Source organism: Cryptomeria japonica, chromosome 6, assembly GCF_030272615.1.
Source record: "Cryptomeria japonica chromosome 6, Sugi_1.0, whole genome shotgun sequence".
Lineage (NCBI taxonomy): Eukaryota > Viridiplantae > Streptophyta > Pinopsida > Cupressales > Cupressaceae > Cryptomeria > Cryptomeria japonica.
Window position 1 is genome coordinate 128,566,786 of NC_081410.1, and position 144,179 is coordinate 128,710,964.

A 144,179-nucleotide genomic window follows, 5' to 3' on the forward strand; every position below is an offset into this window, starting at 1 on the left:
AAAGACTCAATTTTTGGCTACAAATTTGGATTTTAGCGGAAATAGAAATTGATGCTTTGCAAAAGGGACAAGGTTAGTCTAAGAGAAACAACACAAAACACACAAGAAGGTCGTTAGTGTTATTCAATCAAAAACTAATCTAAACACGCATATCAAGAGAGACACTAAAATCATGCTAATATATCTAACTAATGAAATAAAGATAATGAGGCATCTCCAAATGCCTCTTAGCATACTCTTAGCTCCTTCTCCCTTGTTCCTCTCCTCTCCAAGTTCCAAAATAGTGTAGCTCTCAGTAGCTTTTTGCACTATGGATGCTTATGGAGGATTGAGATTGAAATATTGCTCTAAATGTTAATAAAGAAGCTAATATTAAGCTATTGATGCTAAAATGATTTATTTTAACCAAAATGACAATACACGAGTTTGCTATGCTAAATGCTCTCTAAAAATGCCTATAGGTTAAATGCATACAAGTTTTCAGGATCTAGATTATGAAGAAACGGGCTCTATTTATAGGAAAAATGGAGCAATGGATGGTTGAGATTGAGTAATCTCAACAAGGGTCAGGATTGAATGATTTCAAATCCATGTGAGGGCTTTCAACCCAATCCCAGGATGACAAATGTCAATGTGAGATAGGTTGAGAGGGGAGGGAATAAGCATTAAATGCTTGATATGACCTTGGGAGCTAAAGTCAAGGTTGGTTGAATGAATAAACTCTTTATTCAAAGAATAAAGTTTTTATCCAATGGATAAACTCTTGTGCAAATGTGAAAAAGATGAATATGGTCAAAACAATAAATGTTTGGGGGGACAAGTTTGAAATAACCATAAATGGTTATGTAAGAGCCATAAATGGTCATGTAAGAGTCATTAGTGGTCTTGGAAGACTTTGGTGGTTAATTTGTTGAACACACAAAACATTAAATGTTTTTTAAAGACTTTGGAGTCTTTGAGAAGTGACTCCATTTTGCTTAGGAATGTGACAATAATTAGGGGATGGATTAGGCTAATTAGGAAGGGGTTAGAAAAATCTAGAAGGGGATTTAGGAATGCAATTGGATTTGGTGGGTGAGGGAAAATAGGATTTTATTTAAAATAAAAATTCATTTATTTCAATAAATGTGTGCAAGTTGCATTTGTAGGAAAATGCAAGTGGGGTGGGGATAATGATTTAAATAAATGTTTTATTTAATTTATTTAAAAGAGGAAAAGGGGATTAAATGAAATAAATATGATTTATTCATTTAATTGATTGTGAATTTGGTATAGTGAATTAATTAAAATAAATTGAATAATTTATTTAATTAATAAAAGAATGTTTGGAGATGAATTAATTAAATATTAATTTAATTAACTGATGGCTAGTGGATTTTTAATCAAATAAATAGCATTTATTTATTTAATTAAGCTGGACAGATTTGTGTGACTACATTTGCCCCTCTTTGAGACGGTGCGGTTTATCGTGTCGTTTCAAAGAAAGAAAAACTGGTGTGAAGAAATGCCCCATAAAATGTAAATTTAATGGGTGGTATGCCCCCTCGAGAGATGGGCCGAAATTTTTTGAAAAATCGAGCGATCTCTCGAAAAAGAATGAAAATTGGCAGGGTGGTAGAAGAGAAGGAGTTAGCCTTACGGGTGAAAAATAGAAGAAATTGGGGGGAAAATGGAGAAATGGGGGGCTCGGGAAGTTCACGGGGACCATGGCGATGAGCGGGGGGAAGTTACGGTGACGGCGAAGGGTATAAATGGGGTGAAAGGGGTGAAAACAGGATCATTTGTGACTGCGACCATTTGGAAATCAGAGCTCTGATAGGGACATTTTGGAGGAGTGAGCAGCAGTCAGGATGTCGATACCGATCACCGAGCACAGATTTGAGCGAGTTTGACGGTTCCAGCATCCAGACGACTACGGACCAGTGGTACGTAAATTCAAAATTTTAATTTTTATGCATTTTTGATAGGTTTTTAGCTGAGTCCAAGTCAAGTCGGAGCAAGAGCGTTGGAACTATGGTTTTGGCGCTTTTGCTCCATAAACTAGCGCTACTACGCCGCAATGGCGCTATTGCCCCATTGTTTGAATACTTTTGTTTTGATATAGCGCTATTGTATGCAAGTTTAAGCGCTGTTGATGAATAAGCACTATTGAGGGCATTTTTGAGGGCGATTGAACTTTAATAGCGCTACTATGTAGTTGTTTGAGCGCATTTGTAGTTTGAGCACTATGGGATAGCTAATTGAGCGCTTTTGCTAGGGTTGTAGCGCTATTGTTTGGAAACTAGCGCTTTTGTTGGTATAATAACGTTTTTGTCTTAGGATAAAGAGATGCCCCAGTTTGGATGAAGAAAATCTCCCGATGCCAATGATTGATGGATGGCGAGGTGAAGTGGGAGTTGTTTTGAACCATAGCAGCCTGATGAGACTTAGGTCATTTGTTAGGATAAAATGCCCATTGATGTCTAGGTGGCCATAATTGCTTACCTATTGAGACTCAAAGATACTTGATCAAAGTATCTGTTGATAGTCTAGGTTTAAACTTAAGAAAGTTTGAAAACAAAACAACTGATGGTGATTGATGAATGTCCATGTGCAGGAGGAGTTGCGCGTGTTGCAGTTACGTGAGCGACATCCTGCAACACAGGGGTTGCGGGATCAATTAACACAGGCGGAGATAGACTGTATTGTTGCGACGAGACTATATGAGGTGATGCACATGCCCGTGATTTGTATGAATCACGGATTGATCACAGCACTAGTAGAGCGGTGGCACAGCGAGACGTGCACCTTCCATTTGGCACAGGGGGAGATGACACTGACCCTAGAAGATGTGTGGCACATCCTACGAATTCTGATTCGGGGGGAGCTGGTCACATATGATAGATCCTGGGGGACTCTTGCAGTGCAGAGGTTTTTTAATGAGGATGTGTTTATTGATGATGGCTCCATTGCCTGAGAGGATATAGCTGCTTTATATGAGCCTCTACCAGTAGTTTTGTCAAGTATTGTGGGAGGACTTCTTTGTCCAGACAGGTGATCACATGGTTTGGTCGTCGGATGGGGACAGGTTATCGAGATGATGATGACCGAGGGGACCCGATTTGCGTGGGGGTCGTGCGTGCTGGTACACATGTACTAGGAGCTCCATGAGGTGGTTTACCGGGGGAGGGGTTCCTTAGCAGTGCGCATGATGCTGCTGCATATTTGGGCCTGGGAGCATCTACCAGTGACTCGACCGGTGAGTCTGAGATTCTGGGCAGTAGATCAGCCGTACATGTTCATGTATAGCGACATGATGAGTCAGCCCCACTTGGGGAAGTTAGAGTGGTGGCGACGGGCATTGGATGATCTGGATGCAGTTATATGGCGGCCATACTTGGAGTGTGAGCCATGGGATGATGATGCAGAGGCACTGCCTTACATTTTTATGACCCGATTCCTCATTGGGCGGACTGCATACCATGTGGAGAGACAGGTTCCTGGGAGAGTGATGAGGCAGTTTGGATGGCAGCAGGGACTACCTAGTGGATCAGGAGAGTATGCGCGAGTTATTTGGGAGAGGTACGCATGGGGGCCAGTGCTACCATATGATCAGGCACTGGCAGAGTTCCGGACACTGCAAGTGAGACCATGGGATATATGACTGAGGGTCATGGATGCAGATGTTACAGATGAGTACACGCAGTACCAGGCAACGCATCTGATCTTACAGATCTCCGATCCAGCAGAGCCGATCCCAGTTTTTGAGGATGAGAGGGGACGGAGACAGAGGAGGGTAGGAGGTCAAGGACCGAGGGCAGGTGGAGGAGATGGAGGAGGAGGAGGAGGTGGAGGTGGAGGAGATGGAGGAGGTGGTGGTGGAGGAGGTGGTGGGTTGGGGATACGGAGTTAGCGGAGAGGGAGAGGTGGACTGCCTCTACAGATATCACAGGGACCATTGATACAGGGAGGAGTTCAGCTGAGTGGGAGGGGGATGGAGAGAGAGATCTCGATGGACAGAGGGGAGGGGACTACTGGAGAGGGTGGTGTAGGGGAGGCAGCTATAGATATCGAGAAGGGAGCTACTGGAGAGGGTGGTGCAGGGGAGGCAACTATGGATACCGAGGAGGGAGCTACTGGAGATCTGCAAGATCATATGATAGTACGTTTGCAGACTCGGATAGAGGATTTGGAGGCGGAGGTGGCAGCTAGGGATGTGCAGCTATTTGCACGGGAGTCAGAGCTGGCGGTGGTGCTGCGGGAGAGGGATAGTGCAGTGGAGAGATTGGCAGAGCTGTAGGAGAGAGTGCGGGTTGGAGTAGGAGCACAAGGGCCTACGGGGGAGGTGATGAGGGAGATGCGACGAGCATAGGCGGAGATAGACTACTGGTGGGGTTTATATGAGTAGGTGGTGCCAGTTAGTCAGCAAGCTCTTAGCTATTCACAGATGCAGCAGGCCAGATCAGAGCGATCGCAGAGGGTGCAGAGCAGTGGGGGTGTGATGGGTCCGCTGCGGAGGGAGAGATCAGGGGATGCAGGAGTGAGTGGTGGTTCGATGAGGCCTCCACGGAGAGATGGATCAGGTGGTGCAGGCACTAGTGGTGGAGCAGGTGGAGGTGTTGGGATAGCATCTGGCTAGAGTGGCATTTGAGAGAGCATTTTTGCATGCATAAATGTATTGTATCATTGTTTTTATTCTTTGGACTGTATCTTGGATGGCTCTTGGTAGCCGATTTTGTAGACTTCATTGTACTCTGATATATGAGATGAGGTATATGAGGAGATCCCATATTTTGATGATATGCATTTGATTTATATGGATGTTTATGTAGGATGATGAGTGATTGCTTAGATGGATTTGTGTACATGTATGCATTTGATGAGATGTTTCTTTTATGTATGTTTTTATGATGATTTATGATGTTGGATACTGACATATGAATGCAGGTATAGATATGTATGATTTATTTGATTTTTGATGTAATGATTTATGTATGTAATGCCATGATGATGATGATGCATGCTTGTGATTATTTATGAACAAGATTTTGGTGTTTCCTATTGCAATATAATGATGAGATGATTTATGCAATGATGTGAATGTAATGGTTGAATGAATGATTTTATGTATGGATATGCATCTATATGTTTTTAGATGAATGTAATATGGATAAACAAAATGTAAAATACAAATGTTTATATGATAATGTCTAAATGAATGCATATGTATAATGTATATATATAATGGTATGAACCAATGTTTGGAAACAAATGGATTTATGATTCTAAACATTTAAATATGATTTACGTAAGAATGATAATGTGATGATAATACAACTCCTGGTTTTTAATAACTGCACCTTAATGCAATTTAAAAAGAGGATAATGAATGCAATCTGAAGGAATCCTAAAATGAGCATAATAAGATACTTAGTTAATGGATGAATGAATGCACTTTTTCACTAAATGGATAAATGAATGTATACAACAATAAATGATAAAGGATAATAAAATGATAATGGATAACTGACACTAAAGGAATGCATAGTAAATGGCTTAATATAATCAAAGACAATTTAATCCCACGAATGGATCTAATTATTTATGATTGATGCAATGAGGCAAATGATTTAATGAAAACTAATGTCCAAAATGAACTATATGCAATGTTAAGTTAAAAATGACATGAATGTACTTAATGCAAGATGTAACTAAATGTGATGATGATATGACCATGAGGAATGCAAGGTTTGTAAGACTTTGCGTGATGCATTGATGATGTATCAGAGTACTCGGTCGTGATTGTACCCAAGACCAGTTTTAATGGTCACTTTTGCATATAAAACCTACATATGAATGAATGAATGGGTGATATGCAACAGAATGCAAGATATAAACAGATGAGATGAAATGACGATCCATAGTGCTCTATTTTCATCATTGAGCTTTAAAATGTTGGAAGAGAATACAAGCATCTTGACATAATGATTCAAGATGACCTGAGTATTCCTTACATGGATTTTAATATAGCAAGTTAATACAAACGACTTGATATAAGGGTCAAGTCGACCAGAGTATTGCTTGCGAAACAGACAAGGATTATCACCGTTCATGCATGACTTGGATTGTCCTCCTTGATCTTAGGCTGATCATATCCTGAGACAAGTTATACCGTACTAAGAGATAAAACCTTTATCCAGTTTGGATGAGGAGGAACCAAAGAATGAGCATTGTACCTGCAAACAAATAGTATATACATAAAGAATAAAGAATAAGGATCCTTGGTAATGGTTCATGCCCATATGGTCGAGGTATACGCTGTAGTCAACAAGCCGTAATGATCTATGACTGTATTTGGCATAAGATCATGTAGCTTGGTGAACTTCCCACGTATACACCATTAGTACATGCCCCAAAACTTCATCGAAAAATAAGGTGCAAATGATACAGAACAATGCTGAAAGATCCCGATACAGATAAACAAATGATTGTACTCACAAATCAACCAAGTATTTGATAGCTTAACATAATTTTCTTGTCAAAGAAAACGTCATTTGTGTCTTTGGTTTGGTAAGGAAGGATGCATCCTTTTAAAGACAGTTTGATTGTTGATGTGGATTGTGTGGTCGGATTGTAAATGGTCATTGTGTGAGTATTATGTCAATGTTTGTTTTGGTATCTGCATGGATGAGTATGTACAATGTGTTGCCATGTTTTTTATTTTTGATGGTTTTTCGTTGTTTTTTGGATTTTGTGTTGTTTTTGAATTTTTTGGTTTTTGAAGTGTTTTGAATGTTTTTGGTTTTTTGTGAAACAGTTTTGAATGTTTTACCCAATGAATCACCAGTAATGTAGAATCCACTTCCATCAACTAGATTGAGAGGTATTACCCCCAAGTTTAGACATGACTATGACAAAGCGGGATGCAAGACGCATGAAGTACTTTCTTTGATTACAGAGCAAATAACAAGCCATGGTTTAGATGGATGGATGTGTGTATGTATGAATGTGATCACGACGAGCCTGAAAGATACTGGAGCCATTGTTTTTACGAGTGGCGCCTGTTTGCCAGGTTTTCACCATCGCACTTACCCAAGGTGCCACCGGAGTGGTTGTTCACCGTTTGGATGCATGATTTTTCTTTACTTTTTTTGAATATTTTTTTATTTTCTTCGGGACATTTTTCTGAATGTTTTTGGTATTTTCTGGTATGCAGGGGAGCCTGATCCTTTGTTCAGCTTAGGTATAAAACCGTTTGAGGTGCATGCTGTTGATTGGATCTGCAAGCGGTTCTCCTTCTGATGTAGCCAACTGATATGCCCCAGACCCGAACACAGCAGTGACAACATATGGGCCCAGCCAATTTGATTCAAACTTGCCCTGATGTTCTCTGTTTGGTTGATTGCGAGGATTCTCTCGTAGAACAAGATCACCTACCTCAAATGTACGAGATCTAACTCGGTGATTATAGCTTCTGCTCATGCGCTGCTGATAGGCTTTGAGATGATTGTATGCAGCTTGTCGCTTCTCATCAAGTAATTCTAAGTCCTGAAGACGAGATACTCTATATGCTTCATCATCGATGAGATTGTGCAAGGAAACTCATAATGATGGTATCTCGACCTCAATAGGCAAGATAGCTTCTACACCATAGACCAATGAATAAGGAGTTGCACCTGTAGGGGTTCGAATGCTAGTTCGATATGCCCATAGTGCTGGATTTAGTTGAACATGCAAATCACGACTGGCATCATTGACTGTCTTCTTTAGGATCCTCAATATGTTTTTATTGGATGCTTCGGCCTGACCATTGCCTTGTGGGTAGTAGGGAGTGGAAAAGCGGTGTTGGATATGAAATTTCTCACAAAGTTCACGGACATCCTGATTTTTGAAAGGAAGACCGTTATCTGTGATGATGGACATGGGTACACCATACCGGCAGATGATGTAGTTGAGGATGAATGAGGCGATCTGCTTGCCGGTGACTTGGGTAAGTGGAACAGCTTTGATCCACTCTGTGAAATATTCGGTGGCGGTAATAATGAATTTATGGCCATTGGATGAAGATGGATGGATTTTACCCACAAGGTCAAGGCCCCATTGACAAAAAGGCCATGGTGTTGTGATTGGTTGCAATTCCTGTGCTGGTGCATGTATCAGGTTGCCATGAACTTGACATTTCTTGCACTTTCTGACAAAGTAGTAGGAATCCTTTTCCATGGATGGCCAATAGTATCCATTACGCAGGAGTTTCTTGGCTAGTGATGGACCACTTGAGTGAGTTCCGCAAATTCCTTCATGGACTTCTTCCAAAGCTTTTGTTATCTCACCTTGTTCCAGACATCAAAGGAGAGTACCATCAAGACCGTGTCGGTATAGGGTGTCAGCAATAATGGTATATCGAGCAGTTTGGTGAATAAAGGTTTTATGTTGGTTATTCGATTGGTTGGGAGGAAGGGTGTGATCGCGAAGATAGGTGTAGAATTCACCGTACCATGGGGATTCAGGACCGACAAGGTGACATATCATTTCGGATTCGGGGATATCATAAGCAGGAATCCAAAGCTGTTCGACCAAGAACTCGTAGCGTGTTGAATTCTGTGGAAGATCTAGTAGAGATGCGATGGTAGCCATGGCGTCAGCAGCTCAATTCTGATCTCTGGGTATCTGCTCAAAGGTAATTGTGGTAAATGATGCCTTTAGATTGTCCACCATTTGCTTATATGGCATGAGTTTATCATCCTTGGTCTGATATTCATCTGTTGCTTGTCGAATGACCAGTTGTGAGTCGCCATATACTTGTAGTTCTTGTAATTTCCATTGTACGGCTAGCCTGAGTCTTGTGATCAAGGCCTCATACTCTGCTATGTTGTTGGTGCATGGAAATGTGAGCCTGTAAGACTTTGGGATGCTGTCACCTTGAGGTGTGATAAACAGAATGCCTGCCCCCGAGCCATGCCTAGTGTACGAACCATCAAAGTATAGTTTCCATGGTTGTGCTGTTGTGATCATGAATATCTCTTCATCTGGAAAATTGGAAATGAGAGGATGCTCGTCTATGAGAGGTGCATCAGCCAACTAATCTGTAATGACCTGCCCTTTGATAGCCTTACGGTCCACATACTCGATGTCAAATTCACTTAGAATCATCACCCATTTAGCCAAGCGACCTGTCAATGCTGCTTTGCTGAGTAAATACTTGAGTGGATCAATCTTTGCAATGAGTTGTACCTTGTGTGTTAACAGATAGTGCCTCAGTTTAGTGGCTGCTAAGATTACCGCTAGGCAAGCTCGCTCAATAGGTGTGTAATTGAGTTCATAGCCCACTAGTGTGCTAGAGATGTAGTAAACAACACACTCTTTTCCTTCTGTATTATGTTGTGCCAGTAGTACACCCAATGCTGTACTTGTCGCTGAGATATAGAGTAACAACGGTCTACTTGGATCTGGTGGGATCAGCAATGGCGTATTCATGAGATAGTCTTTAAGCATCTGAAATGCTTGTTGGCATCGAGCATCCCACTGAAAGCGGATGTTCTTGTGTAGCAGGTGTGTGAATGGGTGACACTTATTAGCCAGTTGTGCGATGAATCTGTGGATAGATTGGAGCCATCCTTGTAGTGTCCTTAGCTGACTGATATTCTTTGGTGGTGGCATATTCATGATTGCCTTTACCTTTGTTGGGTCGACCTCAATACCTTTGCTTGAGACAATGTATCCTAGAAGCTTCCCGGAGGTTACTCCAAAGACACATTTCTTTGGGTTGAGTTGAACATGGTATTGTTCCAGTCTATCAAAGATTTTATCTAAGATGTGGAGATGCCCTTCTCTGGTGAGTGATTTTGCTAGTAAGTCATCCACATAATCTTCCATCATAGTATGCATCATGTCATGGAAGATGGTGGTCATTGCTCTTTGATAGGTTGCTCCTGCATTCTTGAGACCGAAAGGCATTACATTCCAGCAATATGTGCCCCATGGACAGGTGAAGGCTATCTTATGTTGATCTTTTGGTGCGATCTTTATCTGATTGTATCCTGAAAAGCCATCCATAAGTGAAAGCATGGCATGTCCCGCTGTCAGATCCACTATGATGTTGATATTTGGAAGGGGGAAGTCATCCTTAGGACAGGCCTTATTTAGATCTCTGAAGTCAGTACAAATGCGGATGCCCCCTTTTGGTTTGCCGACAGGCACAATATTGGAGATCCATTCTACATAATCAATTGGTCTAATGAAACCAACATCTAGGAGTTTCTTGAGTTATGTTTTGACTATTACTGCAATTTGAGGATGCATCTTACAAAGCTTCTACTTGACAGGTTTGGCTCCATCTGTGACGGTGAGGTGATGCATGACTAAATCAGGATCAAGCCTAGGCATGTCTGCATATGACCATGCAAAGTTGATCTAATGCTTTTGAAAGAACTCTATAAATTTAGGCTATTCCTCTGGAGTGAGAAAAGATGCCAGATGTATGAGGTGAGGATTTTCAGGAGTCCCCACATTGTATTCTTTGGTTTCCTCAATGAGAATCATTGATCTTTCCTGTTGTGCATTAGCAGGGAGAATGTCAAACCCTTCATCCTCAAGTGCCTCAGAGAGGTTTTCACCATTGGATACGCTCTTTCTTTTTTACTTTTGTTGGATCAAACAGTGCCATGGTGTGGTTTTCACTGGAAGATCCATGTTTTATTGTTATATTTTTGCAGCTGAAAGGTTTGGCATCCACCTTGAAGTATGCTATGCTATTAAGTTCTATGGTGAATCCAGCTTTGTGATCCCCGCTTGGTAGGTTATCCCTTAATTCCAAAAAGTCAATGATGGCCTCATCGTTTTGGAAGAGGTCAAGACATGGGGGATTTGGTTGGTGCCATTCGATGAGTTCAGGGTGGATAATGGGCATTACTTCATCGATTAGGTTAAGTGTGTTAGATGTATCAGTGAGGGTTAAGACATTATGGTGAAGGTCGTTAATGGTACTCTCCCTGTTAGAATCAGGCGTAGGATGAGACGTAGAGTCTGTGGAAGATGTTTCCAGTTCAGGAACCCAAGTGGTCTTTATCTGTGCTTCTCCGTAAATAGGGATGTCTTTGTGTGGTGGAGGTGGTAGTGCATCTTCCTCATCTGAAGTGTTAAGCTGTACAGAATCAAATTCCCATTCATGTGAGTCGGTCTCTGAGTCACTTTCCAGCATCCGATTACTATACCATACTGGGATGTCTTTTGAATTAAATACTGCAGGTGTGATTGGTTGATGTATCTTTGTAGTGATCGGTGCTGTAGGGCGGTCGATGGGGATAAAAGAATATGGTACTGGGAGTATTGGCAGTGTTGACTTAGTGGCTTCGGCTGGAACTGCTGGTGCCATAGATGCTGTTGCGGGTTTTGATACAGTTGCTGCTGCTAATGGTGCTGCTAATGGGATTACGAGTTCATTTGGTGGGATGAGTGGCATCGGTGATGGTTGTGCTGGGATTTTGAGCTTCAGTGGGGTAGTTGTGATGGTGCTTGATGCTGCTTTGATAATGAAAGGTGTCCTTTTTGCAGTAGGCTGACATAATGGTTTGTTGGGTTTTCCTTTGAATTTGAGTTTAGGAAAGATCTCTTTTTCAAAGCCTAGGCCTGTATTACCTTTGGGCTTTAATTCCGATAGCAGAGGTTCATGTCGTCCTTGTTTGCAATATCCCAAAGCACTCTGACCATCATATCCCATTCTTTGCATAATGAGGAGACCTTTGCCATACTGATCTGTAGGAAGTTTAACTTGCGGTATATCAGTGGTGATGGGATCTTTATAGATCTAGTCCGCTAAGTCCTCATTTTGGGTTTCTTCTTCTTGACTCTTTCCAAAGATGAAAGGCATCAAAGCACATGCTGGTGTGATTAGTGGTTGCTGAAAGTAACTGCTGTGGTTTACCATGTGTTCTAGGAGAAATGGGCATTTGTCCTACACAAAAGAGTTGACTCAAGTTGTATTCCCTAGGACCTTCCTCTGCTATCTTCATCTTAAGCTTTTCTTGCTTTGGTATAGTGGTGTTCGAACTGGCAAGAGAGGCGGGACTTATATATGATGTGGAGGAAATGGCTTCTCTATTATTAGGAACGGTAATCTCTGGTTGATGGCTGATATTATGGCAATACGCAAAGGGATTGGCATCGCCCAGGATTGTGATCTCTACACTGTTATGTGGGAACTTGATACCTTGATGATAGGTAGATGGGACGGCTTGCATAGCATGTATCCAGGGTCTCCCTAACAGTAGATTGTATGGCAGAAGAAGGTCCAAAACCTGATAGATGATGTGTTTTACCACGGGGCCCACTCGGATTGGTAGTACCACAGCTCCTTTGGATGAACGCTCTGCATCATCATAGGCTTTGGTTGTGATCTTCTTAAGAGGATCCACTAATTCTACTGCATATCCCAATGCTGTGACCAACTATAGTGTACAAATATTCAGGCCTGCTCCATTATCTATCAAGACTCGTTTGATCCTATGTTGGTTGATAAATCCTTCGATGTGGAGTGAGGCGTTATGAGGTTGCTGGAAGGAAGAGTTGTCACTTTCGGAAAAAGTGAGACAAGATGATGACTTTAGACTTCCAACCATGGCTTGAAATTGGTCTGTATTCAGATTTACAGGGACCGACGCCTCTTGGAGGGCTTGATCCAAGATAGTTTTATGAGATGGCGATAGGCGCAAAAGCTCTAAAATGGATATAAGCGCAGGGGTTTTGTCTAATTGTTCCACAAGATTGTACTACTTTGGGATGGAGGTGGTGCCCTGTGGAGCTACCTTTATGGTAACTTTGCCGCGACGTGTAACAACATTACAATTTGAGTTGGGATTTTTGAAGGTTATAGTTGCAACTTGTTCACTGGCATCATATAGATGATTTACAGTGTAATTATACGCAGTCTGTGTATAATCAGTGGTATCAATGCCTCTCCTGGAAGTGGAAGGACCCCTTTGATCTTGTGATGGAAGTGGATTTTTGAACATCAGATGATCATTATTTGTTGTTTTTGGGTCATGTCCTTCTATTTCAATTTCTCCTCGGTCAATAAGATCCTGAATAAGATCTTTTAATCAGTGACAATTACTTGTCTTGTGTCCTCTTCCTTGATGGAATTCACAGTGTTCAGTATCTCTCCACCATGCTGATTTGACTTGAGGCTCATAGTTTGATAGTTTAGGTAGAGTGACCAAATTTTGAGAAATGAGTTGTCGCAATACCATTTCAATGGGTTCCCCTAAGGGAGTGTATGTGCGTTTCTGTTTTTGTTGACGAGGTCTTGGTTCATCATGAGATGTGATGTGACCTTGATTGGAAGGAACATTTGTGTTATTCTGAGGTGGAGGATTCTGTCCTGCAAACCGAACCATAGGTTGTGCATTTTGAATAGTCCGGGCATCCACAACTCCATCATTGACGATATTCTTGTTTTTGTTCCAGAAGCTTGGTTTATCACTATTGAAGCATGGGTGAGGACCATCCTTTGGTTCATTATAGATTTTGATGAGTCCTTTCTTGATGAGTGCCCGTTCACACTTCAAACCCTTGGTGATCATATCATTAAAAGAGTCTGTGTCTTTGACATCCAGGTGAAATTCCATTTCTTCGTTTAAGTTGGAAATGAATATTTCCACTAGTTCTCGTTCAGGTAACTGAAGAGAACGTCTGCTAGACATTTGGCACCATCGTTGCAAGAATAATGAGAATAGTTCACATGGTTTTTGTTTAGTGTTGCACAGATCAGCCATGGTAATGTCGCGTTCAATGTTATGAGAGTAATGAGCTAGGAACTTCTGGATGAGTTCCTCAAATGTTCTAATGCCACCTGATAGTCGAGAAAACCATGATGTGGTTGTTCCTCCCAAGCTTTGGGGAAAAAGGCACATCAGGTAGGTGTTTTCATATGCCACTTCGAGGCAAGCGGAATGAAATTCTCTAACATGATCACGAGGATCCCCCTTTCCTCTATATTTTTCAAATTTGGGTGTTTCGAATCCTCGTGGGAAGGGTGGCATATAAAGATTCCTATCAAAAGGATAGGGACAAATGTCATTGAGTGAGAATTGGTTGGTCTTGACACCACTATGAAGTTGTTGGGTGAGATTCTCGACTTGTTGCCGCAACATCTCCATTTTGTTTGGAGGAGGAGGTGGTGGGTTACCTCGAGGAATGTTATATCTGATGGGATCTCTACCTCTTTCCTCTTCATGGCGACTTTGTCGTTCCGATGCTTGTCTTAATTGGGCAAGATCAAAGTCAGAGGGGAGTTTGGCTCCTTCTTGAGTGAGTTTTAAGAAGTGAGCATCCGCATTGCTCCTGAGTATTTTGTCAAACAGTCTGTTAAAGAGAGGGTTATGCTGAGCCCTTTCTATTGTTGCAGGAGTAGGAGTACTTGTGTTTTCGTCATTCACATTTCCTCCAAGTGCTTCTTGAAATTCATTGAGATTTTCCTCTTCTTCTTCTTCCATTTCTATTTCTCGTTGCCTTGACTGTGATCAGGTTTGAGCCATTTTGCTTATGAGTCTTTGTTGAAGTTGTGTGAAAATGATGATGAGTTTTTGATGAAATGAGAGATTGATGATTGGTGGATTGTGTTGCATGTGGATCTCTAGCACTTTTAAGGTAGATGTAACCAAAATTCCTTCTTCGAATTGCTTGCTTGTTTGATAAGTTTTGATGTGATAAGGTGTAGAGAAATCTGAGATGTGTTACAAATTGAACTACCTAGTAATGAGAGGATTCACTCATGAACTAGTTTTAACCTGCGTAGATGTGTCTCTTAGGATGAGCTTATCCTAGATGTAGAAACAATCTAAAAAGTGATGTGATGTTTTTGATTTCAAGCAATATCTAAAGGAGAACTTTGGGACAAGAACCTCTTAATGTTTTGAGAGTTTGGAATGAATTGATGATGAAGTGATGATGTATGAATAAGATGATGGATGAAATGTTTTCAACTTCAATAAAAGCTTTGTGTTATAAATGGGACAAACTCTATCTCTTCTCTTTCGGGTGTTGGTGGTATTTCTCGAGCTGTGTTGTAGGTGATACAGATGTTTGGGAAAAAGTTGGGATTAATCTTACCTCCTTGGTTTTTGTGATAACTCAGAGCTCTATATTGCATAAAAGCTCTGCGGTTCAATGATTCTGAATCAAATTCGTTTGTTTTGCCTTGAAGGTAGAGGCGCATGTGATGCAAGAAAACTCTATGGGAGACAAAGATTTGTCTATTTATATAGAAGAATTTCCTCCTTTTGATCAAATCCTTTGAGCTTAATGGTCTTCTTTTCAAGTTGATATTTTGATGATGCTTCTTCTTTCGCAAGATGTGAAGAATGGTCATAAAATTTGACTCTTTGTTGTTTGCACTTTGTTTTTGATGTGTTTTGGTTGTTTTGAAATATGTTTGATGAATACTTTGTTTTTAGGATTGATTTTCCAATTTGATGTTTCTTTGACAAGAAAACAAAGCAAGCACACAAACACAAGAATGTTGCCTAAAAGGCACAAATGAGTATGGGTCTAGATCAACCCAATCCTTGGACTTGTATATGATCCTTCCTTTAGATGTATTTTAAAGTGTATTTCCAAAGCCTGAAGTCGGCTCAATTTGCACTTGGTCTTTAAAACGAACACACTTCAAACACTTTTTATCCCTAAGGTCAAATGGCCAGTTGTGATAAATTTAGCCCACATCTTGATATTTCTTCGACTTTGGTACTACATACCTTATGAATCCTGCCGTGGCAGGTAAGGATGTGATATACTAAGTCTTGCACGAGCATAACAAATAGATGATCCCTATGATAGGGGAGTCACCACTTTTATCAAGCCACAAGTGACTTTTCAAAAAGCTATGTTTCTACTCAAGGAAATATGTATGGTGAGTATCTTGGGAGCAAAACCATCTATGCTCTTGCACTAAATTATATCGCAAATATCCTCAATCAATAGAACAGGTGGGATACTACTTAAAGATGTTTAGTCATGTTCGATGTTTTTGGACATAAGTTCATTCTGCAGTGATTCACTTAAGAGCCTTGTAACTGGTGGTGGGGCCCATTTGTCCTTTCGGCCAATTACACTGTAGGAACAGCTATACCCAAGGCTACAGCTTTCGCTCTCACCTGATTTCTATAGTGGCTCGAAGGATTTACCGCTCATGGTCGTTCCCAAGAGTATCGATCCCTTGGCAGGCCTCTCTTAAAAAGATAAAAATTTCAAGTGTTACTAACACTTTTCTCTTGCACCTAGGACCACGAAAGCCAAGGGAGAGGATAGTGTGTGTTAGAGGTAGGACCACTCGACCAACTCTTTTGCACAAGTGTGCCAAACACAAAATTCACTTGTTCCTTTTTTCTTGTCATCGCAATGTGATCTAACTATTTGGAGATGTTGCTCCAACAGCCATGATGTTCTTTTTAACTTCAAAAGCAATGTGTTTTGTAATCTAGAAATTGGAAATCCCGATCAACTTAATGAAAAAAACATGTCTTTGCTTGAAGTAAAATCATTTTTTTTTTAGCTTTAAATGAAAATGGCTTGTTCTTTTTAGATTACCCAAAACAAAATGTTGATTGTAAATTTCTTTAAGTTGATGCAAGAAAATAAATTTTGTTTTGTTGATTTTAAGCACCAAAATGAAGTTTGTTTTCTAACTTGCAAGAAATAAAGTTTGTTTTGTTCAATTTTTAAAGCACCAAAGACAAGTGACCCTAACTAGAAAGCACGAAAATTTTCTTTGTTTCAAGTTTTAATGCACCAAAGGAAAATTTGTGATTTTTAATGGTGAGTTTTAACCTGCACAAACAACAAATTGTTAGTAAAATCTATGTCCAATTGGGGCTTCCACAAGCCTAACCTTTTTTCATTTTTTTGGTTACAAGGTGATTTTTACGACATTCTGTTACAATAGCGCTAGTCTGTGTTTGAACAGAAGCGCCATTTAACTCAAAAGCGCTGAAAAATGGGTAATAGCGCCAAAACAACATCAAAAGCGCTAAAACGGTACCAAAAGCGCTGAACTTGGGACAATAGCGCTATTGTAAGAACAATAGTGCTAAAAGAATAAGTGTCGATAGCGCTAGAATGAGTTCAATAGCACCAAAGCGCAACCTGTATGACACTTTCAACATTCAGACATGTTAGTTTTTCAAAAAAAATGATGCTCTGTGAAAGGGACAAGGTTAGTCTAAGAGAAACAACACAAAACACACAAGAAGGTCGTTAGTGTTATTCAATCAAAAACTAATCTAAACAAGCATATCAAGAGAGACACTAAAATCATGCTAATATATCTAACTAATGAAATAAAGATAATGAGGCATCTCCAAATGCCTCTTAGCATGCTCTTAGCTCCTTCTCCCTTGTTCCTCTCCTCTCCAAGTTCCAAAATAGTGTAGCTCTCAGCAGCTTTTTGCACTATGGATGCTTATGGAGGATTGAGATTGAAATATTGCTCTAAATGTTAATAAAGAAGCTAATATTAAGCTATTGATGCTAAAATGATTTATTTTAACCAAAATGACAATACATGAGTTTGCTATGCTAAATTCTCTCTAAAAGTGCCTATAGGTTAAATGCATACAAGTTTTCAGGATCTGGATTATGAAGAAATGGGCTCTATTTATAGGAAAAATGGAGCAATGGATGGTTGAGATTGAGTAATCTCAACAAGGGTCAGGATTGAATGATTTCAAATCCATGTGAGGGCTTTCAACCCAATCCCAGGATGACAAATGTCAATGTGAGATAGGTTGAGAGGGGAGGGAATAAGCATTAAATGCTTGATATGACCTTGGGAGCTAAAGTCAAGGTTGGTTGAATGAATAAACTCTTTATTCAAAGAATAAAGTTTTTATCCAATGGATAAACTCTTGTGCAAATGTGAAAAGGATGAATATGGTCAAAACACTAAATGTTTGGGGGGACAAGTTTGAAATAACCATAAATGGTTATGTAAGAGCCATAAATGGTCATGTAAGAGCCATTAGTGGTCTTGGAAGACTTTGGTGGTTAATTTGTTGAACACACAAAGCATTAAATGCTTTTTAAAGACTTTGGAGTCTTTGAGAAGTGACTCCATTTTTCTTAGGAATGTGACAATAATTAGGGGATGGATTAGACTAATTAGGAAGGGGTTAGAAGAATCTAGAAGGGGATTTAGGAATGCAATTGGATTTGGTGGGTGAGGGAAAATAGGATTTTATTTAAAATAAAAATTCATTTATTTCAATAAATGTGTGCAAGTTGCATTTGTAGGAAAATGCAAGTGGGGTGGGGATAATGATTTAAATAAATGTTTTATTTAATTTATTTAAAAGAGGAAAAGGGGATTAAATGAAATAAATATGATTTATTCATTTAATTGATTGTGAATTTGGTATAGTGAATTAATTGAAATAAATTGAATAATTTATTTAATTAATAGAAGAATGTTTGGAGATGAATTAATTAAATATTAATTTAATTAACTGATGGCTAGTGGATTTTTAATCAAATAAATAGCATTTATTTATTTAATTAAGCTGGACAGATTTGTGTGACTACAGAAATCATGGGTTATTTGGCATCACTTCTAGGGATTCTTGTTGTAAATATATTTTGGAGATCTATAATTTTAAAAAATAGGGAGCGATCCAAATGGATATAAATAAATAAAATATTTCCTCCAAAATATATGCCTCCCACATGGATATGTAAAACATCTAGAACATATAAAGGGGTTATAGGAATGAGTTAAACTTGTTGACCAACTTTTGACATGTAGTGTGATATGTCATAAGACATCTTTGAATAGATGTGATATATCCAAAAATAAAACACACAAGATTTTGAGTGGATTACAGTACACTTATGAAAAATAGAAGGAACACACTCTTTTTAGCATGTGAACTCATCTTGCCATCTTGGTGTTAGATTTATAACTAGGTATTTATGTGCCATGTTTTTGTATGGTTTTACCTCATAGTTTTGTAATTATCATTTTATAGTTTCATGTATTACATATCCTATATATTGGGTGCCTTAGATGGAATTATTTGATAGTTGATTTGTAGGTATTATTATGCTACGAGATTTAATAGTCGATGTTAGATTTTGGTGATATTCTTGTTAAAGCATGTTCGAAAGTGTATTTGGTGAAAAATTAGGGTTTCACCTAATGATGTAGTAAAATTGCTAATTTTTACTTAGGGACCAATTACATTAAAGAGGGGTTGATCCAATAGATCTACGCTTAAATCAATTGAGATGGGGCTAAGAATGTTGATTAGATTCATTGGTTAGAATTTGATTCCCTCTTTTTAAGTTGAATTGTGAAAATGTTGAAATTAGGGTAAATGTATGTAAATTGAAGCAATTATGCATAAGAAGTGAGCTATAGTATTCAAATAGAGCCACAAACCTGGATCTGAGAAATATGTGAGTGTTTGGATTTATTTTTAGAAGGTCAACTTGAATTGTCAAGACTAGAATGTCTGTCACTCTGGTCCTCTGAACTTTTCATCATCCAAAAGGGAATCTGTTTGTCTTTATGAATAATGTTGATCCTAAAAATTGCAGATTTGTACTTGATCTTGCACATAGTAGAGAAAGGAAAATGGTTGGAAATAGGGGTTTGCCTTAGGTCAAACCCCAATTTTGGAATTAACCATGAAATAGAATTGAAATGTAAATGAAATGTTGTAATGAAAATGATTTCCTTTTGAGTGAAATGTTGAAAATGTATGAAACACTAATGATATAACTTTTTATGAAGATTTGTTTGTATTCACAAGGAATTAGTGTTTCATGTAGATAGTCTTCATAAAACATAAAGCGTGAATGTCATCTCCAATGCTTGAATCTTGAGTTTACTTTTTCTCCAATGCTTGAAAGAATATCAATTGCTTGCTCACTTGAATTTGAATGAATGCTTGATTGATCAAATGTTGGATTGACTAAATGTATATCAAAATGAGAGGGGTAGACCTCCTTTTATACCTACCTAGTCGAAAATAAATTAATTTTCTGACATGAGCCAACATGGGATCTAAGTTCCTGCCCATTTATGTTACTGTTATGTGGCCCCAAAATGGGCCCTAATTGGGAGGACAAGAGCATGGGCGCCCTAGTCTTGGACAATTAGGGACTCGGGATTTTGGGGGAGAAAGTGCAGGTGATGAAAATATTGAGTTTGATGCATGGTGTGAGCAGAATCAGGGCTTCAATCAAGCCTTGCAAAATGAACGACAAGGTGAGGGTCCAAATGGGGACAAAACTGTAAGGGAGTATAATTTAGGATGCTACATTTACTCCCCACTTTAGCGGGAGTATGAGACTAAGCATACTCTCGATAAAGAGGTTTGCATTGAAAATCTTTCATCAAGTCATCAAAGAGGCAAGATACACCAAGCCCCCAAGGGACTTTATAATCTTACTACTTTGATATCAAGATAAAAGGAACATCATAGGAAAAAGGGAGAGAATTATGACTACTATCCTAGTAAGGTTCGCTTACTTTGAGTCATGAAAAAAGAAAAATACCAAATTACAATGCAAAATGCTTAGTTTGCAAAGTAACTTGAGTATTGAGGCATGTGATAGTGTGTGCATAAAGTGAAATATTGAGCAGAGTTTATGCATCCACGTTAAAGTGATTGCATACACCTTATCAAGAGCAATTTATTTAAGGTAGCATGCATCCAAGGACAAGCACATTACTATAGTGATATGCCCCCAAGAAAGGACAAATCAAATGATAATGGTCACAAAACATAAAACACATAAGGGATCCACTAAATCTAGGGTTAGTATGATCTTATGATAATTAATATATATCATGAAAATATTTATATTGAATTGGCCTTATCCCCCAAAGGAAGTGGAACCTCAAGCACAATGGAAGAAGGGAACATGTGTCTTTTGAGTCAACGTGGAAGAGACCCAAAGAGATCTCAACTCTTTGTATTGTCCCTACGTAGACAACACAAGGGACGACAAATAGAAGAATTGAGAAACAAATAGAAGAATGTCACAATATATTTGGCCTCTTTATTACCTTGCATCAACAAAGTGACAAGGGTCATCCAAAGAGAACCTAATGTATTAGAAAAACACATCACGAGGGAAACACATTATGAACAAGCAAGAGAGGAGAGAAATTCTACGACATGAATGAAGCTAATCAAGCAAATAATTTGCCTCCCAATATTGTTGAATATTGTTTTGGGAAGGTGGACAAGATGCAAGAAGAGAAACTTTGAGCATAGTAGATGGAGCTACTGCAAGTTCCAAACAAGGACCATGCTCTAATGATGAGTCACTTTGTCTATCACTAGGAGCTAGGATTAATGCTTTTGAAAATTATTTAGATAATTCATTTTCAACATCAACAAGCTCATATTCATCATTGGAATCATTAGTATCAAAATTGTTATTATGAACAACATTTTCATCCATTTGTTCATAAAGATTAATAAAAAATAGGACATCCAATACAAATAGAACATGAACCTTCATCTTTCTTAAGCATTTTTTATCTTGGTGAATTAAGTTGAACTTCCTCCCTAGGGTTAGGTGAAGGTTGGACAAATGGGACCAAGTCAACATTTGGTGTCTTCTAGGAGCAAATGGATTGAGAAGAAAGTTCACAAGCCTTATCACAATGTCTCCATTGGAATTCTCTCGCACAATGGTTTCTTTTAGTTTTAGTCAAGGGTTGTGAAGGTTTAGGATCAATGGACATAGAATTATTCTCTTCCTTTAAAGGAGGAGGAATGGGATAAGCTCTATTAGGTTGAAAAATAGGAGATGTTGAGTGCTTCCCTTTGTAAGATGTAGGAGGCAAGACTGTGACATATATGGGAGGAATATAAGGTGTAGGCAAGAGACTGGGTCCATTATGAGGAGGAGGAATAGGTCTAGGATTTCTAGGATTACTCAAATATAAGATCATCTCATTCTTCCAACTTTGGTAATATTGAAAGAGAGTATCCTTTCGAGGCTTAAGAGCCTCAAATTGTTTAGTCCAAAAGTAATCAAGGTTGACATCTTCGTGACTCATCAAGGGTTGGTACATGCTATGATTGATTGTTATGATTTTGTTATTATTAGAGAATTTTAGACATTTATAAATAGTATAAGGGATCACTTTCATGGAAGAGAGCCAAGGATGTCCCAACTTCACATGAAATTGATCTGTCATAGGAATGATAGCAAAAATGACATCTAAGCTCTTAGTACCAACCTCTATGGGAAGAGTAATAGAACCAATAGTAGGGAAATAGAAACCATCATACACCTTGAGCACTACATCAAATTTATCCTATGTTACTTGATTCAATTGTAAATAAAGATATTCTTCAGTGATCACATTCACCATACACATTGGATGAATGAGCACTCCTCGTGAGATTTTGTCTTTGATCTTCACAGTGATATATAGTGGGCCATCGGGTGCAACAATATTCTCACTAAGATCAAAGGTAATGCATAGGTCCTTAAGAGGTGTAGGTTTATCAACAAGATTCACCACATTATTAGACTCAATACCAAGGTCACCGGGAGAATATGAAAGAGGCTTACACTCAACCACATTAGTAAAATGGGAAGGAAAAGGATTAGTAAATATTTGTTGATTTTGATTAAGAGAAGCTATGGATTTGTTTCCTTTGGCATTCATACCAGCTATGGATATGGTATTGTAATCAATAAAGTCTTGAATTATACTCCTTAAGGTATAACACTTCTTAGTATCATGATCAAGTTGACGATGAAATTGGAAAAAGGCTTTGGGATCATGGTAAGGTGGCAAAGGTTTGGACGTGTCAATTGGCTTGATTGGAGGAAGTTTCAACATATTTTTATTTATCAATTGTGTCATTATTCTATGCAAAGAATTAGATAAAGGAGTAAATTATTTTCTGAAGTATTTGGATAAAGGAGGCACACCTAATATCATGGATGCTACTTGAGTATTGATGTTGTCAGTGATCTTGATGTATCCCTATTCAATTTAAAGTTCTCAAAAGGTTGTTGAGCACTCTCATTGTTATCAACCAAAGCCATTGAAGGATATGTTTCAAACTGACTCACTTGAAGCTAATAATTATGAAGCACTATACACAACTGTGTGAAGGAAGTGAACTCAGAAAAGATAAGCTTATCCCTAATGTCTTCTTGTAAATTAGCAATAAAAATTATATGAACATCATGATCAGGCATAGGATAAGCAATTTGAGAATACAAATGCTTACATCTATCGATAAAATCAGTCATGTTTTCTTTAACACCTTTTTTACAACGAATCAAATCAGTCAAAGTAATCTTAGGACCAATATTATTGAGAAATTGTTTAATGAAAGCATTAGCTAATTATTCAAATGATGTAATATAATAAGGAGGCAAATAAAAATACCATTGCAATGCTTTATCCATAAAGGTTTGGGTAAACAATTTAGCCATAAGTCTTTAATCATGAGCAAAGTCACTATACAAAGTTTGGAATGTTTTCACATGAGTTAAGGGATCATTTTTTTCATTTTAAAGATCTAATTGAGGAACTTCCATATGTTCAGGAGGGAAAACACAACCAATGTCATTGGATAATTGGCTTGCTACATCAAATGTGGGCATATTAAAATTGGATTGGGTAATGGAAGCTTATTGTTGTTATAAGGATGAGATAGTTCGAGCTAGGTTATTTATGGTTGCTTCAATGAATGGATTAAAATTGGACATATTGGATTGGGATGGAGGACATTGTTGTATGCAGGTTCAGGTTCAGAGTAAGGAGGTAGAGCACTATGATATGTGTATGCAGGAAAAGTGGGTCGATAGAACTCATTATGTGGTAAACAGAGCTCTATGGAGCCTTCCTCACACACCCATAGGACTTCTTGGTGCAAGCTATGTAGTTATGAAGCATAACTCAGCTTCCCAAGGATGGTTCCATGATTTTCTATCTTGCTCGGTCCCTCAAACCAATGTTTTTGCTCTCAGATCACTAAGCAAAATGGTTTAGGGATGGCAAATGCAAGAACGAGGGATGCTTTTGTTGATTTTAATATGAGATGCATCCTAAGCTATGCATGATTCTAGAAATGCAATAAACTAATTATAAGATGACAAGGTTAGTAAACAAACTATCCTAGCATGCTATATTAGTTAATGATTTAAGCTAATGATAATAGAAATACTCTAAAATGCATATTAGATTAATTTCTATTTTAAAGAGAGGCTAAATGATGAGAATATATGAAATGAAAGCTTGAATGTATTTGAGCATAAGTATGATACTACAAACTTGGATGATGAGAATGGAGGAATGAGAGCTCTATTTATAGCAAAAATAGGGCAATGGATGGCCAGGATTGAAAGGTTTAATCAAGGGTTGAGTTTGAAAGTTGGGAATCCATGTTTGCAATTGGCACCAATGAAATGGTGACAAATGCCAACATAAGACTAGTTGAGAGAAGGGGTTGGAGACATTAATGCCTAAGAAGACCTCATGGTTACCTTAGGGGGTAAGGGTTAAGGTTAGGTTAAGGTTAGGTTAAGGTTATCCAATGGATAAAGGTTTTATCCAAAGGATAAACTCTTGTGCAAAGGATTAAGGATAACATGGTCAAAGCAATAAATTCTTGATGAGACCCTTGGGTAACCATTAATGGTTTGGGAGACTTTCAAAGTTAAGTGGTTGAAGCCTTTAAGGGTTTTCAAAGACTTTGAGGGTTTGAGAAGTGACTTCCCCTTGCTTAGGGATGTGACAAAGTTTAGGAGATGGGTTAGGTTAATTTAGAAGTGATTAGAAGAGTCTAGAAGGGGGGTTAGGAATAGGGTTTAGGAATCAAGTGGGAGATGTAGGATTTTGCAAGTGGATGGAGGGATTGTAGCGTCATAAATTGTACGCACTTGCTAAAGCAGTACAATTTTACACCTAGTTTAGCACCCGCCTTGGTGCACTTTGCATTTGCATTGCATTTCCCCTTTAGCACTTAATTAATCAAATTAATTAGGTCTAAGGTTCTATTTCATCATCTTCTACATCATAAAGTTGGGCCCTTTCGTTAAAGTGTGCCCCTTTCATTTTATTCCTCCAATACATCACTCAATCAAAAACCCTAATTAAGTCCTATTTCAAACTTGGGGGCTTGGTTTTGGGGGTCAAAACATCTCGAAATCACCTGTAACTTCGGGATTCTCTCTAAAATCATCATATCTGACGGCCCTAAAAAGTTGGTGAAAAGTTGTCAGGACCGTGGCGCCCGGAGTGCACATGGTCCCGGACATTTTTACCGAAATTTTAGGAGCGCGATCCAATCATAAAATAAAGCTTAACCCCAATAAATTGGCATGATATTCAATCTCTAGGTCGGCCAAAAGATGAAATTACGACCTAGGGTTTCATACATAAGAGCTCTCTTTCTTCATTTGAAGGGAGGGGGATCCGATTTTTGTTTTCAGGAACCTCATATGCAGCGAAAGAGAAGATCTTTGAAGACTTCAACAACATTCAACATCCTTCTATCAAGCACTTATCAAATTCATTTCATTCATTTAGGGCTTGGAAGACATTGAAGAACAATAGGAGATTACCGACTGAAGATTGGCTTGTACCCCTCCCTTGGGGGTTGGGTATGATTTCATGTTGTTTTCATGTCTTTGCATAAGCTTCAATATATCCTTTATTCATGCTTTAGATCACTTTGCATCTTGATTTAGAGCATTTACATTATCATTTACAAGCAATTAGGGTTTACTTTCTAGGTTGCTCTAGTTTGCTTTCTTGCATTTTAGGACCTTACACACACACTAGGTCTGCACACACAATACATTTTACAATACAACTTGGCTATTCGTGGAGGTGGAAATCACCGAAGCGGGGGTTTGAATAAGGCAAAACCCTATATAGCCGCCCATCCCCTTTTCAGATATAATTGTAGGTTTCGGGACTCGGACGACGCCATAGGTGACAGATCCGGGAAGAGCAGGTCGAGACAGCACTCCACATCAAATTGCAGAACAAAAGACCTGGACAGGGGCGCTGGGCACCCTAATCCTGCCTGGACAGGGGTGCTAGGCGCCTTGGTCCCTGGGACAGAGGCGTTGGGCGCCCTGGTCCTCCTGATAGACAACATTTCCGACAGTTTTCCAGAGTTGCAGACAACAGTTTCAGGTGCAGTTTCAGGTGCAGAATCAGGACAGTGGTGCCCGCGCCCCCATCCCGAACATTTTCAATCAGATTTTGACTCCAGGTACGCATCTACATTCTTATTTTGTCCTTGTGTTTTCAGCTTTCCATTGTTTAAGTTCAATTATGCAATCTTATTATTAGTCCATACTTGCATTTTGGGGTTAAGAATTGAACTTGCATAATTTTACCTTTCAATTACAACAAAGGAATAGAAATCCTAATAGGTAGCCTGTGGCTCTCTCTTTTACCAAAAAGAAGTAGCCAATTGTGTGATACCTCTAGGCTCTTTCGTATTCCACAAGTGTGTGGTTGAAAGTGAGATTAGGGCATGCTTGCTTAAGTCTCGCTTTTTCTCCTACACATTTTGGTGAACCCGACGTGAATCTATCATTGCTTCCTATTGCATTGTATTTGTTAGATCTAGATCTAGATTTAGTGTGTTTTCATTTCATGTTTCATTAAAAAGAAAAAAGAAAAAAAAAGGAGGGTGTGTTTCTTTGCATTGTGTGTTTAAATTTTATGCAACCTTTATTTCAAAATGTCAAATTTTTATTTGCAAAATGTTCATGCTTTTGATGATTATTATGAGTATAGCCAAGATGAATTAGATGAATCTTTAGATGAGTTTTTGAACCCTAAAGATGCCAAACCTTCATTTTACCAAAAACTCATAAACCTTGTTACTATGCCATTTCGTTGTGATGAGAAAGATAAGTCGAATGATTCCTCTCAAGGATACATTCCTATCAACTCTTCCACTAAATCTAGTAACATGGTTGTGTTCAATAATCCCCTCTATGAGGAGATGTCTCCTTTTGAATCAAAAGATAAACCTTTTAATCGATATGATCATGCTTTGTTGGATGATGCTCTTGATGACTTTGTGGCTTTATCGAAATCTTTAAACAAGAACAAGACTTCTAAATTGGTTAACATGATAAACTTGAATGAGCATAACAAGCCTCTCTTTGAAGTCCAAGGTGCTTATCCTTCTCCCACCTTTCAAGTTCCTAAATCACCTCTCCTTACTGTCCAAGGAGGGTATGGTCATGATTCCTTTCTTACTCTGAATAAACCTGTCATCACCGTGCAAGGAAGAAAACCTGTGAGTCCTTATAGTTATGCCAAGCAAATAACTAGAGAAAGTTATCATGCGGTTGCCCATACTTATCATACCAGAAATAATAGGCAACCTAATCCTCCTCCTGTTATTCTGGTTTCTCTTCCTAATCCTCAACCAATTCTTCCACAAGCTCCGCGTATTTCACAAATGCTTAGTAAGGAGTATGATCTCATAGAACAACTTAAAGCTACCCCTGCTAAGATATCCCTTTGGGATTTGATTCAAACTTCTTCCGCTCATCAGGGAATGTTACAAGATGCCTTGAAAGATTTGAATGTTCCTCCACCGAATACATCTAGTAATATAGCATCTTTAGTTAACTCTGTGATGAATCCTAAAGCTCAAATTGTGTTTACCCAAGATGAGTTGCCTACTAGTGAAATCCAACAACAATATGATCCCTTGATGATTGTGGTTATCATGAAAGACACTGCTATAAGACGAACACTAGTAGATAATGGCTCTGGCCTTAATGTGTGTAGCATCAATCTATTGCATAAGATGAATGTGGATACATCTCTCATTGAGCCTGATTCTCATCCCATTTGAGGCTTTGACAATGTGGCTAAGACTTCATTAGGTATTATCACCTTACCTCTCATAGTAGGGCCTGTTACTTTGCCTACTCCTATCCATGTTATGTCGGGAAATTTAACGTACAACTTGTTATTAGGGAGACCTTGGATTCATAGTATGCAAGCTGTCCCCTCTACATTGCATAGACAAGTTAAATTAATTTATAAATATAAGACATATACCTTGATAGGTGATACTAATTTCCAAGCTTGTCTACAAAGATCTACTTCCAAAGGGAGTTCTTCTAAGCCATCCTCGTCTAGTGATGACTCTTTAAATAAGATACCTATCGATGAGTCCTCGCTCTCTGATGATCAAAATTCTTTGGATGAGTCTGGAACTCCTGAAGAAGATTCTTCTCGACTTGAATCTACACATACGAAGGATTTTTCCTGAGAAGGTTCTCGAAGAAGACGATTGGGGATCTCTTGATTTCAATCCCACCTTTGTAGGTGAATATAAGGTTCCTTCTAGAGAGCTTAAAGTTGAAAAGAAGGAAGAAGCTAAAAATCAATCAATCTTACCTGAACCTATGAGTAATAATTTTGTGGCCGCTTCTCAAACTTCTTCTCCTCACACCTCTAGTTATGAAGAGTTTGATTCTTTATCTTACGAAAAACCACCTCCTCTTTCTGAAATGGCTGATCATTATGGTCGTGGTTTTCGCATTTTTGCTAAGCATGGGTATCATGGAAAAGGTTGTGGTGCTCATGAACAAGGGATAAAAGTTCCTCTAGAGACTAATTTTCACAATTATGCCTTTGGACTTGGCTATAATCCCTGCAAACGCACTAAAGCTTCTAAAAGACCATGCATTAGTGTTAATTCTATTTCTACATCTCTATCAATACAACACCCCGAGTATATTGATGGGGATCCTTCGTGTGCCTGTGCTTTGGATGTCTTCCCTACCGATGATGCTTTAGCTGAATTTTTGGGAGCCTATGACACTCTTCCTCATTATCATCACAATAGGGGACTCCCTTATTGTTTGAACACTGAAGCTTATTTTGGAAAAGAGATTGATAATGATGAGATTGTGAAAGAATTCCCTCAGTTAAAGGATACTCCTCAACAATGTAATCTTCTCATAAGTGACACCACTGATGTTAAGATGGATCCTTGCAATAAAGAGAAAGTATTAAAATTGGAAAATGTTTGAATGAAGAGGAACAAAAACAATATGAAGAGTTATTGCATGAATTCCCCGAGATCTTTGCTTGGACATACTCTGACATGCCTGGTATAGATCCTAAGATTGTTACTCATAACATTGTCTTAGTTCCTGATGCTAAGCCCGTGAAACAAAAGATTCGAAAAATGAATCCTAAGGTGGCTCTGCTTGTTAAGGCTGAGATTGAAAAGTTATTGGAGGCTGGATTTATTCGCCCTATTGATTATTCCCCATGGATTTCAAATATTGTCACTGTGGCTAAACCGGATAACAAAATAAGAATGTGTACCGATTTTCGAGATTTGAATAAGGCTTCCTTGAAAGATGATTTCCCTCTTCCAAACATTGACATGATAGTTGATTCTATGGCAGGACATGCCTTGTTATCCTTCATGGATGGTTTTTCAGGATACAATCAAATTTTCATTAACCCTCAAGATCAATTTAAAACCGCTTTCACCACCCCTTGGGGTACGTTTTGTTGGATAATGATGCCTTTTGGACTTAAAAATGCCGGTGCAACTTATCAACGAGTGATGACCCTTATCTTTCATGATTATATGCATAAGATTTTAGAGGATTATGTTGATGATATTTTGGCCAAATCCATTCTTCGCATGGATCATATTAAAATCCTTCGTCAAATCTTTGAAAGAATTCGTAAATATCACATGCGCTTGAATCCCCGAAAATGTGTTTTTGGTGTGGATAGTGGAAAACTATTAGGATTCATAGTTTCGCATCGTGGGATTGAGGTGGACACTAAGAAAATAGATGCTATTGTCAACATGCCACCTCCTAGAAATGTGTCTCAACTTAAAAGCTTACAAGGAAAGATTCAAGCTATTCATAGGTTCGTATCTCAACTTGCGGATCATACCTTTCCTTTTACTCAACTTCTCGAAAAGAATATCACTTTTCAATGGAACGAAGATTGTCAGCAAGCATTTGAAGATTTAAAAGTGTATTTGGCTAGTCCTCCTGTTCTTCAACCTGCCGAACCTTCTAAACCTTTCCTTCTGTATAGAGCTGCTTCCTCTCATGCTCTCGCAGCATTGTTGGCACAACATGATAAAGATGGTAAGGAATGTCCGGTTTATTATATAAGTCATACCTTACTCGATTATGAGACCCGATATTCTGCGATAGAAAGACAATGCTTGGCCTTGGTATTTGCGACTCAGAAATTGAGACATTATCTTTTAAATTCAGAAGTCCACGTCATGGTAAAGTTTGATCCTTTAAAGCATCTTTTCTCTAAAACTGGTTTATCAGGATGCCTAGCTAAGTGGGTTATGATGTTAACTGAATTTGACCTTAAATTTGTTTCACAAAGAGCAATTAAAAGACAAGCATTGACCGATTACTTAGTTGAGGCCCCTTCACCTTTCTCCTTCCCTAATTCTGAGTCTTTCCCTGATGACTTCATTCTTTCTATAGAGAAGGATGAAACTTGGGAATTATACTTTGATGGTTCTAAGTGTCGTACAGGATCGGGGGCAGGTGTTGTTCTGATTTCTCCTACAAGGAAATCTATTCCCTTATCCTATCGTCTAAATTTCCTGTGTACCAATAACATTGCTAAGTATGAGGCTCTTATAGTAGGAATAAAAGCAGCCTTAGCTCTGAACATAAAACACATACATATTTATGGAGATTCGCAATTGATTATAAGACAAGTAACAAGATTGTATCAAGCAAAACAAGACAAATTATCACAATATAAAGATCTTGCTATCTCTTTATTACAAAAATTCGATTCTTATACCATGGAACCTGTTCCTCGAAAAAAGAATCGACATGCGGACGCAATGGCATGTGTGGCCTCTCTTGTATCTTTAGAGGACCCTATGGTTGATCTTAAATTTGTTATTCACAACCTTATTTCTCCAGCTATTGTAGACGATTCTAGCTTGGTAACATGTTGTGACTTTGTAGATTCAGACGAATGGTATTCGCATATCGTAAGATATTTGACCGATGGTACCTTTCCTGATTCCGCCAATAGGAACACTAGGGCTAGAATCCGCAAGCTGTCTGCTAGGTATATCATTCTTTCTAATGTCCTTTACCGAAGGGGTTATGACGGTATTCTCCTTCGCTGTCTTAACAAATCAGAAATCATCGTTGCTCTTGAAGAGGCACATTCAGGTGCCTATGGGGGGCATTTTGGAGGCAAATCCTTGGTGCAAAGATTGCTTCGTATGGGATACTATTGGCAAACTATGCAGAAGGATTCTTTTTCATTTGTTAGGAAATGTCATCAATGTCAACAACACAATAATCTGATTCATGCTCATGCCCAAGAACTTCGTTCTCAAGTAGCTTCTTGGCCTTTCTCCGCATGGGGTTTGGATCTCATTGGTAAAATCTCTCCTCCTTCATCTCAAGGACACACCTTCATTATAACCGCAACAGATTACTTTACGAAGTGGGTAGAAGCTATTCCCCTTCGCTCTACTACTGCTGACGTGATTTGTCAATTTCTTCTAGAAAACATCATTTCTCGATTTGGGATACCTTCCACTATAATCTCAGATAATGGGACATCATTTAAGAAAAAGGACGTGAAGAAATTCCTCGAGAAGTATCATATCAAACATCGATTTTCTACACCATACTATCCTCGGTCAAATGGTCAAGCCGAATCATCCAATAAGATAATTGAACAAATTCTTCACAAAACCGTGAATAAGCATGGTAAGGATTGGAGTAATCAGCTAATCTATGCTCTTTGGGCCTACCGAACGAGTGTACGAATTGCTACAGGAACTACTCCTTATAATCTTGTTTATGGTGCTGACGCTATTATGCCTTTAGAATTAGAGATTCCATCACTTAGGGTTTCTCTCAAAGGTATAGTAGATGATGACTCTTATAGAGAACAACGACTTCAACAGCTTGAGATGGTTGATGAACAGCGTATAAACGCTCTTGAGCATATTCAAACGTATCATAAAACTCTACAACGAAGCTATAATGATAAGGTTATTCAACGTTCCTTCTCAGTAGGTGACTTAGTCCTCTATGAGAATCAGCGCAATGTGAATGCCTTACCTGTAGAAAAGGGAAATTTAGTCCTAATTGGCTTGGACCATATATCGTTATTGAAGATTATGGATCAGGTGCTTACAAAATAGCGGATGTAGATGGTACGCCTCTTAAAGAACCTATAAATGCTATGCACTTGCGTAGATATTATGCTTAATTCTTCATTCCTTATCTTTCATTTCATCTATCTTCTTTTCAGTTCTTCAACATTGGGTAATATGTTAGTATCTCCTTATTAGAGCAAAATAGAATTAAATGTTATGATGTTTAATCTATATTGGTTCGTTCTTGACAAGCGTGTTTCTTTACTTTATAGTTTGTCTTGAATTCATTTATGTAAATTGTAAAAGATTTATGTTTCCATTATGCTAGCATATTATACAATGTCCTATGCGTTAAGTAGAATCGTATCATGTTGTATTTAACTAAATCACACTAGTTATATGATTCTTAGACTTAATGCATATTTCTTCCCTATCATCAATGTAGTACTTGATTAAATATTTTAATTAAGTCACACATGTATCAATTTAATCATGGAGCATTGAGAAATCAATCACATGGAAATTAAATCCTGAACATACATGTACATCTACCAAATGTATTAGATTTAATCAAAACAGAATATACATTGCTTTAAGCATTAAAGATAACACATTTGAGACAAAAGAGAAGCATGTATATATATATGTGGATCATATACAAATATAGGTCACTGTACATCCAAAATGTGACCTATCCTACATCATAAAATCATCTCCTATCCCTAGGGCTGGTGGCTGGAGAGTGTCGACTAGATGCTCCCTCCTGATCCGGCCGTGTAGGTGGACCCATAGGTGTGTAGCGCGATATAGACCGCGAGTGACTCCGAGAGGAACTCCTACGATCCCTATCCATAAGGATCGCGTGATAGGAGGAAGCCTCAGCCTGAGCAGCTGCTAGATCTCGCCCCGCCTGCTGTAGGTCCTCTGATAGGACTCTCTCTCTCTCCCTCCATATGTCTACCTGTACTCGGAATGGGGAAAACAAGTCCTCATGCTGACCCGCGTTCCCCTGAGGCCTATAAGCGATCTGTGAGGAACTAGGGATCTGTGCCATCGTGGAAATGTCTGTCATTGCTTGCTGAATCAAGGAACGCCACTCCTGCACATTAGCTGTAGCAGTAGAACAGATTTTTGTATTAGTACCATTCTATATCATCAAAACATTAATCAATCAATATAAACCTACTATACCTAGATCTCCCTCACGCTAGTAGGGATCATGGTATGGTAGCATCTGTGACTGGGATCTACTAGGCTCCCCTCGCTTGAATAATTTGTGCACGATGGGTGTAGGCTAGACGGTACTAGGAACAGGTCTCCGTATCGCCTCGTGTTCCCCCTTTTGGGGAATGAGAGGAGGATCCAGAGCTATGGTATCATCTCCTAAATGGTGGGGAGCTGCATCTGACCCCTCCTCATCATCTCTATCCTCTTCCTCCTCCTCCTTGTCATCCTCATCCTCGTCCGCATCCTCACCTGCATCCTCGTTCTCCTCATCTCTATCTGTGTCATCCTCCTCATCCTCCTCCTCCTCGGCACTAGGCTGATCTCCTGTGGGTAGATCAGGATCTCTTGCCTCCTCATGACCCTCTCCCTCCTCTGGCTCCTCTGACCTGGATCCCTGGTCCTCATCTCGGTCTCCATGTCTCCATGGGCCGGGATGGCCTGTCGGGTGATCTGGTGGAAAGATAGGCCCTGGGTATGATCTCATAAACCATGAGACATATCTACGTTGTGCTCCAGGCTCTGCAGAGTAATCGGTAACTACATCTTGATCAGATCCCTCTATATCTGTAGTCTCGATGTCATCTATCGTCGGTCTCGCTACTGCTCTAGGTCTGGGAAGGACTAGTGAGTGTCGAGTATAGATGGGCACATCGGCTGGAACACACTGCTCTAGCCCAAACTGCCTCCGTACTCGGTCGAAGTAGAATGGGACTATGATATGTGGATATCATCCCCGTAGTAGGCGGTTCCTCTGTAAGCATGCTAACTGTCTCTCCATCCCATCCCATCTGTTCATTCGTAGATAGGGTCTCCACACGGTCACCTCGGCTGTCAGTCTATCAAAAATCACTCTCCAATATAACAGATCTCCAAATCTCCACTCGCTGGTAAGTGGATAAGCAAACACCCTAGGTCGCTCGCTAGCCGTACTCATCGGAAAGCCGACAGGCCTGGTGCATGTGAAGTGCTCAAATACCCACACCTGCAGAAGTGTGCATGTCATCAAGCTACAACCCTGTCCAAAAACATACTCCTCAAGGTCGTGATAGAGATGTGCAAGCATACTCTGACCCTAAGCATACACTCTCCTGTGTCTCTCCATAGCTCTGATGCACCATGTGAGACCCCCATGCATATGCGTACCTCACCCATTAGGGCAGACGGCTAGTGCTATGATGGCGATCATAAGGCGTCTCACAAGGGGAACCTCTCCTGTAGGATGTAAGAGCCAGCTGACCATGATGCGACCTCTCGTCTCGCTCAGCATGACTCTCCCTATGCAATATACCTTCTCTCTCTGATGATCCTCCGCTGACCGATCGGTCGTGTATGTAACAGTAGCTCCTCTGATAGGAAGATGAAGTATGCGGTACACATCCTCAAGTGTGACCGTCAGCTCCCCTACTGGAAGATGAAATGTGCATGTGTCAGGATCCCATCGCTCCATCAGTGCCATCAGCATCGCAGAATGGAACCGAATGGCTGGCATGAGGATCGCATACCATAATCCCACGATCAACAATGTGTCTCTCTCTGCCTGAGTCAGCCGCGGAATCTGATCTCACAAACTACGAAGAATATGTCCCGCCGTATGCTCTCTCATGTATGGGAGACCCTGCAACACAAAAACATAACTGTAATCAGTACTCAATCATCAAAATCACTCATGCAAACTGTCGAACATCGTATGCTAACCCTGAAATCCCTCGCCAAGCCCTAATTGGGACCATGGTGCCCTGTCAGGGACCATGGCGCCCTGAAGGGACCATGGCGCCCTGAGGGGACCATGGCGCTCTGGGTGGGGCCCGGGTCAGACTTCAGGGCCCGCAAATGATCACAAAAAGTCAAAATGCGGAAAATCAAAAGTCAACGTTCAATCAACTCACCTCGTCTAGTGGCTCGTCGTCAATCACGGCCTGGCGCAGGATCTCAATCCTCGTGGGACGCTTCGGTCATCATGAAGGCATGATGATGGCTATGTGGGCTCCCCTGCAATGAACAGTATTCCGAAATCAACAAAGTGACAAATGCAAATGTCACTTTCAAGGTATATACTTTCATTCCTTTACCTTTACTTTCAAAACCCTAATTTTCCTCTGTCATTCATTTCATCATAACTTGAGTTTGGGAGATGCGATTTTCGAACCGTTTGTTGTGTAGGAATCTTATTTTCCTTCCCCTACTCTCGGGATGTTCCAAAAAGTGTTCTAATGAAGCCTCTTTAGTGAACATCCCTCATCAATAATCTCTTACACAATTTGTCGTAAGTAAACATGCTACCCTGTTTCACCTCCCTAATAAGCAAGACGAAACAGGGGGGGCATATAGCTACTCACAAATTTCATCACTTTCCTTAGTAAGCATTAGGTGATTTTGTGATCTAACGTGTGTTTTGTAGGGTGCGGTTCCTAACTGTGTACTGCAGATACCGCTGGGGGCTTCGTCCGACAACTTATGGATATATCCTTTTTCAAATGATGTTTACTTTTCTGTACTTTAGCTTGCATATGCACGCAGTACTCATATGACTGCTAAAGTGGGGGCTAAATGTAGCATCATAAATTGTACGCACTTGCTAAAGCAGTACAATTTTACACCTCGTTTAGCACCCGCCTTGGCGCACTTTGCATTTGCATTGCATTTCCCCTTTAGCACTTAATTAATCAAATTAATTAGGTCTAAGGTTCTATTTCATCATCTTCTACATCATAAAGTTGGGCCCTTTCGTTAAAGTGTGCCCCTTTCATTTTATTCCTCCAATACATCACTCAATCAAAAACCCTAATTAAGTCATATTTAAAACTTGGGGGCTTGGTTTCGGGGGTCAAAACATCTCGAAATCACTTGTAACTTCGGGATTCTCTCTAAAATCATCATATCCGACGGCCCTGAAAATTTGGTGAAAAGTTGTCGGGACCGTGGCGCCCGGAGTGCACATGGTCCCGGACATTTTTCCTGAAATTTTAGGAGCGCGATCCAATCATAAAATAAAGCTTAACCCCAAGAAATTGGTGGGATATTCAATCTCTAGGTCTGCCAAAAGATGAAATTACGACCTAGGGTTTCATACATAAGAGCTCTCTTTCTTCATTTGAAGGGAGGGGGATCCGATTTTTGTTTTCAGGAACCTCATATGCAGCGAAAGAGCAGATCTTTGAAGACTTCAACAACATTCAACATCCTTCTATCAAGCACTTATCAAATTCATTTCATTCATTTAGGGCTTGGAAGACATTGAAGAACAATAGGAGATTACCGACTGAAGATTGGCTTGTACCCCTCCCTTGGGGGTTGGGTATGATTTCATGTTGTTTTCATGTCTTTGCATAAGCTTCAATTTATCCTTTATTCATGCTTTAGATCACTTTGCATCTTGATTTAGAGCATTTACATTATCATTTACAAGCAATTAGGGTTTACTTTCTAGGTTGCTCTAGTTTGCTTTCTTGCATTTTAGGACCTTGCACACACACTAGGTCTGTACACACAATACATTTTACAATACAACTTGGCTATTCGTGGAGGTGGAAATCACCGAAGTGGGGATTTGACTAAGGCAAAACCCTATATAGCCGCCCATCCCCTTTTCAGATATAATTGCAGGTTTCGGGACTCGGACGACGCCGCAGGTGACAGATTCAGGAAGAGCAGGTCGAGACAGCACTCCACATCAAATTGCAGAACAAAAGACCTGGACAGGGGCGCTGGGCACCCTAGTCCCTGGGACAAAGGCGCTGGGCGCCTTGGTCCTCCTAATAGACAGCATTTCCGACAGTTTTCCAGAGTTACAGACAGCAGTTTCAGGTGCAGAATCAGGACAGTGGCGCCCGCGCCCTCGTCCCGAACATTTTCAATCAGATTTTGACTCCGGGTACGCATCTGCATTCTTATTTTGTCCTTGTGTTTTCAGCTTTCCATTGTTTAAGTTCAATTCTACAATCTTATTATTAGTCCATACTTGCATTTTGGGGTTAAGAATTGAACTTGCATAATTTTACCTTTCAATTACAACAAAGGAATAGAAATCCTAATAGGTAGCTCGTGGCTCTCTCTTTTACCAAAAAGAAGTAGCCAATTGTGTGATACCTCTAGGCTCTTTCATATTCCACAAGTGTGTGGTTGAAAGTGAGATTAGGGCATGCTTGATTAAGTCTCGCTTTTTCTCCTACACAGGGATAATAGGATTTTAATTCAATTTGGTTGTAATTTGGGGAAATCAAATAAATTAGATTTATTTAATTTAGGATAAACTATTTAATTAAATTTGAATTTAATTAAAAGTGGATAGAAGGGATTTAATTGAATAAAATGATTTATTCATTAAATGTCAAAAGAGGCCTAGTGAATTGAATTTAAATAAATTGAGTAATTTACTTAATTTAAATAGAGGAATGTGGGTGATTTAATTAAATTGGATTTAATTAAATAGAGAAATGAACATAAAATATTTATTTAGGAATATGGTCATTTTTATACGTCTACATTTTGCCCCTCTTTGAAGTGACGTGTGTGCACATGTTGATTCAAAGAAAATTTGTCGAATATACTGTCAAAATTTGATCGATATGATGTTAATATGAAAAATTGATTTGATATTAAAAATCGATATGATGCCCCAGATTTGATGAATGATATTGATGATGCCCCAGATATGAAGAATTATTTTGATATGAAAAGTTGATATGAGACTGATGTCAATATGAAATTGATGTCGATATATGATATGATAATGCCCCCTCGGGAGATCGTTTGTGCACACAAGGCATGAATGATCTCTCGTAAGAAGAAGAATGTTGTTTGAAAGATAGAAGAGTGGATAGTGATGGCATGCATGGGTTTGATAAAATTGATTAGATTAATTGGAATGAGATCAAGTCTGGTTTCAGGTATGACACCTCTTGTATAAGACATGGATGATTGGGCATCTGGTTTCAGGAATGATACCACCTATATAAGATATGGATGATTGAGCATCTAGTTTCAAGAATGATACTGCCTGTATAAGACATGGATGATAGAGTGTCTAGTTTCAGGAACAATATATCTTGTATACGACCGATCAAAACGCCTGGTTTCAGGAACAATATATGTTGTATAAGAGCTGATCAAAACATCTGGTTTCAGGAACGATATATCCTGTATAAGAGCTGATCAAAACATCTGGTTTCAGGAAAGTTACATCCTGTATAAGACATGATAGAAGATAGTTTGGAAGAATGATAGAAGATAGTTTGGAAGAATGATGAAGATAGTTTAGAAGAATGATAGAAGATAGTTTGGAAGAATGATGAAGATATGAAAGTGAAGAAAGATTCCATGATGATGTGATAGATATGCATGCGAGGGATGCAATGATGAATGATGAATGATATTTTGAAAATGAGATGTATGATATGATATGCAACTAATTGTCAACTATTTTTTTTTTTTGAGCATCCTCATTCTGCATTTGTCATCCCTGTATAGCCACATGTTGTTTGCTTTCTGTGTATATATCATCATTGAGCATGGATTGATCTTTGGATATGTTGAAAATTTATACAAGCATAATGGTATAATTGAACCATAATGACCTGAGAAAAATTTACATGATATTTGATTTTGCAAGATAGCACAAGCGTCAAGGTATAATTGAATGAGGATGACTAGAGTGCGAATTGCGTATAAACAGACAAGATTAAATCATTTGTATGTGTGAAGTGGAATCATGCTTTCAGTGATATTCGATGTATCACGTCTCGAGGCAAGTATTCACACAATACAAATGATCGCCTCCTAGATAGAAGACTAAGAAAATATTGGAGTTTCTCCATGATCTCTAGCTTTGAAGCATTTAGTGAGAAAAGGTAGAGAATCCAATAATTTTAAAAAGTTCAAAATGCAAAAATAGTCAAGATTTTATGCGATAATGCAACATTTAGTACTTCAAAAATTCATCCATCCTTGGTATTTCTGTGATTCTTTGTTTTGTTTTGCGATGAAGTGTAGTTTTGGTTGTTTGGATGTAATGTTTCTGAGTTTTGTATATAGTTTTGATGTCTTGAATATGTTGCAAGTTTTGACGATTTATTGCCCCTAGTTGAGTGTTCCTCTTGACGTGAATATGTATAGTGATTTCCAAGCCATGGTGGAAGGTGGTAAGAGGATATATAGATGGACCAGGATAACGACTATGCTAAGTATGTCCTGAATGGATTTTTGCTAAGTGTCGGGCGATGGCCAATAGTGTTTGATGGATATGGATAAAATGGTATGGATATAGATAGAGGAGTCGTCCTCTCACAATAGTGCCTGTTACCAGGTTTTCACTAGTTGCTTTTATTGTACCTTATTATTTTCTTTTTTTGGATTTTTTTTTTTTTGGCTTTTTCCGTGTATTAGACTACTCAAGTGTAGTACTTCTTCAAATGGATGTTGTTAGTTGGTTCGTCGAGCACATCTCCTTCTGAAGTTGTTAGCTGATAGGCACCTAATCCATAGACTGATATGATGACATAGGGACCCAACCAGTTAGGTTCAAACTTCCCTTTCTTTTCTCGATCTTGCTGATTTCTTGGATTTTCTTTGAGGACTAGGTCACCAACTTTGAAGTTGCAAGGGATGACCTTGTGATTATAGCTCCTGCACATACATTGCTGATATGCTTTGAGATGAGTGTATGCATGCTGACATCTTTCATCTAACAGTTCCAGTTCGTGCAGTCGGTTAACTCGATACTCTTCATCTGGGATTAAACCTTTCAAAGAGACTTTGAGAGATGGGATTTCTACCTCCAGAGGTAAAATGGCTTCTAATCCATATACCAATGAGTATGGTGTTGCTCCTATAGGTGTGCGGATGCTGGTTCTATATGCCCAAAGTGCTGGATTAAGTTGGACGTCCCAATCTTTGGCTGCATCATTCACTATTTTCTTTAGGATTTTTAGTATTGTCTTGTTAGATGCTTCTGCTTGACCATTTCCCTGTGGGTAGTATGGTGTAGAGAACCGATGTTGGATTTTGAACTTTTCACATAGTTTTTGTACATCTTAGTTTTTGAAAGGTCGTCCATTATCCGTGATGATTGAACTTGGAATACCATATCTGCAGATCAGATAATTTAGGATAAAAGAGGCAATTTGTTTCCCAGTTACTGTGGTCATGGGAACTGCTTCTATCCATTTGGTAAAGTATTTTGTTGCAGTTATAATGAACTTGTGTCCATTGGAAGATGAAGGATGAATTTTGCCGACTAAGTCTAGTCCCCACTGACAAAAGGGCCAGGATGTTGTAAATGGATGTAGTTCCTATGCTGGTGCATGTATCAGATTACCATGGATCTGGCATTTAGGATACTTTTTTGCAAAGTGATAAGAGTCTTTATCCATTGTCGGCTAGTAATATCCCATTCTCAGAAGCTTTTTAGCAAGAGTAGTACCACTTGAATGTGTTCCACAAATACCTTCGTGAAGCTCATGTAAAGCGGAGTTAGATTCTTTACGATCAAGGCAAGAATGAAGAGTACCATCTAGACCTCGACGGTATAAAGTATCAGCAGTGAGGGTATAATGGGAGGCTTGTCGGATAAAATTACATTTCTGGTTATGGGATTGGTCAATGGGTAAGATATTGTTCTTAAGGTAGTCGTATATTGGTCCATATAATGGAGAATCTGAACCAGTCAAGGCATAGATAACATGGGATTCAGAGTGGTCATAGGCTGGGGAGAACAGTTGCTCTACCAGGAACTTGTAACGACCCTGTTGCTCTGGAATTTGTAATAGTGAAGCGATAGTAGCCATGGCATCGGCTGCTTTGTTGTTCAACCTTGGTATCTTCTCGAAGGTGATGTGCACAAAATACTGTTTGAAGTCATCCACCATTCATCTGTAGGGTAACAACTTGTCATCCTTTGTTTGATAGTCATTGTTGATCTGATTGACGACTAGTTGTGAATCTCCATAGACTTTTAACTCCGTGATTTTCCATTCTACGGCCATTTTGATGCCTATAACCAATGCCTCATATTCAACCACATTATTTGTGCAGGGGAACATAAGCCTATATGATCTTGGTATAGTGTGTCCTTTTGGAGTGATCAAAATAATACCAGCACCTAAACCGTGTTAGGTGTAGGATCCATCAAAGTATAGAGTCCATTGTTTGGTAGAAAGAGCAAGAACGTCCCTGTCCGGAAATTTAATTGCCATAGTTTGTTTTCCTAGTAGTGGTGCTTCAACTAGTTGATCTGCAATTGCTTGTCCTTTGATGGCTCTTCTTTCTGTGTATTGGATGTCGAATTCACTGAGAATCATGACCCATTTAGCCAATCATCCAGTAAGAGCTTCTTTGTTGAGTAGATATTTGAGAGGATCAATTTTTGCTACTAGCTTAATGGTGTGTGCTAGCATATAATGTCGGAACTTCTGAGATTCGAAGACCACTGTTAGGCAAGCCTTTTCAATGAATGTATAGTTGAGTTCATAGCCATTCAATGTCCTACTAATGTAGTAGATGGCTCGTTCCTTTCCTTGTTGATCTTCTTGTGCCAATAGTGCCCCCAGCGATATATCTGTTGTTGAGATATATAGGATAAGTGGCTTTCCTGTGACTGGTGGTACTAGAACTGGTGGATTCATCAGGTACTGTTTGATTTTATAAAAAGATTTTGCACACTTGGTCTCCCATCTGAATGGTACATTTTTGTGTAGTAAAAGATTGAATGGTAGACTTTTATCAGCTAGTTGAGCGATGAATCGCCTGATTGATTGGAGCCATCCTTGTAGAGATCTGAGTTGACTGATATTCTTTGGTGGTGGCATCTCCATAATGGCTTGGACCTTTGCTGGATCTACTTCAATACCTTTAGCTGAGACTATGTAGCCTAGTAACTTGCCTGATGTAACCCCGAAGACACATTTCTTAGGGTTGAGCCTGACTTGGAATTTCTCCAATCGATCAAAGATTTTTGTGAGGATGTTGAGATGTTCCACTCTAGTGAAGGATTTAGCTAGTAAATCATCCATGTAATCTTCCATAAATGTGTGCATAATGTCATGAAAGATTGTCATCATTGCTCTTTGATAAGTAGCCCCTATATTTTTTAAACCAAAAGGCATAACATTCCAACAGTACGTTCCCCAAGGACAAGTGAACACGGTTTTATCTTGATCTTCAAGGGCTATTTTGATTTGATTATAGCCTGAGAAACCATCCATTAGTGAGAGCATTGCATGGCCCACTGTAAGGTCTACAATTATGTCGATACTGGGTAGAGGAAAGTCATCTTTTGGACAAGCTTTGTTGACATCTTGAAAATCAGTGCAGATTCTAATACTACCGTTTGGTTTTGATACCGGTACTATATTGGAAATCCATTCTGCATAGTCAATGGGTCGGATGAATCCGACATCTAATAGTTTCTTCAGTTCAGCTTTGACCATGAGTACCACCTGTGGATTCATCTTTTGTAGCTTTTGTTTGACTGGTTTAACTCCTAGAGAGATGGACAAGTGATGCATGATTAAGTGTGGATCTACTCTGGGCATATCAGCATATGACCAAGCAAAGTTAATTTGCTATTCTTTAAAGAAAATGATAAATGTTGATCTTTCCTCCTCTGTCAGAGATTCTGCAAGGTGTATGTTTTTGACTGCTTCTGTAGTACCAATGTTGATTGATTGAGTGGGCTCAATCAATATGGGTGATTGCTCATGAAAGTGCTCAGGAAGAGTGTCAAGTCTCCCATCTTTAGGTGCCTTAAAAAGGTTTTCACCCTCAGATGCATCCTTTATTTTTACTTGTTTGTGATCTAGAGCTGCCATTGAGTAGTTTTCAGCACCAGATCCTTTACTTGGTTCATTTTTGCAACTGAGAGACTTGGCACTCTCTGATTGGCAGACATCGTCACTTTGTTCACTGGTAGAGCCTGTTTCTAGGTTAACGATACATAGGTAGTGGATAATAGATTCATCATCTGGGAAAATTGGTATATCATGGATTTCAGGTTCATCCCAGTCTATGAGGTCAGGAAAGACAAGTGGTAAGGAATCATTGGGTGGATCAAGTTCTGCTACTGTAAGTGTCAAGACAGAGGTTTCATCATGATTGTTCTTGGTTTTAAATAAGTCCAGGATTTCGTCGAGGTCTTCAATGGTATTATCTTCTATATAGACTTGTTCATAATGTTTATGTTCGCTTTCCTTAGCGTCATAGATGTTCTGTGGTCCAAATTCAAGAGGTCTATCTTCTGCGTTATGCTCTTCCTGAGAAAGGGGTATGGTGCCAATGTTATTAGGGATATCTGTAGTAGCATTTGAGCAGGTACCCCACTCATATTCATTGGAATCAGTTTCAGAGGCATCATCCCAGATTCTATCAGTGTTGTAAACTGGTATGTTGTATGGTGAAAACAAATCTTTGATAATGGATACCATTTTGATAGTTTTTGTTGATTCGGTGTCAGATCCTGCTTCTACTTTCTGTATTTGTTCATAGACTGTGCCTCCTTGGGGAGAAATAACGATATCCTGAGATGATTTTATTTGTTCTTGAAATAGTGGATTTTGAATATGAGCTACTGCTACAGATATGGCCTTCTTATGGCTTAGAAGCTTTTGTTGATGTAACTTCTATTCTTGACGTTCCCGTGCCTTGTGGATTGTTTCTGCTAACTCAAATAGTGCTTCCTGCCAAGATTCTTCTTTGTGTTTCTTCTTTACTTTCCATTGAGGTTTTGCAGTTATGCGTGGCAGCTTTCTTAATAGGAAAGTGAGCTTACAACCCAATCCTGTTTTGTCTCTACTGGGCTGTGAAGGAAGATCTATGGGTTCAGTGACTCCTTCTTTGCGTTTCCCAATAGGTCCCTTACCGTCATATCCCATTTGCTGCATGATTAAGTATCCTTTTCCATATAGGTGTGTTGGTAGAACAATGTCCACAGTAGCTGCTCTGTTATCTTCTTCCTCATCTTTGTATAACCAGCTAAGAATATCTTTATCTTTTGTTTCATGTGCTAGAGTGCCCAATTGGATGAAGGTACCATCAAATTTGGTGATGGGTTGAGTTACCAGATGTGTTGATGTAGTAGGCAATCCATGAGATCTGGGTGATGTTGGTAATTTAGCCAAACATAGGGGCTCCAAAGAGTACTCTCCCATACATTGGTCTTTGATTTGCATTTGCTGCTTGAAATCCCTAGATGATGAGTTGGGCTTTGCTATTTGTAGATCCAATGTTGAAGATCGCTGCTTTTCTCTATTATGAGGAACTAAATTGTCCTGGGCTGCCCCCATTGCGCTGCAATGTTGAAATGGATTGTGATCAGCGGATATGGATATTTCTTGTCCTTCATAAGGAAATTTGACACACTGGTGATACGTAGAAGGCACTGCTTGCATTTCATGTATCCAGGGTCGCCCTAACAAAATATTGTAGGTGAGATCTATGTCTAAGACCTGACACATAGTATCCTTTTGCACTGGTCCCACTTGAATGGGTAACATCACGGTTCCTTTAGAGGACCTTTCCTCATCATCATATGCCTTTATGGTAATCTTCTTATGGGGATCAATAGACTCTTTTGAGAAGCCTAATGCACAGATAAGCTTTAAAGTACATATATTAAGTCTAGCTCCTCCATCTATTAAGACTCTTTTTACTCGGTGTTTGTAAACAATGACTTCGATATGGAGAGAAGTGTTATGTGGATGACTCAAGGAAGCATTGTCATGCTCTGAGAAGGTGGGGTTATGAGGTCCTGTCATATGGGCGACCATGGCTTGAAATCTGTCCGTATCCAGATTTTGAGGTACATTGGTTTCCAATAGCGCTTGTTCCAATATGTCTTTGTGTTTCAGTGATAGTTTCAGCAATTCTAGTATAGATATCTGAGTTGGTGTTTTGCGTAGTTGGCTAACCAAGTCATATTGGATCTTTGGTGTAGTAGTTATAGGCGCAGTATGTCCTTTTAAGACATATTTCTGAGTTCGGGTTGTCACATTGATAGATTCATGATCACGCTGATCTTGGATGGTGATGACATTTACTTGATGATCTTCAACTGATATATGATTTATGGTGTTGTTATAGATATGGTTGATACGAGCTCCGCGGGTATCGTTCGAGGTTGAAGCTCCATCTTTGTTGTAATTTGGAAGAGGATTTTTAAAGGCTCCATGATCACCATTTGTTTTGAGACCATCTACCGTTAAGTCACCTCGATCAATCATGTCTTGCACAATGTTTTTCAATCTCATGCAATCGTTCGTTTGATGACCCTTGTTACGATAGAAATCACAATAGTGTGAATCATTCCACCAAGGTGGTTTGATTTGGGGTTCATAGTTGCTAATTGCAGGCAAGGAGAGAATTTTGTTTGCCAGAAGTTCTCTGAATGCTGATTCCAGTGATTGCCCCAGTGGTGTGAAGACACGCTTTTGGAAATTGTTCATGTTGTCGCGTGAATTGTTGTTAGGTCTTGGATTTGTGTTTTTGTTTTGAGTATCGTTGATGTTGTTTGTGTTGAGTTGTCCTTGATTGGTGTTTGGTGCATATGTGTTAGCATTTGGATTAGCACATTTAGGATTTTTCATAGCTTGAGGATTTCCAGATAATGCAAGCACTGGTTGCTTAGATTTGGGATCATTCGTTTCATTGTTGCCTTCATTTTTGTTTCGAGTCCAGAATCGAGATTTGTCCAAGTTGTTGTTCTGGTTGTTGTAATTTGATGAGTTTGTTCCTTCCTTGAAGAATTTGAGCGTTCCCTTTTTGACACATGCTTCCTCGACTTGAATGTCGTTTTCAATCAATTTAGTGAAAGATGGTATGCATTGGAGTTTTAGCCTGTAACTCATTTCACCATTCAAGTTGTTGATGAAGATTTCCATTTTCTCCTTTTCAGGAATATCTCGAGGATATCGTGATACCATACGCCGCCAGCGTTGAAGGAATATCATGAATGTTTCGTTGTTCTTTTGTTTGGTATTGTAGACGTCTAGCATGGTTAGGGCGTGTTGGATGTTATAGGAGTATTGTGTTATGAACTTGTTAACCAATTCATCAAACGATCTGACAGGTGGTGTAATCTTGGATAACTATTCCATTGTTTGCCCTCCCAAGCTTCTTGGGAATAACCTCATCAGATAGGTGTCGTCATGAGAAAACTCAAGACTCATGGTACAGAATTCTCTGACATGATCACGGGGATCACTTTTTCCATCGTATTTGTCAAATTTAGGCACGTCTGAGTTTGGAGGAAAAGGGATCATGTGTAATCTCCTATCAAAAGGATAAGGACAGATTTTGGTTAAAGAGTACTGTACTGTTGTCCCTTGTTGTATGTCCTACATTTGCCTTTGTAACATTTACATTTGTTGAGTAAGGGTAGCCAAAGGTACGCTGTTTTGCCAAGGGAATAGTTCTTCCCTTGCATTGATCCTAGGTTGAAACGGTGTTTGGAATGGTATGTTTTGCTCGGGAAGGTATTGTCTCGGTGTATGTTGTTCTGATATGCTTTGATCTGGGATGTTTTGCATTGGTGTATGTTGTTCTGGTATGTTATGATCCGGGATGTTTTGTTTAGGGTCGTGGATTTCCCTTTCTCGCTGTCGTTCTTGATATTCGTAATGTTGAGGGTGTGTCCTAAACACATCTGCGTCAAGGTTTTCAAGGAGTTTTACTCCTTTACTTGTGAGCATGAGCAAATATTTTTCTTTGTCGTTTTCCATGAGCCTTTCTACAAGCTTTTGGAATGAAGTGTTTTCCTGACATTCCTGAAAAAGCGCTTCAGAAATTTCAGTATCTTCTAGGTGTGGACCCTCAAAAGGATTTGACAACCGTCGATTCATACTAGACTCTGCGTGTGTCTCACTCTGTTAGTTTTGTTGAGAGCGAGTAACAGGCATTTTAGTAGAAACTTTCAGTGATGAAGGGGACAAAATCCTCTTCAATGTGTTTCTTGGGGGTGGGTGGTTCTGGTCGAGGTGTGTTATAAGTGATACACTCGTCCGACAAGAATGTCAGATTGATCTTTCCTCCGCGGTTTATGATTTGATTAAAAGCGGACTTTTGACAATATGCCCTTGTTTTTAAAGGCTTTTTGTCAAATTTGTTGGATATAACGTTTGACGTGATGAAGAAATATTCGATGAGATTTGAAGAGTTGATGATTGATGTATAAAAACTTATTTCTCTTGATGAATTTGGAAAAACTAGGTTGTTGTTTCTTCAACGTGATGTTACGATAAAGGTTCTTTCTTCTCAGAATATGGGGATTAGTCATGCATGAGTGATCAATGGTTTCCTTTGATTTGTTTGGATTCAGTTGATCTTGTTTTGAAAATTTCAAGCCTTACTCTATCAAAATGAAGGTTTAGATGCCCCTTCACGACAAAGTGCGCCAAATGATATGGATAAAAGTCTTTTGATATGGAGACCTGATTTGACAACCTGAAATTGTTAAACGAGTGTTTTTGAGATGAAATCCGTAAGATGGTAAAGGATTCTGTTGATACTTATGATGAGGTTTCCGGATTATGATAAGATAGATATGTTTTACTGTGCGATCAATTTCGGATTTTTACAACGTTTGTTTTGACACAAACTTAGCTTAAGAAATAACTTTTAAAGTTTTGTTTTTGCTACTCCACTTTGATGAAAAATGTTGTTGATGAAAAGAGGCTTTTGAAAATGTTTTCAAAAATTTTAAAATTCTTCACTGTTTTGCCCCCTGTCTATATGTTTTTGGTCATGTGCTAAAACAGGGACGAAATGCGCTACCAAAATTACTCCATGCGCTAAAAGAATGACCACACGTGCTAGGCTGCCCCTAGACACGCGCTAAAAATTTTGACTGTTCAAAATTTATTTTATGCCTGTTTGAAAAGTTATGCGCTAATATGGGTCTGAGACGCGCTAACTGTTAAACTTGATGTGCTAATATTTGGTTTCTACGCGCTAAGCTGATGCTTCAATGCGCTACACTGTTTCTCTGATGCGCTAAGTGTTTTAACACTATTTTGGTCTTGGGATAAAACGCGACTGTTTGGAACAGATGCGCTAACTGGATGGTTTGATGTGCTGACAGAAATACCCTACGCGCTAAGGAGTTGTCCCCACGCGCTAATCTGCCCTGTTTTTTCCCTTGGTTGGTTTTTTTGCAATGTTTGTTTTTGATTGTGAGTTTTTCAGTTTAGATGGATGATTTTCTGAAGTAAAAAATGTAAGCACAACACAAAAAGTACAACCATTTTGCCTAATCTAACAAAAAGTGTATGTTCTGCGAGGATGTGTTCAAATCCCCAATGTTTTAACAGGTTTGGATACGAATAATACACTTCAGAAAGACTCTTTATTCAAAGGTCATAAATAATATCATAGCCCACTAGTCTTGATACTTTGTCAGCTCAAACAGCCGTATCACCCCCTAGAGGGTGCCCATTTTTTTGCCTTTTGCCAGAAATTAACCCAAAGTGAATTGCTTCACAACTGAGTAGTTATCTTGGGAGATATATGGTGAGTAATCTTGGGGGCAGATTATTCCCCACCCTTGCACTATGATGTTATAAATGTCTGGTTACTGACTCAGTTCAAAGTTTCTATTTCTATGGCTCGTAATCAGGCTTCCTATTTGGCCGTCAGTGATAAACTCCCTTAGGAGGCTTCCCAACCTTTAGAAAAAAGGCTTTACACATCTCAAGGATACTGGGGGAAGGCTAATCGTTGCGTGCAACCGTTGAAAAGGACTTTCATCTCCTTCCACTTTTGATTATAGTGGGTTGGAATACTTGGTGTTAAAGTCGTTCCCCACTTAGGTCGTTCCCTTCACAATGGCCATAAACAGCTTTAAGCATTGATTTCAACTCCTCGAGAAGGCAGACCTGCTAAAGGATGTAAATGCTTGAAGGAAAGAAAGTTTTTTAAGAGAGGTCTAGCTTTTTGATCACCCAGTTAAGGGGAGAGCATATACCTTCCTCTTTTAATACAAGGCAATCAAATTTCTTTTTAAGCCTTCAATTTAGTGATTTGCTAACCTCTACTTGGAGATGTTGCTCCAAGAAAAGCATGGTGTTCCTTTTAGTTTCTCAAAGCAATGATTATTTAATCTAGTGAAAGAATCTGGTCAACAAAGCAAAATTATCGATGTGGTCAACAAAAGAAAATCGAAAAAGGGGAATAACTTCCCTCTTTTGATTTTGAACAAAACTTTGTAAATGAGGTTCTTTCCTTTGCAAAATTTTAAAATGAATCCTTTTATACACCAAAGGATGGTGAGGTTATTTTTAGAGCTATGTTTGCAAAAAGAAAAGTTTGTGTTGTTCTTTTTAGAGCCTAAAATAAAGGTTTTCTCCTATGAAAGAAAGAAAATTTCTGATAGTGGTTCTTTTTATAGCCTAAAAACAAGGTGAGTTCAATTTTAGGAAACGAAAATCAAATTTTAAACTAACATAGGTAAGTTAGTAAAAATCTAACTATCTTGATCCTAAGACGAAGCTCCCATCTGCAATAAAGTTGTTAGAAACCTGCAAAATAACCAGTGAAAAGATGTTAGGTACCTCGGTGGACTTCCACAAGTCTAATTTCTAACTTTCGGTTACAATTTTTGTTTTTCTTATTTCTGTCTGTGATGCGCTACAGAACAAACTGTACGCGCTACAAAATCACAGTAATGCGCTAAGATAAATCAGTGATGCGCTATACTGTCTTCGGGATGCGCTACTCTGTGTTCCAGAGACGCTACTCTATTTTTCTCCCGTGCCGAAACCTACAAGAAAAATTTGTATACTGATGCGCTAACAAATAGACTTGACGCGCTAGATGATGGACTCGATGCGCTGAATAGTGGACTGAATGCGCTAGGCTGTTAACCGGATATGCCAAACAGTTAACTCAACGCACTAATTCATTTTTCCCGCGTACCTACAAAAGGGGTTAAATAAAAAAAATGATTTGATATATGGGGTGATGCCCCATGGTGGGCACCAGAAATGTATGCAGGAAAAGCGGGTTGATAGAACTCATTATGTGGAAAATGAAGCTCTATGGAGCCTTGCTCACACACCCACAGGACTTCTTGGTGCAAGCTATGGAGTTATGAAGCATAACTCAGCTTCCCAAGGATGGTTCCATGGTTCTCTATCTTGCACGGTCCCTCAAACCAATGTTTTTGCTCTCAGATCACTGAGCAAAATGGTTTAGGGATGGCAAATGCAAGAATGAGGGATGCTTTTGTTGATTTTAATATGAGATGCATCCTAAGCTATGCATGATTCTAGAAATGCAATAAACTAATTATAAGATGACAAGGTTAGTAAACAAACTATCCTAGCATGCTATATTAGTTAATGATTTAAGCTAATGATAATAGAAATACTCTAAAATGCATATTAGATTAATTTCTATTTTAAAGAGAGGCTAAATGATGAGCATATATGAAATGAAAGCTTGAATGTATTTGAGCATAAGTATGATACTACAAACTTGGATGATGAGAATGGAGGAATGAGAGCTCTATTTATAGCAAAAATAGGGCAATGGATGGCCAGGATTGAAAGGTTTAATCAAGGGTTGAGTTTGAAAGTTGGGAATCCATGTTTGCAATTGGCACCAATGAAATGGTGACAAATGTCAACATAAGACTGGTTGAGAGAAGGGGTTGGAGACATTAAATGCCTGAGAAGACCTCATGGTTACCTTAGGGGGTAAGGGTTAAGGTTATCCAATGGATAAAGGTTTTATCCAAAGGATAAACTCTTGTGCAAAGGATTAAGGATAACATGGTCAAAGCAATAAATGCTTGATGAGACCCTTGGGTAACCATTAATGGTTTGGGAGACTTTCAAAGTTAAGTGGTTGAAGCCTTTAAGGGTTTTCAAAGACTTTGAGGGTTTGAGAAGTGACTTCCCCTTGCTTAGGGATGTGACAAAGTTTAGGAGATGGGTTAGGTTAATTTAGAAGTGATTAGAAGAGTCTAGAAGGGGGGTTAGGAATAGGGTTTAGGAAGCAAGTGGGAGATGTAGGATTTTGCAAGTGGATGGAGGGATAATAGGATTTTAATTCAATTTGGTTGTAATTTGGGGAAATCAAATAAATTAGATTTATTTAATTTAGGATAAAATATTTAATTGAATTTGAATTTAATTAAAAGTGGATAGAAGGGATTTAATTGAATAAAATGATTTATTCATTAAATGTCAAAAGAGGCCTAGTGAATTTAATTTAAATAAATTGAGTAATTTACTTAATTTAAATAGAGGAATGTGGGTGATTTAATTAAATTGGATTTAATTAAATAGAGAAATGAACATAAAATATTTATTTAGGAATATGGTCATTTTTATACGTCTACAATATGTAAGTATCTAGTAGATCTAGCCTCAAATCAATAGAGATAAAGTTTAGAATGTTGATTAGATTCACTGGTTAAAATTTAATTCCCTCTTTTTAATTTGAATTGTGAAAATGCTAAAATTAGGGTAAATGTTTGTAAATTGAAGCAATCATGCATAAACAGTGAGCTACAATTGTCAAATGGAGCCACAAACCTGGATTTGAGAAATATGTGAGTGTTTGGATATGTTCCCAGAAGGTCAACCTAAATTTTCGAGACCAAAATGCCCATCGCTCTGGTCCTTTGAACTTCTCACCATCTAAAAGGGAATCTGTTCATCTCTGTGAATAATATCAATCCTAAAAATTGCAACTTTGTACCTATTCTTGAACACAATAGAAAAGGGGAGATGGTTGGGAATATGGGTTTTAGGTCAAACCTTTATTTTGAAATCAACCATGAGATAGAATTTAAATGTAAATGAAATGTGGTGATAGAAATGATTTTCTTTTGAGGAAAATGCTGAAAATGTCTAAAACAAGTTAATGAAATACCTTTTTATGAAGTTTTGTTTGTCTTCACAAGGAATTAGGGGTTCATGTAGATACTCTTCATAAAACATAGAACATGAATGTCATCTCCAATGCTTGAATCATGACTTTACTTTTGCTCCAATGCTTGAAAGAAGACCAATTGCTTTCTCACTTGAATTTGAATGAATGCTTGATTGATCGAATGTTGGTTTGATTGAATGTAGATCAAAATGAGAGGGGTACACCTCCTTTTATATATGCTTAGTCAAAAACAAATTAATTTTTTGACATGAGCCAACACGAGATCTAAGTTCCCACCTATTTAATGTTATCATTATGAGGCCACAAAATGGGCCCTAATTGGGAGGACTAGGGCATGGGCGCCCTAGTCCTGGCCAATTAGGGACTCAAGATAAATTTGAGGAGAAAGTGTAGGTGATGAAAATATTGAGTTTGATGCATGGTGTGAGAAGAATCAAGACTTCAATCAAGCCTTGGGGAATGAACACCGAAGCGAGGGCCCAAATGAACACAGACTTGTAAGGGAGTACGATTTAGGATGCTACAAAAATATTGTATACTAACTTTTCTATTGAGAATACAACAAGTTTATATTCTGAAATGTGGTTCCTCCTAAAAGAGGTTTCCCCACTTACATTTGTGTTATGGTATACTTATTTATATATTTATAACATGTATTTCTCATTTGTTGAATTTTATTATTTTGATAAGTGTTTTTGTGTACTTTGATCCCTTTTATTTGGTATCAAAGACTAATCACTTTAATTTTTAGGTTTTGGTAAGAAGGTTTTTTTAACTAATTTTCATTTAAGTGGGGCTTGTAGAAGGGTTTTATCTTATTCTAGAAAGAGATTGAAAGCACATCCAAAATAGAAATGAAAAATTTCTTAGGCACAAACATTAAAATTTGGAAGTTCAAGATGGAGGATATGCTATAGTATCTACTTCTAAGATAATTATATGCTATAGTATCTAGTTCCAAGATTTATACTATTTAACAAGAATCCTAAGACAAGATGGATGAAAAAGATAAGAGTCTCATTAGAATCTATTTAGTTGATTTAGTATTACTAATTATGTATGAAGAGATCATCAAAATTCTTATTTAAAATAAACTGATAGATTTGTGACAAGGAAAATATATCATCTCATTAATTATTCAAATATAGTGCATACTTTATATTTTAAACATATTTTAGTGACTTTATATCAAGACTAAAAGTATTTAACTATCATATAATAAGATATACAATGTGTTCTCTTTCTTAATTTCTCTTTATATATTTATGTCTAAATAGTTGTATAATCTACATATTTAATATACATTTCTATCATCTTGTGAAAAAAGGTATCTCTCAAAACAAACATAGAATTTGGATCTAGATAATGATGGGTTCCAATATTGTTTTAGCTTGTTGGAGCTATTATAAATGGCTTTGAAATTAACAAAACCAACTCTAAAAGTAAATAAAACTAGTTATATATTAAACCAAATACCAAATTTTTGCATAGTCACAACCTTTATGATTTAGTGTAGAAAATGATGGTTTCTACCACCTATTCCTATAATTTTGAGCATATTATCTAAAGAGTTTGAGTCAAAATTTAATAATTTTATCCACATACTATTGTTAAAATGCCCAATTTACTAATTTAAAGATGCTTTTTACATTTTTTATTTCTTGCTAATTTGAGGAGTTAGCCACTCCAATCCAAATTCACTAAAGAATCAACCCTTCAATATATCCATAGGAGTCTAGAACATTCTAGTTTAATTAAACCAAGCATTGCATATTAAATAAGAAGTAAACTATTATATCATATCTTCCAATCCTTGGACACTAAAATATGAGATACTAAACTAATAGTATCTAGTTCAATGTAAACTTATTATAGCTCAAGATGGAGGATATGGTATAGTATCTAGTTCATACATTAAACTAATAAGTAAAATAATAACTTTACTATTATTATAGAATATCCTCCAATCCTTGGATACTAAACCAATGCCCCTATTTATGATCAATTCAACTATTATATGAGACAATACCTCACAATCCTTCGATACTAAGAATATTATTTTTAAGTTCAATGAAAACAAAAAAGATCATTTAGAAAAATATTCTTTTCACAATACAAGCTTAGTTTGAATGTAGAGAGAAATTTTAGTTTTTGATAGTAGCATTAGTATGCAATTTTTAGTTTTCATTATTTATGAGAAAGAAATAATCGTGATATCAATCAAGGAGTAAGGATTGACTTGGAAGGGAGTAGGTATTACTTTTTGAAGGAGAAAATACTATGGTATTTCATATTTTTAACATTTCATTTCAATATTTGTTTACATAAATTTAATTAATTTATATAATCATATATTAGTTTTTACTATCACATTCTTATTTAGGTTCTAGGTGTCATTATATAGAAGTTAGTTATAATGCAACCATGTTCACCTCATTAACTTTTAGTTATTTAGGCATTTAATATTTGCACCATGCATTTAATTTATGTATTAAGGGTAGCTATACATACCCTATCATTTCTTGTATACATAAGCAAGGCCTCTCATTGTATATTACATATCCAACCATTACTCAATCAATGCACTATTATGCAAGTTATCTTGTCATTCTCTCTTGTGGAAGCTATTTTTGTCTAGCAAAGATTCTAGGGGTGTTGAGGAGTCACCTATCTCATCCTACATGGTATTAGAGCTCTAGTTCTACATACATCTTCCTAGATTTGAGAGTGATCATATGGCTTGAAGATCTTGTAGGGTGTATTTTGGGGTTTGACTGAACTCAAAGTTGAATCCGAGGAATCAATAAAATTCAAGATTGGCTTTTATTTCATCAAATTTTGACATTTTTGTAAAATTTGTTAAGTGTTTCTAGTTTGAGGGGGGGGGGGGGTGGGGTGTTATTTTTGCATTAGATTTGCATTTTCTACAAGTCAAATAGAAAAAAAGATTTAGGGTTTTATTCCTAGGATCAAAAATTAATTGATTATCTATTATAGTTTGCAAATACAAAACATATCTACAAAATAATTTCTAGCCAAAGAGCATCACACGTCCATTTTTCAATAGGTTGAAGGTTGAATTTATTTCATTTTCTCATCTTCTACTTGTTGGATTGAATAATTTTTTGGGGTTTTTGTTATGTTTTGTATTTAGGGAATATATTTTACACAAATCAAATCAAACAAAACCTTTTTTATTGGAAAGATCATTTTTTCAAGTGAAAATTCAATTTTTTTAAAAATTCATTTGTTTTTCCCTTAGGTGTTGGATTTCAACTAACAAGATATCGATTGTAACAAGATATCGATTGTAGTACCCCTCCTCGGTTGAACTTATTAGACTCATATTTCACTATTGTTACTTTCAGTGGATACATTACCATTATGTGTTATTCAGACTTATATGACTTTATTTCATGCTTTATCTGAATATGAGATGCATACTTTATTTTCAGTATTTCAGTACTTGCAAATGGTGATAATTTATGGATTAGTGTTATGTACTGACACTTTACTTTATCTATGCAATGTGTAATTATATGTTGCGTGTCTGCGAGTGTATTGGATGCAAGGGGACGGTTTTCCTTCACTCACTCTAGTGAGACAGGGAACGTCGTGATTCTCCTTCATCGGTGTGCATGTCATGTTTTCTATATTGTATATATGCATGTGTGGTTTGGTGATACAGGATATTGTAGATACAAGTACCAGGTAGGTACGAGGTATCGTCTCCACCTAGCTTCACAGGTATGAGCGTGCCTTATATTTGTCCGATGGAAGTGGAGGAGGTAGTAGTTGACCCTATTTTACCCTGTTACATTCTTGTGAGTCTCGTCAATTGGTCGTCCTGGTCAGTTTGTTCGGCCTTCGTATTTTGTCGTTTGACTTTTCTGGGTCTTTGCTTGGGGTTTGCTCAGTTTGTGTGTGTAGTGGATTTAATTAATTAATTAAATGTATGGAGTTATCTCATAGTTGGTATTTTTGAATTATGTATTTTATGCATTGAGATTTTTAATTTAATTAATTAAAAGAAGTTATTAAATTAGGTTGCAAGTTGCATTGTATTAGAAATATATCTTATTTAAATTTTAGTGAAAAATAAATTAGAATAATTTCATTTATTGTTTCCTAGAATTTTAAATAATAAATGAATAAAAGAATAAATTAGAGTTAAGTATTGCTTTATTTTCCTTTTTAGGAAATTAATTATTTAGCATGAGGAAAGAAAAGAAAAGAAAGAAAAACCAAAAAAAAAAGAAAGGGATTATGATTTTTACATATTCATTTTAATTATCTTTTTGGTGGGAGTTAGAAAAGAAAAGAAAAGAAAATTTCTTTTATTAATTATAAAATATTAGGTTTTGAAAAATAATGTGCAAACCTAAAAGTTTAGGTTAAATGGTTTATATCTTTTTCTTTTTGGGAGTTCATGGGAAGGAGGCGGCTGTGCATGAAAGGAATTCTTGAAAATTTATGGAGGCTTGTTCTTGAGAAGGTGAAGATTTTGGAGTTGTTGGGAAGGAGGCTTGGGTTTCAGAATTGGAAGCTTGTTGAAGGATAGGATCTCTCCAACAAAGTTCTTCTAGGAAAGCTATACAGGTTGGGTGGCCTCTTCTGGTTGTTTTTAAAGAAAATATTTTATTTCTTCCCTCATTTTGAATGATGTGTGTTTTAGAAAAGAAAAATATGGATGTTTAGAATGCGTGCAGTAGTTTTGGAATGAAGATTATGAAAGTTATTAAAAAAAAATCAGTCTATGTGTGTTAAAAATAAATTTTCAAATTTAAAACCTCTTTCTAGTTATTTCCTGTTCTCGGCCAAAATCCTTTCTTGATATTTATTTTTAGTTTTTGGAAAGAAGTTATTTCCATGAGTGTTTGTAGATTTAAAAAATTTGGAGGAATTTGGAAAAGTTATTTGGCAAAAATTCTGCCAAGATTTTTTTTACTATGCATAAAAGTTGCAAGTTTTGGGAGAAATGAGATTTGCCAGAGAAAATGTTTCCTCTTGTTTTGGTAATTGTTTCGATAATTTTGGACTGTGATTGAGTTTTTCTCTTTCCTTTACTATTTTAGAGATTTAACTAGAGATTTAATTATCTTTGTTATTTATTCTAGATGTTAGTTAAGTTTTATGTATCTTTGTATTTGACTGTTAATTTATGCAAATTACTATGGTAATAAATTTATTGGGTTATTAAAAGTTATGGCAAATGTGTGTTAATTAATTATTTTATTTGGGGGAAATTTATTTTATTTTATTTTTTGTTTGTTTGGTGTGTTGTGGGGAGGCAGAGCCTGCTACCCACGGTAGCAGAGGCTACCCAAAGGTAGCGGCTGCTACCATAAGGTAGTAGCGCTACCCAAGGGTAGTGGTTGCTACCGTATGGTAGCACCTACCTTGCGGTAGCCTGTAGCTACCTAAAAAAATTTAAAATTATTATTTTTTTTTTAATTTTAAATTTTTATTTATTTTTATATAAGCAATATATATATATATACATATATATACATATACATATGTATATATATATATATACATATATATACATATATATATATATATATATATATATATATATATATATATATATATATATATATATATATATGTATATGTATATATATATGTATATATATGTATATATATGTATATATATATGCAGTTATAAACATAGATTTTTTTAAAGCATTTTGTTTAATATTCTTTGGGTTAAAATATGAGTTCTTCATAAATTTTAGATATTGGAAATTGAAAGTTAAAGTTTCTTTTAATATGTAGATGTTATTTTTGAAAAGTAAATTTTCAATTTAGTATGCAAATTTTATTATTGAAAATTAAATATTTTTTTTTAGTATATATATATTTTGAATATGATTTATTACATGGTTTATATTCGAAGAATATATACTCATGTAATTATATTATATTATTATATATATTTTAATTTGGAATAAAATCTAGGATATGGAAACCTTTTTAATTGGAATATTTGGATATTGTTCTCAAACATATGACTAGGGGAAAATTAATTCAATGTGATAAATTTAGCTTTTATACAATGGCAACTTGGAATTTCCTTTATGATAGAGTGTATTATCTTATTTTCTAAAATAACTTTAATTGCAAGTTATTTATGCTTTCGGCTATTTTATGAAAAGATTGCCTGTTTTAGAATCTTTGTGTTAATGATATTTTCAGTCAAGTATTATTTCGTTGCAATTTTGGTTAAGTTGTCGTCATGTTATATATGGATATACCCCTTGGTCAGGTGTTGTTGTGTAAACCTGTCGATGTGAGCCATGGTGTGTTTTATCCATTTGGTCAATCCTAGTTTACGAATAGTTTACCTTTTACTTGTTTTTGGTCAGGATTAGTTATGGTTGTCAGTTTTGCCATAGTGTTCTCATTGAGAGATAACTTTCCTGTCAGTGTTCTATGAGAGAGAGTGGCTTTCAAGCAAGGTCCACGCCCAAAGTGGATGGCAAGATAACCCCCCGAAAGTTAGTTAAGAAGTGATAACCTAATAATTGATTAGGGGGTGGGTAGCTAAAATATTAAACTAAGATAATGTGCCTCGCACATGGTTGAGTGCTTGTATAGGCTCAGGATGTGGTGAGAAGGCCTGGAATGGCAAACCTACCACCTTTTCTTCACGAAAGGATTGGTAGGGTCCGCATGATGCTTAGATGGAGTCGGGGGTTTGGGAGAGGTTACCAGGATAACCCAGGATGGGGGTCAGGACCTATGGAATGTATGTTAACTCAATTGGTTTAACTCTTATGTATAAATGAATTATGGATGAATAAATGCAATTGATTACTTTAATTCTTTCATTATGGAATTTAGATGCATGTGTAGGATTTATCTTAAACATTTAATTTTCCTAATTAGATGAACAATTGGATTAACCATGGTGTTAATATAATTTACAAAGTAATCTTCATTGGTAACCCTTAGGAAATCTTGTGTTAGACTTTTGTTGTGTTACTAAATGTGCAATTGTTATAATTAAAGCACTTATCTTTTATAAAAATAAATAAAATTCACCCTTTAGTTACCTAGTTGTGTGGTTTTCCTTTAGGGTTTCTGGTAGGGCATTACATCGACAAAAAGATGGTTCCACCAACTCCATAGTGGTGTAGGTTATTTTTGTAGTTTTTACTATTTGATAAAATTTATTGCAACCTAAAGTTAGATATTCCATTTTGGACCTCTGAGCTCATAACTTTTTGCCATGATCTTCGATTTTCCCAATTCTTGAAGCATTGGAAAGGTATTGAGGAACTTTACCATTGTGCTCATACATCTTTTAGATTTAACTTGAGGTTTTTTTTTGTTTTTTTTTTACCATATGGTAAATTAATTGATTGCTTGGACATCCTAATTCCTAGAGAGTTTTTATCTTTTTGGAAAGGCTTGACTTGTAGCATTGATCATATCTGGCAGTTTCTATATTCATGTGATGGTTCTATCTTTGTGATTTTGAAGAATAATCATAGTTTTTAATGAGTTTAATTTCATTCTCCTTTTATCATTTTTAATTGGGGGGTCTACAAATAATGAAGAGATGGTATCATAACACACCTTATATGGCTTCATTTGTTGCCCCACTTGTATAATCTTGTACCCAAATAGGCCTAGTTAGAAATTTTCTTGGACTTGCAAAAGGGATCATGTCTTAGGAGTTATTTATATGCATGTAGATGATGACATATTAAAGTATTATGTTGATATTGAGTGTCCTTGTTCCCTTTGGACTAAAATTTGGGAGTTATGTGGAGATTCTGATATTCGACCATTTCCAAATGAACCTGTTTTAGGTTGTAATGTGCCTCTTCACTTTCCATAAAGGATTCCCTATGATTTTGATACTACTAGGAGATTTTAATCTTTGGAGTAATTTGAAACTTAAAAATATGGATGAGGTTACTTCAGAGGTTCAGGTGATCTTCAAAGATAGTTGATGTACTTTTACTTCCATTGATTTCTTGTGCATGGTCATTTGAGACTTATGTTATTGCTATTCATCAAAACCATCATTGTCTTTTAGATTTAGAGGACACATTTGAGGGGTTATCTCCCTTCTTTTATGATAGACATTGCATTCCTATTGTCAAATTGTATTCATCTTTGGAGCTTGTCCAATATCAATTTCTACATAGCTCTAGTTTGTCACCTTCTTCATTGACTAAGCATGTACTTGATTGAATTGTGGCATCATCATATTTCATAGAAAATGAGACACATGAGTATTTTTTAGAGGCCCATCATCATAATTCTTCTTGCTTCCATCTTTCAAAGTATATCTTCAATGAGGAGCATTCTTGCATTTATACTTGGTGTTTTTCTTCATAAAGGGAGAAATTTGTTTGTATGCATTGGATCATGTTTAGCTTTTAGAGAATTACCTTTTTTTGTAGGAGATTATGCATTATGGGGCAATTATTTGTCTCTCTCTTACCCTCTCATAGGGGGATATTGATCTTTGTGATGGATTAAATAGCTCTTGGGGGAATTGATGAGACTTCCATATTGTTGGCAATTGGCACTCATCTGGTGGATACTGATGCGTGAATAATGGTCTAGGGTTGTCATTGATGGCAACTCTTCACGAAAATCCTATCTAATAATTATGAATTTTGGTAACCGGAAGTGAATGTGATCTGATGACAGATAACCGGTATTTCAGGATAAGCAGAGTAGTTTTGGTCGAGAAGATTTCCGGTGATTGCGGTGGTTAGATTAGAGAATGAGATGATAGGACCGACATATAGAAACCTTTTGGACACTATTTAGTTGATCCGCATGTGTTTTTGGTGATCTTATTTGAGCCGACACCCAATTGCATGTTACATTGTATATTGTGCTTGGCCGACTTAATGAATGTTTATTTTGTGGTTGTGGATATATATAACTAATGAATAAGATCTTTTTGTATGATCATTTGAGTGAGTTGTGATCGAGAAATACTTTTGGTACAGTTTCATGTGCACATTCTTGATTCGATAGCTGTCTGAGAAGCAAAATAGAGCATAGTTGTAGAGAAGATACAGTCAGAGTTTTTGCACTTAACCGGAACTCATCCAAGCATTGTTTGATGCTATTTTGGAGCTCAATAATTGTATTTATCATTGTAATTGATTTGTAAGTTAGTGAGACTTCCATATTGTAATTGAACCTTTGGTTCTAGGTGGTGTGCCTGAATACAAGTGCATTCCCCTCATGTAATATTTATGTACTCCTGATCATAGTATATGAATATTGTGGGTTCCAATCCCACCGTGGTTTTTCTCTTTTTAGGTTTCCACGTAAAAATTCTGGAGTTATGGTTTTGTGGTTGATTATCTTGTGTTTTTCATTTTCTTTTCTTGCATTTTCTTCTGGTGGTTTGAGAATAAGTTTGAAAGTTTATTTACCAGTAGAAAACTTATTCACTCCCCCTCTTAGTGTTCCTAGATTACAATAATTGGTATCAAAGCCTAGTTCCTCTGAGGAAGCCTAACCGCTTGAGGAAGGTCCGAGAGATTGAATCAATGATTCTGGTTTCCAGAGACAACTTTGTGTGGCACTTGAGGATCTTGATGCAACAAGAAATGAAATAAGTTCCTTAAAGAGAAACCTGAATGCAGCTGAAGATTTCATTAATAATTTGAAAGATCAAGTGAACACTTCAAGAGACAAGAGAAAGAGTTGATGGACAAGCTGAAGGAGAAAGAAAATCAAAGCATGGAAAATCCGGACAAAGTTGATGAATGTGACAAGATTTCTAGAAAGAATGTTGTATTAAAGAATGAGATGCAATCCATTGTGATGAAGCTGACTAAGGAGATTGAAGATTGAAATAATAATGAAGAAAGTTTTACTTAATCATTGAAGGACAGGGTAGATGAATGCTTCAGGCTTACCTATGAGAATGATCAGTTGAATCTTGAGTTGACACAATCAAGGAATAATGGTCAAGAAATTGAAAGACATAGTGTTACCCTAAGAGATGAACTTGCTACTGCAAATGAATACAAAGACAAATTTAATGCCAACTCAGCAAGGCTTGATGAGATGCTAGAAAGTCAGAGACATGGAAAAGATATGCGAGGACTTGGATTTGAGAAAGGTGAATCCTCTAGTTCTGGACAAAGCAATGCAAAGACTAATCATAAGAAGAGCAAGACTCCTCTGATAAGACAACCTAATGCCCACAAATTCAACGGTAGATGTTTTACTTGCAATAAATTTGGTCATATGACAAATCAATGCAGAAGTAGGATGAATAATGGAATGAATGATATGAAAAATGGTCCTACCTTTACTGGTCAGTGTTTCATATGCAATAATTTTGGTCACAAGTCAAACATGTGTAGAGAAATCATGAACAATTTTCAAAATAAGAGATGTTATGCTTGTGGGTGTTTGGACATATCTCTAACCAATGCAAGATGAGACCAAATCAAATGAATTTCAGACCTATGTAGAGAAATGTTGTTTTTTGTGCATGAAACAAAACCAATCACATTGCAAAGTATTGTAGAAGCAAGAATAATGCACTGGTAAACAAAGGTAAATTGGATGAGAAAGGCAAGGCAAAGTAGAAGAAATCAAGGACAAACATGGAATATGTGGGATATAAAAGACGAATGCAAGGTAGATAGTAGATCCACACCTGAATCCGATGTAGGGTCTTCATTCGGTAACTAAGGCTTTTGGCCTTAAGGGTTGTCATCTTCATGCTAAATATTGTAGACCCCCTTGGAGAGATCTATGATCAATCAATGTTGATTGCAGATGCTTGGAGATGATTAACTAGAATTCTTCTTGCCAATCTTGGAATCCGATAGAATGGATTATGCTGAACAGGACATCTGGTTGAACTTTAAAATGGCATTTATTTCAACTTAAAGTTAGGGTTTGTGAAGTTAAAAAGTGTAGCGTCCTAAAATTGCAACACTTGCAATTTCGACTGCATTTCGGTCTTCACGATGGCGACGCAACACGCAACCTGAATGGAGACCCTGAAACTTGCTCACGACACTAAAAACTGCATTTTTCAAGCACCTTGGCCTGAACCTCCTTGCACCCTGCTGTCCCGGGAGGTGGGACCAGAGCACCCAGCGCCCTGGTCCCTGGGTCCTATTTTGGGCCCGGTCTCCTAAGGGGTCTCGGGTCTTTTTGTTTGCAATTTGGAAATTATCTTTCCTGGTCGGCCTAAGGTCGGGAAAATCAGTCTATCAGCCCTAAATGACAAGTATATAAACTACATTTTCCTCTTTCATTCGACATGATGGAAAAGGCGTGGAAATTATACTCAAGCATTCAAGCATTCAAGCATTCCTTCAAGCAATTGATCATTTCAAGTCTCCATTCAAGGCTAAGTGTGCATTCAAGACAAGGATTCAACCATTGAAGAGGAGATCACATACTACATGCTACAACATACAACATACAACATCTAAACCTTCGCACATAAGGATACAAACATCCTTAGAACAAGGTATTAGTACTTGTTTTACATACATTTACATTTACAGCACTTGCTCATTTCTTGGTTAATTCCAAAACCGGGGTTTGACCTAAAGGCAAACCCCTAATCCCTAACCCCCCAATCATCTTCGCTTTTCTGTGTGTAGGTTGCAGGTACGCAGCTGAAATTGAAGATCTGGAATCCTTGTGCAGAGACGAACAGATCCCCCTTCATTTCGTGGATTTTTTGGAGGACCGTGGCGTCGGGCGCCATCGTCCCGACAACTTTTGCTCAAATTTGCAGGACAGCGCCGTATCGACATTTTACTGCTAATTCCAGGTCCGCAGCTTCATACTGTATTCCTATCTCAGTTTATAAGTGAATCTTTATCACTTTCTATGCATGCTTAGCTTAATTCTCCTATCAACATTCTTTACAAAAGAGGGTAGCCTTGCTGTCTTAACCCTTGAAACACATTTAGCATCCAATCTTGCATTGCGTGGGATTGGATCTTATGGGTTTCAACCCCTCTTTTGAATGTAAAGTCTCTCCCCTAAGTGAAAACCATCGAATCCTAGCGAACTTCCCTTCTCTCTCCTCAGAGTTGGAAGAGGGGAGAACAACTAGGGTTCGATCGCGATTTTCCGCTTTACATTTTGGTGAACCCGACATGAACATCCTTTCTGATTTTTCATGCTTAGATCTGAAAAAATTGATTACATTTCCATGTTTGATCTTTTGCAAAATTTTAGAGGTGATTGCATAAAAACCCTAAATTTTCTTTTTAAGTAATTGAACCTGCGAAATGTCTAAATGTTAATGCCTGTTTTAGATCTGCCCTTCTATTACAAATTTTCAATTCATATTTGTGCTTTAATTCTGAAAATTAAGTGGTTAAATGTCAAAACCCTAATTTTTGAAACCCTCTTGATTCAACCTTTGTCCGACAATTTCACTGATCAAAACATCTCCAAATCAGCTGTAACTTTGGATTCCGCAATAAAATCACAATATCTTTCATCCCTGAAAATTTGGAAAAAAGTTGCGAGGACCGTGGCGCCGAGCGCCATCGTCCCCGACATTTTTTCTGAAATTTCGGGAGCGAGATCTTACTGTATTTTCCTGCTAAAATCCAGAATTTTGGCTGATTTTATCAATTTTAACACCTTCAAAATAACAGTCAAAGTTGGTCTTGTGATTGCTTGGATTAAGGCTTCTAAACATTTAAAAATCATTGAAATTGAAATTTTGTGTCAAAATTGTGTTCTTACTGTCCTAAATCTGAAAAGTGTGTTATCATTCATTAAAAATTTCAGTGCTTTATTCAAATTCTTGCATTTTGTGACTTTTGAAATTAAGTGCTTAATTACAACAACTTTGATTTCCGCTTTCAAAATTGAATTTTGCGTGAAATTGAGTCAATTTTCAAATTTCAAAATTTGCATTGCTCTTGACATTCCCTCTAAAATCATAAAATTCAAAATTTCAGTTTCCCTCTCTTTTTCAAAATTCAAATTTTGCATTTTTCGACAATCTTGGTAGGGTTCAATTTCGAGATTGCAACTTTAATTTGGCCTATCTACAGATCGTAAAATCACTCAATTTTTTCAAATTAGCTCTAAAATCATCATACCTTTCATCCCTACAAATTTCGAAAAAAGTTGCAAGGACTGTGTTGCACTCCGGGCGCCACGGTCCCAGGCATTTTTTCTGAAATTTTGGGAGACTGTTGTGATTGCATTTAACAGCTTAAATCCAGAAAATTGGCTGATTTTACTGAAAATTGGTACCTCTAAATTCAAAATCTTCTCTCTCTTTCTAGTGCATGAGTTTTACAACAATAAGCCCTACTTACACTATTCCCGTTAGACGAAGCCGTAGAATTAAGTCTTTCCAAGGTTTAACTACTGAGGAGATGGAACCTAATTTGAATAGCCTTTTTAATGAGGACATGGGTAATTCCTCTAATCCTCCTAATGATGAAGAAGCTCTCCATGAGGTTTCTATTGAACAACTCTCGAAATTGGATAACCAATTTGACGATTTTCGACAATGGATGTCTCAAGAATACCCTGATAGTCAAGCTCTTCCTTTAATTGAGGGTCTAAAACGTATGCTTCAAAGTGATAAGAATGGAATTGATATTTTGTGTGGTATTGCACACATTGTGGATTCGAATGTGATGCCTATGAAGAGTTGTGCTGAAAATTTAGGTTATACACAACCTCCTACTCAAGCCAATCATTCTATTCCTTTGACAACTCCTATTGCTAGTATACCTACCTTTACATCAAACATCATGGCTACTTCTATACAAGACATTCCTCCCGTGATTAGTAGTCATGGGGGCAACCCTTCTTCTTCAATTAACCCTCTTCCTTCATTCAATCCGACTTCTTCATTCATTCCTTCAATGAGTGTCCCTATTATATTTCCACAAATGAACACGACGCAAGGGGGCAATTCATTTAACCATTCTATCCCTCCTTGTAGTATTCCTCCTGTCCAATCATCTCCTATGACTAATTATCATAGAGTCCCACCACCTTACTCTTTACCTTCTTTCAATAACATAACACCTCCATCTCAATCTAACACATCCAATATGAACTCTTCGACCGAAGCGACCATTAACAATCTTGCACAAACTGTCTCTTCTTTACAGCAACAAATTGCCTCTATGAATCAATCTAAGTTTAGTGTGCCCACATTTGATGTTGCGAGCCCACTTTCTCTTGACATTGTTCGAGCTATCCCTCCTAAACATGTTGAAATCCCGCATTTGGAACTTTATAATGGTAAAGGAGATCCTCTAACACATGTTAAGACTTTTCAAACAATATGTACCGATTTTGCTTATGACCAAAGGTTGCTTGCAAAACTATTCACTAGAACATTAAGAGACAAAGCCCTACAATGGTATTGCTCGTTGCCTTCTTATTCTATTACTTCTTTCGAACAACTTGCAAATGCTTTCATTCAACAATTTCAAAACAATATAAGTCCTAAAGTTACTTTGATTGATTTAATGCATTGTAAACAAGGTGTTAAAGAAAAAGTGACTGATTTCATTGGTAGATATAAGCATTTGTATGCTCAAATTTCTTTTCCAGTGCCTGACAATGATATTCAAAGAATCTTTATTTCTAATTTACAAAAAGATATTCGAGACAAACTTCTGTTTTCTGAGTTTACTTCTTTCCAACAGTTGTGTGCCACTCTTCACAATTATCAACTGACTGTAAGTCAAATGGAACAATCACATCCTATGGCTCCGAGTGATAAGGGTGATAGCAGTCAACAACCATTTGGGAAGTTTAAACCGAACAGAGATTCCATCAAATTCAATGAAAACATCATCAACAACAATGTGAATGCAGCATCAGGTGTGCCTCCTATTTCTAAATTTTTCAAGAAAGAAAGAAAGTATACTCCTTTGAATGAATCATTGCATAGTATTATGAATAAGTTATTGGAACAAAATATGCTTACTCTTCCTCCTATAAGACAAATTGATCTTGCAAAGATTACTTCACCTTATTTTGATAACAAATCTTTTTGTCAATTTCACCGTCAGCCTGGGCATGATACTGAAAAATGTTTTTCTTTAAAAGGTAAAATTCAAGATTTGATTGATAACAATACTATCTCTGTTTCTGGTGTGAATGATAAAGGCAACACATCTGTAGCTCCTCCTAACCAAAATCTTCAGATTTTCACTGATCCATTGCCTTCTCATACCTCTAATGCAATTGAGGCTAATGATTCCTCTCTCTCATCCAATGGTCTGGTGTCTATGACTCCGAATGTGATTAACTTTGTAGAGCAGCAAGAAATCCCTAAAGAACCTTCCATCACATTTGATTCCAGTGAAACCATTAGGGCACCTGATGGTCCTTTATACATAGTTGCAAAAGTTAAGAATACACCTTGCCGTGGAGTGCTTATTGATCCTTCGTGCATGATTAATGTTATTACTGAAGAATTTCTTTTTACTTTGCAATTGAATCAAGTGATATATGACAAAACAGATGTGATTGTGAAATTATTTGATGCATTTTCTTCTCCTGCAATTGGTTCTATTACTTTGCCTATTGAGGTCCATAACAAATCTCTTGATGTGAACTTTGCTATTATTCCATCTTCCGAACAATTTCGTGTGAAGCTTGGCTATCCTTGGCTATCTTCCATGAAAGCTATTGCTTCTCCGATCCACAAGTGTTTGAAATTTCCCCATAATGGTGAAGTTGTTACTGTCAATCATAGTCTCTTTAAACCAGCTGAAAGAACCTCTAGTGTTCCTATTGATTACTTTTGGCCTAAACAATTCCAATCTCTTCCTCCACGAAGTGATCATCTTTTCAAATCTTATCAAAAGTGGAAAACAGATATGATCCTATCTCTAAGTGAACCTAGAGCACCTAAACTTGATATTCCTATCATTCTTGAGAAGGAAGTTCTTCCTTTGAAAGATAAAACTAATGTCTTTCCTCAAGAAGATTCTCAACCCATCCCTATGGATGTGACTATGTCTATACCTAATAAACTTCCTAAGAGTAGACCTATACCTCCTCGTCATGATGGACTTGGTCTTCTCCCTAAACCAAAAATTCCTCCTTTATATGGAGCAGTTCCTCCTCCTTCTTTTTATAGAGAGAAGAGACCTTCTTCTTCTCCTATTATCCAGCCTAAGAGACCACAACCTAAACACCCAAGTGCTAAGGATGAGAACATTCCTCCTCCTCAGTCTTCTCCACTTCCTACTAAGACTAGACGAAATCGTTCTGCACGTGAACGCCGACGAAAGCGTCATCTTAGAGCTCAGGCAGCTGCTTCTCAAACTTTGCAATCTCCAAAAACACCTTCAACAAGCATTATTCCATTTTGTCCTCAGCCGGAAATTGAGCCGAAATCTCCTAAACATAAGATGCATGATGGTCTTGATCCGGTGCGAGTTAAAGATCCTATTTTTATAAATCTTGATGATGATATGGATGAACATGTTATTCATGATGAAAATGTTACTCCTCTTGCTTCTGATAGTGAATATGAACTTGTTGATGTCGATAACCATTTATCTAATGAATTTTCTAAAGCACTTATCCTAGCTCCTAGACAAGAACAATGTGGCTCGGAACATGAACATAGCCCTTGTTTGGATCTTGTGATAGCTCCATCTGCTGTGTTGGATGTTCCTCCTATAGCGTGTTCCCTGCCTTCCCGAAACATTGATCAGCAAGATCGGGGGGTAGATGACATGCTAGACTAGTTACATTAGCATAGCAGATTCTCTCCCCCTCTCTTTTGTTACTTCTTCTATATGTTATTCTCATTCTTCTATTTGTTGTCCTTGGTGTTGTCTACTTGAGGACGATGCAAAGCATTGAGATCTCTCGATCTCTCTCATGTTGACTCAAAAGACACATGTGTTCCCTTCTTCTAGGTGACCTTCCTTGATTGGGGAATGAAGAACAATTATGCATACATACATATGATATATATACATGAATTATCATACAGCATACTGACCCCGAGGAAAGCGAAGTCACCTCGTGCTTTGTGTTTTGTGTCTATTATCCTTGGGCTTATCTCACACTTGGGGGCTAAATCCTTGCGATAACGTGCTCCTTTCTCATTTCTTATGTGTATCACTACGTTAAAACAATCACCCCCGGTGAGGCGTGTGCGATCGCTTTAACGTAGGGGGGCATACATCCCGTTCATATCTTTTCAAGATACTTGAAAATTTCTTGGCAAATTTAACCTTGCCTTGAAAATTTTTGATATCTTTCTTGCATGACTCATAGTGAGGGAATCTTACTACTGACAGTCATGGTTCTCTCTCGTGATCTTCCCTTTTACTTTTTCAATCGAAGTCGTAAGATCCTTAGTCCACTGGGGGCTTGGTGTATCTTGCCTCCTTGACGTGGTGAAAGTCTTTCAATGTTGTTTCCTTGTACTTTACCGGAAGTATGAGCATACATACTCCCGCTAAAGTGGGGGCTAAATGTAGCGTCCTAAAATTGTGACACTTGCAATTTCGACTGCATTTCGGTCTTCACGATGGCGACGCAACACGCAACCTGAATGGAGACCCTGAAACTTGCTCATGACACTGAAAACTGCATTTTTCAAGCACCTTGGCCTGAACCTCCTTGCACCCTGCTGTCCTGGGAGGTGGGACCAGAGCGCCCAGCGCCCTGGTCCCTGGGTCCTATTTTGGGCCCGGTCTCCTAAGGGGTCTCGGGTCTTTTTGTTTGCAATTTGGAAATTATCTTTCCTGGTCAGCCTAAGGTCGGGAAAATCAGTCTATTAGCCCTAAATGACAAGTATATAAACTACATTTTCCTCTTTCATTCGACATGATGGAAAAGGCGTGGAAATTATACTCAAGCATTCAAGCATTCAAGCATTCCTTCAAGCAATTGATCATTTCAAGTCTCCATTCAAGGCTAAGTGTGCATTCAAGACAAGGATTCAACCATTGAAGAGGAGATCACATACTACATGCTACAACATACAACATACAACATCTAAACCTTCGCACATAAGGATACAAACATCCTTAGAACAAGGTATTAGTACTTGTTTTACATACATTTACATTTACAGCACTTGCTCATTTCTTGGTTAATTCCAAAACCGGGGTTTGACCTAAAGGCAAACCCCTAATCTCTAACCCCCCAATCGTCTTCGCTTTTCTGTGTGTAGGTTGCAGGTACGCGGCTGAAATTGAAGATCTGGAATCCTTGTGCAGAGACGAACAGATCCCCCTTCGTTTTGCGGATTTTTCGGAGGACCGTGGCGTCGGGCGCCATCGTCCCGACAACTTTTGCTCAAATTTGCAGGACAGCGCCGTATCGACATTTTACTGCTAATTCCAGGTCCGCAGCTTCATACTGTATTCCTATCTCAGTTTATAAGCGAATCTTTATCACTTTCTATGCATGCTTAGCTTAATTCTCCTATCAACATTCTTTACAAAAGAGGGTAGCCTTGCTGTCTTAACCCTTGAAACACATTTAGCATCCAATCTTGCATTGCGTGGGATTGGATCTTATGGGTTTCAACCCCTCTTTTGAATGTAAAGTCTCTCCCCTAAGTGAAAACCATCGAATCCTAGCGAACCTCCCTTCTCTCTCCTCGGAGTTGGAAGAGGGGAGAACAACTAGGGTTCGATCGCGATTTTCTGCTTTACAAAAAGGGAAAAAATATTAATCATTTCTCACATTGCGAACAAAGAGTTGAAGTTGCAGAGCGAGGCGAACCAGTTTCCAAGGTGATGGAAAGGCTTGAGGCGATCTGAAAAGGATTTCTTGTGCATCTGACAGAAGAAAGATGTATTTACCAAAGCATTTGAACCCTAAATCTATTGAAATGGCATCTTCTTCTATTGATACACCTTTGGTAGTAGAAGTTTTTCAGCAAGCAAGAGCACAATTTAAAAGACACCCGTTTAAGTTTGTTGAGGATGACCCCAATGGTTCTTTTTCATTTGTTCCCTATGGAGTTTTACATAATGATGATGTCAGAGCATACATTCACTGTACAATTGAGGAAACCGAGAATAAGGACACCTTAACCCTATATACTAAACGGATAAGGGATGGAGTTGGAAATCCCAAGCTGGAATATGCATAGTTGCAAAGGAAGGGTTTTACACAATTTGTTCACTTCATGACATTTGATGAGGATGAATGGGTGAGGTACATTCTGAGTCGTGTGCATAATGAGTTTGTCTGGCTGGACAAACCATACAAAATAACCATGCAATCAATCCATGTAGTCACATGCTTGAATCAAACTGATGGAAAACCTAATCCGAGAAAGGTAACAAACCCTACCATTACAAAGCTAACCGGTGCTCAATTTGACAGCAAATCTATGACCATTGATGATATCTTGGAGCATGATGTGAGATTTGCATCGATGATCATTGACTATAAAGTCTATCAGTCTAGAAGATTAAATTTTGTCTCTGGCACAACGATATATCCAACCTATCATATGGTAAAAGAGGATATGCAGTATGATTTGTGTGAAGTTCTTCTTGAAGAGATCCTGAGAAACTTGAAGAAAATCAAAACTTACATGATGAACATCTTCAAATTCAATTCACTAATTGTTTGTTTAGCATTGTATTTCATGAATGAGATCCTCAACATAGGCAGAGTCCAATGGTCTTATGACTTACTAGTGGCCTCTCAGATCAAACAAGGTTTGCAAAGATTGGGAAACAAAGAGAATCAAATAGCTTCCTTGTGGAGCTTCTTCAAAATCTTCCAAGGCAGAATGAAGAACAGAGTAAGGATCCCTAAGGAGGTAGTAGACAAATATGCAGACTCTATCTATTTCATGGTAGATAAAGACCAGTGTCATATGGAGGCAATAGAGCCTAGAACATTATGGATAATGCTGATGGATTATGAGGTAGATGCTCAAACTCTTGAAGTATATTCTCATCATCTTTTGAGAAAACCGGTTGACCCTTCTGAAAATGTTTTTTGGCACATTCAAGGAGAAAGACATGGAATTGCACAAGAAGTTCATTTAGGCAGAAAGGAAGAGAAAAGTAACAAAGATGGTTGAGGCTGTAGCAGAACATATGGGTTTTACCAAAGAAGCTATTAAGAAGGCTAAGGAGAAAGAAGAGATTGAATCTAAGAAGCCTAAGAATGAACGGATTCCTTCTCAGTCAAAGCCTAAGGAGACTAAATCTTCTTCTACTCCAGTGAAGTCATCTACAACTCAGATTTTATCTAGAAAAGGAGTGTTAAAGAAGAAGCGGAAGCCTAAGAGAACCTATGTAGTTGTATCCCTTGTTGCTTTTGAGACTGAGTCTAATAAGGAAACAAAGAAAGAAAATAAGAAAGGAGAATTTGTCAGAGTGATTAGTAAACCGCAGTCCGGTGGTGCTCAGCTAAGAAAGAAGGCACAATTTGAACCCTCTTTGACTGACATGCCTAAAAGAGGAAGAAGGCTAAGAACAAAATTTGACAAGGACCTTGAATTCGGTAAGGTGGAAGGTAAATATACCTTTATTCCTCCATTAACTGTAAAAGAGTTGACTGATGAAATAGTTAAGGATAGAAATATTAAGAATATCGGTGTATACTATGATGATTTTGATGAAAATGAGCAAAGGGAAGTTGAGGAAGTTGTTGTGTTGCATTTGCACAACTTTAGCAAGTCATTAATTGAGCTAGAACGTAGTATTCCAAAATATTTGTATAATATTATTGATGCTAGAAGGCTTATTGCAAGTAGACTAGATAAGAAAATGAAGAGCATGAATTGATAAATATCAGTGCTTGCATATCTCAAGAAAAAGTTGATAATCTCATGGACCTGGCCAACCAGAAGGAATTCAGAAGCAAAAACAGAGTGAATAGGCTTATGTTTGGAAGGGTAGATTAAGTAAGAAAAGAGACTAAATAAATTTGGAAAAGGTTCTTAAAGAGAAATCAGGTGCCAACCAATGATGATGAATCTTAGAAGGATGATACCTCTCATCCAATAGACCAGACCCATTCAACCCTTGATGCTATAGATAGTCAAAATCCTTTGGTTGATCATTTAGACACAGTGGAATTGAAAGGTGAAAAGGCAAAAGAGACACCTAAAGATGTTACTACACCAAGTGATGACATCGATGCACAGGTTGAAGATAAGGATAAGGATAAAGAAGGAAAGGTTGTAGCAAGAGAAGAGGTGGATAAGGATAAGGTACAAGAGGAGGGAAAGTAGAAAACTGACAATGTCCCGGTAGTCATGGCAATTGACACTCCGAAGGAAAAAGGAAAAAGAATACTCCCACAAATCTCCATTAATTTTATAAACCTCTTGATATTGGACAAATGTCTCCGATAGAAAGGCTAATGATAGCGGCAACAGTCCAGGCTCAAGCTAGTCAGGACTTAGTAAAATCAAAGACCGAGGACAAGAAACTGATTGAGATGTTTGTTGGTGTTTTATAAAAGGTGGTACCAGAAGTGCAACTAGATCCAAGTTCTAACTCCTCCAGTAAGCTCTTACAATTAATTAACAATATTAATACCAATTTTGAATCATTGGAGAAGGCAACCACCAAGAAGGTATTGGATAGATTCAAGGAGGCGAGAATGCAAAACTTCCATAAAATGATTGAAGATGATAGAGTTAGGTTGAACAAAGGACTACAAACTATCTCTAAGGCTTTGTCTGAAGGTGGTAAGATATATAAGTCTTGTCTTATATTTCCCAAGTTCACAGTTGATATAGACAAGAAGATAAGTGTTTTCCAGGGAAAACTTGATAGTTTATCTCAATCATTTGATTCAAATTTTGCCCTTGCCACTAGTGTTGAAGGTCAGGTGATGGATCTGATAGATCAAATCTCGAGCCTAAATTCAAAAAAAGAGAGAGAAATTTGAGGCAGGTCAGTGAGCTTCGGAGCCTTGTTTCTCCCTAGATGGACACCATGTTGAGCAATAAAGTTGATTGCTTGAAGATAAATATGGCTCAACCTATTTCATCTAAATTGAAGGATGTGGAGATTTATGCCTATGTTTTCAATGCATTCATCACAGTTTTACATAACTTGAAGAATGGGTGGGATACCTATTTAGGATTTTTGAAGACCATTTTTGCAGATATCTTCAAGTATGTATAAAGTATCTGGTATATACCCCTGTATATAAGTTTTGGTGTAACACCCCATCTTTGGCATTGCTATCAAAGGGGGAGAGTGGAGTGAAAAATATACAGAATGATATAGGTTTTTGAGACTTTGATCTAAGGGGGAGCCTTAGAATTTTGATCTGGTGTACAAGTTTCAACACTTAGTCATTTTTCATGAGTGTTTCCATCAATGCCAAAGGAGGAGATTGTTGGCAATTGACACTCATCCAGTGGATACTAATGCATGAATAATGGTCTAGGGTTTTCATTGATGGAAACTCTTCACAAAAATCCTATTTGGTAATTATAAATTTTCGTAACCAGAAGTGAATGTGATCTGGTGACAGATAACCAGTATTTTAGGATAAGAAGAGTAGTTTTGGTCCAGAAGCTTTCCGGTGATTACGGTGGTTACATTCGAGCATGGTATGATAGGGTCAACATATAGAAATTATTTGGACACTATTTGGTTGATCCACATGTGTTTTTGGTGATCCCGTCTAAGCCGACACCCAATTACATGTTACATTGCATATTGTGCTTGGCCGACTTAATGAATGTTTATTTTGTGGTTGCGGATATATATATAACCGATGTAGAAGATCTTTTTGTATCATGATTTGAGTGAGTTGTGATTGATAAATCCTTTTGGTGCAGTTTCACGTGCGCATTCTTGATCCGGTAGCTGACTGAGAAGCTGAACATAGCATAGTTCCAAAGCAGATACAATTAGAGTTTTTGCACTTAACCGGAACTCACCCAAGCATTGATTGATGCTATTTTTGGGGTTCAATAATTGTAGTTATCATTGTAATTGACTTGTAAGTCGGTGAGACTTCCATATTGTAATTGAACCCTTGGTTCTAGGTAGTGTGCCTGAGTGCAAGTGCATTCCCCTCATGTAATATTTATGTACTCCTGATCACAGTATATGAATATTCCCACCGTGGTTTTTCCCTTTCCGGCTTTCCACGTAAAAATTCTGGTGTTATGGTTTTGTGGCTGATTATCTTGTGTTTCTGCATTTTCCTTTCTTGCATTTGCTTCTAGTGGTTTGAGAATAAGTTTAAAAGTTATTTACTAGTAGAACAATGATTCACCCTCCCCCTCTTAGTGTTCTTAGATTACAACACATACATCACTCATTCTATCACTAGTACATTATCTTATTTGCATTTTCTCTTTTGGGAGGAGTTTTCTCCTTTTCTCCATTATTGAGAGATAATTTATGCATGGATACCTAACATAGCCTAGTTGTCAAGACCCATTTTACATCATCATTTAGCATCTTTCATTATTTTCATAGTAATTTCGTCTCCCTAAGATGCCCTTAAGGGGGGTTGTTAATGTGAATGAGGTTATTTCCTATTTTGTCATTAGTGGGAATCTATTCAAATGTTAAGATTACTTAGGTCCTAGGTGTCATTATTCAAAAGTCGTTTAGAATGGGGCCATTTTCACCTCATCAAATTTTAGTTATCTAGGCATATTTAATATTTTTGTCATGCATTTAATATTTGTATCAAGGGTGGTTGTACATACCCCATCATTATGTGGCTATATAAGCAAGGCATCTCATTGTATATTCTTATTCAGCCATTATTCAATCAATATATTATTAGGCAATTTATCTTACCATTATGTCTTGTGGAAGCTATTTTCATTTAACAAATATTCTAGGGGCATCAAGGAGTTACCTATCTACTCCTACATTAAATACAAAATGGAAAAATGTTTGTTTTATATAATTTTAATTTCCATGCAATTTCTATCTTTCAATTTAAGAAAGGTAATTTAATTTAAATTGTAGTTGTGTGTATAGTTTTAATACATTTAATTTCTACCAAATTGATTTTGGTAGATTTCATTACTAGTAGCATGTTTGATTCTATTACATAATTAAAATTTATTTTTCAAGTTTAGTAAGCCTTAGGATGATATAAACCTAAACGAGAGAGGTCTAGAACCTTCAAAATAAAATACCATATTGTAGGTCACTTCAGAGAGCATATTGGTTGATGTTAATTAAATTCCAAGTAATTGAACCTAGTACAATGACCTCCAATTTGTGTCAAACTATGTTGTAAAAAAAAAGTTATAAGAAAGAACATATATGTACGCTTAGGATGGAGGATGGTAGATCTACATTCAAAGACCTAGATGCATTTTAACATGGTTGTTACTTAGTTGCACTCCATTAGAGTAAGAATGGATGAGGATGATTACTACATGAAGTTATTGTGTTATTCACTAGATTCATGGAATCGCCTTATTATTTAGCTATTATGAGCATTAACACTAAGTTGAAAAAGGTAGTTCTATCATTTATTTTTAAATAGATACATATAAGTAATTCTAATTCTAGTAAGGATTCCCTAGCCATTCTTGATAGTTCAAAGAAAAAGGTGACAAGATTGACAATAAATAAGAGAAGTCTATATCTAAATCCCATAGAAAATCCAAATCTCATTGTAAATCCAAGGTGAAATGTTGGAACTATAATAGGACTGGTCATTTTAAAAGAGTTTATAAGGAGGGAAGGAATAAAATTTGATGATTAGTTTAAAAATTCCTCCTAGGATGATGATGATTTTGTTGTTGCAACTTTTAATACATGTGCATTAGAAGGTGAATGGTTTATTTAATTCAATGCAGATTTTCACATTACCTCACATAAGGATTGTAATACAAAACACATGGATTACAATTGTGGGAAGGTATACCCTAGATATTATTTTCATCTAAAAAATTATTGATAGTGGAAAAGTCCTAATTTAATTCCTTGATTAACAAGTGAAGGGGATTGATTGTGAACTCTATATCCCTAGTTTGGAACAAAACCTACTTTCTGTAACTAAATTAAATTATCTAGGTATGTAAGTAATATCTTGAGTGGAGCAATATTTTGAGTGTGTTTATGGTTCTTGCTATGGATGTTTAGATAGACATTCAATTTTTGGTAGATGTGTGAATGGTTTCGTTTGTAATATTTTTTTTCTTGTAGGAAGATATTTGTATAATCTTCACTTTCACATAGGAACTAATAGAAAAAATGAGTGTTGCATATCCATTTTTTTGGTCATTATTTTTGGGTACCTAAGAGTGGTCGTGTTTTGGAGATTAAGATCATAGAAAAGAAAATCATGTTATGCCACCCAAGAATGGGTCAAATTAATGAGAAGGTTCTAAGGAACTTCAAATATAAAATAATTTTTGAATGGTAAAATGATTGTATAATTAATTTTGATGTTTATAAACATTGTGTTTATGGAAAGAAAACCATGTTCAATTTTATTTTAGTTCTCATTAATCTTCTAGAGTATTGGACTTGATACATTCTAATACTTTTGGTCTTGTTAATTTTCCTTCAATTTAAATTTTTTATTTATTTTATTTTATTCATTGGTGATTATAATATAAGTACATGGGTATATTTTCTTAGGATCAAATTTGAAATCTTTATTAAATTTAAATAGTTTAAAGATCTTGTAGATAATGAGTAAAAATAGTATAATTTTGAATTTCAATGATAATGGAAATGAGTACTGCTCAGTAGACTTTAATAGGTTCTACAAGAATGATAAAATATAAAGACATAAGACAACTCCATACACCCCTCAAAAAAATGAAATTGCATAAAGAATGAACATGACATAGGTGAACAAATCTAGGAATATGCTTAATGAGGAAAGTTTGGACATAAGTGGTTGTTACTACTCATTACTAGGTAAAAGGGTCTCCTACATCAATCTTGTCGATAAGAAACTTATTGAGATTTGGTTGGAAAAAAAAATTGAGAATTTTTATTTTTATTTTTATGTCAGTCATATTTCTCATATGCCTAGGGATAAAAGTAAATTTAGAGAATAAGATTGTAAAATATATCGTCATCCATTATGGTAGTGGTGTGTAAGTGTACAAGATTTGGGATCTAATGACCAAGGGGGTTTTGTATGACATAAATTTTATCTTTAGAGAATTGAAGTATTATTTCACTATTTTGTAGCTAAGAAAGGGTGAAAAAAATGATGTAGCTTAACTACCCTAAAGACTAAGAAGATTGAACCACAAGCCCATGAAGGATTTAATGATGGAGAGATATATGATAGTTTAGATGTTCTCAAAGAGGAATGGAACCTCCACCTTATTCATTAAGGAGATTAGCATAACAAAGATAATAACTAGACATGTATTCTCCTAATTAAAGATGTATTTTTCCACTATAGAAGTTGAGTATGTGGTTAATCATTCTTATGATGAATTAATTCGTCTTAAGAACAATTATGTTTAGATGTGGGGCTAAGTCTAGTAGCTATAATACTTCTATGTGATGGTCAAAATGGCATAATTTTTGGTAAAATCCCAACCTTTCATGTGGGTATGAATCATATTTATGTCAAAAGATATTTTTGTAGTAATATGGCGGAGTATGGGAGGGTGGTGTTGGAGAAAGTTCACACTTTACATAATATTATAGGTGCATTGATAAAGCTATTGAGCAAAGAAAAGTTCAAGTTGTGCTATAAATCTATGGGCCTCTCAAACCCTAGTAATTAGTTGAAAATATTGGTACTCTTTTTTATCTTGAAAGGTATTTGATAAATGTAAGAATGCAAGTTCTCAACCTTGTTGTAGAGTTGTTTTTTTATGAAAATATTAAAACTTACTATATTTTCAACATCATTTCTATTGATTCCTATTGCACAATTATTTTTAGCTCTATAATTAAGAATAGGTAGCCTCTAAGAGGCTCTCAAATCAAAAGTAATGACCTCCCACAATGAAAATGTAAAAATATTTATTAAACATAAAAGAGTTATAAGGAGTTACACTTGTTGTCCAACTTATAGAACATGTTGTGATTTGCCATGAGACATTTTTAAATATAGACAATGAAATAAAAATTGAATACCCAAGTTTGTGAGTGCATTATGTTGCACTTTCGAAAGGTGGAAGGAATATATTATTTTTAGCCTGTGAACTTATCTTGAGATTTGGGTGTTGGCTTTCTAGAGTTAAGTGTTTGGGCATTACCTTTTTGGGTGGTTTTATCTCATGGCCTTGTAATTACCATTTGACAGTTAAATTGTATATTACTTCTTCAATTTATTGGGTGCTTGATATGGAGGTATTTGATAGTTGTTTTGTAGGTATTGTTACATGTTGTTGGAATTTTTCCAAAGTTGATGATAATCATATTAGGGCATGCCCTTGAGATTGTATTATAACATTTGGTGCTAATAGTACAATTAGTTTGAGTTTTAGAATGTGGGGTTTCTCTCCAAAAAATGTTTTCCCCACATACACCTATGCTATGTTATATTTATTCATATGCTTATATATGCTCTTCTATTCTTATCATTGTAAAGATATAAAATTTACACATTTATATCATCCAAGATTAGTTTATGAAGTATTTCTATGTTCCTTTCTTCTCTTATCAAATGAGGAGAAAATGTAATGGTGAAATCTACATACCCATGCCATTTTTATTTATTTTTGTGCCCATTTGAGAGAATGGCTTGATACATTTATATAGATTAATAAGTCAAAAATTGTGAGAAATTAGACACATTTTCCTAGCCTTCATCTATCCAAACTAAACACATTCTCAAACAACTATCTATATCTTATTCATTTGTGCATAGCTCTTTGCACATATTATATTTACTACACCTGCCATAATTAAACATTCATTTTAGTCACACATTTTACTATTCCACCATCTTGAGTCATCTACATGGGTGGAGTGTTGATCTTGCATCAATTATTCCAGTCCTTATGAAAATATAAATTTAAATTATGTCAAGCCCATTGTCCATTTCATTATCCATTGTGAGACAACTAGACACACATTTGCGTAATTAATTAGTAAACAAGTATTTAAACGAATTCAGCTACATTCATTTAACAGCCTCTCATATAATCCACATGAATCATTTCACAATCATTTGCATTCCCTAAACAAACCATCTTTACAATTGTTCAAAAGATTAAAAGTAACAAGCAATTGTGTAAGTTTCATAGATGAATATGTTGATGTATACCATTAATCTTGCTAGATGTACAATTTTGTTGTCTAATTTGTTGGGTTTGTTGTAGTCCACTTTGCTTTCTAGACTACCAATACTTTGAAAAGCTTTAAAGGGTTGTCAAATCACTAGGTCACATGTTCTCTTAGGTAAACCCCTAAACAAGCCAACTTTACAGTTGTTCAAAAGATTAAAAGTAACAAACAGTTGTGTAAATGTCCTAGATGAATATATTGATGTAAATACTATTCTATTAGTGCATCCATTGAATTATTTTTAGGATTTTGACCTAAGAGAACATGTAACCTAGTGATTCAACAACCCTTTAAAGATTTTCAAAGTACTAGTAGTCTAGAAAGGAAAGTAGACAACACCAAACCCAACAAATTAGACAACAAAAGTGCACATCTAGAAAAGTTAATTATGTACATCAAAGGATGGGTCCATAGATATGGAAGCAATTTATATATAGATGTGACCAAGATAGAGACATACTTTGCACAATATTCAATGTGGCGTATAGACATCAAGATACTCTTTCTAATCCCAAGATAATCCAAATTCTAAAATTACTAAAACTTATTCATCTTGAATCTAGAACTACATGCCATTGATATTCTTCACTTGTACCTTTATATAATTACAAATACATTCAAAATTATATATATATATATATATATATATATATATATATTTTATAAATACATATATGTACATATATACATCTTACTAAATTAAAAACTAAATTATTTTTCTCAACAAAAATTTACAATAAGAATCTGAAATTCCAAATAAAATAAAAGTATATATCTCAAGGAGTCATAAAATAAATTAAGAACACACTATTGTCATGTCAGCAAACTTCAATTTAATATTAATATTTAATATTATATGAAATGTGTTATTTTCAATGTTTGAATGGAATTCACAAGAGAGATAAAGGGCCAAATTTTCCATGTATTAAGTGTGCCAAATGTGGACTATGGATGATCATTAGGTCAGCATGAGCTCAACATTCTCTAGCTAAGGCAAATTCCATAATAATAATAAAATAAAAAATAAACAGTTGGTGAGCACATAGTTGAGTCATATTAAATATTGGCCGTCATTTAGAGCGCAAAATATGGGAGGGAATTACATTTGGAAGACAAAAAAACTTTTTAAAAAGTCTTAAAATTGATGTGTCCAACTCATATACACATCAACATATGCTAAGTAAAGCCTCATTTAAAAACAAAAGATTATATATTAGTTATAATAATTTGGTCAAAATATTATTATTATAAGCTTTTTTTAACTTCTATAAAATTATCAATTAAAAACACATCATATTTTTTAGTATGTTTAATATAATAGTTTTAACTTATATTTTATTTTAATTTTAATAAATTTTATTTTCATGTATTGAATTTGAACATTTTTATGAATTTGGTAATACAATCGAAATATTTTCTTTATTAAAAAAATATATGTGTGTGTTTATAGTTGGTTGTTTTGTTAGTAGAGATGTTTACTTAAATATAGTGAAATATTATAAATTTAAGCGTCATTTATCATATAATTGTGTAAGTGGTTCAAATTTTCAAAGTTGAATACATTTTTTAATTGAATTTATAAAAATTATAATGATCTTCAAAATTTCATCTTAGACTCTCATCATAATTAATTGGGACAACAAGAAAATGAATTATTTAATGAGAAGTCACAAAAAGACTAAAAAATACACCAACCATTAACAAACAACATCTATAACATGTACAATTTGTTAATTTATTTAAACAAAAATGGTATATTTTATATGTTATCTTTGAAATAAATAAATAAGAGACAACATTGCATCAAATGCCAATAATTTTTTCTTATATCAATTTAAGAATTTTGAAAAAAAAATGAAAAAAAAATGTAGAAGATAGTAAGTTTGATTGGACATGATTTTGAAAAATTTAATGTGAATTATTAAATTTGCGACTCATATGAATTGTCATATCATCTTTTTGTTTGTTCTATTTGTAAATTAATTTTACTATGATTGATTTTAATTGAAGAACATGTTTTTATGGTTAGATATTCTTTCATCTTATATGTTTTTCTTTGAACATATATGTCTTGGCTTCCTTTTTCTTTCCAATAAGTCTTTTGGGAATTGCACACATACTTTAATGTGACTATACGGTTTGCCTACCTTTTCATATTATTTTTTTACAATGATAAAAAAAATACATATTAAATATTCTTATACATAAGGGGAAGATACCTATCCACAAAAGTGATTAATAGATAGAACTAAAAACCAACATCATAAAAACAATGAAACAACAATTTAAGGACACAAGAACAAATTAAACCATCAAGCTTATAATTGAAATATAAATGTTCCTTCAACAAATCCAACACATTTCTCTCCTCGAAGAATTCTAAATAACACTTTGTCATCTCATTATCGAAATCAACAATAGCACTCTTCTTCATCCTCAAAACTTATTTATTACATGCTTTCTCTTCTAAAATTATTTTTGATTATTCTTTAACATCAAAAACTTATTTATTTCACACAATGTTCACTTATTTTTAATATATTTTAACTTAAAAAATCTAATACTCAACCAATGAGGATGATGCTATGTTTTTCTTATTATACTATTTATTAAGATTTAAAATTTGTAAATGATTTTGACGGACTGAATATCCATACTCATTACAATTCAACCTAAAAAAATGACTTCTAATTTAAATATACACTCTATGACACCCAATCAAATGACTTCTCATTTAAATATACACTCCAAACATCCAATTAAATGTTTTCTCATTTAAATATATACTATATGACGTCCAATTAGATGACTTCTTATTTAAATATACACTCCAAACACTCAATTAAATGACTTCTCATTTAAATATACACTCTATGACATCCAATTAAATGACTTCTAATTTAAATATACACTCCATAACGCCCAATTAAATGACTTATAATTTAAATATAAACTTTATGACATCCTCAAAATTGTTTCTTTCATCATGCAACACTATTCCCTATATTTTAATAATGAAGGGATCCATGCACGACCATTACATTCAAGTCAACTGCCTTGGTGCGTTTTGAAGTTAAAAAATTGAACTACTTTATAGAGAGTGGTGTGGTGAATCCATACATGCCATTCTTTTCTTTTCTTTGCACTTTATTGTGCTACACATTTACGCAACACACAATTCATAATAGATTACATTTATAAGACAAAACCTGCTTCTCCGGCCCACCTTGCTCCCTTTAAAAACTTACTAGATTATGCATTCCACTCCCATCATCTCTTTTAACTCATATACCCATTGTCCTTTGGGACTCCTTTCAAACCTTTAAAGAGCAACAATGGGTGACCTTTTGAGGTGCACTACTGTGTACTTGGGGACATATATGACTCTTGTCCCTACATGTTACATTTTTTCATTTTTTCAATGACACCCCTTTTCTATTATGGTTTAACATTGATCTTCATATGTTCTAGAGTAAGAATCATCAAATATATGATTTATTATTAGTTTATATTTGGTATTAATCATAATATTAGACATTTAGTTGTCGAAAATCGATAAACATGCATAATGGTAAGGTTTGTAGATTTGTGTTAATTTTCATTTACTTTATTTAGGAGCATGACATAGTACGTATATCAATAAAAGTGCAAAAATTGAACTTATTCCTTGATCTTTTATATGTCTGCATTTACACACATTCTCATGCGTTTAGATTTATCTCATTCATTCCTACATCTTTTTCCATACACTTTATATTTAGTATATCCCCGTATTTGAATATTGGTTCCTACACTTGAATTAGTACTCCTTCACTCTATGTTAAACTTTTGTTGTGGATTTGTCCCTTGAAATTCAAAAGTTCAAATTCAAATTTTATTAAGTCCCACCCATTCCCCCCCCTCTTTTAATTAACTTGGTACACATTATTTGGCATGATTTAATATTCAATGTGAATTTATTTATCATCCTTTGATTGAACTAGTAATCTTTATCACAATCTCATGCATTCGAGAGATAAAGCATAATAGGAATGTTCACTTCCATTGAAGCATGGAAATGAACATAAATTTGCATAATCATTTTGAAAATCTTAACATATATGAAAATTGTCATCCCCAATCACTTCCATGGTCTTTCTCATAACATCGATGTAGAAGAACTTGACCCTAGTGATATAGGTAGTAGCCTCTCAAAAGCATTTTTAAATATTTATTGTCCTTGGTGATCAACATAAAACATAGTTCAAGGTGTAAACGTCTACACAAGAGGTCAAACTACCAAAATTTTTGACCAAATAAATTTAGATTTTGTTTTTATACTTCTAACACATATATAATTTGAAAACACAAATGAAATTAATATAAATCCTATTTTACTAATCTCACTACAAACCTCAAATAAGAAAGATGTTTCTTTGCCTTTTTGGATTATGGATGCAATCTCATAGCATAGCATTGACAAAATACTGAGTGATTGATTCAACATAATAACTTGCTTTATGTATGATTGATTGATCAAGATGAAGAAGAAGAGATTGTATAATATAGACTTACGAGATAAGGATAAGGTCAATCACTTGGGTTATCTAGAAAAATAGTGGAGTCATTTGAGATCAAAATTAAAAAAAAAAAAGTCAATATGATTCCAAAAGAGGATAATATTAGATTTATTCATTTTATTTAATGGATAATTGTATATGTGAACTTTCCATTTAGACATGAAGTTAACTTGCTGAAAATGAAGTTTCTAAAATGGAGAAGATTTAATATGTGAATGAATATTATGTTTCTAAAAAAAAGAAGAGTTATCTTCCAAGAAACAATTATAAACTAGCATACCTATATTTTTAAAAATCTAAGTAAAATACACCAAGACATATTAAATTTACAAATATTTAATATTCATAAATAAATAATAATAAATCACCAAATTTTCTATTGAAAACAACTTTAAAATGTATAATAAAGGACAAATAAGGTTTACCACATAGAAATGTGTCTAAAAATGATTTTTAAAATAAGAAAATCAACAATAAATAAAGAATTATTGAATTTTCAACAAATTAAATGATTTTAGTAATATGATTAATAACTAAACGATAGTAAAGGCTATGATATAGAGCTTTAACTGATATTGTAATTAAATGTCTATTTTTTTATTTTTTTTATTTAAAAAGGCAATTAGTTGGATTTCAAATAGATGAAAATTGTAATGCCTCGTAAAGGAAGCTCAAAGGACTAACAACTAACAAACTAAAATAACATAACAATTTTTTATTTATTTTTGACATAATAAATTATATCATTTAACACATCATATAAATTTTAGATGGATTCAAGGGCTAGGATTGAGTGGGCAAGGATTGAGGGAGATGAGGAATTAAATATTAGGAAAATGGTAATGACAGTTAATTAGCTTGAATCAATTATTAAGTAGGTACTAATTAATTGACTTGGTGGGAGGATTTGTAGGATAAGGTTAGACAATTTCTGAATACTTTTTGTTTTTGTATATTCTGCATTTTTGGTATTGACTATATAAAAAGTCTCCCATTTTTTTTCGTGTATACACTGATGTGATGTGTATACACCCATGCAATCTATATACACAATACGTGTTTTCTATATTAATAAAAATCAAACAAAAAATACCAGTTCAAACTTTATAAATGAATTCATAAAGTTGTGTGCCCTTTTACTTTAAAGTCTTCCTATAAATTTGAATAGCTTTTCATAAACTTTTAATGAGTCTAGTTTTAGATCTCATTTAAATTCCTTTTAAAAATTTAAATGCTTTTAAATTTTAAATCAATTTTTTTAAATTTCTAATTTAATCATTTTTCAATTTTGGTGCAAGTTATTCTAAATTGCTATCCAACACTTTCCAACTAGCCTTTGATCACATTGGGTTGAAATCTTGATGCCTAGGGGATTTAAGCTTTGCTCCCTCCTCTTTGCAAACACATAAAATATCAAATTACTAAATCAAGTATAACTTTTCATTGACAACTCATATTTTCGATCTTCAAAGTGCATTAGAAAACTGACTCAAAGCTATATGCTTTGGTGAAAATGAATTTTCCAAATTCTTCTCCAAAAAATCAGGTTGCACATGTTTAAAGTTAGCCTTTCTTTTTGAACTTCAAAAGCTCATATCTTTGTCATACGAAATCATTTTTCAGCCAATTTTTTTTTAAAATTTATTGTTTAATTTTTGCTTTATACAATCTGTTTGGTGTGTTTTCTTCATATCTTTAAATTGAGCTTAAAATTAACCCCCTCACATTTGGATTTGGATCTAAAAATGAACAAGTGTCTTTTAACCCAAGAGCACTTATGTATGCTCTCCTCTCATGCCTTAGGGTGAACTTGAGTACACCAAAAATAAGTGATCTTGTTTTCTTTTTTTTTAGGAGGCCTACTTGGGGATTTCATCATCCCAAGGGACGACCTTAACCCCCGTGTTTTGACAGAGTATAAAAAGTTGGGGGTGAATCTAAGGACACCCTACTTGGAAGAAGAATATTGTCAATCTTGGCTAAAGCCCCAAAGAACTTTATACCTTTATGAAATGAAGGTGGAGATTTGGTTACTGTCTCCTCTAAGTTGTTTAGCATTATTCTCTTTCATTTACAGATTTGGGCCTCACATACCTTGTGTATATAGAGGACACCCTCTAGTTGAACTTGTGAAGCCTTGATAAAACTTTTTGGCTATATTTTCTTGTGGTGCCTTGTGCATACAAGGATCAATAATCCCACTTGAGTAGGCTTGTTGGTGTGTCTTATGTGTTTGAATGTTTAGACCACCTTCCCCGCTTGAAACCAAAAGGGGGCACATCATACAAATTGGCCCATAGGGTTTTGTATTTTGCATCATTTCATTGTGTTTTTCATATTAACTCAAAAAATCTAAAAAAAAATCTAAAACTCAAAAGTCCAAAAAAATCAAAAAATCAAAAAAATAAATAAGCCTAAAAAAAATCAAAACATTTCAAAAATTGAAAAAAAAAATTGTATAAGTCTAGGCGTCCTCTAAGTCAAATTTTCCATCTATAAACCTCCTTCTAATCATACCTCTCATCATAATCAACCATCTTAATTCTCTTATCCTAATCACCTTCTTAATCATCTTAATCATCTTAATCACACATCCACTTAATAATCACCAATCATTGCAATCATCATCTCCTAATCATTCCTCTTATCTTAATCATCCCAAATTCATCCATAATCCATCCATAACCCATCCATTAGGAACCTAATCCTCATCAATTTTCTTAATCCAATCACGTTCCTAATTCTCATCCTAATTGTCCTCCATCATCATCATCATCATCATCATCATCATCATCATCATCATCATCATCATCATCATCATCATCATCATCATCATCATCATCCCAAATTCATCCATAATTCATCCATAACCCATCCATTAGGAACCTAATCCTCATCAATTTTATTAATCCAATCAAGTTCATCATCATCATCATCATCATCATCATCATCATCATCATCATCATCATCATCATCATCATCATCATCATCATCATCATCATCGTCATCGTCATCGTCATCGTCATCGTCATCGTCATCGTCATCGTCATCATCATCATCGTCATCATCGTCGTCATCATCATCTTCATCGTCATCGTCATCGTCATCATCATCATCATCGTCATCATCATCGTCATCATCATCGTCATCGTCATCGTCATCATCATCGTCATCGTCATCGTCATCGTCATCGTCATTGTCATCGTCATCATCATCATCATCATCATCATCATCATCATCATCGTCGTCGTCGTCGTCGTCGTCGTCATCATCATCATCATCCCATTTATCCAAAATCAATCACTCAATAGGTATTCACTCATTTCAATCAAAGCCTCCAATCCCCCATGCTTGATAAAAAAAAAAAAATCATATCCAAACATCTCACATCCTTCACATTTAAAAATCTCATCCATTGTCAAAATAAAAATATAACTCTCTTAACCAACCTTTCCTCCATCATCATATCCTTCCCTATCTAGACCATCTCAAAATCTCACGTTCCAAATCTCATCTATTTGCAATTCCAATCCTTATTCAATACCTCATCTAATCCACATCCACACACCATGGGTTGGTTTGAAAAAATGGCTATGGAAGTTCAAGGATCTACGTCAAACACCATTCTTTAAACCACACATCCAACTCATCCATCCTATCAATCATACCATTCTAACTCATCCATAGCTCAAAGTTGTCCAACCTTCACTCATTCATATATCTCACCCCAACCCACTTACCAAGTCAATCCCATAACCTCTCATCCATCTAGACCATATCCCCATCCATTTCTCCTCAACATATTATATCCAATTGTTGGCATTTGATCATTTGTACCAAACCGGTAATATGTGTTTGATTGATGCAACCATAATATGTTTGTTGTGCATAGAGATTAGATTTGTGTATGATGACTAATTTGTATGTTGTCATTGATGGCAACTATATTTCTTTAAGTCATCTAAGTCCAAGAGTTCAACTGGCTAGACCTAACCAGTAAAGCAAAGATACTTTTATTAGAACTGGTAAAAGACATGGTGTTACATTCCAACAATCGGTATGTGAAAATCATGAAGATTGAGATGATGCGGTTTTGCAGAAGCATTGAAGACTATCAGATGAAGATATGTTCGTGACCATACCTCCTAAATTGATCAAGTGAATGAGATTTATTTGACAGAACAAATTAGTTGATGGAGACTTAACCGGTAGTGATGAAAATCACTCAGATCGGTAAAATGACACAAAATTGGAATTGTTATATTGGTGGCCAACATAACTAAAGCGTACAATGCAAGATTATCTAGATGCATTGAACCTAGGGAATTGTAACAAGGTTCTAGCTGATCTTATGATGATTTTAAAAGTGTAATGATGTATGAAAGGATATATATACATGAGCTTGATAGTGTGAGATGATGAGCAAATTTTGTATTTCTGATAATGTGAAGATCAAAGGAGTTGAGAGATGAAGTCTATGTGATGTTGTAATATTCAGAAGTGGATCTTATCATACACAAAAGGTGTTATAATGACATCATTTGTACTTGTTGTCTCCCTAACAGTTGTAGCGAGAAAATCCTCTTACAAGGTCACTCCTAACAGTTCTGATCATTAAATCCTCTAACCAAGTGTCACGTTAACTTGTGTTTGTAAATCCAAGTAACTTGGGTAGCTCTTAGCAGGGCTGATCCTCACAGGCCTTTTGTAAAGCTCTTAACCAGGCTTAGACACTTCTAACAAGGTGTGCCCCTAACCAGGTGTTGTAGACCTTAACCGGTCAGATCTCTATACCGTAGATAGTGGATCTTGTGGGTACTAACTCCCACCATGGTTTTTCCCATTTGGGTTTTCCACATATAAAATATTGTATCATGTGGTTTATGCTTTATGTGGTGATTGCATACTTGGTGTTATTTCTCACATGTCTATTGAGTTTTAAGTTGTTGAAATTGATATTCAGATTTGTATTGTTTTTACTATCACTAATTCACCCCCCCCCCCCCTCTTAGTGCCTTATAAGTTCATCAATTGGTATTAGAGCCTAACTTCCTTAAGGCTTAACCACTTAGAAGGGATCTCTAATCCTAAGGCAAATATGGGTGAAGGAATGAGCTATAGAGAGATGGCTAGAGAACTTGTTGAAACCAAGGATGAGCTAGAAACCCTAAGAGGCAAGTATAAGATATCACTAGCTAAAAGGAAGGAACTAACCGATCAATTGTTGGAGATCTCTAACAATAGCTCTTCAGATGAGGTGAACATTGATGCACTATTTGAAGAAGTAGAGAAGTTGAATGGTGAACCTAAGGAGAGAACTTGAAGCATTAAAAATCCAGATAAGTGAGGAACTTGAAGCTAGAAGAAAGGATGAGGATCAAATCCAAGATAAAGAGCATGAAATCTTTAAGATCAAGTGGGAGAATGCAACTTTGTATGAACATTGGCAAGAGGAGAAAGAAGAAAAAGAAACATTACAGTTAGTCTTGAAATGTCAATGTCTCTTAGAGAGACCCTCATGGAAAGAAATGAAGATCTTACAAAGGAACTTGTTGGCCAATGAGAAGCTTGATAAATTCAACAAGAGCTCCTCTATGCTGGATGAATAGATCCAATCTCAGAGGATGAAAGGTGATCCATCTGAGTTAGGATACAATACATCTAAGAAAGGTGAACCATTCGGTACCAAGAGAAACATGCATGATGGTAAAACTACTCCTAAGGCTTAGAAGCCTATCGGTAAGAAAGCTTAAAAACCTGTTTTCTTTAACTGTCATAAACTAGTACATACTGCTAATATTTGTAGAAGTAGATTTGATGCTAATATTGGTTATTGACCTAATACTAGATATGTGCCTAGAAGATTTGAAGGTTATTGTTATACATGCAACATGTATGGGCATAGATCAGTTGAATGCAGATATGGAGCAAACAATCCAACACCTCACATGAACCCAAGACCTATTGGTGATTGGAGAAGGAATTTCAATGACTGGAGAAATACAAATTGGCAAAGACCCTATGTTAACCAGTCTAGTCCTTATGAGATGGAAAAGAGAGTTAATGTGATTTGTTCAATCTACAACAATTTTGGACATGTGGCAATGAACTGCAGAAGAAGAACATGTAGAGGCAACTCAGGACCTTGGAGAGCATCTGGAATGGCATGTTATCATTGCAACCAATCGGGACACATTGCTAAGTTATGTAGAACATAGAAGAACCAACCAATGAATCAACCTATAGACCAGAAAGGAAAGAAGAAAGTGGATATTGAAGAAACCAGAGCTGAGATGAATAAGACCTGGAAGAAGAAGAGTGATGACAAACCATATGAGGAATTAGATTCTTCACCTAATATGGAGAATCCATCTCCAACAAACTAAGTTGTTTCTACAACTTGGGGTGAGATTATTGTCAAATCTTGAGTTGAACCCCTCGATGATGTAATGTAAGTTAAATCTTCATATTCTGATGTATTTTTATGTTTTGATGTGTTTTTGGATCATAACTAGTAAACATCATTGATTTTTTTCTACAAGTAATATGCTTTAGAGTATTTTAAGGTGTTTTAGGGTTGTGTTGGTAAATGCATTTATTGTGGTAGAGGAAGTGCAAATAAATTAAAAAAATTGAATTTCATTTGTCACTTTGCGTCTTGAGAACTTTTGGCGAAGTGATCAGAGCAGAGTTAAGTTTGTGCTAGCAGCATTCAGACCATTTACCAACAATCTGAGGAGATCAAAGTGAAGTTTGAATCGGTGATCGTGTACTAAAATTTTTTGACAGTTGGAAACCCTAGTATCAAAGAAAAAGAGGCATTTATCTAAGAAATTCTACTCTTTGCTTGGTGATTTGCATATTTGAAATGGATACACCTCATCTTATTGATGTGACCGAGAGGGGAAGACCAGAATTCAAATGACATCCATATAAGTCTGAGGAAACAAACCCTATCAGTGCCCTATCTGGTGTACCGAATGGTGTTTTGCATGTAGAAGATGTAAGATCCTTTTATCATTGAAAACTTGAAGACTTGGGAGTTTCATTTATTTATGAGCAATATAGATCTCTGTGTAATGAATAGGGAAGATTGAAAGAACAATTCGGAAGCATAGCCAATGAAGGTTTTCATCATGCGATCAATTTCATTGATGATTTTGATAAGATTTATTTTGAGTTGCATTCATGATCAGTTCATGTGGCTGGATAGACCTCATAAGATAACAAAGGAAGCAATTCATGCAGTAATCAGTTTCTGCTCAACTGGTGAGGTGCCATTGCTTAGGTCTATACCTAAGAATGATGTTGAGAAGTTAACTAGATCTAGATGGGATATAAGAGCCATGATGGTGAATGATATTAATGATAATGCTATTAAATTTGCATCTATGGTGATTGGTTATAGAATCTTCTTTTCAAGCAGAATGAATAGTATACCAGCAACAACAATTCACACTGCATACCAGATGATTAAGGAAAATGTGGACTGTGACTTGACTGAAGCTCTAAGGAGTCAATTAGTGGAAAATTTGGAAGCAATCAAGAAGGACAAGAAGATTAGATTCAAGTTTGGACAACTTATCATGGGCTTATTCTTTTATTTCAAAAAAAAATTCTCCAGTATTGGTGATGTACAATGGATAACCTAGACACCTACCCTATTGCAGATGAAGAACATCATTAGGATGCTGAAAAACAAGTTTGATGATATTTCATGGGGATATTTTAAGAAATTTAAGAAGGAGATGCATGCTAGGGAACACATACTAGTAGAGGAAGTCAATGGGTATGACGATTCTATCTATTTTATGGTTGACATAGATATATGCTTGATGGAAGTTGTTATTCCTAGGACCACATGGGTAATGCCCATGGGTTATGAAGTAGATAAAGATATACTTGTCACTTATGCTGATCATTTTTTAGCTCAACCGATCAATACCACCATTGAGAGGTTTGGAACCTACAAGGAGAAACTACTGAAAGTGCCCTCTGAATTACAACAATTGGTGATAGCAAAGAAAGTAAGGAAAGAGGTAGAGGACTTTGTTGAGGAGGACGGTATCACTAAAGAACAAATAGTTACAACAAGAGCCAAATATGAGGCCCAATAAGGTGGAACTTCTAGTGTACAAATAGGTACCTCCACTGGTAAGACTAGAGAAGCTAAAGCAGTTGAAAAGAAGAAGGTAGAAGAACCTGAGGTGAAGCCTGTTGAATCCCAAAGAGGCAAACCCTCTAAAATACAATTTTGAAGGAAAGGTAAATTTGTTGAACCTTCTGTTGTGCCTACCCAAACCGGAAAAAGAAAGAAGGAGAAAGCTCACAAACTGGTGACAAATATAGAGGAAACAATACAAAAGAAGATAAGAGAGCACTAAGGGCAAGTGCTAAGAAGCAAAAGACTACTCAAAAAGGTAAAGCAACTATGAAAATATTGACACTAGAAGATTCTTTCACTAGAATGGTTAGAATAATTAAGGAGTATGGTATTTATAAAGGTTTAATCATACTGTTTACTCATTTGTTTGAAAGTCAACGAAGGGAGATTGAAGATGCAGTCATCTTCAGTATGAACAAGTTTAGTAGAGCCCTCATTGAATTACAAGGGCAAATTCCAGATTCCTTATATAATTTTATTGATGCTAGGTGGCAAGGGGCAATTAGCTTAGATACAAAATTTATTGATTATACACTTAAACACTTGCAACTAAAAGCAACTGAAGAGGAAATTGAACAGATAAAGGTTAATACAAAAGCATTGTTGATCAAAGAAGAGATTAACAAGAATCCTTGTTGGAGAGACCGAATCAGTTCAAAAGGAGACTAAGAGTTTGGTGAAAAAGGCTTTAGGTCTCATCCCCAATGAAGAAGAGAAAAAAGATGAAGTAATTGAGGATAATACTCCTAAAAAGCCAAAGTTAGAAGAATTTCCTAAAGGTGTAAAGATCACAGACTTTGAACTAGACAACAAGTATATGCAAGATGATCCTATTGATACTGAATCGATAGATATAATAGATGATGATATCGATGATGCTAATAATGTTGCTAACACTTTTGACAATACAAATATTTTTGAAGTTGATGTACAGAAGTTTGAACATCAGCAGGAATAGGTTGATAACAAAGGAGAAGAGAGAGAAGTAGACAAAAGCTCAATTGAGAAATCGATGAATGCACAGTTGAAAGAAACTCAGACTGCACCAGTCAATGTAAGCACAGATGCAAATATAAATATTGCTACTAAGGATAATTAGAAGGATACAGTTGATAAGGAAGAGGAAGCACCGGTGAAAGAACAAACTATTGAACATCTGCAACCGGTCAATGCCACCACTAATGAAGTGAACACAGAAAAAGATAAGGAGGAAGAGAAGAAAACATAGAAGGTGGAAGAGGAGAGGAGAACAGAAGAAATAAATCCAACTCTTGAGGAACCTCTTAAATCCAAACTAAAGAAAACAACAGTTGTTGACGATGATGATGAATCCATGAGCATTAAAGGTCCTATTAATATGGACAATTTGAGTTCTTTAGAGTTAATGGAGATTGCTAATTCAATGCAATCCCATGCACAAAAGGAAATATTGAAGGAACATCAAAGAGAAGCAGAGACTATAAGGATCGTTGTTGATATTTTGTTAAGTCTCCTACTAGAGACTCATACAAAACATTTGGCTACCCCTATTGCCAAACTTGGACAGTTAGTTGTTAGTACCGGTGAACAACTTAAAACCCTTGAAGAAGCTGCATACATTTATGTTGAAAAGGATTACAAGAAGAAAAGGGGAGAACAAATAATGGTTGAGATAGATAAAGGAAAAGTAGTCGTAATGGTAAAAAAAGACTTGTTGAAGACCGGATTGGAAACCCGTTTTAAAATTTTGGCTAATATTTCCCAATTTTCCTTATTTTGTGCAGACGAGAAAGAAGAGAGCTGATACTGAGAAGGAGATACAAAATCTAAGTGAAACATTCATACTGATACAAGACTCAGTGATCATTTTTGGTAAAATTTTTGTTGATCTATAGCACCAATTAGAACTTTATGAACATGAGCAAGTGAAACGGGTAAGATCACTGAAAGAACTACAAACTCAACTACTTCTGAAAGTATATATTCTTCAGAGAGAATTCAAGGAGTCAAAGGAAATTTTGACCACTCCTGAGATGAGTATAGTTGATGCTATGGAGGAGTTAGCAACATTGATCTTGACATATGTTGAGATTACCGAGACATGGTTAGAAACAAGGGACAATGATCTTCAATAGTTGACGTTTCATTATAGTGATGTTTTCTTGAGAATTGAATTGTTAAAACCTTAAGACTTTTATTTCTATATATACATGCAGTTTTATTGACAAAATTTGATTGAATGTATGTATTTTACTTCTTTATTTGGCATTGTTGTCAAAGGGGGAGTAGAAAGAGTTAAGAGTCCAATCAAATTTTGTATATTTTGTATGTATTGTTAAGGGGGAGTAATGATTTCATTTTTCTAATAGCATACAATTGCTAAGGGGGAGTGTATGCCATGAAGTCAATTTTTGTTTTGCACACTTGGTTGACAAAATTTTCCTAAATGTTGCCATCAATGCCAAAGGGGGAGATTGTTGGCATTTGATCATTTGTACTAAATCGGTAATATGTGTTTGATTCATGCAACCAGTATATGTATGTTGTGCATAGAGATTAGATTTATTTATTATGACTATTTTGTATGTTGTCATTGATGGCAACTATGTTGTCATTGATGGCAACTATGTTTCTTTAAGACATCTAAGTCCTACAATTCAACTAGCTAGACTTAACCGGTAAAGTAGAGATAATTTTATCAAAACCGGTAATTAGGACTTCAACGGGTAAAAGACTGACAGTGTTACATTCCAACAACCAACATGTGAAAATCATGAAGATTAAGATGATGCAGTTTTGTAGCAGCATTGAAGACTATCAAATGAAGATATGTTTGTGACCATATGTGCTAAATCAATTAGGTGAATGAGATTTGTTTGACATAACAGATTAGTTGATGGAGACTTAACTGGTAGTGATGAAAATCACTCAGATCGATAAAATGACACAGAATTGGATTTTTTATGTCGGTGGTCGATATAACTAAAGCGTACAATGCAAAATTGTCTAGATGCATTGAACCTAGGGAATTTTAACAAGGTTCTAGCCGACCTTATGATCATTTTAAATATGTGATGAGGTATGAAAGGATATATATACATGAGCTTGATAGTGTGATAGATGATGAGAGAATTTTGTATTTTTGATAATGCGAAGATTAGAGGAGTTGAGTGATGAAGTCTTTGTGATGTTGTAATGTTCTGAAGTAGATCTTATCAGACACAGAAGGTGTTATACTAAGATCATTTGTACTTGTTGTCTCCCTAACAGTTGCAACAACAAAATCCTCTTACAAGGTCACTCCTAACAGTGTGCAATTAGATCATAACAGTTCTACCAGGTGGCACATTAACTTGTGTTTGTAAATCTCAATAACTTGGGTAGCTCCTAGCAGGGCTGGTCCTCACAGGAATTTTGTAAAGCTCTTAACCGGGCTTAGACACTTCTAACAGGATGTGCCCCTAACTAGGTGTTGTAGACCTTAACTGGTCAGATCTCTATACTGTAGATAGTGGATATTGTGGGTACTAACTCGCACCGTGGTTTTTCCCATTTGGGTTTTTCATTTGGTTTATTCTTTATGTGGTGATTGCATACTTGGTGTTATTTTTTACATATCTATTGAGTTTTAAGTTGTTGAAATTGATATTCAGATTTGTATTCTTTTTACTATCACCGATTCACCCCCCCTCTTAGTGCCTTATAAGTTCATCACCAATCCCAATCTATCTCACATCTCTTATCCTTCGTCTATCTTTGACAAATGGAAATCCATCTCATTCCCCATCCATGTCACTATATTATCCCTCACCCACATATCCCTCCCATCCAATATCTATACCTCCAACTTATCCTTTATCTGCATCACGATCCCTATATTTGTATAACCACTCCACCTCCACTTATAATCCAAGTCCCTTATACTACAATCCTCCAAAACACAATCCTAATCTTCTATCTCATCCTAATCCACATCTCCCTCATAATCCCAATCCTTCACTTAATCCCTCAAGCCTTAATCCTAATCCCCCAATCCATAATCCTAATCTTCCATGTAAACCTAACCATACATATAGTTCTAATTCCCATAAATCCCAAATCACTCCATACAAATCCACATTATCCTCATCCTTCAAGTCCATGTTCCAAAAAATGATCCAAGAATTACAAGCAAAGGAGACACAATCCCCACCCCTAAATAAAGTTGCCCAATCTTCCCAAGTCATACATCCACCTACATCCCCTCCAAATCAAGACAAACCTCAATCCCCTAAGCTTCATTATACTCCCATCACTCCATCTACCCAAGTTGAAGAATTCATATCCCCCTCCATCACAACATTCCCAAAACCTCAAACATGTCAAGACCTTGTCCCAAAGCATGCTAGCATAGATTTCTCTCTACCTCAAGATCAAAATATCCCTCCATATCATGATACCTCTCCATTTCAAAATCCAAATCTACCTCTATTCCATCTAATGATCCCCTTCCATCTCAAGATCCAATTATTCCTCCTAATCCACATTGTGACCCCCTCTCTAATAAAGCTCAAGACATCCCCCTTCCCCACTACATGATCTCATCCCAAGTCAAGATCAAAGTATTCTTTTGTATCCATGTCATGATCCTAATTTTTCTCAAGTACCCACTATTCCTCCTAATCCACCACATGATCCTAATCCCCCAGATGATCCCAATCCTACACAAGATCCGACCACCCGTATCCAAGCTATCCATGAATCCAATACCTATGTACTTGTCTCTTCCACCTTCATCTGCTATAGTTTCCTCCTATAGCTTACAATCCCTTCCACCTCCCATCCCCCTCAAAATGGACTCGCATGTTGTTTCCTAAATAATAAGTATCCTATTGGAAAAATAATTTGTCAAAAAATGAATTATCCTGGCAAAGGGTTAGGCCTCCATGAACAAGGTATATTGGAACCCCTCCCAAATCCAATAAAATACAAGTTCATATGGCCTTGGCTACAAAACTCAAGCTAAAGATGTTGGTATACCTTCCATCCCTTCTAAATCCAAAATACCTCCATATAAATCCAAATATTCCCATCCGTCATCTTCCAAATCCATTTTAGGTCCTTATTTCCAAAACTCTATTCCTTCCTCATCCACATCCCTTTTGGGACCTTATATCCTAGAAGAAGATCCTTCATCCCTTCCATCCATCTTGGGTCCTTATATCCATCTATCCACCACCTCCACCAACTTTATCTCAAAGTCCATCACTTCGACATCTCAAATCCCTAAGAGAGATCAACAAGGCACACATCCTTGAATTCCTTCCGACATCCTCCCACCATCCTCCCACCCATAAAATCCTTAAGTCATTTATCCTCATTCACCCATACCATTTGTCTTGGAAGAAAGTTGGATTCCAAATATAAAATTCATAAATCCAAAAATCCATAAAAATCCAAGGATCAACATGTCCCATCAAAAAGACATTCTCAAGAAAATAAAAATATGATCCTAAAGAAAGAAAAATCCAAAAGGCCACAAAGTCCCAAAAAAATAAAATAAAAAACTATGTGGATTCCCAAAATTCTCATAGAATAAATGCACCTTAATGAGAAATCCAAATTCACATCCACAATTGCTAATCCAAAGGCTTCCTCCACTTAAAAGTCCTCCACTCCTTCATTTAAAAATCCCTCATGTTCAAAATCCATTTTAGGCCCTTATGCCCTAAAATCCACTATCTTAAGTCCGTCATTCCCTTCATCTATTTTGGTTCCTTATGTCCTAAAATCCACATTTGATCATCCATCTAAGTTAAAATCTTGTCGTCCAGAACTCCACCATCCTTCAAGGTGTGTGCCAATGTTGATCTTCGAAACTTCACCATCCATTTATCAACAAGTGTTCCAAAACCCCATCCATTATGCAACATCCATTTTCCATAGCCCCATTCCTTTAGTCCAAAATTTTGCATAAATACGTATCCCCCTCCATCTTCCATCCATTCCATCTCCCCATCCATTTCTACCAATATCTATGAGCATGCCTCCAATTGTCTTGATCTATTATAGGACATCTTCAAGAGATATTATTAATGGAACTAGATCCTTGAGTCCTCCCTACATACCCCTACCCCCATCCACTATCCTCCAAACCTAATTATCTACATACACTTATCCTTATCCATATCCATCCAGATTATTATCAAAAATACAAAAAAAAAAAAGTAAAGAGAAAAAAATCCATCCAATGTTTAAAACCGCTCCTTGTGGAACATTCGGTAAGTTCCATCATGAAAACTTGGTTAACAAGCATCATGTGTAAATCCCCCATCCTATTGCAGTATACACTTGGGGGAAAGCTTCATCCATTCCATCCTATCATCCACATCCTCCATGTCCCTCATCAATATCCATCACCCTATCCAAGTCCATCCTCATTCCCAATATTTGATCTTGACTATCCAATCCATTTATCCTCCATCCACTATCCATCATCATGTCTAAGTCCATCATCTTTTCCCATCTTTGATCTTGACTATCCTAACCATATCCTCCATCTCATATTTCCCATCCCATCCAAATACATCCTCCACCTATCTTTAATCTTGATTAAGCTATAGGTAAAACAATATCCATGGATGCTTTGGAAATACAAGCCTTAAATCTTCAACTATGCATAGCCCTAACACATTATCCTTCCATCTCATACATGTTTACCCACCATCCTTTAATCCGTAATTGCACTACCACTAGTGTGCGGCATTTTAGTCCTTTGAAAAATAGTTCTTGGATCCTCATCCATCTATCCTTCATCGTTTAGTCCTCCATATCATATCACTATCCATCCACTCAACCCCTCTATCTTCTATCCAAGCAATCTCTCCATCAATCCATCCTTTTACCAAGAATTTGTTCTCTTGTGTCCTTGATGCCCAATCTACCATGTCATCCTATCATATCCAATCCTTTTATTCCCCTTTATCCACCATCCAATCCCATCACACCCAATCATTTATCCTGGCCCATCCTATCCAATCCATTTATCCTCCTTTCTCTCTATTATCCAAAAATCCTAAATCAATCCAACCAAATGCAAACAATACTAATGCATGCAATCCAATCTTGTAATCAAGCACATCAATCTTATTCAATCCATCAATCTTGATCCAAATCAACTGATAATCTATTGATAACCCTTAATCAAATCATCATCATGGGATGTATCATTCCCAATCCTTGGGGAATGCATTCTTCTTATTGTTAACATTGGTATCCTCTTAATCAATCAATCAATTGGTTTTCATCTTGACTAGGGGCAAAATTTTGGTTTGCTTTTGGTTTGATGTGCATGCTTACCTATTGCTTGTGTGTGTTATCATTGTTTGCATTTATCATGGTCTTTTCATCCTATTGCCACAAGGACATCATTTTCTTTCATATCATGGTGTCATAAGGCATATGTTTGCACTTGATCTTTTTGATCACATACTTGGCACATTGTCATCCTGGTTCCTCACACCTTGGTGCATAATGTCAAGTACAATATAAATTATAGGTTTCTCATATCATTGTAGCATGATTATCCTCCATTCTACCTCTCATCCACACCTTCATTATCCCTATCCTTTTTTTCTCTTTCATCTTTCATCCTATAGTCCTCCTATCCATTTCGAGAGCACACCCATGTTCTTAAAACCCACATGTCCTCTTGAGGGAGCATACCTCTACCTCCTTGCCATCCTTCTTCAACCCACCACTGATTGGGGCATTATGCTACTAGTCCTTATCTTTTTCAATCCGCTATTATTTATTCTTCTTTGATATAAAATCAGTGCATGATGCTATATCAAAGAGGGGAAAAATGTAGACACCTAAATTTGTCCATACCTAAGCACACTTGACTTTCTCCCATTCTATCAAATTAAATAAATATTTATTATTTATTTATTTAATCCTTTATCTCTACCCCTTACCCTTAATTAAATAAATTTATATTTATTTAATTAAGTTTAACCTTCACCTTTAATTAAATAAATTTATATCTATTTAATTAAGTTTAACCTTCACCATTAATTAAATAAATATACATTTATTTAATTATGTCTAACCTTATCCTACAAATCCTCCTACTAAGTCAATTAATTAATACCTACTTAATTAATTGATTTAAGATAATTAATCCTCATTACCATTTTTTCTAACATTTAATTCCTCATCTCCCTCAATCCTTGCCCACTCAATTGTATCCCTTGAATCAATCTACATGGATCAGGATCTAAACTTTCCATCATGTAACAAGTGTGTCTACTCTCCTCTTTCTCACACATGTGCGAGCATAAAAGGTCACCTCATAGCCACCCTACCTATTATACATGTCACTTTCACAAGATCTCTATCTGTTACACATGTCACTTTTATAAGTCAACTTATCTCTTACACATGTCACAGACATGTCCCTTTCGCAAGCTTCCCCATGTGTGAGCACACTTACCCTTACACCTCACTACTAGAATCCAATAACACTAAGAGGGGGGGTGAATCAGTGTTATACCATAATGATCAATTTGAGCCTTATTAAAACATGGATACACCAACCGGTATACCGATACATACAAAATTAAAATAAGTTAAGCAACCAATAAGCCAATCACATAAATGAGAACCATAACACACAAAATTATATGTAGAAAACCTCAAAGCAAAAACCACGATGGGATTTGTGACCCACAATATCAATCCACTGGCCATATGAAGAGATATTACAAAAGATAAGGGGCTTGCACTTGCAGGAAGGCTTATAGCCTATAGCACACTGCTCAATCACAAAAGGAGTCTCACTGACTACATATAAATCCAGACTACAATCTGAAGAAATGTTGAACTACTAAGATAGCATCTTCTATGCCAAAATGTAATTCTAGTTTAAGCTTTGTTTGTTCCAGTCTAAAACCCTAAACCCTTTACTATTAGGATTCCCACAGATACTGAGAGGGGGGGTAAATCAGTATCTAACCAGTAATTAGAATTTCTTAACTTAAAACTTGTAGAGCATATTATAACAATGTACCGGTATGCAAGAAATAATGCAATAAACAGAAATAAAAGCAACCACATAAGAAACACACCATAACACAATATTTTAGCAAGGAAACCCGGTGTGGGAAAAACCTCAGTGGGATTTGTGACCCACAATATTCACTTACTGGCCAATAAGAGAATATTACTTACAAGAGGGGCCTGCACATGTAGGAAGGCCAAGTGCCTAGAGCTCACTGCTCAATGGGAAGTCTCACTGACTTACAATGTGGATTATACAAATCCAATGTCTTGTACTGCTTTACAATAGCATCTAATGCCAAATTCAGTACTAGTTTCTACTCTACTTCTTACATAAACCCTTTAACCTATATTTCGCATAATAGGTCTGCCTAATTATTTTTCCTTATTCCTTCTATCTCCTTACAAAATGTCTTACAATGACTTCTTATATATATAAGTCATTTTACAATGATATCTAGTCGGATTTCAAAGTTTTTACAATAGTAAACAAAATATAATATATCAAAAATCCTGTCGGCCTCTGTGCCAGTATGCTTCCTTTCTCTGCCGATGCTGGTGGTCTGAGTGCCGGTGTAGAGTGTGATCTGTTGATGCCGGTGTAATACCTTGCCAGTGCCATAGGATTGTAAGGTTGCCATCAATGACAAAACCTTCAATCACCTTCAATGTCTTGTTGGAGTGTGCATATGCCAACAATATCCCCCTTTGGCATTGATGGCAACACTCATGAGAAAATTCAAAAGTGTATCTAAAACTGTAATCCAAAAATGTGTTACCAAAAAAAATGTGTGCTCCCCCTGAGCATATGATATCTGTGATAATGGATTTTCTCATACCACTACTCCCCCTTTGGCATCAATGACAAAGGTTGTCAAGATGTCAATTAGAGTTGTAGTCTCAACCTTGTACCTATGTGGTCACCATTTGAAATATATCCACCAAAATTAAGTTTATACTCTCCATAAATTTCTTACTGTCCTTTATAGTTGCATATGTTCTTTGAATTGTACCGATGAGGAGCTGCATATGCTCTACCAATGTTCTTTGTCCCTATACAAGTGCCTTAGATATTTCCTTTTGGATGAATGCTAGATAGTCCAATCTTGGACTCAGTCTTAGTCTCAAACTTTTTGCCTTATCCACTATTATCTCCTTTTCTCTTCCCAACTTAAGTAACTCATCCTCAAAATTTGTTATCTTTTGTTCAAAAACTGATAGTGTATCCGGTGAGTTAACAAAATTATCTGCAAGTTTATTTATTGCATTCTATACCTTGCTCATTTTCTTATCTATGCCAGCTGTTAGCAGGTTTGTCTTGCATATGTCTTTGTACAAAGTTTTGAACTCTTTCAGTAAATTGCATAGTTCCGATAGAAGTGTGTCAAATTCCCTTGTACACTTCTTTATCTGATCTTCAAAGAATTTCTGCTTTTCAATTTCCATCTTATTCTTCAATGCCTCTTCCTTTATTTGCTCAATTGTCACTGTGTTCTTAGTGATGTATTTGGACAAAATGTCAATTTGACTTAAAGAATCTTTATTGTCTATGTTACAGTTAGGAGCTAACCTCTTCAAAATTGGGATTGTGTCATCTATAGCTTTGTAAGCCTATGAACTACAATCTGTTATCCTTTTGATAGAATCTAAAAGTACTTCTGTTACATTTGTTGATTTATAGCTTGCTGATGGGGAACCAACATTCTGAATACCGTCAGTGGTAGAAGTAACCAAGCTTGTTGTGACCTCTGGTAGGTCAATCTGTGTTTCCATTTCTTTAAGAAATGGTTTTTGATCTTCTCCTGTTGTCAGTGGCTCTATTTCCATGTGAACCTGTCCCTGTTTTGGAGCCTCTTGATCTTTGTGTTTCTCTGTTTGTTGCTCTATCTCAGTCTCAGTCTGAGTCTCTACCTATTGTTCTTTGTTATCATCTGTCGGTTTCTCTTGTGTTTGATTAGTTTGCTCAGTTACCGGTGTCTTATTAGTCATGTCAGTCTTACTAGTTGTATCTTTATTTGCCACAATGTTGATCTTTTGTGTATCAACATCCACTGTGTATAAGACTTCAGCATTAGGATTTATATCCTGTGCATTCATACTTTCAATTGTCGGTTGATCTTCAGTAGTTGTTGTTGTTACTGGTGGAGTGATCAAAGGAGGTGGGGGTAAGTTGTCTTTTACTTTGATACTAGGAGGTCCACCAACTTTTCCTTTACCCTTGTCCTTGTCCTTCTGATATACCTTTATAGGTTTGTGGCTCATGTACTCTTCCTATTTTTCTTTTTCAACTAGGAATATATCCCATGCATTTTTTGTTTCTTCAGTCACCTCATTAACTCTTCCAACCATTAATGCAATATGCCAGTGTGCAGTAGAGAATACTGACCGGTTGGCTTCTATAATTAAATCATCTATTTATTTAGGCGAGTTCACTGGGTAAACAACAAGTAATTTTTCTATCTTGATTTTCTTTTCAAGCTCTACAACAACTTGTCTTCTTGCTTCCAATCTTTTAAATAATTCATCTAGTACTTCATCTGCCACTTCCATCAAAAAAATTTCTTATACATGTCTATGTGCAAAATAACACTGTTCTCAACTTGTTCTTTTTCATCTATTGTCAGAGTATCATACAATTTCTCTATATTCTTTAGTTTCCCTTCCTCTATAATTTCATTTAGCAATATGTCAAGAGGGGCCATGTTTTATTGAGTCCTCTTCTTCTTCTTTGGTGTAGTTTTCTTAACTGGAGATCTCACTGCTTGTTGTTTCTGTCTTTTTCTCCTAGGTGAGGGTGTGATTGCCGGTGAAGGATCTCTTTTCCTTACAACTCTCTTGAAAGTTGCAGGCATGTCATTTTCTGAAGAAGTACCTACCGATGATAGATGAGTTTTAGGTTGTGGGGCTACTAACTCATCCTCAGTGATACCGGTTTGTTTCATCACATCTTCTTTAATAGCCTCTGCCTATCTAGAACCTCTTCTCACAACTGCTTCAACCTTTTTCACTCTCTTCTTAGATTGAATTTGTTTTTCTATGGTCTCAGCACTACTAAATACTTCTTCCTTTGGTTCATTTGGTGCTTCCAGAAGTGCTTTAGCATAAGTTTCAATGATAAGGTCATCAGTCTCATAACCCATTTCTGTTACCCAAATTGTCCTTGGGATGACTGCTTCCATCCATATCTCATCCTTTTTTATTACAAAGCATATGTTATCCTTATACTTGTCAACAATTTTCTGTGACAATTTGATTCTCTTCTTCATTTAGGCCTTTAATGCTTGAAAGGGTTCATGAATATTCTTTTCCTTGTCTTCACCCATGTTATTGAATAGTTCTGATAACTGTTTACCTACCAGTATATCAAATCCAAGTTCTTTATAGCCTATACCAGGAACCTGTTTGGTTATGTGTAGCATCAAGCATACAAGTAGATTTCCAAACCTAAAAGTTCCTTTCTTATCTCTCTTTATCTTGCCTAAGTTGTCAATTAGCTCATCCTTTAACCATTCACATATGTCAATTTTCACATTGTCTGTAATCATGTCATAAGCACTCTTAATGCATAAACTTGAAACCGAGTTAAGTCTATTTGCATGAGTGGCTTTATACCCTAAAATCATGTTGATAAATCTCACATTTATGTCGGTTACATCATTGACTCTCAAGGACCTTTTGTCAGATGTTGCACCAGTTAGTTTAGTTACTAGGGCATTTGAGACCTTTTTAGTCTTGTTTGGTCTTTTACCGGTTGAGGGTAACCTTGTCACTGCTTTGACAACTTCCTTGGTAATTTTGTGAATTGCACCTAACTAGAAAAATTCACCATGTACCCTGCTTAAGACTATCCTAATCACATCCTTGGGAAATTCAGGAATGCAAAGGATTTCAGTAAATCCTAGGGTTTCAATGATTTTATGTTCCGGTATTAAATTTCTGGATTCATCACATATGACAGATTTATAAACTGTTTTGATCTCTTCATCTCCTAATTCCTCTATGTTGTAATGGATGTAAATTCTAGGGTCTTCAGCATAAACAACTCCTTTTGGAATTTGAGAAAAAGCACCTACAGTATCATCTTTCTTTGCTACTTCAAGAACTAATTGAAACATGGGCCTAGGGTGTTTTATAATCTTGACTATAGTAGGGTTTGCTATATATTCAAGTGCAGAGGTGGATGCCATTATGATAAATACCTTTTTTTGCCTTTGGAAGGATTGATTGTTGAGATGCCTTTGCCTCTTTGCTCATAATGCTTTAGCTCAGCAAATTTCGCGCTCTTCGAATGTTTGAAATCTCGGTGAAGTGAAATGGAGCTAAAATCACAAATTTATAAAGTCTATTTGCCATCTACCATATTTAATGCATGTCGGTTAAGTAGTCACTTAACATTGTCTGCCGGTAATGAAGTAATTTCCAACTTCTTACCATTAACTGAGGGAATAATAGCATATGTCTCATTTATTGCCAAACCCTCAAAGAAGATTTTCTTCAGTTTGATGAAGAGCTTCCTGCCAATGGATTACTACTCTGTCCTACTGGTGAAGCACTACTCTGTCATGTCGGTGAAGTACTTATTTGTTCTACCAGTTGAGGAGTATTTCCAACATTTAGGTTAGACTTTCTAATCCATTGTTTTGAGAATTCTTGCTTAACCTCTTCAACTTTTTCTTTTCCTTTCAAGCTAGAACTTTGTTGTCTGTTGGTGATCCTTTGCTTCTATAGAATTTTGCAATATGCCCAATCTTGTTACATGCATAACAAGTCACATTATGTTTCTGAATAGCTTTGCCATAACCTATGCCAGTTTGTGTTCTACATTGATTAGATAGGTGTCCAAATCTTCCACAAACATAACATCTTACATTCATTTTACAATTTTCAGAATTGTGACCAACTTTGTTACATTTTGAACATTGACTGGTGGGAGTGTTGATGTTCTGATAATTTATAGATCTACATTAAGTTTCTCTATGCCCATACTTATTATAGTTAAAGCATTTTCCATTGAATTTATAAGCATTAGGTTGTCTTACCAGTTTGTTGTGATCCTGAGTGTTTGCAGTACCAGAGTTTTCTCCAACTTCAAAGCCAATTCCAGAAGTGTCACTTTTAGGCTTTTGATTCTTCAGCAAGTTACCAAGTTCCTCTGAGATTTTCTTGAATTTTTCTTTATGTTGATTTGCAGTATCTAGTTCTCTTTCTAGGACTTCTTTTTGCCTCATCAGTTCATTGGAGTCATTCTGAGTGTGCATCAAATCTGTCTTCAATAGGTCATTTTCATAGCTAAGTCTTGTGTTCTCATTTGCTGCATCACTTAGTCTTTTGGTCAATTCTTCTTCATTCTTTTTCCTATCTTTAGTTTCTTTGCTGAATCTCATGGTCATATCTTGCATCTCATTCTTCATTGTTATGTTCTCCAGTTTTAGCTTGCTTATCTCATCATTTAGTGATTCCTTTTCATCATTCTCATTTTGCAACTTTTCACATAATTCTCTTCTCTTGTTTCTTGCAATGGTAAAATTCTCTTGTAGTGCCTGAATGATATCCTGAGCTGCCTTTAGATCATCTTCAACTTTGATGTTTTTCAATTTTTCTGCATAATAGTGTGAGAGAGCTGCTTCTAGTTGCTTCATCAGATTTTCCATCTTTACCGGTGTCAAGATCTTCCTCAAGCTGTTAGGCTTCTGAAAATAGAGGACCAGGCTCTGATACCAATTCTTAGGATTCCCACAGATACTAAGAGGTGGGGGGGGGTGAATCAGTATCTAACCGGTAATTAGAATTTCTTAACTTAAAACATGTAGAGCATATTATAACAGTGTACCGGTATGCAAGAAATAATGCAATAAACAGAAATAAAAGCAACCACATAAGAAACACACCATAACACAATATTTTAGTGAGGAAACCCAGTGTGGGAAAAACCTCAGTGGGATTTGTGACCGACAATATTCACTTACTGGCCAATAAGAGAATATTACTTACAAGAGGGGCCTGCACATGTAGGAAGGCCAAGTGCCTAGATCTCACTGCTCAATGGGAAGTCTCACTGACTTACAATGTGGATTATACAAATCCAATGTCTTGTATTGCTTTACAATAGCATCTATAATGCCAGATTCAGTACCGGTTTCTGCTCTGCTTCTTACATAAACCCTTTAACCTATATTTCGCATAATAGGTCTACCTAATTATTTTTCCTTATTCCTTCTATCTCCTTACAAAATGTCTTACAATGACTTCTTATATATATAAGTCATTTTACAATGATATCAAGTCGGCTTTCAAAGTTTTTACAATAGTAAACAAAATATAATATATCAAAAATCCTGTCAGCCTCTGTGCCGGTATGCTTCCTTTCTTTGCCAGTGTCAGTGGTCTTAGTGCCGGTGTAGAGTGTGATCTATTGATGCCGGTGTAATACCTTGCCGGTACCATAGGATTGTAAGGTTTCCATCAATGACAAAACCTTCAATCACCATCAATGTCTCATTGGAGTGTGCATATGCCAACATTTACCATAATAACCCTTACACAAATATCCTCACATACATAATATCTCTGATATATTTCACATTATATCACATTCACATATTCATCACCATCTCTATTATTCTTATATTTCAAAATGATCTAATCCAACTGACCTATATACCCTATACAATTTATCATGCCTTATGTCATCTTACAAAGATAATTACAATATCAAATTATATGTCGGCTAGATAACATGAATGCATAAATATTAAAAACAATTGCCGATGCCAGATCCAAGAGATGTTGGCCTCCAATACTGATAACCATATTCTAAACCATGTTGGCCTACATTTTCGGTAACCAAAGAAATCCTTTTGTCTTTCTGGTGTCGATGTTGGTGTAGTATCTGTGAAGTGCCTGTCGGTACACAACTAAAACATGAAGCTAGAACAAGATGCCATGTTGTCATCAATGACAACATAGTGAAACCAACCAATTGAGTGTCAATTACCAACAATCTCCCCCTTTGGCATTGATGGCAACACTCATGTGAAAAATGGTCAAGGTTTCATCTGTCGGTTTCATCCGGCCTACTCCCCTTGAGCTTAATATTCATTAATACAAAATACTCCAAGTCTCCATATCTCCTCCTAATGTATACAACTCCTATTCTTTTTCACATCTATATCACTCCCCCTTTGACATCAATGCCATCAAAAATTCTAAAAGGAATGTCAAAGATCCCCAAAAAAATTGTACAATGAATATCCAAAAATATCTTACCAAAGCTTAACAAATTTCAAGATTTCTGGATAAGCCTTCTCCAGTAGCTCAAGATAGGTATCCCAACCAGTTTTGAAAATGTCAGAAATAGATACAAGTCCACTTAATATATGTGTAAATGACTCTTTCTCATTTACCTCTGCCAGTGTTGGCTTTCCCACCATATCTATACATTATTTCTTATGTACACTGAATGAATCCAACTGAAGACTCACCAAGCCTCTCAGACTTCTGGATCTTCTTATAATTTTGTCTCTTTCCTTCTGAAGTAGAAATTTGGGCTTCCAAAATCAAGATTTGACCATCAATGGATGTAGTCAATGAAGTCAACCCATCAAAATAATTAGCTATATTTGCAATTTTCTCTTGAAGTTCTTTTATCTTCTTATCCACATTAACTGTAAGTATATCAGTGTTACAACATACCCTATAAATATTTGTACACTACTTCAAAGAATTTTCTATCAGTTTCATCTTTTCATCAATCTTCTTCTTCTCATATTCAATCACCTGATCAAATGCAACTCTCTTAGCCGGAGTGAACCTCTCCAATGCTTGTTGGTTTGAAATCTGATGTAAGGATTGAAAATCCTTTGAAATATGCTCAATAATTATCTTAAGCTTGTCGGATGGGCTCGCTTCATTGTCAATCTTGCACTCCGGGACTAGTATGTGTATAACAGTGATTGACTGATCAATAATCTCTTTATATGTAGATCCCTCCTTCATTAGTTTTTGTGCTGCAATCATCATGAGTTCAGTAGGACTCATCTCGCTTATGTTTTTCTTTACAACCTGTGAGGTGTCAATTGACAACAATGATGGACCAACTCAGATTCCCCTTTCTTCTCCTTTGATGAATTATCCTTTATGGCTTCCTCACTTGCACTAGTGGCTTCGACACTTGGTGCAGTCTCTGTAATTGTCGGTTCCTCTGTAGGAACTGTAACCTCAACCTGTACATTTATATCCAGAGGACTTTTATCCTCAATATTAGTATCGTGTACATCATTAACTTTTTCTCTCTCTGTATTAGCCGGTATCTCAACATCTATCTGTACATTTGTATCTACTGGGGGAAAGATTTCCACTATCTTAACGTTCTTCAAAATTGAGGGTGAATTACCCATATTCCCCTTTCCTTTTCCTTCAGTTGGGGTGTCTACAGTGTCTATCTTTGATTCCGGTGAAGTAAATAAACCTTTGTTCTCTCCAAAGAACTTAACCCATTCTTTTTGAGTCTCCTTTATTATCTCATTTACCCTTCCTAGCATCAGACTGGTTATTCTATGTTTTCTATTAAATACTTTTCTATCTACCACCTCAAGTGTTCTTTCCATTTCCTTTGGAGAAATAGTAATACAAGAAGATAATAACACTTGAATTTTGATATGCTTATCTTCTTGCATTGCTGACAATCTTCTAGCAGCTAACATATTATATAGTTCTATCGGTATTTGATTTTCAATTTCTATTAAGGCTTTCTTATAAATATCCAAGTATAATAAGATTGCTTACTCTACCTCTCTTTGTTCATCGTCCTCTAAATGATCATAGTAAAAATGTACATTCTTTAACATGCTATCCTTAGTTATTCATCTGCTAATTTTGCACAATTTTTAGGTGGAACATTACCAGATTAAATAGTTGTATCAATGTCATTCTTCTTCCTCTTTGCAGTGCCGGATGCAGCTGAAGTGGTTGCTTTTGGTGCTTGCTTCTATGCCGGTATTTTGAATGTAACCTTCCTAACCGGTTTCTTTTTAGCTTCTACCTTTGTTTCCTATATTTTTTTCCTTACAACCATCTTGAATGCCAAGAGCGTGTCATCCTCAGATTCAGACTCTGCTGTAACAGGATCAATTTGTACTTTTGGATTCTTCCTCTTCCTGCCTTTCTCTAGGACAACATCAATTAATGCTTTGATGTCCTATGAGACCTTCTCAACAAATTTTCTTTCTTTTCCTTCCTACTTCTCTCTCTTCTTCTGGTTTAACTTTGTTTCAACCTCTTGTGATTTTTGTTTTGCAGTACCACAGGGCTTCTCTGCCTCTTCAATAGGTGCATCAATCAACATTTTTGTATAAGCCTCAAGGATTTGTGCATCCACTTCATAGCCCATTTCCTCAATCCAAATCGTATGGGGCTTAAGCACTTCCATGAGTGTTTCATCCTTCTTCACCATGAAGCATATGTTAGTTAAATATTTTTCTACAATATGCTTAGGAACCCTTACCCTAGACTTCATATATTTCTGGAATGCTTTAAAATATCCCCATACCTTATCATCTCTCTGACTGCCTAGAGTAGCAATTGACTATTTCAATTGTCTCCCTATCGGGATGTCAAATGCCCATTGCCTTTTACCAAAACTGGGTGTATCAATCCTAAAAAATAACATTAAGCAGACTATTAAGTTGCCATATCGGAAGGTTCCCTTCTTTTCTCCCTTAATCTTTCATAGGTTTATTAATAACTCATCTAACATCCAACCACATAGATCCAATTTCACATTTTCTCTCATAGTTTTGTATGCAGTGAAAATGCAGGAACTGGAAATAGAATTCAGTTGGTTTGACTGAGTTACCTTTTACCTAATGATTATGCTACTGAATCTGATGTCCATGTCAGTGATAGTGCTTATTCTCATAGATCTCTTGTCAGATGTTGCACCGGTGTCTTGTTTGGATGTTTCCCAAATGATAGTAAACTAGTGATTTCCCTGATGACTTCCTTGGTGATCTTGTAAGGTCTATCTAACCAGATAAACTCCCCATTTACTCTACTCAAAACATACCTAATTATCTCATCTTCAAATTCTGGGATGTCTAGAATACCGGTAAACCCTAAGTCGTCAATGTGCTTGTATGTCAGTTTGATCTTTCTAGATTCTCCCATTAGCTCACTCATGTACATGCCCTTTATTTCAAATGTTCCCAAATCCTAAATGTGACAATGTATGTATGCCCTAACAGCTTCAACATAGACAACTCCCTCTAAAACATGGGAAAATGTTCCAACTGAATCTTCCAAGGTAGCCACATGCAGATATCGCTTGAAAATTGGCCTGGGATGGTCCTTGACCTCTATTGCAGTCAGGTTTGCAACAAAGATAGGAATAGATGATGATCTTGCTTCCATATTTAAAGATAAATACCCGTTGATCGCTCTCGGTGAAAACACTTAATAAATTCTTCCAGTCACTAGTGAAATCACTCAATAAGAAATCCGATTGCTCTGAAATTCCTTGATCACTTTTAATCACTCTGAAATCGCTCTGAATGCAAGGTGATCAATAATGAAGTGAATTCAACCTTTTAACCTTCGAGAAAAACCCTAATCTTCTATTGACATAAATGACTGCCAGTGAAAGATATCAGATCTCGAACATAACATATCCATGCCGGATAAGCATCTCCAATATCTGGAAAATCTTCCAGAACCTCTTCCTAGGGCATATGCAACATCTTCATTAATTTTGCCTACCCCTAAGGCATCTACCTCATTTACCGGATGAGCTACCTGCCAGTGCAGGAGCAACCTCCTCTACCGGATAAGTAACCGGTGCATTTCCATCTAATGATTGTTCTTCAGTCTTCCTAACCCATCTCTAAGTATGATCTTGTCGAATTTCACTCACCTTCTCTTTCCCTTTCTCATTTGATCCTCCATTACCAACCGGTGGATTTATGCTTCTACATAATTTAGTAATATGTCCAACCTCACTACATGCATAACATGTAACATTATTCCTTTGAGTTGCTTTGCTAAAACCGCTAAAATTGCTTGACCTGCACTAATTAGCCATATGTCCAAAGCGCCAGGTATGGAAGAACTGCTAAAGGCATCTAAGCGGGAAATCTTTGCTATGCCTACGCGATTGAATCACATGTAGGGGAACGGATTACTCATTCTTCTCCCCGAATGCTTCAATGTGTGCTTATGCTTCTAATTATGGGTCTTGATCTCTCAATCCTTTTATAATAGTAGGGCCCACCGTACCCTTCCATAAACTGCATTTAGATTACAGGCCTGCCTATTGAAGCAATATTCTTCATTCATTAAAGCTCATGTTTTGGGTGAATCTAGCCATGATTCGGATGACTGGAATGATTCGCAAGCGAACCCCTTCATTCATGATCCGCTGGAAGGACCTGACCAGAGGGAAGTAACTCCATATATAGAACCAATCTTTCCACATGCATAACATTTAACATTCATTCTGCAATCTTTTGTCTTATGACCATACTTATTGCATTTAGAACATTTACCAGGAGCAGAATCAGGGTTCTAATTTGCTCTGTTTCTACATTGTCTAGCGATGTGGTCAAATCTATTGCAAACAAAATATCTACCATTGAATTTATAAGCATTAAATTGCCTTATCGGTGCCTTATGGTTTTTTACTTTCATTAGCAGTACCGAAACTCTGTCCTTGCTCAAATCCAAGTCCACTGGAATCTCCAATCTACCTTTGTCTCTTCAATAACTCATCTAGTTGTGCTAAGCTAATCTTGAATTTTTCTTTATACTCACTTGCATTAGTTAAATCTTCTCTCAAAATTATTATTTGTCTCTCAAGCTCTTATTCATTACTCTGGGATTGTACTAAATCAGTTATCAACATATCATTACCATGAACCAACCTACCACATTCTTCAAATTTGTTCTTCAGGGATACATCAAGATTTTCTTCCTTTTTCTTTCAGTCCTCAATTTCCTTAGACATTCTCATAGTTATAACTTGCATTTAATTTTTCATAACCATATTCTCCTAACTCAATTTCTCACATTGTTCCTTAAGTGCATCTTTCTCTTCATCATCCTCACTTTGCAAAGTTTCCTTCCTCCTTTCTTGAATAGATGATAACCTCTCTTGTAGGAAAATAATGAATTCCTTAAAAAAATTCAATTCATCTTGTAGCTTTAAGTTCTTCAACCTTTCAGCATCATAATCTTCAAGTGCCATCTCAAGTTGTTTCTCCAAAGCCATATCCATGGATTCCGGATTCGGGATCTTCTTCAAGCTATGAAACTTCCTCTGAGGCACAAGGCTCCGATACCAATTGTTGGAATCCAATAACACTGAGAGGGGGGGTGAATCAGTGTTATACCTGAATGATCAATTTGAGCCTTATTAAAACATGCATATACCAACCGATATACCGGTACATACATAGTTGAAAGAAGTAAAACAACCAATAAGCCAATCACATAAATGAGAACCATAACACATAAAATTATACGTGGAAAACCTCAAAGAGGAAAAACCATGATGGGATTTGTGACCCACAATATCAATCCACTGGCCATATGAAGAGATATTACAAAATATAAGGGGCATGCACTTGCAGGAAGGCTTACAACCTATAGAACACTGCTCAATCACAAAAAGAGCCTCACTGACTACATATAAATCTAGACTATAATCCGGAGAAGTGTTTAACTACTAAGATATCATCTTCTATGCTAGAATACAATTCTGGCTTAAGCTCTATATGTTCCAGTCTGAAACCCTAAACCCTTTACCAGAATAACCCTTACATAAATATCCTCACATACATAATCTCTCTGATATATTTTGCATTATATCACATTCACATATTCATCACCATCTTTGTTATTCTTATATTTCAAAATGATCTAATCAAACTGACTTGTATACCCTATACAATTTATCATGCCTTATGTTGACTTACAAAGATAATTACAATATCAAATTATATGTTGGCTAGATAACGTGAATGCATAAATATTAAAAACAATTGTTGATGCCAGATCCAAGAGATATCGGCCTCCAATACCAATAACCATATTCTAAACCATGTCGACCTGCATTGATAGTAACCAAAGAAATCCTTCTATCCTATCGGTGTCGGTGCCGATGTAGTGTCTGTGAAGTGCCTGTCGGTACACAACTAAAACATGAAGCCAAAAAAAGATACCATGTTGCCATCAATGACAACATATGAAACCAACCAATTGAGTGTCAATTGCTAACACTCACTTCTCCTTGTGACACTTGTCACAAGGCTAAGCCTTCAAATCTTGGACCACACTCCCATTCAATCCTAATCTTTCATTTCACATTGAAATTGGCCATTGATTTTATTCATTAAAAATCTATAAATTAAGGTCTCTTCTCTCATTTTAATCATCTTTTCATATGCTATCATTATGCTATCCATTTTATCACTTAGTCACCCTTATCATGCCATCATGTTGCTGAATCAATGAACAACAACATCCAACCAACCATCAAGATATTAAAATATTTATCATTTTGAGGCTTGCACGTGTTTGTTGAATAGGCTGAGTTCATATGCATATTTCATTTATAACATTTGCATCCATTCATAAATAACCATTGCAATGCACAAGTGAAAGATAACATAAAGTAAAATCCTATGTTCTATATGGGGTTTCCAATGTTGCTACTATGCAACACATTAAAACATAAACTAGAATACATAAATCAAATAAAGAAGCATCTATAACATTATATTCATTTATCATCTATATCTAGGTTCATTTTGAACACCAAACCACATAGCCATAAACATAGACCTATCTAGGCCTCAACATTAAGGATTCAACCATGAAACAACATCTAAATGCAGAATAAATTGGTTTCTTCCATAGAAAGGCATAAAAATAGGCATATGAACACTGAACCAACCCAAATTAGATCAATTAGACCCAAAAACACATGATTGATAGGGCACAGGACCAAATTGAGCCTCTAGGATGACCCATGAATATAAACAAGACCAAATAGAAAATTATAAACCCAAGATTAGCTTCTATACAATTGACCTAATATGCTACAGAATTGTAGCTTATTCTTCTGCAACTGCAGCATATTGGTACATAGTTGTATAGGCTAACTCAGAAGATCAAATTGGGAAATATAACAACTTAGGAGGCAAAATTAGAGTGAGTCCCATTTGAGGGGTGCTTGATCACCTCCTAGAAATCTAACCAAATCAACCCCAAAACCCTTACACAAAAAACAAGACAACAATTCCATCAAACAACTCCAACTTATCCAATGAATTTAAAAGCATTTCAAATCAAAACTCATTTCAACCTAGCAATGGAAACAAGTTTTCAAAATGATACAAATGATAAATGTAGTCACACAAATCTGTCCAGCTTAATTAAATAAATATTCACTATTTATTTGATTAAAAAATCCACTAGCCATCAGTTAATTAAATAAATATTTAATTAATTCATCTTCAAACATTCTTCTATTAATTAAATAAATTATTCAATTTATTTTAATTCATTCATTAAGCCAAATACAAATCAATTAAATAAATAAAATCTATTTATTTAATTAAATCCCCCTATTCCTCTTTTAAATAAATTAAATAAAACATTTATTTAAATCATTATCCCCCCCCACTTGCATTTTCCTACAAATGCAACTTGCACACATTTATTGGAATAAATGAATTTTTATTTTAATAAAATCCTATTTTTCCTCACCCACCAAATCCACTTGCAAAATCTAATCCCCTTCTAGATTCTTCTAAACCCTTCCTAATTAGCCTAATCCATCCTCTAAACTTTGTCACATCCCTAAGCAAAGGGAAGTCACTTCTCAAAACCTCAAAGTCTTTAAAAACCATTAAAGGCTTCAAGTCTTCAACCACTAAATGGCTCAAAGTCTTTGATAACCTTTAAAGGCTTTCAACCTTCAACCACTTAATCCCCAAAGTCTCCAATAACCATTAATGGTTAATTCAAACCCTCCCACATGGTTAAAACATTTGTTTTGACTCAACCTCTATCCAACCCAAGGGTCTCATCAGGCCATTAATGCTTTGACCATGATTATCTCTTAAACATTTGCACAAAGGTTCATCCTTGGATTAACTCTTAATCGAGTGGGTAAGCTTAATTTAGACTTGACCCTTAGCCTTTAGATAACCATGAGGTCTTCTCAGGCCTTTAATGCCTCCAACTCCTTTTCTCAACCCAACCCTATGTTGACACTTGTCACCATTTCATTGGTGCCAATTGTGCACATGGATCCCCAACTTTCAAACTCAACCCTTGATTGAATCTTTCAATCCTGACCATACATTGCTCCATTTTTCCTATAAATAAAGTTCATTCCTTCATAATCCAGATCCTGAAAACTTGTATGCATCTAAGCTATAGACATTTTAGAGAGCATTTTTAGCATAATCATCTAATACCTTGTTATTTTGGTTAAAATATATCATTTTAGCATCAATAGCATAGCATTAGCTTCTCATTTCATATTCGAAGCACAATATTACAATCTCAATCCTCCATAAGCATCCATAGTGCAAAAAGCTGCTAAGAGCTACACTATTTTGGAACTTGGAGAGGAGAGGAACAAGGGAGAAGGAGCTAAAGCCATCCTAAGAGGCAGTTGGAGATGCCTCACCATATTTACTTCGTTTGTTAAATACATTAGCATGCTTTTAGTGTCTCTCTTGGTATGCCTTTTAGATTAGTTTTTGATTGACTAACACTAACGGTTTCATGTCTTTTTGTGTTGTTGATCATTTACTAACCTTGTGCCATTTAAGAGGGCATCATTTGGTGAACCCGACGTGAATCCAAGCACCTAAAAAACAATTTTTTTTAACCCAACTAACATGTTTGAATGTTGAACTTGACACACAGGTCGCGCTTTGGTGCTTTTGTCGCGTTTTAGCGCTATTGCTTTTTGTCTTTTAGTGCTTTTGTTCTTACAATAGCGCTATTGTCAAAGAATTAGCGCTTTTGCCAGTATTTTGGCGCTTTTGTTCATGAATTAGCACTTTTGTATTTATATTAGCGCTTTTGTATTGTTGTAAAAATCTTTTCTTTTAGTGCTTTTGTAATATTCTAGCGTGTTTGTGTTAAAGTAGCGCTTCTATTTTCACATAGACTAGCGCTATTGTAACAGAACGTTGTAAAAAAAGGCCTTGTAATTGATAAAATTATTTTTCTTAGGTTTGTGAGAGGCAGAATATATATGGACTATAACATTTAAGTATAAGTGACATTTCCTCTTCTCTTTTCTCTTTCTTATACTTTAAGTTATATTCCATATATATTGTCAGGATGTTTGAGAGGGGTTTCAGACCTCTAAGAGTTGAAATGCAAAATCTAGTTTTTGTAAGATCCTCCAAATTTCAGACTTAGTCAAATTTCAGGGCATTTCAGGATCAGAATTTGTAAAATTTGTAACCAAAATCAGAATTTAGGCTTGTGTAAGCCCACACTAACATTTGATCACTGATTGTGTGCAGGTTCTAATCTGTTTTGTGCAGGGGAAGGAGTTAGTTTAGAGGCTTTAAGTTTCTTTTTTTTTAACTTTCTTTCAACAAAAGTTGGTTAAAAAGAATCCATTTTCCCTTCTTGTACAAGTTAAAATAAACCTCACATTTTATTTTGGAGTGCATAAAATGAACCTCAAACTTGTTTTTGGTGCTAAAAGAAAATTCATCTTTCTTTATTGTAAGGTAAAAAGAACAACTTCAAATTTGCTTTCATTGCAAGTTAGGACTCATTTTCTTTTGGTGCTTAAAATCAACAACACAAATTTGATTTCCTTGCATCAATTCGGACCTAAAATTTACAATCCACACTTCAAAATTTTGGTGCAAATAAAATTCATAGTCAACTTGTCTCAATTTTGCACAAGCGATTTACTTTATCTTTTTATTACGTTGACCAGGATTTCAAATTCTAGAATACAAAACACATTGCCTTTGAAGGTTAAAAAGAACACCATGACTGTTGGAGCAACATCTCCAAATAGTTAGATCACATTGCAATGGTGGATTAAAAAGAACAAGTGTCTTTCGTGTTTGGCACGCTTGTGCACAAAAGTCAGTCGAGTGGTCCTACCTCTAACACACACTATCCTCTCCCTTGGCTCTCGTGGTCCCAGGTGCAAGAGAAAAGTGTTAGTAACACTCAAAATTTTTATCTTTTTAAGAGAGGCCTGCCAAGGGATCGATACTCTTGGGAACGACCTTGCGCGGTAAATCCTTCGAGCCGCTATAGAAATCAGGTGAGAGCGAAAGTTGTAGCCTTGGGTATAGCAGTTCCTATAGTGTAACTGGCCGAAAGGACAAATGTGCCCCACCACTAGTTACAAGGCTCTTAAGTGAGTCACTGTAGAATGAACTTATGTCCAAAAACATCGAACATGACTAAACACCTTTAAGTAGTATCCCACCCGTTCTATTGATTGAGGATATTTGCGATATAATTTAGTGCAAGAGCATAGATGGTTTTGCTCCCAAGATACTCACCATACATATTTCCTTGCGTAGAAACATAGCTTTTTGAAAAGTCACTTGTGGCTTGATAAAAGTGGTGACTCCCCCATCATAGGGATCATCTATTTGTTATGCTCGTGCAAGACTTAGTATATCACATCCTTACCTGCCACGACGGGATTCATAAGGTATGTAGTACCAAAGTCGAAGAAATATCAAGATGTGGGCTAAATTTATCACAACTGGCCATTTGACCTTAGGGATAAAAAGTGTTTGAAGTGTGTTCGTTTTAAAGACATAGTGCAAATTGAGCCGACTTTAGGCTTTGGAAATACACCTTAAAATACATCTAAAGGAAGGGTCATATACAAGTCCAAAGATGGGGTTGATCTAGACCCACACTCATTTGTGCCTTTGAGGCAACATTCTTGTGTTTGTGTGCTTGCTTTGTTTTCTTGTCAAAGAAAAATCAGAAAATCACTTCCCACAAACAAAGTATTCATCCAACCAAACATCTGTCAAAACAACCAAAAACAAAGTGCAAACAAAGAGTCAAAAACTTTATGACCATTCTTCACATCTTGCGAAAGAAGAAGTGTCATCAGAATATCAACTTGAAAAGAAGACCATTAAACTCAAAAGCTTTGATCAAAAAGAGGAAATTCTTCTATATCAATCGACAGATCTTTGTCTCCCATAGAGTCTTTCTACATCGCATGCGTCTCTACCTTCAAGGCAAAACAAATGAATTTGATTCTGAATCATTGAACCGCAGAGCTTTTATGCAATATAGAGCTCTGAGTTATCACAAAAATAAAGGAGGAAAGATTAATCCCAACTTCTTCCCAAACGTCTGTATCACATACAACACAGCTCGAGAAATACCACCAACACCCGAAAGGGAAGAGATAGAGTTTGTCTCATTTGTAACACAAAGTTTTTATTGAAAGTTGAAAACATTTTCATCCATCATCTCACTCATACATCATCACTTCATCATCAATCCGTCCCAACTCTCAAAACATTAAGAGGTTCTTGTCCCAAGTTCTCTTTTAGATATTGCTTGAAATCAAACACATCACATCACTTTTTAGATTGTTTCTACATCTAGGATAAGCTCATCCTAAGAGACACATCTACGCAGGTTAAAACTAGTTCATGAGTGAATCCTCTCATTACTAGGTAGTTAAATCTGTAACACATCTCAGATTTCTCTGCACCTTATCACATCAAAACTTATCAAACAAGCAAGCAATTCAAAGAAGGAATTTTGGTAACATCTACCTTCAAAGTGCTAGAGATCCATGTGCAACACAATTCACCAAATCATCAATCTCTCATTTCATCAAACACTCATCATCATTTTCATGCAATTTCAACAAAGACTCATAAACAAAATGGCTCAAACCCAATCACAGTCGAGACAACGAGAAATAGAAAGAGAAGAGGAAGAAGAGGAAAATCTCAATGAATTTCAAGAAGCACTTGGAGGAAATGCAGATGACGAAAACCCAAGTACTCCCACTCCTGGAACAATAGAAAGGGCTCAGCATAACCCTCTCTTTAACAGACTATTTGACGAAATACTCAGGAGTAATGCGGATGCTCACTTCTTAAGACTCTCTCAAGAAGGAGCAAAACTCCCCTCTGACTTTGATCTTGCCCAATTAAGACAAGCATCAGAAAGACAAAGTCGCCATGAAGAGGAAAGAGGTAGAGATCCCATCAGATATAACATTCCTCAAGGTAACCCACCACCTCCTCCTCCAAATGAAATGGAGATGTTGCGGCAACAAGTCGAGAATCTCGCCCAACAGCTTCATAGTGGTGTCAAGACTAACCAATTCTCACTCAATGACATCTGTCCCTATCCTTTTGATAGGAATCTTTACATGCCGCCCTTTCCACGAGGATTCGAAACACCCAAATTCAAAAAATATAGAGAAAAGGGGGATCCCCGTGATCATGTCCGAGAATTTCATTCTGCTTGTCTTGAAGTGGCATATGAAGACACCTACCTAATGCGCCTTTTTCCCCAAAGCTTGAGAGGAACAACCACATCATGGTTTTCCCGACTACCAGGAGGCATTAGAACATTTGAGGAACTCATCCAGAAGTTCCTAGCTCATTATTCTCATAACATTGAACGCGACATCACCATGGCTGATCTGTGCAACACCAAACAAAAACTAGGTGAACAATTCTCAGTATTCCTGCAACGATGGTGCCAAATGTCTAGCAGACGTTCTCTTCAGTTACCTGAATGAGAACTAGTGGAAATATTCATTTCCAACTTAAACGAAGAAATGGAATTTCACCTAGATGTCAAAGACACAGACTCTTTTAATGATATGATCACCAAAGGTTTAAAATGTGAATGGGCACTCATCAAGAAAGGACTCATCAAAATCTTTAACGAACCAAAAGATGGTCCTCGCCCACGCTTCAATAGCGATAAACCAAGCTTCTGGAATAAAAACAAGAATATCGTCAACGATGGGGTTGTAGATGCCCGGACTATCCAAAATGCACAACCTGTGGTTCGGTTTGCAGGACAAAATCCTCCACCTCAGAATAACACAAATGTTCCTTCCAATCAAGGTTGCATCACATCTCACGATGAACCTAGACCTTGTCAGCAAAAACAGAAACGCACATACACTCCCTTAGGGGAACCCATTGAAATAGTATTGCGACAACTCATTTCTCAAAATTTGGTCACTCTACCTAAACTATCAAACTATGAGCCTCAGGTCAAACCGGCCTGGTGGAGAGATACTGAACACTGTGAATTCCATCAAGGAAGAGGGCACAAGACAAGTAATTGTCACCGATTGAAAGATCTCATTTAGGATCTTATTGATCGAGGAGAAATTGAAATTGAAGGACATGACCCAAAAACAACAAATAATGATCATCTGATGTTCAAAAATCCACTTCCATCACAAGATCAAAGGGGTCCTTCAACTTCCCGGCGAGGCACTGATACCACTGATTATACACAAGCTGCGTATAATTACACTGTAAATCATCTATATGATGCCAATGAACAAGTTGCAACTATAACCTTCAAAAATCCCAACTCAAATTGCAATGTTGTTACGTGTCGCGGCAAAGTTACCTTCAAGGCAGCTCCACAAGGCACCACCTCCATCCCAAAGTAGTACAATCTTGTGGAACAATTAGACAAAACCCCTGCACTTATAGAGCTTCTGCGCCTATCACCCTCTCATAAAACTATCTTGGATCAAGCACTCCAAGAAGCGTCAGTCCCTGCAAATCTGAATACAGACCAATTTCAAGCCATGGTTGGAAGTCTCAAGTCATCACCTTGTCTCACTTTTTCTGAAAGTGACAACTCTTCCTTCCAACAACTGCATAATGCCTCACTCCACATTGAAGGATTTATTAACTAGCATAGGATCAAGCGAGTCTTGATCGATAATGGAGCAGGCCTAAATATTTGTACACTGCAGTTGGCCACAGCATTGGGATATGCGGTAGAATCAGTGGATCCTCGTCAGAAGATCACAATCAAAGCCTATGATGATGCAGAACGTTCATCCAAAGGAGCTATGGTACTACCAATCCGAGTGGGCCCCGCAGGTTCTGGACCTTCCTCTGCCATACAATCTATTATTAGGAAGACCTTGGATACATGCCATGCAAGCTGTTCCATCTACCTACCATCAATGTATCAAGTTCCCACATAACGGTGTAGAGATCACAATCCTGGGTGATGTAAACCCCTTTGCATATTGCCATAATATCAACCATCAACCAGAGATTACTATTCCTAATAATAGAGAAGCCATTTCTTCCAAATCATATATCAACCCCGCCTATCTTGCCCGTTCAAACACCACTATACCCAAGCAAGAAAAGCTTAAGATGAAGATCGCAGAGGAAGGTCCTGGGGAATACAACTTGAGTCAACTCTTTTGTGTAGGGCAAATTCCCACTTCTCCTAGAACTCATGGTAAACCACAGCAGGTACTCCAGCAACCACTAAACATACCAGCATGTGCCTTAACGCCTTTCGTTCTTGGAAAGAGTCAAGAGGAAGAAACACAAGATGAGGACCTGGCGGAATGGATCTATAAAGATCCCATCACCACTGATATACCACGAGTTACACTTTCTACGGACTAGTATGGCAAAGGTCTCCTCATTATGCAACGAATGGGGTATGATGGTCAGAGTGCTTTGGGATATTGCAAACAAGGACGATGTGAACCCGTGCTGCCGGAATTCAAGCCCAAAGGTAATATAGGCCTAGGTTTTGAAAAAGAGATCTTTCCTAAACTCAAGTTCAAAGGAAAACCAAAAAAACAATTTTGTCCACCTACGGCAAAAAAGACGCCTTTTATCATTAAAGCACCCTCAAGCACCATCCCAACAGCCCCACTGAGGATCAAAACCCCAACACAACTATCACCAATGCCACTCATCCCATCAAACGAACTCGTCATCTCATCAGTCACACCATTAGCAGCAATAACTGTATCAGCACCCGCAACAATAACTGTATCAGCACCCGCAACAGCATCTATAACACCAGCAGTCCCAGCAGAAGCAATGGAATCAATATTACCAATACTCCCTATAACAGATTCCTTGATCCCCCTCAATCGCCTTGCCACACCGATCATTACAAAGGTACATCAACCAATCACACTTGCAGTATTTAACTCAAAGGACATCCCAGTATGGTATAGTAATCGGATGCTGGAAAGTGATTCAGAGACCAACTCGCATGAGTGGGAATTTGATTCTGTACAACTTAACACTTCAGATGAGGAAGACACATCGCCACCTCCACCACGCAAAGACATCCCTATTTACGGAGAAGCACAGATAAAGACCACTTGGGTTCCTGAACTGGAAACATCTTCCACAGACCCTACGTCTCATCCTACGCCTGATTCTCACAGGGAAAGTACCATCAACGACCTTCACCATAACATCTTAACCCTCACTGATACCTCTAATGAACTTAACTTGGTCGATGAAGTAATGCCCATTGTCCACCCTGAACTCATCGAATGGAACCAACCAACTCCCCCATGTCTTGACATCTTCCAAAATGATGAGGCTATCGTTGACTTTTTGGAATTAAGGGATACCCTACCAAGCGGGGATCACAAAGCTGGATTCACCATCGAACTTAATAGCGCAGCATACTTCGGGGCGGATGCCAAACCTTTCAGCTGCAAAAATATAACAATAAAACATGGATCTTCTAGTGAAAACCACACTGTGGCACTGTTTGATCCGACAAAAGTAAAAAGAAAGAGCATATCCAACGGTGAAAACCTCTCCGAGGCGCCTGAGGATGAAGGGTTTGACATTCTCCCTGATATTACACAACAGGAATGATCAACAATTCTCATCGAGGAAACCAAAGAGTATAATGTGGGGACTCCTGAAAATCCACATATCATACATCTGGCATCTCTTCTCACTCAAAAGGAACAGCCTAAATTTATAGAGTTCTTCCAGAATCGTCAGATCAACTTTGCATGGTCAGATGCAGACATGCCTGGGCTTGATCCTAATTTAGTCATGCATCACCTCACCGTAGCAGAAGGAGCCAAACCTGTCAAGTAGAAGCTTCGTAAGATGCATCCTCAGATTGCAGTGCTAGTCAAAATAGAACTCAAGAAACTCCTAGACGTTGGTTTCATTAGACCAATTGATTATGCAGAATGGATCTCCAATATTGTGCTTGTTGGCAAACCAAAAGGGGTCATCCGCATTTGTACTGACTTCAGAGATCTAAATAAGGCATGTCCTAAGGATGACTTCCCCCTTCCAAATATCGATATCATAGTGGATTTGACAGCAGGACATGCCATGCTTTCACTCATGGATGGCTTTTCAGGATACAATCAGATAAAGATCGCACCAGAAGATCAACATAAGACCGCCTTCACCTGTCCATGGGGCACATATTGCTGGAATGTAATGCCTTTCGGCCTCAAGAATGCAGGAGCAACCTATCAAAGAGAAATGACCACCATCTTCCATGACATGATGCATAACATGATGGAAGATTATGTGGATGACTTACTAGCAAAATCACTCACCAGAGAAGGACATCTCCACATATGAGAGAGAATCTTTGATAGACTAGAACAATACTATGTTCGACTCAACCCAAAGAAATGTGTCTTTGGAGTGACCTCCGGGAAACTTCTAGGATACATTGTCTCAAGCAAAGGTATTGAGGTCGATCCAACAAAAGTTAAGGCAATCATGGACATGCCACCACCAAAGAATATCAGCCAGCTAAGGACATTACAAGGCCGACTTCAATCCATCCGAAGATTCATTGCACAATTGGCTGATAAGTTTCACCCATTTACACATCTGCTACACAAGAACATCCGCTTTCAGTGGGATGCCCGATGCCAACAAGCATTTCAGACACTTAAAGACTATCTCATGAATCCACCATTGCTGATGCCACTAGATCCAAGTAGACCATTGTTACTCTATATCTCAGCAACAAGTACAGCATTGGGTGTACTATTGGCACAACATAATGCAGAAGGCAAAGAGTCTGTTGTATACTACATCTCTCGCACACTGGTGGGCTATGAACTCAATTACACACCTATTGAGCGAGCTTGCCTAGCAGTAATCCTAGCAACTACTAAATTGAGGCACTATCTGTTGACACACAAGGTACAACTCATTGCAAAGATTGATCCACTCAAGTATTTACTCAGCAAAGCAGCATTAACAGGTCGCTTGGCCAAATGGGTGATGATTCTAAGTGAATTTGACATCAAGTACGTGGACCGTAAAGCTATCAAAGGTCAAGTTATTGCAGATCAGTTGGCCAGTGCACCTCTCATAGGCAATCATCCTCTTATTTCCAATTTTCCAGATGAAGAGATATTCATGATCACAACAGCACAACCATGTAAACTATATTTTGATGGTTCATACACTAGGCACGGCTCGGGGGCAGGTATTCTGTTTATCACACCTCAAGGTGATAGCATCCCGAAGTCTTCCAGGCTCACATTCCCATGCACAAACAACATAGCAGAATATGAGGCCTTGATCACAGGACTCAAGTTAGCCGTACAATGGAAATTACAAGAACTACAAGTATATGGTGACTCCCAACTAGTCATTCGACAAGCAACAGATGAATATCAGACCAAGGATGATAAACTCATGCCATATAAGCAAATGGTGGACACTCTAAAGACATCATTTACTACTATCACTTTTGAGCAGATACTAAGAGATCAGAATCGAGCTGCTGACGCTATGGCTACCATCGCATCTCTCCTAGATCTTCCACAAAATTCAACATGCTATGAGTTCTTGGTAGAACAGCTTTGGATCCCCGCTTATGATATCCCTGAATCCGAGATGATATGTCACCTTGTCGATTCTGAATCCCCATGGTACGGTGAGTTCTACACCTATCTCCGCGATCACACTCTTCCTCCCAACCAATCAAATAACCAACGTAAAACCTTCATTTGCCAAACTGCTCGATATACCATTATTGCCGAAACCCTATACCAACGTGGTCTTGATGGTACTCTCCTTCGATGTCTGGAACAAGATGAGATAACAAAGGCCTTGGAAGAGGTACATGAAAGAATTTGTGGAACCCATGCAAGTGGTCCATCACTAGCCAAGAAACTCCTGCGCAATGGATACTATTGGCCATCTATGGAAAAGGATTCCTACTACTTTGTCAGAAAATGCAAGAAATGTCAAGTTCATGGTGACCTGATACATGCACCAACACAGGAATTGCAACCAATCATGACACCATGGCCTTTTTGTCAATGGGGCCTTGACCTTGTGGGTAAGATTCATCCATCTTCATCTAATGGCCATAAATTCATTATTACCGCCACTGAATATTTTACAAAGTGGATCGAAGTTGTTCCACTTACCCAAGTCACCGGCAAGAAGATCGCCTCATTCATCCTCAACTACATCATCTGCCGGTATGGTGTACCCATGTCCATCGTCACAGATAATGGTCTTCCTTTCAAAAATCAGGATGTCCGTGAACTTTGTGAGAAATTTCATATCCAACACCACTTTTCCACCCCCTTTTACCCACAAGGCAATGGTCAAGCCGAAGCATCAAATAAAAACATATTGAGGATCCTAAAGAAAATAGTCAATGATGCCGACCGTGATTGGCATGTTCAACTCAATCCAGCGCTATGGGCATATCGAACTAGCATTCGAACCCCTACAGGTGCAACTCCTTATTCGTTGGTCTATGGTGCAAAAGCTATTTTACCTATTGAAGTCGAGATCCCATCACTATGAGTTTCCTTGCACAATCTCATCAATGATGAAGCATACAGAGTATCTCGTCTTCAGGACTTGGAGCTACTTGATGAGAAACGACAAGCTGCATACAATCACCTCAAAGCCTATCAGCAACGCATGAGCAGAAGCTACAATCACCGAGTTAGACCTCGTACATTTGAGGTAGGTGATCTGGTTCTTCGAGAGAATCCTCGCAACCAACCAAACCGAGAACATCAGGGCAAGTTTGAATCAAACTGGCTGGGCCAATATGTTGTCACTGCTGTGTTTGGGTCCGGAGCATATCAGTTGGCTACATCAGAAGGAGAACCGCTTGCAGATCCAATCAACAACATGCACCTAAAATGATTTTATACCTAAGCTGAACAAAGCATCAGGCTCCCCTGCATACCAGAAAATACCAAAAACATTCAGAAAAATGTCCTAAAGAAATACAAAAACATTCAAAAAAGTAAAGAAAAATCATGCATCCAAACGGTGAACAACCACTCCAGTGGCACCTTGGGTAAGTACAGTGGTGAAAACCTGGCAAACAGGTGCCACTCGTAAAGGCTATGGCTCCATTGTCTTTCAGACTTGTTGCGATCACATCTCCTTCATACATACATCCATCCATCTGAAAAACCATGGCTTGTTATTTCTCTGCAATTATGATAAATACTTCATGCATCTTGTGTCCCACTTTTTCATAAGTCATGTCTAAAACTGGGGGCAATGTCTTTAAACTATTGATGGAAGTGGATTCTACATTGTCTTATGATTCATTAAGTTCTTCATTCAAGCAATCATCAAAATACCAAAAACATTCAAAAATGTCTCACAAAATCCAAAAACATTCAAAAATGTCTCACAAAATCCAAAAACATTCGAAAATGTCTCACAAAATCCAAAAACATCAGAAAACATCAAGAATCACACAAAAACATGGCAACACCTTGTACATACTCATCCATGCAGATACCAAAACAAACATTGACAAAAATACTCACACAATGACCACTTATCAATCAACCACACAATCCACATCAACACTCAAAAACTGTCTTCAACAAGGATGCATCCTTCCTTACCAAAACAAAGACAAGATGACGTTTTCTTTGACAAGAAAATTATGTTAAGCTATCAAATACTTGGTTGATTTGTGAGTACAATCATTCGTTTATCTGTATCAAGATCTTTCAGCATTGTTTTGTTTTGTTTGTGCATTATTTCCGATGAAGTTCTGGGGCATGTACTAATGGTGTCTACGTGGGAAGTTCACTAAGTTACATGATCATATGCAAAATGCAGTCATAGATCACTACGGCTTGCTGACTACAGCATATACCTCGACCATATGAGCATGAACCATTACCAAGGATCCTTATTCTTTATTCTTTATGTATATACTATTTGTTTGCAGGTACAATGCTCTTCCTTTGGTTCCTCTTACCTCATCCAAACTGGATAAAGGTGTTATCTCTTAGTACGGTATGCACTTGTCTCAGGATATGATCAGCCTAAGATCAAGGAGGACGATCCAAGTCATGCATGAAAGGAGATAATCCTTGTCTGTTCCGCAAGCAATACTCTGGTCGGCTTGACCCTTATATCAAGTCGCTTGTATTAACTTGCTATATCAAATCCATGAAAGGAATACTCAGGTCATCTTGAATCATTATGTCAAGATGCTTGTATTCTCTTCCAACATTTTAAAGCTCAATGATGAAAATAGAGCACTATGGATTGTCATTTCATCTCATTTGTTTATATATTGCATTCCGTTGCATATCACCCATCCGTTCGCTCATTCGTATGTAGGTTTTATATGCAAAATGTGAAAATTAAGCTGGTCTTGGATACAATCATGATCGAGTACTCTGATACATCATCAATACATCATACAAAGTCTTACAACACCTTGCATTCCTCATGCTCACATCATCCTTACATTTAGTTGCATCTTGCATTAAACATTTAGTTGCATCTTGCATTAAACATTTATGTCATTTTTTAAACATTGCATATAGTTCATTTTTTACATTAATTTTCATCAAATCATTTGCATCATTGCATCAATCATAAATAATTAGATTCATTCATAGGATCAAATTGCCTTCAATTATATTAAATCATTTATTAGGCATTCATTTAGTGTCAATTATCCATTATCATCTTATCATCATTTATCATTTATTATGGTATACATTCATTTATCCATTTAGTGAAAAAAGTGCATTCATTCATCCATTAACTAAGTATCTTATTATGTTCATTTTAGGATTCATTCGCATTGCATTCATTATCATCTTTTTTAATTGCATTAAAGTGCAGTTATTAAAGCATTAGTTATAGTATCATCCCATTATCATTTGTACTTAAAATCATTTTTAAAGCATTTAGAAACATTACAATCCATTTTGTTTACAAAAACATTGGTTCTTAAAACATTTTATAGCCATTCTGCATATAGCATTCATTTAAAACACATTATCATATAAACATTTGTGCTTTACATTTTGTTTATCCATATTACATTCATCTAAACCCATCTAGATGCATATTCATCCATAAACATCATTCATTCAACCATTGCATTAACATCATCACATAACTCATCTTATGTTCATAAATTATCATAAGCATACATCATCATCATGGCATTACATACATAAAAGCATTACATCCAAAATCAAACAAATCATACATATATAAACCTGCATTCATATGTCAGTATCATCATCAAAACATGCATATAAGGAACATCTCATCAAATGCATACATATATACATATCCATCTAAAGCAATAAACTCACCATCCTGCATAAGCATCCATACATAATCAAATGCATATCATCAAAATATGGGATCTCCTCATATATCTCATCTCATATTTCAGAGTACAATGAAATCTACAAAATCAGCTACCAAGAGCCATCCAAGATACAGTCCACAAAATAAATGATACAAATACATATAGGCATGAATGCTCTCTCAAATGCCGCTCTGGATAGATGTTGTCCTCACACCTCCCCCTGCTCCACCACTGGTGTCTACGCCACCTGATCCATCTCTCCGTGGAGGCCTCATTGAACCCCCACTCCCTTCTGCATCTCCTGATCTCTCCCTCCTCAAAGGACCCATCACTCCCCCACTGCTCTACACCCTCTGCGATCGCTCTGATCTTGCCTGCCGCATCTGCGAATAGCTAAGAGCTCGCTGACTCACTGGCACCACCTGCTCATATAACCCCCGCCAGTAATCTATCTCAGCCTGAGCTCGCCGCATCTCCCTCATCACCTCCCCTGAAGGCCCCTGTGCTCCAATCCGCACTCTCTCCTGCAGCTCTGCCAATCTCTCCACTGCAGTATCTCTCTCCCGCAGCACCACCGTCAGCTCTGACTCCTGTGCAAATAGCTGCACATCCCTAGCTGCCACCTCTGCCTCCAAATCCTTTATCCGCGTCTGCAAGCACACTATAATATGCTCCCGCAGATCTCCAGTGGCTCCCTCCCCGGTGTCCATAGCTGCCTCCCCTACACCTCCCTCTCCAGAAGTCCCCACCCCTCTGTCCATCGGGATCTCCCTCTCCATCCCCCTCCCACTGAGCTGCACTCCTCTCGGAATCAGTGGTCCCTGTGAGATCTGTAGAGGAAGTCCACCTCTCCCTCTCCACTGGCTCTGCATCCCTAATCCTCCTCCACCTCCTCCTCCTCCATCTCCTCCACCACCTCCACCTCCTCCATCTCCTCCACCACCTCCTCCACCTCCACCTCCTCCTCCTCCATCTCCTCGACCTCCTGCCCTCCTCCATCTCCATCCCCTCTCATCCTCAAATGCTGGGATCGGCTCTGTTGGGTCTGATATTCATGGGATCGGGTGTGCCACCCGATACTGCGTGTACTCATCTGTAACCCCTGCATCAACGACCCTCGGTCGTAGGTCCCATGGCCTCGCCTGCAGTGTCCAAAATTTTGCTAGTGCCTGATCATAAGGTAGCACTGGACCCCATGCATACCTCTCCCGAATCACCCGTGCATACTCACCTGATCCACTAGGCAATCCCTGCTGCCGTCCAAATTGCCTCATCACTCTCCCCGGTACCTGTCTCTCCACATGATAGGAGGTCCTCCCAATGAGGAATCGGGTCATAAACACATACGGCAGTGCCTCTGTGTCATCATCCCATGGCTCACACTCCAAGTATGGCCGCCATATCACTGCATCCAGGTCATCCAATGCCCGTTGCCACCACTCCAACTTCCCCAAGTGAGGCTGACTCATCATACCACTGTACATAAACATGTACGGCTGATCCACCGCATGGAATCTCAGACTCACCGGTCGAGTCACTGGTAGGTGCTCCCAAGCCCAAAAGTGTAACAGTGTCATGCCCACTGCTAAAGAACCCCTCCCTCGATACACTACCTCGTGGAGCTCCTGATACATATGCACCAGCACGCACGACCCCCATGCAAATTGGGTCCCCTCGGTCATCATCATCTCGATAACCTGACCCCATCCCACCGCCAACCCATGTGACCGCCTGTCTGGACATAGCAGTCCTCCCACAATCCCTGACAACACTGCTGGAAGTGGCTCATATAGTGCCGCTATATCCTCCCATGCAATGGAGCCATCATCAATAAACACATCCTCATCAAATATCCTCTGTACTGCCACAGTCCCCCAGGATCTATCATACGTGAAGAGCTCTCCTCGAATCGAAATCCGTAGGATGCGCCACACATCCTCCAAGGTCACGGTCATCTCCCCCTGCGCTAAATGAAAGGTGCACGTCTTGCTGTGCCACCGCTCCGCTAGTGCTATGATCAATTCGTGATTCATACGAATCACAGGCATGTGCATCACCTCGTAGAGACCAGTCCCTACAATACAATCAATCTCTGTCTGAGTCAATCGCTCCCGTAACCCTTGTGTCGTAGGATGGCACTCGCGTAACTGCAACATGCGCAGATCCTCCTGCACATGGACATTCATCAATCATCATCAGTTGTTTTGTTTTCAAACTTTCTTAAGTTTAAACCTAGATTATCATCAGATACTTTGATCAAGTATCTTCGGGTCTCAACAGATAAACAATCATGGCCACCTAGACTTCAATAGGCATTTATCCTAAACAAATGACCTAAGTCTCATCGGGTTGCTATGGTTCAAAACAACTCCCACTTCACTTCGCCATCCATCAATCATTAGCATCAGGAGATTTTCTGCATCCAAACTGGGGCCTCTTTTTATCTTAAGGCAAAAGCGCTATTTTACCAACAACAGCGCTAATTTTAAACAATAGCGCTACAACTATATCACAAGTGCTCAAATAGCTATACGATAGCACTCCAACTACCAAAGCACTAAATCAGCTACCCATTAGCGCTACTTAACAACAAAAGCGCTCAATTAACCCATCAATAGCGCTACTTTACCAATAGCGCTAAAACTTGCATACAGTAGCGCTAATGAAAAGCAAAAGCGCTCAAACATAGGCACAATAGCGCCATTGCGGCACAATAGCGCTAATTAATGGAGCAAAAGCGCCAAAACAACAATTCCAGCGCTCTTGCTCCAACTTAACTTGGACTCAGCTAAAAACCTAGCAAAAATGCACAAAATTTGAGTTTTCGAATTTGCGTACCGCTGGTCCATAGTCGTCTGGCCGCTGGAATCTTCGGACTAGCTCGAATCTATGCTAGGTGATCGGAATCGGCATCGTAGCTCCTACTCGCTCCTCCAAATGTCACTATTAGAGCTCTCATTTTCAACTGGTCGCGGTCACAAATGATCCTGTTTTCACCCCTTTCACCCCATTTATAACCTTCGTGGTCACCGTAACTTCTCCCCTACTCATCACCGTGGTCCCCGTGAACTTCCCGAGCCCCCCATTTCTCCATGTTTCCCCCGTTTTCTTCTATTTTTCACCCGTATGGCTAAATTCTTCTCTTCTACCACCCTGCCAATTTTCATTCTTTTTCGAGAGATCGCCTGATTTTTCAAAATTTCTCGGCCCATCTCTCGAGGGGGCATACCACCCATAAAATTCACATTTTATGGGGCATTTCTTCACACCTATTTTTCTTTCTTTGAAACGACGCGATAAACCGCACCGTCTCAAAGAGGGGCAAATGTAGTCACACAAATCTGTCCAGCTTAATTAAATAAATATTCACTATTTATTTGATTAAAAATCCACTAGCCATCAGTTAATTAAATAAATATTTAATTAATTCATCTTCAAACATTCTTCTATTAATTAAATAAATTATTCAATTTATTTTAATTAATTTATTAAGCCAAATACAAATCAATTAAATAAATAAAATCTATTTATTTAATTAAATCCACCTATTCCTCTTTTAAATAAATTAAATAAAACATTTATTTAAATCATTATCCCCCCCCACTTGCATTTTCCTACAAATGCAACTTGCACACATTTATTGGAATAAATGAATTTTTATTTTAATAAAATCTTATTTTCCCTCACCCACCAAATCCACTTGCAAAATCTAATCCCCTTCTAGATTCTTCTAAACCCTTCCTAATTAGCCTAATCCATCCTCTAAACTTTGTCACATCCCTAAGCAAAGGGAAGTCACTTCTCAAAACCTCAAAGTCTTTAAAAACCATTAAAGGCTTCAAGTCTTCAACCACTAAATGGCTCAAAGTCTTTGATAACCTTTAAAGGCTTTCAACCTTCAACCACTTAATCCCCAAAGTCTCCAATAACCATTAATGGTTAATTCAAACCCTCCCACATGGTTAAAACATTTGTTTTGATTCAACCTCTATCCAACCCAAGGGTCTCATCAGGTCATTAATGCTTTGACCATGATTATCCCTTAAACATTTGCACAAAGGTTCATCCTTGGATTAACTCTTAATCGAGTGGGTAAGCTTAATTTAGACTTGACCCTTAGCCTTTAGATAACCATGAGGTCTTCTCAGGCCTTTAATGCCTCCAACTCCTTTTCTCAACCCAACCCTATGTTGACACTTGTCACCATTTCATTGGTGCCAATTGTGCACATGGATCCCCAACTTTCAAACTCAACCCTTGATTGAATCTTTCAATCCTGACCATCCATTGCTCCATTTTTCCTATAAATAGAGCTCATTCCTTCATAATCCAGATCCTGAAAACTTGTATGCATCTAAGCTATAGACATTTTAGAGAGCATTTTTAGCATAATCATCTAATACCTTGTTATTTTGGTTAAAATATATCATTTTAGCATCAATAGCATAGCATTAGCTTCTCATTTCATATTCGAAGCACAATATTACAATCTCAATCCTCCATAAGCATCCATAGTGCAAAAAGCTGCTAAGAGCTACACTATTTTGGAACTTGGAGAGGAGAGGAACAAGGGAGAAGGAGCTAAAGCCATGCTAAGAGGCAGTTGGAGATGCCTCACCATATTTACTTCGTTTGTTAAATACATTAGCATGCTTTTAGTGTCTCTCTTGGTATGCCTTTTAGATTAGTTTTTGATTGACTAACACTAACGGTTTCATGTCTTTTTGTGTTGTTGATCATTTACTAACCTTGTGCCATTTAAGAGGGCATCAATAAATACACACCAAATCACCATTTCAAACAAGGAATCTAAAGAAACACAAGAAGAAAAAAATTTCATACCTCGAATATGAAGAACAAGGAAAAAGTAAAAGCCTGCACACTAGAATACTCCAGCCAAAACCTCTTAAAACAACAACAAATTCCAACAACAACTTCAATCAATTCCAAGAAAATTAATCTCCTAATCAAGTCAAAATAGTTTCCAAGCACTCATTGTCAAAGATCTCCACAAATTTCCATTCAAAAGTTGTAGGAAAAGAATCCACAAAATATCCCAATCAAACAATAAATTGCTTACCAAAACATGTACAAGAAGAAACGACAATTCAACTACCGAATAACTAAAAAAATTAACAGATCATATATTATTTAATAAATACACCATTTAATAATTCACCAAATATGGTAACAAGGATGAATTATTTAATAAATAACTTATTTTTTAATCCACCAAAACACAACTAACTCCCACCAAAATATATTTTTATTTATTTAATATTCATTTACCCCCACTAGACATAAATACACTAGCACATTTATATAGTGCTCCAAACAAATATAAATAAATAAGTAAATGAGATGGAACATTAGGATAAAAACACTATTAAATAAATAATCAAAATGCAATTAAATAAATAATAATCAGAAATATAATCACACCACTTAAGGCGAAAATATGATAAAATAAAGGTGGAGACCAAATAATATTAGTAACATAAAATATCATAATATTTATTATAACCCAATAATAATAAATATTAAAACCATAATAAATCCACCAAAAATCACACAACTAAAGATCACTGACATAAGTTACATGGGCGTTGCTTCCATGACAACTTGAGAAGGTAGACTCAATACCAAGATAATCGTCTTGCTAGGGTTAGGACATATGGGCCTTAATGTTATCTCCATATAAAACACCATCGGGGATTATATAGGCATGCTCAGACCTGTGACACAAGGTGGAGTTGATGCCTTGTACCTGCATTAACCAAAACACCAAACTGCACAACATATATACATATGCATATACAACTAATCATGATATATATAAGAATGTTAAAAAAGATAATCAATTCTCCAATAAGATCACTTGATGCACATGTTGGTATATTGTGATATATTATAATCATAATACATCATCTTCATATCAAGTCATCAAGAAATCGTAAGTAATAAACCCTAATACCATCAATATATCCGCATATACATAAATCATCAACATCATCATCAAGCCCTAAATATATCATCAATAATAGTCCACCATCATAGATCAAGTGAGTATGTCCACACACACACCTAATAGGATAATAGGGTCAAGTAGAAGTCCAAAAGAAACATAATAGGGAGCAAGCATGGAAGGATATTACATCTCTCCCCTTAGAATTAGGCTTACTCTTGGAATCCAACAAACAAATAGGGGTACAACTCTCTCAACCTTGAAGAATCCTCCCATGTAGTTGAAGCCTCATCATTTGGGTCCCATTGGACCCTACCTGATCGATGTCTTCATGACCCCTAAGGGTTAGCCTTCTATTCTTAAGAATGGGCATGGGATCCAAAGCATGTTGCCCATCATCGACTTGAAAAGCATTTCAATCAAGAACATGGGTCACATCAGGGATATACTGTCTAATCACAAAAACACGAAACACATCATGGATGAGAGATAGGCTCTATATGAAAGCAAGGTGGTGGGAAATAGGACCAATCCTATCCAAGATCTCAAAATGTCCAAGAAAACATGGTGTCAACTTAGAACACTTTCCATAATGGATTGGACTCTTCAATGAGCACACTCTAAAAAATACACGATCTCCTACTGAAAAATGGTGATCCACTCTATGAGCATTTACATACTTCTTCTGACGATCCTGAGCTACAACTAAATGATCTCAAATTTGAAACCATCTGCTTCTCTATATCTTGAAGCATCTCAAGAACCAAAATAACTTGGTCCTATAGATGATCCTAGCTCAATGAAGGGTGAACTCACAATGTTGATTCCCACTTTTTCGTACATCCTGATTTTTGTTGAAATCATACATTTTTTAGAAAATATAATGATTTAAGATTTAAGAGGTCCCATTTGAAGTAATTAATTGAACAGAGTTATACCAAAGGCTCTTAGATCAAAATTTCTTGGATAGAACCTGTCTACTTCTAAATCATACATGCAATGGAGTCTCCTTTGCATCTATCAAATGCTGATAAAAAAACAATTTTACATTAGCTTTTAGGGGTTCAAATGAATTCATTTAGAAGTTTTTTTTAAAAAGTATTTAGCCCTTATTAAAAGCTTTCCATATAGTATAATTTTTAATATATTTAATTTTATTAATATATTTTTATTTTATTTCTTATGAATGTAGGGTTTTCATCGAACATAAACTTCTTTGTTCAATGCTTATGAAAAAATAGTAAACATCACCCAGAAAATTCTGAAAAATATTTACGCACTAGATATTGAAGTCGTCTTTCCAACAAAAAAAAATGATTTTCATTACATATACAAAAATTTATGTAATATCAAATGCACATATGTCAAAATTATAGTTAACTCGACTTCAAATATTAATAAAATATGAAATATTGAAGATAATGTTACAAAAACAATTGCAAACACTAGATATGGATGTTACAAAACCAAATTTGAAAGAGTCACATTCATATCTATTATATAAAAAAATTTATGCTATATAGAGTGAGTATCACTCTTTAAAAATGTTTTTTTTTTAGGGAGATACAAAAATGGAAGCAAATTGATTCCAAAAATTATCAAAAAAATATTTTTAGAATCTACATACAAAATGACACAAATCACTAGTTCACATCATCTACAAATTCCTTACGGTTTAGATGTAATAGGTGTCTGAATCTAATTTTTTTTTCTTTCTGAAAATGAATATTGTAGTGTCAAAGTTGGAAAAAAGTGTAACCCACTATTGTCGGTTCACCCTGAAGTATGGCACAAACGTCCATAAAAAGCCTAAAACGGAGCATACCAATTGAACTATTGTACGCATTATTATATGCAAACTCCAGTAGGTACAAATAGACCTCCCACCAAGATTGTTGATCAATCACATACATGAGAAGAATATCCCCCAACACTTGATTAACCATCTCTATTTGCCATCAATCATGAGGTGGTATGGTGAACTGAAATTCAACTGAGCTCCCAAATAATGTTGAAGCAAAGTCTACAATGTAGAAGTGAAAACAGGATCCCAATCCGAAATAATCTTGCAAGGAATCCCATGCAATCGCACAATGTCCTCCATAAATACTCATGCTAGCAAAGTGACAATATAAGGTGATCGAATAGGAGAAAAATGTTCCACCTTGGTCAACTTATCCATGGTGACCATGATAGGATCATGATGACACAAAGAGATCGGTAACCCCACTACGAAATCCATTGATATGATATCCCACTTCCACTTTGGAAAAAGATTTAGTTGCAAAAGTCTTGTGGGATGTTGATGCTCTGCCTTCACCCTTTGACACTTGAAACACCTAGATACAAATTCGGCAATATCTCACCTCATCCTTGACCAATGATGCAACTATTTAAGATTCACATGCATCTTCTTGACACCAGGATCTGTAGAATAGGGTGCAAGATGGGCCTCACATAAAATCAAGGTGCGAAGACCCTCTGTGGGCGAAACATAGATACAAACAAGATGATGTGGAATATTAAAGATTCACCCATGAAACAACATATGAATGCAAAATAAATGGGTTTCTTCAGTAAAAAGGCATCGAAATGGGCATATGAACACTAAACCAACCCAAATCAAATCAATTAGACCCAAAAACACATGATTGATAGGGTACAAGACCAAACTGAGCCTTTGGGATGACTTATGAACCTAAACAAGACCAATAGAAAATGATGAACCCAAATTTGGCTTCTATGAAATTGACCTAATATACTGTGCAATTGCAATCCATTGTTGTAAAGTTGTAGCTTGTTGCTATGCAGTTGCATAGGCTGACTTGGAACATCAAATTAAGCAACCTAATGACTCAGGAGGAAAAATTAGAGTAAGACCCCTTTGAGGGGTACCTAATCACCTCCTAGAAAGCCAACCAAATTAACCCCAAAACCCTTACACAAAAAAACAATACAACAATTCTCTCAAACAACTCCAACCTATCCAATGAATTCAAATGCATTTCAAATTAAAACTATCATTTCAACTAGTGTAGGAGCACCCTTCTAAGGTCTTCCTTGTTTTGGTTTTTGTTGGTGTTTTGCTTCTTTAAGAAGCCATTGTAAATGTAATAAGAGCCATGAGCTCATTAGTCTTAATTATGTCCTAATTTAGGTCCTAGGTTCTCATTTCTTGTGGAGGAGAGTTTATGTGTGCCATTGATGAGTTTGGGGTCCTTTTAGCATGGTGGTGCCCATAGGATAACCCAATGTAGGCCTAGGAGTTAAGAAAAGCAACTTTGGAAAAGTTGCTCAAAAGTTGCAAAAAGTTGCATGACAACTTTTCAAAGTTGTCAAGCAACTTTTCCACCTAATAGGTCAAAAACCTTAGCTTAGTGTGGAAAACCCTAATTTTGGAACATAGACCAAGGAAAGGATACTATATATGGTTTCAAACCCTAAAATGATGGGTTGGATGTCAGATTGTATGGCCAAGAGAAAAGACCTTGACTGTGACTGGGTTTTCGTTGCCAGTCAGCACAAAAGAAGCATTAATAGGTTGATAATGGATTGTTTTATGAGATAAATAGTGTTGTGAATCTTGCATTGTATTCATAATTTCATTTTGAGCACTTAGGGTAGGTTCTTGTGCAGGTTTTTGTGTGTTTGTTATTATTTTTGTGAAGTACTCTGTCATTGTCCAGTTTTTGGACTATTTTGTGAAATGGAATGATAACTCCTATCCCCATTGTGGAATCACCATGAAACCATGGGGAATAGGAGTACAAACCCTGTACATTACTTCAAAGAAACCAGGGCCCTTGAAGATGTAGGGAAGTCTTTCAAAGACCCACTCCTAGGCGAGACTAGACTGTGCCCAACTAGGAAGGGTTGAATTGCAGAGGTCCATGAGAGCAAGGTACGACAAGGAGGGAGGAACCCTTTAGAGGAGGTGAAGAGGGATGTGTGAGGCACCATTGGTGAGAAGGAGGAGCTTCCACAAATCTAGATAAGGTGGAAAAGTCAATAAACCATCACTGTGACCCAGGCAGGCCTTAAAACCCTTGTAAAAACCCTCAAAAACCCCAAAAATCCACCTAGGCCAGTGTACAGACACTTGGATGCCCAAAACCAAAAAAATATTTGAGCCCTTGCCAAATGATTAGTAGTCCTTTTGGGAAGTTTCACAAGTATGTGCATCGCTTGCAAGAGGGAGCCCTAAAAGTCCGAATTGGAGGCCTAATTGGGCACATTCCTTGTAGCCCTATTTTGTAGGAAAAAAACAAAATAGTGAGATCGGTAAGGAGTTGGAAGGTTAAAACCTCTTGGGGGAACATGAATGGATGGATAACCATGTCAGAGACCTGTCCTAACCTTGCTAGGACCTAAGAAGGTGAAGAAAGAGCTAAACCCTTATTAGCCTATGTAAGGGTTTTTGGTGCTTGAGAGTAGATGTGACTTAGGGAGGTAAATCATAGATTGTTGGTGGGTGGATTGGGTAAGGTTAGGGGATTCCACAAGAAAGGGAAGTCCTAGAGACCCTAGGGTGTGGTAGAAACACCTAGTGATCCAAGGAGAGGATCAAGGAGCATAGACTTGGCTAGTCTATCCCATAACCATTCCAATCATCAACCCAACAACGGAAGCAAGTTTTTAGATTGATATAAATGATAACAAACACACCAAATTGTCATTTCAAACAAGGAAACCAAAGAAACACAAGAAAAAAAAAAGTTTCCTACATTAAATTTGAAGAATAAGGAAAAAATAGAAGCCTGCACACCAAAATAGTCCAGCTAAAACCTCTCAGGATAACAATGAATTCCAACAACAAAAACAATCAATTCCAAACAATTCAATCTCTAAATCAAGCCAAAATTATTTCCAAGCATTCACCCTCAAATATCTGCACAAATTTCCATTCAAAAGTTACAGGAAAAGAATCCCCAAAATCTCCCAATCAAACAATAAATTTCTTCCCAAAACATGTACAAGAATAAAAACCAATTCAACTACCAAATTTCCAAAAACATTAATAAATCATATTGTAGACATATAAATATGACCACTTTCCTAAGTGAATATTTAATATTCATTTTAACTCCATTCCCCCTATTAATTAAATTTTATTTAATTAATTCTTTCACATTCATCTATTTGATTAAATGAATTACTCAATTTATTTAATTAAGTTCACCTAAACCTTTTTTAGCCTTGATTAAATAAATCACTTTATTTATTTAATTCTCTTTTCTCCCCTTTTAATTAAATGTACATTTAATTAATTAAATTGATCCTTGCAAATAAATAAATATAATTTTATTTATTTAAATCCCTCACTTGCATTTATGCAAGTTGCATCTATTTGGTTGAAATAAAGTAATTTTATTTTAATTAAAATTATTTTTCCTCTACTTGCATTTTCCTACATCTCCCACTTGCCTCCTTAACCCCCTTCTAGATTCTTCTAATCACTTCCAATTTAGCCTAATCCATCTCCTAAATATTGTCACAATCCTAAGCAAAGATAAGTCACTTCTGAAAGTCTCCAAAGCCTTTGAAAACCATTAAAGGATTTATGTCCTCAACAAGTTAGCTCTCAAAGTCTTCCAAACAATTTAAGGCTCTTACATAACCATTAATGATTAACTCAACCTTCTTGCATGATTATAGACTTTCTCTCTAACTCAACCCTCATCTAACCCAAGGGTCTCATCAAGCATTCATGGCTTTAACCTTGGTTATCCCTTTAACCCTTGCATAAGAGTTTATCCTTTGGGTAAAAGCTTTATCATTTGGATAACCCTAGTCTAATCTTAACCCTTACCTCCTAAGGTAACCTTCATTTCTTCTCAAGCATTTAATGCTTCTTTCATCTCCTCTCAAGCAACCTCTTGTTGACAATTATCACCATTTCATTGGTGAGAATTGTGAACATGGATTGATTAACTTTCAATCCTAGCCCTTGTTAAGATTATCCAATATTGACCATCCATTGCCCTATTTTTACTATAAATAGAGTTCTCATTCTCTCATTTGGATATATAGAAGTTTCATGCATCAAACTTATAGTCATTTTACTAAGCATTTTAGCCTCTCTTTGATAAATCATTCAATAAACATTTAGAAGCAATCTAATATCATAAAATATCCATGTTAGACTAGTATATCATTGCTAGGATAATTATCTAATCTTATCATCATCTTTATGCTAGATTAATCATCATAGTTTCAATATCATACATATCTAGGAATGCATTCATGCATAATAATCAAACATCACTTGTTCTTGGAGTTGTCATTCCTAAGTCACTTTTCTCAGTGATCTGAGAGCAAAGGCATTGACTTTAGGGATCCTATGAGATAGAGAATAATGGGACACCCCTTGGGAAGTTGAGCTATTTCAATATAGTTCCTATAACTTTCACCAAGAGTTTCATTGGTGTGTGGTCCTTTTGAATTGTACTTTTATGTTTCTATCGCCCTCATTTCCCATACACACATATATTTTTTAATAAATAAACCATTTAATAATTCACCAAATATAATAACAAGGATGGATTAAACTTATTAATTTAATCCACCAAAATACAACTAACTCCCACCAAAATATATTTTTATTTATTTAATATTCATTTACCCCCACTAAACATAAATACACTACGAGATCTATATAGTGATCCAAATGAATATAAATAAATAAATACATGAGATGGAATATTAGGATAAAAGAACAATTGGATAAATAATAAAAAAAATACAATTAAATAAATAATAATCATAAATATAATCACATCACTTAAGGTGTAAATATGATAAAATAAAAGTGGGTACCAAATAATATTAGTAACATAAAATATCACAAGGAAGAGCAATCCTAGGGGGAAATTTCACTGTTGCCTCTACTTTTAAAAAAACTATTACTTAGGTTTGCAACCCAATATGGACTAAAATCAAGAATAGACTCCTCATTCCTAAAGTTAACATGTTTTTTTGGCTTGCAGCTCACAACAAGATTCTTACCATTGATAACTTGGCTCGTACAAGATTCATGTTTCCTAATAGGTGTGAGTTATGTTAGAAATGGGCATAATCTGTGGATCATTTGTTTATCCATTGTTCTTTTACCTGAGAAATCCGGAGTAAAATCTGGATGCAATGGAATGTTGATTGGGTTATGCATAATAGTCTTAAGGAAGTCATCTTGCAATGGATCTTTCCTACCAAATTTCCTCTCATTAAGACCCTCTAGTCCTTTGTCCTTCCTATGACCTGTTGGTATATCTGGAAGGAGAGAAATAATAGAATTTTCAGGGAGGCTAAGTGTACATCTCAGGTGGTTTTTGAAAACATTTGCAGGGCAATTAAAGAAAATATAAATACTCTTCACAAAAACAACAAGCAGTGGAGCTATCT

General features: G+C 36.8%; 1 protein-coding gene across 1 annotated transcript; it reads left to right on the forward strand.

Moving 5' to 3' along the window:
• The first annotated feature begins 72,292 nt into the window (after nt 1–72,292).
• LOC131876529 (uncharacterized) lies at nt 72,293–94,118 on the forward strand. Its single transcript, XM_059221953.1, has 3 exons — nt 72,293–72,737; nt 73,292–73,437; nt 93,774–94,118. The coding sequence occupies exons 1-3, from the start codon at nt 72,293–72,295 to the stop codon at nt 94,116–94,118; spliced, it is 936 nt and encodes a 311-aa protein (XP_059077936.1).
• The last annotated feature ends 50,061 nt before the right edge of the window (nt 94,119–144,179 follow it).

Bases quoted from the DNA above. Each gene is read 5' to 3' on its own strand.
- LOC131876529 (XM_059221953.1), top strand. From the start codon at position 72,293: ATGGTTGAGGCTGTAGCAGAACATATGGGTTTTACCAAAGAAGCTATT. The intron at 72,738-73,291 runs GTAAATATACCT...TTGATCATTTAG, and splicing joins TGAATTCGGTAAGGTGGAAG to ACACAGTGGAATTGAAAGGT. The intron at 73,438-93,773 runs GTACAAGAGGAG...TGTTGATCAAAG, and splicing joins AAGAGGTGGATAAGGATAAG to AAGAGATTAACAAGAATCCT.